The sequence below is a fragment of the Papio anubis genome, chromosome 10 (assembly GCF_008728515.1).
Source record: "Papio anubis isolate 15944 chromosome 10, Panubis1.0, whole genome shotgun sequence".
NCBI lineage: Eukaryota > Metazoa > Chordata > Mammalia > Primates > Cercopithecidae > Papio > Papio anubis.
The window spans coordinates 9,377,263-9,520,263 of NC_044985.1; the positions used below are offsets into that span (position 1 = coordinate 9,377,263).

At 52.4% G+C, this 143,001-nt stretch overlaps 1 protein-coding gene across 1 annotated transcript; it reads right to left on the minus strand.

Annotated features, from left to right (window-relative positions):
• Window positions 1-17,044: 17,044 nt before the first annotated feature.
• GLI2 (GLI family zinc finger 2) lies at window positions 17,045-83,375 on the minus strand. Its single transcript, XM_021923510.2, has 12 exons — window positions 81,985-83,375; window positions 58,327-58,529; window positions 54,354-54,539; window positions 41,696-41,897; window positions 39,699-39,912; window positions 38,286-38,408; window positions 35,011-35,145; window positions 31,490-31,639; window positions 27,124-27,288; window positions 24,885-25,157; window positions 23,050-23,386; window positions 17,045-21,447 (listed from the first exon to the last, which is right to left on the minus strand). Exons 1-12 carry the CDS (start codon window positions 82,041-82,043, stop codon window positions 18,980-18,982), a joined length of 4,515 nt encoding a protein of 1,504 aa, XP_021779202.2. The 5' UTR covers window positions 82,044-83,375; the 3' UTR covers window positions 17,045-18,979.
• Window positions 83,376-143,001: the final 59,626 nt, after the last annotated feature.

Below are 143,001 nucleotides of genomic sequence, written 5' to 3' on the forward strand. Positions count from 1 at the left end.
AAGATCCTGAAAGAACAAAAAGACATAGGAGGAAAACCAGTGAATTCAAATAGGATCTGCAGTTTAGTTAAAAGCATTGTACTGACATTAATTTTTTGGTCTTGATCATTATATTATGGTTATTTGAGTTGTCACAAGTAGAGGTGAAGAGAATAATCTGTGCTATTTTGCAACTTTTCTGTAAGTCTAAAATTGGTTCAGTGGAAAAAGTTAAACACAAAGGTTATTTTAGTTAGCAGGAGTGAAGGGGTTGAGGGGTGCTGGAGAGGAAACCAGCAGTACAGGTGGGGCTGGATCCACAGGCAAGGAGTGTGGGTCTGCTCTGAGGGTGAAGATGCACCACAGGAGGGCACCACATCTGGCAATGATGCCACCTGATCAGTGTCTTAGGAGGTCATTCTGTGGAGAATGGGTTGTAGAGAGGAAAAGAAAAGGCAGGGAGACTAGTGAGAAGGCTGCTGGGGTTGTCTTGACCTAGAGACAAAGAGAGGCAATCAGATTTTGTACATATTTTTGGTATATAGGTGACAGAACTCAGTGGTGGATTGGATGTAGAATGGGACTGAAAGAGAATAGTAAAGGATGGTATATTAATCTGTTTTCTCCAGAAAAACAGGGCAGTAGTGTACAGTAGTCTCCCTTTATCCATGGTTCGCTTTCTGCAGTTTCAGTTATTTATGGTCCATCATGATCTGAATATATTAAATGAAAAATTCCAGAAACAAACAATTTATACATTTTAAATTGCACTTTTCTCTACATAGTATGATGAAATCTTGCACTGTCTGCTCCATCATCCCCAGGACATGAATGATCCCTTTGTCCAGTACCTCCATGCTGTGTGTGCTGCCCTCCCACTTGGTCTCTTAGTAGCCATCTTGCTTCTCCCATCGACTGTTGTGGCATTGCAGTGCTTGTGCTCAGGTCACCCTTATTTTGCTTAGTAATGGCCCCAAAGCACAAGAGTACTGTGCCTAATTTATAAATTGAACTTTATCATTGGTATGTATGTATGGTATGTATGGAAAAAAACATAGCATATGTAGGGTTCGATAGATCTGCAGTTTCAGGCATCCACTGGGGGTCTTGGAATGCATCCTCTGCAAATAAGGGGTGCTACTATGTATGTATGTATATGAGAGAGAGAGAGAGAGAGAGAGAGAGGCTGATTATAAGGAACTGGCTCATGTGATTATGGAGGTGGAGAAGTCCTAAGATCTGCACTTGGCAAGCTGGAGACCTGGTGTCATTCCAATCTGAGTCTGAAGGTCTGAGAACCAGGAGAGCTGATGGTGCAAGTTCCAGTCCAAATCTAAATCCAAAAGCAGGAGAGGACTGATGTCCCAGCTTGCAGACAGTCAGGTAGAGAATGAGAATTCTTTCCTACTCCATCTTTTTGTTCTATTCAGGCCTTCAATGGCTTGGATGACCTCCACCCACATTGGAGAGGGCAATCTGCTTTATTCAGTTAATCAAATGTGTCACCCAGAAACCAACTCTCACAGACACACCCTGAATAATGTTTAACCAACTATATGGACACCTCGTGGACTAGTCAAGTTGACACTTAAGATTATTTGTCCCAACTGGCTCTTGGGTTCTTGCCTTAGTCAAATGCCAAATGGTGGTATCATTTACTAAGATGGAGAAGACTGGAGAAGGTGGTTTGGGGATGAATATTAAATTGGGGGTGCTGATGAGACCTCCAAGGGAGTGTCAAACAGACAGTTGAATATAAGAGCCTAAAGGTCATGGGGAGGTGTGCATTTGGAAGCGATCAGCACATAGGTGGTATTAAAGCCTTGGGATTGCATGGGCACATCCAGGGACAGAATGTGGAGGATCTGCTGAGGACAGAGCCTGGGAGACTCCACCACTCAGAGGGCAGTGGGATGAGGGAGGGCCAGCAACAGGAGCACAAAAGAAATGGCCTTGAGCCAGCCCATTCACCCATTCTCATTCTCAACACTGCCTGAGATGGGGGATCTACTAGCTGGAAATCTACTTACCTCAGCAGTCATTGATATGGTTTAGATCTGTGTCCCTGCCCAAATCTCATGTGGAATTGTAATCCCCAGTGTGGGAGGAGGAGCCTGGTGGGAGGCGATAAAATCATGGGGGCAGATTTCCCCTTTGCTATTCTCCTGATAGTGAGATCTGGTTAAGAGTGTGTAGCACCTCTCCCTTAGCTGTCTTCCTCCTGCTCCAGTCATATAGTACGTGCTTGCCTCTCCTTCTGCCATATTTGTAAGTTTCCTGAGGCTTCCTCAGCCATGCTTTCTGTACAGCCTGCAGAACCATAAGCCGATGAAACCTCTTTTCTTATAAATTACCCAGCCTCAGGTAGTTCTTTGTAGCAATGCAAGAATGGACGAATACAGTCATCTAACCTTAGTTCTCTGCCTTGCTCAGTCCACACCAGTCCAATACACATATCTAAGACCCTCCTATGTATCAGTGCCTGCCTAAAAGAGACAGGGCCTTGCCAGCAAAAGGGTCCCGGTCTAATGGGGAGATGAACTCTTGGCAGAGCCCTTCCATGCCCAGGTAGCTAACTCTCACTTATTTAAGCATTCATTCCACAACCAGAGACTGAGCCTGGCCGTGGTGCAGGCTGAGGTCAGGCAGCCTAGGAATGCAGTCAGATGAAATACGGCCCCCCTCTCCAGAAGCACAGAGTCTACAGTGAAGACAGATTGAAAACGGGCATTTCAGTAAACTGTTGCAAATTCTCTCATGGGAGATGTTACCATTTGTTCTGCTGAGAGCTAGACCTACCCAAGCAGAAAGGAATCCATGTGGATCTGACAGGACTGACCACCCCTGGTCACCTGCCCCTTCCTCCAAAACCTCGTTGTCAGCATGTGTTGCAAAGGCCATATCTAGAAGGAAATGAGTCACTTTATTTCATTTCATTTTGGTAGTCAGCCTATTTAATGGAGCTTTTCTTGTTTTTCGATACTAGTAAGTCAGGCAGACGAAACTGAGCACACACATAGTTACATGTGTGCATGCATGCAACACACACATACACACGTGCACACATGCATGCACACACACGTACACACGTGCATGCACACACACGTACACACGTGCACACATGCATGCAACACACACATACACACGTGCACACATGCATGCACACAAGCACAGGCACACATAGACTCAGGCTGTTTTCTGGCTTCCAAATTTCTTAAGTATGAGGCCATTTTCCTCCCTGGCCAAATGGCTGTCTGCAGAGTGCTGGGGCGGCCCGTGAATTGTCCTGCCCGTGATATAAAACACAGCCCTTATTGACAGCTCGTAAAGCAGGGCCCGGTGTCACTCCTGCCGAGCGGAGGCAATAAAGGGCACGGGGGAATTACCTCTAGCTCCAGCAGCTGGCTGCGCTGCAGGGACACCGGCAGCAGGCCTAATAGGTTCTCCTCTCCCTGCCTTGTAAAGCATTACATTTAGACATAATTTCTCCCCCGCCCAGGAGCAATTTATTTTAGGGAGAGAGGCAGCTCCTTGAAAGAGGCACTGTCTCTGACGCTCAACCTGGCGCTGGAATCACAAATGCCCAAATAAGAGGGCAGTGACGTCCTTGGATCGTCAGCCTCTTCTGTTTCCCTAAGGTTGCTGCGGCTCCCCAATAACAACTGTCCCAAACCTTCTCCAGCATTCTTGGGGCTCTGATTACCCCTCTCCCAGCAGACCACCTTGGTGCCTACATCAAGGGCTAGGATGGAAGCTCTTTTTTCTTCCCAGTCCAAACCTACAAGCAACCTCCGTTCATCCCTCTTCTCTTTCCTTCCCTCCTGTTCCAATAGGGGCATTTTCCATCCTGCTGTCTAAAGCCAACCCTCCCCAACCCCTTCCCATGTTTTGGCTCCCGCCACGCACTGTGGTTATCTCACCCTCCACCTCCTATCTATTTGGCATCTCTCTCTCAGCTGGATCATCTCAGCAACCCTCCACATGCTTAAATCTTTCCTATTAAAAAAAAATCACAAACAAAACGTCTCCTGCTATTGTTCTCTCTTCTCTTTCCCCTTCACTGGGAAACTTCTGGAAGGAGTGGTCGCTACACGATTCCACTTCTGGCTCTCCCTGCCTCTCTCCCACCTGACGCTGCTCCATCACGTGCCAACCCAGCACCTGCTTCTGTCACCAATGAGCTCATTTGGCAAGCGTGAATTACACAGTGATCTTGAAGCTTATTTGTGCTGTGAAAAAAAAAAATACAGCTGGTAAGGAGATGGGGGTGGGGGGTTGGTATTCTAATTTTAAGTAGGGTGGTTAGGATAGCAAAGACCTGAAAGAGATGAAGTGTGAGTCACGTGGATACCTGGGGAACAGCCAGTGCAGTGGCCCTGGGGCAGGGTGTGCCTGGAGTATGCCTGGTGAAGCAAGGAAGCCAAGCGGATGATGTGAAGCATAGCAGTGGTGTAGAGCGCTGGTAAACCAGGAGGTGATGGGGGAGGAGGGAGAATGAGGGCTGAGGGGGCCTGTGTGCTGGGAGGGACAGGAGCACAGCATCAGTGCTAAGCAGAGGAGTGACGTGACTTGGAAGAACTGCTTCGACTGGAGACTGAGCAAAGGCTATAGGAGATCAGGATGGAGGAAGGTGGACCCATAAGGAGGCTTGGTGAAGAGTTTAGAATAAGAGGGGGATACAGCAGGGGAGCAGAGTGCTGCTAAACCACCTATCCCAGAATGGGCAAAGAGAGTCCTGATCTGATCATTTTATGGTTTCGGGCTCCAGCATGCCATGGAGGCCCACAGGGTTGTGGTGAAAAGTGAATAGACTCTGGATATTCTTTGAAGTTAGAGCCAAAAGGATTTCTTGACAGACTGGATGCGGGATATGAGAGAAAGCAATGGGCAAGGCTGACCCAAGGCTGCTCAACTGCATGGCGATGCGGGGTGCCAGCCACTGTTGCCAACCCTCCTGGAAAGGCCCTCTCCGTGGAGCCTGGGGCACGCTCCCCTGGTTCTTCTCCCCTTCTTCTTATGGTTTCCTCTCAAAGTCCCTGGCAGCTGCACTCTTCTGTCCTGGCCCTTGATTGCTAGCATTTCCCAAGGCTCCTGAGCAGGCCCTCTCCTCTCTGGAGCTCCACCTTGCCCCAAGTGAGCTCACCTACCGCTCCCAGCATCTCTTCCATGCTCCAACTCACAGGCAAGTACCATGACCCCAGGCTCTCATCTGAGCTCACTCCAGACCCAGCAAACCAAACCTAATGCCTCTCAGGCCTTTCCTCTTGGGTATCTCAGAGGCACAGCAGACTCAACACGTCCAAATTAGAACTCACTATGTCCCTCCATCCACCCTGCCCCATATCATCCCCATCTAATCTCACTGGCTCTCGTCCAACACTCCTCATCACCAGGTCAGGCAAGTCAGAGACCAACGTGTGCTCCCTACCACCTCCCTCTCTCTTATTCCTCATGCGGAACCCTTGCAGAGTCTTATTCATTGCACGCCTTAAGTAGCTCTTTTTTTAAAAAAAAATATCTATAAAGAAAATGGGTTTAGTTGGCTCACAGTTCTTCAGGCTGTACAAGCAGCATGGTGCCAGCATCTGCTTCTGGTGAGGACTCAGGAAGCTTCCAATCATGGTGTAAGGCAAGGGGGAAGCCCATATCCCATGGCAAGAGCAAGTAAGAAAGACAGAAGGTAAGTGCCAGCCTTCTTTAAACAACCTCTCACGTGAACTAGCAGAGGGAGAACTTGCTCGTCATTATGAGGAAGGCACCAAGCCAGTCACGAGAGATCCGGCCCCATGACCGAAACACCTCCAACCAGGCCCCACCACCAACATTGTGGATCACATTTTGACATGAGATTTGGAGGGGACACATATCCAAACCATATCATCCCACTCCTGGTACCCCAAATCTCATGTTCTTCTCACATTGCAAAATACAATAATCTCTTCCCAATAGCCCCCAGAAGTCTTAACTTGTTCCAGCCTCAACTTAAAAGTTCAAAGTCCCAAGTCCAAAGTCTTATCTGAGACTCAAGGCAAGTTCCTTCCGGCTGAGCCTGTAAAATCAAAAACAAGTTATTTACTTCCAAGATACAATGGTGGTACAGACATTAGGTAAACGTTCTCACTCCAAAAGGGAGAAATCAACCAAAAGAAAGGGTCAACAGGACCCATGCAAGTCTGGAACCCAACAGGGCAGACATTAAACCTTAAAGCTCCAAAACAATCCTTGACTCCATGTCCTGGGCTCCTAAGGCCTTGGGCATTTCCAAATCCGTGGCTTTGCAGGGTGCATCCCCCAAAGCTGCTCTCACAGGTTGAAGTTGAGTGCCTGCAGCTTTTCCAGGCTCAGGGTCCTAACTGCCAGTGGATCTACCATTCTCAGGTCTAAAGGGCAGCAGCCTCCTTCCCACAGCTCCACTACGTAGTACCTTGATGGGGACTCTGTGTGGGGGCTTCAACCCCACATTTCCCCTCTACATTGCCCTAGTAGAAGTTCTCTATGAGAGTTCTGTCCCACAGCAGACTTCTGCCTGGGCATCCAAGCTTTCTCATATATCCTCTGAAATCTAGGTGGAAGCTGCCAAGTCTCCTTTATATTTGCATTTTGTGTACCTGTAGGCCTAACACTACGTAGAAGCCAGCATGTAGTGGCCTGAGCTGCACATGGAGCTCTTTGGGGCTGGAATCAGAGCTTCCAGGATCCTGAGAGCAGTGTCCCAAGGCTGTGCAAGGCAGCAAGGCCTTGGGCCTGACACTCTCCCCCTCCCCCACAAATTATTCCTTCCTTCTAGACCTCTGGGCCTGTGATGGGAGGGACTGCCCTAAGACTTCTGAAATGCCTTCAAGGCCTTTCCCCTTGTTGTCTTGGCTACTAGCACTTGTCGCTCTTTCAGTCATGTGAATCTCTCTAGCAAGTGGTTGCTCTGCAGCTCCCTTATATTCCTCTCCTGAGAATGATTTTTCCTTCTCTACATGGCCAGGCTTCAAACTTTCCAAACTTTATGCTCTGCTTCCGTTTTAAAGATAAATTCCAACTTTAAGTCATTTCTCTGCTCCTGTGTCTGATCATTAGAAGTAGCCAGTTCACTTCTTGAACACTTCTGCTTAGAAGTTTCTTCCATCATATACCCTAAGTCATTGCTTTTAAGTTCAAACTTTCACAAATTCCTAGAGCATGGACACAATGCAGCCAAGTTCTTTGCTAGGCCATAACATGGGTAACCTCCAGCTTCCAATAAATTCCGCATTTCCATCTGAGATCTCATCAAACTGGACTTCACTGTCCATATTTCTATCAGCATTATGGTCACAACAATTTGACTAGTCTCTAGGAAGTTCCAAACTTTCCTTCATCTTCCTTTCTTCTAAGCCTCCCAAATTCTTCCACACTCTGCCTGTACCCAGTCCCAAAGCCACTTGAACATCTGCAGGTCTTTATAGCAATGCCCCAATCCTTGGTACCATTTTTCTGTTAGTCCATTTTGCCTTGCTATAATATAAGGGGATGCCTTCCAAATTCTTCCAAACTCTGCCTGTACCCAGTCCCAAAACCACTTGTATATCTTCAGGTCTTTATAGCAATGCCCCAATCCTTGGTACCGTTTTTCTGTGTTAGTCCATTTCCCTTGCTATAATATAAGGGAATACCTGAGACTGGGCAATTCATATAGAAAGGAGGCCTATTTGGTTCACAGTTCCGCAGGCTGTATAAGCAGCATGATGCCAACATTTGCTTCTGGTGAGGCCTCAGGAAGCTTACAATCATTGAGGAAAGCAAAGAGGAAGCCTGTATCACATGGTAAGAGGGAGCAAAGGAGCCCTAAGTAGCTCTTGAATCCACCATGACTCCATTTCCCCACCATCCCTCCCTGGATGCCACATGCCAGGTGGTGTTCCCTTGTACATCCTGCCAAGTCCTTCTCCGCCTTGCAGTTAGACAGAGCTTTTCAACATGCAAGTCTTATCATTTCCTTCCCATGCAAAACTGCTCTAATGCTTTCTGATGCTCTTAGGAGAAAGCTTAAGCTTATCCCAGCCTACAAGACTTTGCACTACTGGCCTTCGTCCCCACTCCTTCAACCCCTTACCCTCTGCCAGCCATGCCTGCTTTCTTTACTTACTCACTGGTACCATGGTCCCCACTCCTCCCTCAGGGCCGTTACACATGCTCTTCCCTTTTCCTGGAATACCCCTCCCTGTCGTTTTTGTATGGCCATCTCTCAGACCGAGGCTCGGACACCATTTTCTCAGGTGTCTTCTCCAAACTTCCTGACTCGACCAAATCTGCCTATTATGTTGTCTTATAGTACCACGAGCCTTCATGGCGCTGAGAGCTGCAGTTCTCCTGTATTTGCTTAATGCCACTGTTCCCCACTGTCAACAAGCCTCGTTTTGCTCACCAATCTCCCATAACACTGAGGCGAGGGCATGGGGGTTAGACTGCCTGAGTCTAAATCCCCATCAGCCACTCAGTGGCAAAGTAATATTGGACAAGTTAACCTAATTAGAGGTAATATAGTTCCTACCTATCGTGTAGGGTTGTTGTGAGGATTACAGAACTCCATTAATGTAAACTGTCTATCACAGTGCCTGCCACAGAGTAAACACTGTGAGTGGTAGACACAATCACTGGTCCCAGTTCATCACCTTGCCTGGAGTCCATGCCCTGGCCTTGCCTCCTTAAGGGTGGGATGAGATTCCTTGCCTCTGTGACTTTGGGTCTGGCCATGTCACTTGCTTTGGCCAAGAGAAAGGGATGGAAGTGGCAGTGGACCAGTTCTGAACCTAGGCCTTAGGGAGCCTGGAAAATTCTTGTGTCCTCTTAAACTTCTGCCATCCCCACGAGGAGACTCTCCCTGGGGTCACTGCTGACCCTTCAGTCTGGACTCTAAAATGTGGAGCTGGGCCCCTGAGCCCAGCCTGGCATAGGCCAGCCCATTCTTGGGAAACCTGTGGAGCAGTGAGAACAAATGATCATTGCTTTAAGCCTGTGAGTTTTGGGATGGTTTGGCTCCAACATTATTGCAGCAATATAACCTGCCCAAGAGAAGTAATGTGTACGGCATAGTGCTTGGGACAGAGCAAACACTTAGGGTAGCTCCCTGTCCACAGTAGCTGCGGCAGGTCACCAGGCTGGCCCTTGACAGCCTTGCCATACCTTCAGAGCTGCCTTCCTTCCCTGGTCATGTTATCAGCCACAGCTTAAGCAGGGGCACAGGACCACGGCGATGAATGGGTGGGTGGATGGATGGATGGATGGATGGATGGATAGATGACAGACAGAGAAATCATGCTAGATGGATGGATGGATAGATAGATAGATAGATAGAGATCATACTAGCTAGCTAGGTCATAGGTAGATAGATAGGTGAGTGGATAGATGATAGATGATAGAGAGATCATACTAGCTAGCTAGATAATAGGTAGATAGATAGGTGGATAGATAGATAGATAGATAGATAGATAGATAGATAGATAGATATAGAAACCGATCTGCTACAAGGACCTCGCCTTTCACAATCATGTGGGCTGGTCAAGCATTCTCTGTAAGGCCTTTTGCTGTGTCTGATGCTGGAACTCGAAGCCCACAGGCAGATGGTTGGAAAGGGAAGATACCTGTAGACTGGAGGAGCAAGGACAAGCTGGAGCCCACAAGGACAGACTGAGAGCTGTCAGTGCTTGTTGCTTCTGGCCTTGGTGGTATGAATGTTTTTCTGAAGCCAGGGCCCCCACCATGGCACTAAACATACACACCTGGCCTGGAGGTGGGGCAGCTGAAGGAGGAGCCAGGGGTGGAGGCCCAGATGGCTTCCCCACAAAGATGGGCAGAGCCCGCAGGTAATCGACTACACAAATGGGCTGTGAAATGCCTGCTGCATCCCTCTGCCCCCACCCCCCAAGTCTCCCACAAGAATCTCTCTTGTAACCCAACCTAACAGAAATACCCAGGAGCAGGAATTCTGAGAAGCATGGTTCAGCCCAGCCAAGTTGACATGTTGCAAAGTTACTAGGCCTCAAAAATACCTTCAGACCAATTTTTAGGAATGAAGTTACTGAGGAAATGAGTTCTTACAATGGTGGGACTGAGGGTAATCTTTTCCAGGAGTATTTCTGTTCCAAATCTATTAGCCAAAGGAGTATTTCTGTGATGATGATGTCTCTTGGCACAGGAAAGAGGGGAAGCTTGTTGAATACCCACTAAGGCTGAGGAATATTGCATATTTGATCTCATTTCACCCTTGAAAGGGTTTTTGGGATGGGCAATTTATCAAACCTATCTCACAGATGAGCACAGCGGGGTTCAAGGTCCCTTGTCACTTCCCGTATCCCAGGCCTGGAGTTCTGTAAGGAAGTGAAGATTCATCTTCCCAGTGTAGGGAAGAGTTGCTGCCACGCAGATGCCTGGTGGCTGGATCTAATTGTGCTTAAATTCGTATTGCCCTAGTGGCTATTGATGGTGAGCAGCCTTTCCTGTGCTCATGTGCCTCCATATATCCTCTTTATGAAGCATCTGTTCACGTCTTTTGCCCATTTTTAAGCTGGTTTATTTGTGTTCTTACTGTTGATTGTGAGAGTTCTTTATATAGTCTGGATACAAGTCCTTCACTGGATATGTGATGAAACATTTTCTCCCAGGCTGTAGCTTGTGTTTTCATTCTCTTGTCTCATTCAGAGAGCATTTTTAAATGTTATGAAATCCAATTTCCCAAATTTTTCTTTTATGGATCATGTTTTTTGGTGTCATGTATAAGAACTTTTTTTCTAACCTCAGGGCATAAAGATTTTTTCTGCTATGGTTGCTTCTAAAAAATGTTATGGTTTTATATTTTATATTAGCTGTATGGTTTATTTTGAGGCAATTTTTGTGAGGTATGAGGTTTCGGTCAAGGTTCATTTTTTTTCTGCCTATGCCTATGGATATCCAGTTGTTTCAACATCATATGTTTTAAAGACTATGCTTTTCCTATTGAATTGCCTTGGCACCTTTGTTCAAAATCCATTGTCATATTTTTGTGGGTCTATTTCTGGATTCTCTATTCCAGGGATTGGCAAATGTTTTCTGTGAAGGGTAAAATAGTAAATGTTTCAGGCTTTGTGGGCTATATGATCTCTGCTTCATATGCTTTTATTATTTTTAAAAAACCCTTTAAAAATGTAAAAACCATTCTTAGCTCATTGGTCATACAAAAAGAGACCATGGCCAGTGCGTATTAGTCTATTCCTATGCCACTGTGAAGAGATACCCTAGACTGGGTAATTTATACAGGAAAGAGGTTTAATTGACACACAGTTCTGCATGGCTGGGGATGCCTCAGGAAACTTACACTCATGGTGGAAGGGGAAGCGGGCACTTCCTTCTTCACAAGGTGGCAGGAGAGAGAAGTGCCGAGCAAAGGGGGAAAAGTCCCTTACAAAACCATCAGATCTTGTGAGAACTCACTCACTATCATGGGAACAGCATGGGGATAACCATTCCTAGGATTCAATTACCATAAAATGTTTCGGTTTTATATTTTATATTAGCTCTGTGGGAACCACTGGGTCCCTAGCACAACATGTGGGGATTATGGGAACTGCAGTTCAAGATGAGATTTGGGTGGGGACACAGACAAACCGTATCAGCCGGATTTTGCCTTTGGGCTACAGTGCATGACCCTGCTCTGCTCTGTACCATTGAGCTGCGTCTTCCCATCATCAATACCACCCTGTCTTGATGATGGCAGCTTTATAGTACATCTTAAAAGCAGGTTGTGTGAGTGCTTTATTGTGTCTTTTAATTGAGGCTTTTAGGCCGTTTTCATCTTATGTAATTATTGATATGTTTGGATTTAGGTCAACAATTTCATTCTTTGTTTTCTCTGTTGCTTCTTTTTGTTGTTATTATTCCTGTTACCCTTTTTTGCCCTCTTTTGGGTTATTTGAACATGTTTTTAGTATCTCATTTCAATGTCTCTATTGTGGTTTTGCCTACATCCTTTTGTATAGTTTGTTTGGTTTTTTTCTGATTGCACTAGGGATTAGAATGTATATAACTTTGCACAGTCTGCAGATGAATACTTTCCCACTTCAAGTGGAATGTAGTTCTAGAACCCCATACAGGTCTTTAACCCTCTCCACTTATGTAATACTTGTCTTTATGACACCTACATGCATGGAAAACTCCATCAAACAATGTTGTACTTTTTTCCTCTTAACTGTTGAACATATTTTAAAGAACCCAAGAGGTAGGAGTAGTCTACTGTATTCATGCAAACACCTACTACTTCTGCTGCTCTTCCTCCGGTCCTGATGCTCCACGTTTCCTTCTGGGATCACTTCCCTCTGCCTTTTAGGGCAGGTCTATGGGCAATGAACCCTCATAGTTTTCCTTTATCAGAGAATGTCCATTTATCTCACAGTGTCTATTTTACCAAGGATATTTTCATGAATAACAAGTTCTGGGTTGACAGTTCTTTTCTTTCAACACTTTAAAAATATTTCACTTACTCGTGGCTTTCATGGTTTCTGATGAGAAATCTCTAGTTCCCTCAGATGAACTCCTATTAATCTTTCAAAACCTAAATCAGATCCTTTTTCTTTTTTTGACTTTTATTTTAAGTTCAAGGGTACAAGTGCAGGTTTGTTATATAGGTAAACGTGTGTCATGGGGGGTTGTTGTACAGATTATTTCATCACCCAATTAAGCCTAGTACCCTTCAGTTATTTTTCCTGATCCCCTCCCTCCTCCCAACCAGATATTTTTTCTTATTCAAATCATTCTGATCTTTCATCCCTTCTTTGTTAGTTGATCACTCCCTCCTATGAGAAAGAGAGAGAGAGAGAAATAAGAACAACAACAAGAAGAGAATAAGAAGAAGCAGAAGAAGGAGAAGGAGGAGGAGAAGGAGAAGAAGGAAGAGGGGAAGGAGGAGGAGGGGAAGGAGAAGGAGGATAAGAGGAAGGGGAGGAAGAGGACGAAAAAGAAAAAAGAAGAAGGAGAAGGAGAAAGAAGAAGAAAAAAGAACCGCCCTACTGTTATCCTATTTTAATTTTATAAAAAAAATTTTTATAGAACTGGGGTCTTACTCTGCTGCCCAGGCTGGAGGACAGTGGCCCAATCACTGCAGCCGTGAACTCCTGGGCTCAAGCAATCCTCCCGCCTCAGCCTCCCCAGTAGCTGGGACTACAGGCACATACCACTACACCTGGCTAACTTCTTCTGGCTTTAGAACCATCTAAAATACAGACTCAGCAGACAGATGGAGGGAGCAATGTTGGTCTTACTGTTATAAAAGCTGGATTGAGGATGTGGTAGGTTGGATTTTGTTTGTTTGTTCTGAGACAGGTTCTCACCCTGTTGCCCAGGTTAGAGTGCAGTCGTGCCATCACAGCTCACTGTAGCCTCCACCTCCTTGGGCTCAGGTGATGCTCCTACCTCAGCCTCCTGAGTAGCTGGGACTGCAGGTGCATGCCACCATGCCCAGCTGTTTTCTTTTTGTAAAGACAGGGTTTCACCATTTTGCCCAGGCTGGTCTTGAACTCTTGAGCTCAAGCAATCCTTTGGCCTCCCAAAGTGCTGGGATTACAGGCCTGGGCCACTATGCCTGGTCTGGATTGTTGCTCAGATACCTGTCTCCCCTCATTGTATAGAAGTGAGCTGCTTAGCTCCACCGACCTGGGACTTAGCCATATGCCTTGCTTCCTGTTCCTAGCCTAGGCCCAAAGAGGCCTCCTGTGTTATCTCTTGCCTGTTTGTCCTTCTGCTGTCACTGATGGATGTCCGAGCAATCCTCTGGTCCCGGGGGAGGAGTAGCACAGCAGCACAGCTGAACTGCTCCAGCAAGCCCAGCCTTGCTAAGTCCACCTCAGCTGACGCCCAGACTTAGGAACTAAACAGATGTCTCCTGTTGTAAGCATTTTTTTATTTTGTTTTGTTTTTGAAGTCTTGCTTTGTCGCCCAGGCTGCAGTGCACTGGCACGCTCTTGGCTCACTGCATCCTTCACCTCCCGAGTTCAAGCGATTCTTCTGCCTCAGCCTCCTGAGTACCTGGGACTACAGGCGCATGCCACCACGCCCAGCTAATTTTTGTATTTTTAGTAAAGACGGGGTTTCACCATATTTGCCAGGCTGCTCTCGAACTCTTTACCTTCTGGTTCGCCTGCCTCAGCCTCCCAAAGTGGTGGGATTACAGACATGAACCACTGCAGCCGGCCTGTAAGCATTTTTATTAGACAGCACTACTGGACTGTAGTTAACTTATTCTGAAATCGGTACCTAGAATCGGAGGCTGCTGCTCCTAAAATACGTAGCAGAGGTTTGGAACTGGGCAGTGAGGAAATACAGAGGCGGTTGGGAAAAATGGCAAGAAAAATGGTGACCTCTTATGTGGTGGAGAAACATCTGGTAAAATTATTGCCTATGATACTTTGGGAGGGAGAAAATGTACTTATGAGTTAGTGGAGTTGGGCAGGATGGCTTCCAGGGAGAATATTGTAAACCTGGGCTTCTTTGAGCTGCAAATGATAAGGTTCTACAAGTAAAAGACGAGTTCAGAAAGGAACTGGCCAGTGTACAAGCAGAATTTAGAAAACAAAATCACTTTCCATCTCCAGGCTCTCCAGCCAGTAAAAGGTCCTCAAATTAATATTAGTTTGGTGCATAATAATTGCCGCATAAAAGTAATTATTTTTGCACCAACCTCATATCTGGCCTGGGAGGCAAAGACCAGATCTAGGGCTATGTTGGTGAAGCATGTCTCAGATTTGAGATGACATCAGGGATGGCCCTTAATGGTAATGCCCTTTGTCATCAGGTCCTTGCAAGGAATAAGGTGGCACCAAGCATATCCTTTCAACAACAACAGGGTGTCTGCAGACTATCAGGGTGTGGCCCACAACAGCCTGATGTGGGGGTACACGTTGTCAAATGTAGGGAGGCATATTGCTAAAGGAATTTGGGTGTGGCTTCTGACACACAGTGGGCTGGAGTCAAATACATAGAAAACTCGTGAGATGCCTGAGAGATCGCCCTGGGCAAAGGCAATGCCCAGGACTCAAAGAAAACTGAGACGGTTTGAACCTAAAGAACCTTAGGCTCCCAACTTCCTACAGGCAGGAAGACGCTGAAAGTTACTCCACTGCCAAAGGGACTATTTTCCAACATCCTCGTCAGAAGTTGAAAGGATGATGGAAAAGGAAGAAGGCCCCAGCGGGGGAAGGTAGAACTATGGATCACGATGGCCTGGGAGCCACTCAGGGAGCATCCCACCCCCAGAGCAGGGGCGTTGCAGCATTCGTCCAGCAGGATTTCAGATGCCTGAACCAGGGACTGCTGTGTGCCTCAATCTCCCTTTCTAGATGGGAGTGTTCATTGGTGTTATTCTAGCCCTGGTCCACCACTGTATGTTGGGTGTATGTGCAGGATGTGAGGGGCAGAAAACTTGTCTTTTTAGCTGGTAAGAAGAACCACACCCAGACATAGACCACAAGATCCTGGGCTTTAAGCCTGAAGTCTAAGTCTGACCGGAGAGTTTTTTTTTTTCCTGGGGGTGTTGATTGGGTATTTTCTGCATGTGGAACATGAATCACTGTCTCTAGGAAGGCAGGCTGTGGTAGACTGGATTCCTGTTGGGAACTATTTGCTCTCTTCCGCTCACTTCCACAGGAGGACCCTTCCCCACTGCACAGGTGATGGCTCTGGCCACGTGACTTGCTTAGGGGACCTACGGCTGCTGGCTTGCCCTCCTGTGCTTCTGTCATTGCTAGTGTCTTGGTCCTGGGAGGAAGATGCAAGTCACATTGGGCAAGGCCAAGCCACCTAGACTAGCTGACCCCAGCTGAGTCACAGATGGAGACAGCCCAGCCAAGCCCGGCCCGGGGCAGCCAACCTTCAGACCTTCGGGTTCATGAGCTAACTACATGCTTATTGTTATACGGTGCTGAGGTTTCACGGATGTTGTTACACAGCGCGACTGTGGACGTCGTTACCTGACCCAGAGGAGATGGCTCGTCTGAATGACCACAGTGGGCTGTTAATACTATGGCTCATCCAACCTCAGGTGGCACTGAACAACATGAGGTCTCACCCTCGCCACAAAGTAGGGCAGAGCTGTTTCCAGAGGCTCAACAAGTGGTGAAGCAGAGAAAGTGTGAGCCCCGAAAGTGGGCTTTGGAAAGAAGAGGAGGGAAGGGCAGAGCTGTGCACGCTCACTTCCTCCCTGGGAGCTCGCTGAGCAACACTGCTCCTTGGGGAGGAGCGGGGCCTTTCCTCTAGGAAATGTTGGCCAGAGAAGTGGCGGCTCCCTGATGCACAGTGGAGGCTGTGGGATGCTTGTGGAAAGGAAACCTGCTCAATTCTATTCTCCTTGGGGGTTTCCTGCAAGTGTCTGACCACAAAACCCTTCCCCAGTCCATGTGTCTCATGCCTTCCAGGCAAAGATGATGTCCCATGTGGCTTTGGTGTCCACACTGCTCAACCTGCGTGCTAAGCCTTCTCTCCTGGAGAGGAGAGGATAAAGGGGTCTGGGCTGGGCGTTCAGAGGCCCGGCATGCCTGGTCCTTAGAAGGTGCCCTCTTACCCCTCTAATTCAGTCCTGGGGCTCTGCTCCCTGCTCCCTGTCTCTGGCCCTACCCCTAGATGGGGCCTCATGACTCATTCAAGGGCTCCCTGAGGTTTACTGCAGGGGCCACCAGCTGACTAGCCTGCCCGCTGGACCCAGGCTCTCCCTGTCCACCTGCTGGGCAGCCCCCTAGAGCTCAGAGCCCCTGCTCATGGTTGCTCCCCATGGGCCCCTTTGCCAAGGCCAACTGATGGGCATCCTGGAGGTGCCACCTGCCTGCCCTGACTCATTCTACCTGCACCAGAGCCTTGGGGGTTTGCCCATCTCACCCCACCCCACCCTGATGAAATGTGCTCCATCCGAGTGCCCACCAAAGGGAGGGGTCTGACCCCAGGAGTGTTTGGGTCTATACCCTGGTCTGCAATGCATATAGATGTTCAGAGCAGTTCACCAGGGGAGCAGTCAGATATTCACTGTGAAATGTCAGACCCTGCCCAGTCCCAAGGAGACAACAAACAAACAGCCAGTAAATGCCTCAGCATTAAACATTTCTTGGCAAAGGCGGGATAGTCAATTTTGACACTGTTAAGAAAAAATACAGCCTAATTTCTGCTCGAATGCACCAAATTTACTGCCCAGGTTCTCATTAACTACTGTCAAGGGAAAAGCAGATAGACAAGATAGATTATGAAAAAATTACTTTTTTAATGTACAAAAAGACTTATTTACAAGTTGAACATGTCATCTCAATTCATAGCATGTAGAAAAAGCTAAAAATGTTTTGGAGATATAAATTTGGCTGGACGACTCACCTGCAGTATATCCAGGGATGTCTTCTGTACAGAATAGATACAGGTTGGGACTGGCAAGGGAAATCCTGTCTCAGGAAGGTAATGGCCACACCACAGAGCCACAGACCCTTAGCAATGTTCCCTGGCTTTCATTTGCACTTGGCCTTGTCTCCCGACAGAGTTTGATGTGCTGAGACGCAGGGGGCCCAGATAATGATGTTGGCCTTGTCCTCAAACTGTCCTAAGAGGTTCCTCATTGAAGCCAAGGTCACAGTCAGAGTCACACTCTGAGTGGTGCTGTTTGGCAAGGTTGCCACACATTCCCCATGAAAAGGTTTGGGGTGTGTGTGTATGTGTGTGTGTGTGTGTGTGTGTGTGTGTGTGTGGTGGGGAAGATGCACCAATTCACCCTACAGTGTGTTCAGGAATGATGTCTCCTGAAGCCATTTCCAGGTGGGTCTTGGTCACACTGAACAGGAAAATTCAATGACGCTCCCTCAGAGTCCTGAGGATCAACCCCTTCCCCTTTCTACCCCCAACCACACTACCACACACGTCATCATTCTCTGCCCAGTGACTTGGTGGGCAGAAGGAAGGGAATCCGGAGGATACCAGGCATGCACACTGGGGCTTGGCGGAGAACAGTGGGCTGCTGGTGAGTGCTGGGGGAGCCTGCGCTGCCGTCAGGCCCTGGAGTTTTTCGTGGCAAAGTGGGTGGACACTGCATTGGAGAAACAGGACTGGGTAAACATGCAACTTCCTCTTCCTACTGGGAGATCCCCAGGGTGGCCTGAGGCTGGGTCCCCGGTGCACCCTCACTTCTCGAGGCCTCAGTCTATCCCTAACCCACAGTGGCTCCAGCAGCCCCGAGGTATTTAGAAACAAGTCTTCTTTTCAGGAAGGGCTACATTCTACATGCAAACACTGTAAACACGGTCTGAAGAGGCCAGGGCAGCTTCTGGGCTTGTCCCGAGGAGTACATTTTTTTCTTTCCTTTTTCTGGTGATACTTACATACTTTATTCATTCATATACACTTGGATGGGCTGCCAGTCCCAGACTCGGCTTTATGGGGTAGAAGAGCCAGCTCTACCAAACCTGGAATCAGAATGTGTTTCTGAATCCTCCAGGTATAATCTGTGTTTTTCCTCTATGACAAGGGACGTTAGAGACCCCAAGAGTTAGGATCATAGAGGAATTCAGGTGGATCAGGAATTCCTTTTCCTTCCAAGTAGCAGAAGCAGCAGCTCATCTTTCCGGAGCAGAGTACCCAGTATGGCGTTCAGATTCAAAGCCAAATGCTCCCTACCATCTTTCTGCATATCCTCGGAAAGGCTTTGGCCAAAGTAATCCCGCGTTAGCCGAATCTCAGCCCTGAAGAAGCCAGAACAGACTGGTCCTGTAAGCACCAAAGGCTGGAAAGCACTGTGTGAATGAGTTTTGCATTCCTTCCTGTCCTATGGAGACTTTTTTCATTGTTCTGAGGAATAATCCAAAAGACCAGAGAGGATGCCCATAAACCTTCTCTTACAACATCTGTCATCTGAAGCGGCCATTGTGCAACAACCCCTCAAGCCTATTTAATACTTTTTTGGAAAAAGACAAAACAGCTGGAACCCCTGGCTCTGGGCAGCGATGACCCCTCTGGGTGCACTCAGCGCCAGGCGCTTGGGGCTCTAGGTCATCATGTTCAGGAACTTGCTCTCCTCGGCAAGGCTGGTGAGCATGGAGCTCATGTCTCCAACAGCCATGTTGCTGATGCCTGTGGGGATGGAGGGCAGGGTTAGGGAGTTTCGGGGGGTGGTGAGGCGTGAGGAGTTCTGGGAGAGGCTGTGAAGGAGGCTGGGGCTCAGAGCACCCGAGAACAAACTTGAGTGATCGCCATCATCCATGATGGCATCAAAGTCAATCTGGGGGGCCTCCAGGAGCTGGGAGTCTACAGTGCTGGACACCTGGTTGACCCCTGGTGAGGGCAAGGGCTGGGGCTGGATGCTGTCTGGACAGGCCTGTGGCTGTGGTGGCTGGGACCGCATGACCTGGCAGCCCCCGAGGTTCTCCAGGCCTCCATCCTGTTCGTACATGTGGATCTGGCCGTAGTAGTAGAGCATGTTGTGGGCAGGGGCCCCACCTGTGTCCTGCGGAGGTGGCTGGGGAGGCATCGACCCCATGGTGCCCATCGCTCCCTTGGGCACAACTTCTGCTGTCTCCTGACTGGATGGCATGGCAGCCATGGCATGGCCTGTGGCCCTGGCATAGGCCAGCTGCTGCTGCACAGCACGTACCCCACGGTGGCGGCCAGCAGGGCTGGGCTCGAGGGGAGGCCGGGGCTGCACTAGACCAAAGCCTGCTGTAGCCACCCCCATCGGGCCTGGTTGGGGTTCCATGAAGCCAGGCTGGCGGGCAGGCAGAAGGCTGGGGACCTGGTGGTAGCTCTCCTGGCTCATGGGGGCTGCCAGGTGATGGCTCTGCTGTGGGTAGCTCTGGACTGGGTGAGGTGGTGGCACTCCAGCCAGGGCTGAATTGGGGACCCCAAGTTCCCTGTGGCGATTGCCCATCATGGTAGGGTCAGGTGCAACTTCTGTCTGCTGAGGGTGCCCCAGATGCCCTGGCTTGGCTGGCATGTTGCTGCAGGATTGGGGGAACTGGCTGAAGGCCCCACTGACGGTGCTGGGGCTCAGCTGGGGGTGGGCTTGGCCATAGCAGGCATGGGGGCTCATAGCGGTGGTCATGCCAGGACACTGGCTGCCAGCCACTGGCTGCCGCGGCTGCTGCATGTAGTTTACCCTGGGGATGCCCTGGGAGGGGGCTCCGCTGCGCGGCTGAAGGTGTGGCTGTGTGCTGTCCAGACCCCCGGGGCTCGCCTGTAGGCCTTGTGGACTGTAGCCTGGGTACTGGCCAAAGGCAGGCTTCTGCTGCACCAGCGCCAGGTTGCCCTGAGGAAACGGTGGAGGCTTCACCTGGCTGGCCAGGGCATCCACGGTGCCAGAGCTCACCTCGTTCCACTGCACAGGCATGTTATTTTTGTTCAGGCTGGAGGGCGCCCCAAAGCCTAACTGGCATTCTGCCAACACAGGCGCGGAGGGGCCCACATTGGAGTCTGCAGCCACCAACCTGCGCTGGCCGTGCAGCCCCGGGCTGGGCAGTTTGGGGTTGTCAGAGAAGCCAGTGCTTTCCATGGGATACACCTGCCCGGCGCCCTCGTCCAGAGTGCCACTGGCGTGCGCCTTGATGTACTGCACCACGTCGTCGGGCAGCACCAGGTCGTCCTCTGGCAGCCCCAGGTCGCCCTCGGGCCCCGCGCCGTCGGCCCCTGCCGCCACGGCCTCCATCGCCACGTTCTCGCTGATGCTAGGCGGCCGGGGCGAGTAGGCGCCGCGGGCCAGGCCGCCGTCGGTGCTCGGGTGGCTCTGCAGGCGGAGGCCTCGTCTGTCGGCACACGGCGGCAGTGGGCCGGGGTTCACGTTGTGGGTGCTGTGGAAGCGCTGCACCCGCGGTAGGGCCAGGGCATCGGGCCGCCGCACAGGGTCACTGGCCCGTCTGGCTCCGCCGCCTGGAGCCTCGTGGGGGAAGGCGGGCGCAGCCCCCACGTGGCCGTGGCCATAGGTCGGCCCGTCGCTGCCACGCCGCGGCACCAGCGGGCGTGGGCAGCCGGCGGGCAGCGCGCGCTCGGGCGCGTCCAGCAGTGCTAGCCTGGTCCGCAGGCTCATGCGCTCCAGGCCTGGTAGCGGGGTGGGCGGGGGGCCGCCGGTGGCCGCAGCGTACTTGGCCCGCAGGCTGTACTGCTGCGCGGGCGTGAGGTTGAGCAGCCCAGAGCCGCCGCTGCACTGGCTGGCCTCGCTCGAGCGCCGCGACGCGTCCGTGGAGATGGGGTCGTAGGAGTCCGCGGAGCTGGCGTTGTGCGGGCGGCCAGCGCCCAGGGGCGAGGCCTCGCTGGAGCGGCGGCTGGAAAAGTAGGGGGAGATGCCGGAGGAGCGGCGGCTCACGGTGTAGGCGGAGCTGACGGTGCTGGTGGAGCTGTCGCGGCGCTCCTGCAGCTGGCTCAGCATGGTCACCTCGCCGGAGGACAGCTCCGACAGCCGAGGGTTGGGCAGCAGCCCCGCGGGCCCACCGCCCCCACTGCCGCTGAAGTTTTCCAGGATGGAGCCTGCGGGAAAGCAGAGGAGTCAGCACCGGGACAAGGGTGGGTAGCTGCCTGCTTTGACCATGCTCAGTCATAGCACTGGGCCTGGAGCCCGAGAAGAGGGCCTGGAACACAGTACACTCAGGAGATGCATGCTTTCTCTCTTTCTCTTTTTAGAGACAGGGTTTCCCAGGCTGGCCTTGAACTCCTGGGCTCAAGGGATCCTCCCTCCTCAGACTCTGGAGTAGCTAGGGCACACGTGTGCCACCATGCCCAGTGAGCAGATGGTTTTTCAATTAAGCAGGAGAAGGAAAAAGCAATATGTAAACAAATGGTGGCACTTATTGAAAGGGTAGGCAAGGGGAAGCCAGGAGGCCTAAGTCCCTATCTTAACTTTACCATTATCTGTCTGGCCTTGAATTCTTTCTCTGGCCCTCAGTTTCTCCAGCTGTAGATAAATCTGTCTCTCCATAGGACTGAGTTATGCAGAGGAGGGGATGAGCAGCTCAGGAAGGCGCAGGTTGGTCTCCTGGCACTGTACCCTCACAGTCCGTGGAGGTGTTGCCACCTGGGCTCTCCTGAGATGGACTTTAAGGAGCAGACTATTACAGGGAGTACCCTGAGGTCCATACCCATGGAAGGAAAGACAGGCTGCAAGAGTGGACAGAGGAGAAGTGAGCCCGGGAGGATCTCACAGGGAGCCCAGGACCTCCAATGGCTCTTCAGTGCTGCCCTGAGTTGGGCACCTCTCTGAGCCTCATCTTGATGGCTGGGCCTGTACACTTCTGTAGGGACCAGTCACTGCATGTGGGCCTGATGGGAAGGGGTGACCTTGGGTGGGGCATCTGTCTGCAACCCAGGAGATCCCTGCAGGGGGCTGAGAGTTCAAGGCCATTTACCGATAGTCCCCACAAGTTGGAACGACAAATCCTCCCTTCAAGTGAGAGCAGGTGGTACATCAGTGTCGACCACAGTGGGCAGCCCGGCACAATCCTGGCACAGAGGCAGTACCTAAGACATGCTCGCTAAAGACGCCTTCCATCTCAGAGCCTGGCCAACACCTCTTGAGGCCGAGCACAGCGCCACCTCCTCCGTGAAGTCCTCCCGGCTCATCACCAGCTCAATGTGCTTTCTCCTTCCTCTGCACAGCTCTACCTTAAGCTCTGGCTTTGGTGGGACCTGGCTCGTTCTGCAGTAGAGTGTGAGTCTGGTGGCACAGCCTTCTAACCATACACTTATTTGGGACTGGAATTAAATGGCTCTCCTGCCTAGGGCCTTTGCTATGGTGCCCACAGCAAGTGCCCAGTCAGTGAATGAATGACTGGGTGAGGACGAGGATGATGTGCGCAGGGTCTGCTTGTTTTGGGGGATTACAGGGACTCAGCATGGTGCAGCTGAAAGAGCGTGAGCTTTGGAGCCACACAGACCTAGGCTAAATCTCACCCCTGCCATTGATTTGGGTAAGGCATTTCACCTCTCTGAGCCTCAGCTTCCTTTACTGTACTGGGCTGGTAAGATCCTGTAGGCAGCCAGTGAGATAGCACTGGTGCTTGGTGGGTGCCAGCCTAGTTGGTGCTGCCCCAGATTCGCTCTTGCCCCATCTGCAAACCCCGGGCCTTCACTCACCACTTCCCGGGAGGGGAGGCAGCTTGGTGTTCCGTGTGTGTGGAGTCGGCCCGGCCCATGAGCAGGAATCCTTGAGTGACCTGAGCTTCTCCTTCTTGAGCTGCTCGAACCGGTGCATGGTGGTCATGTGTTTGCGCAGCTGGAGGCCACCAGCGGAGGGGGCAGCCAGGGCTGAGGTGTCAGCCCCTGGGGGTGTGTCATCCAGCGCCGTCAGGTCTCCCAGGCTCCCGGGCCCCGTCCCTGGCATCTCCACGCCACTGTCATTGTTGGGGGCACTGCCCAGCGGGGAGGGCTCGCTGCTGCAGGAGGACTGGGCCCCGGGGCTGGACTGACACAGCTGCAGGGACGAGGCGAGAAGGCACAGACTCAGAGGGTCTGCACGGGCACCACACCCTTGCGCACCCTGCGGGGCTGGGGGTGAGGAGAGGAAGCTGCCTTGCGGAGGAGCACGTAAAGCATCATGAGTCTGTTTGCTTAAAATGGTCAAGTCACTTCACTTCTCTTAACCTTGGCTTCCCCAACTAAGAGATGGACCTGAACTGATTCCAGTGCAGTTAGTGGTTGGATGGACAGTACGCAGCATGCAGAAGGCACCCAGTATGGCACAAAAGAAGGCACTTAAACACTGCCACCAACAGCCATGTGCCCTGATGAGGTGAGGAACGAAAGCCTGCTGACGTGGTGGCTTCAACCAGACAGGATGACCTCAAAAGGCCAGGGGCAGGTTGTTGGAAAGGGAAAGGATGACCAGGGAGGGGGACCTGTGGGATGCAGCCCTTGTGCAAAGGGCCACCCCAAAGCAGCCTTCCCTCTGGGTTAGGTAGAGTGGGGTAGGGAGCTCACGGCACATGTACAGTGCAGAATACCACAGAACTCGGACGACATCCACTCGGACGACATCCACAGAACTCGGATCTGGGCCCAGATGAGGCTTGCACCAGATGCACCACCTCTGGGCTCATTGTTAGGCCAAATGGCCCAAATTCAGCTTCCTTGGGAAGCTGCGATCTTCCTTCCCGTGAGGATACAGGCTTCATGGGAGCAGGGACCTTCTAGGTGTTGTCCATGGCGCCATCCACATTCCTCTGCTTGGCCCTCAGGACCTTCTGCAGCCTGGACGCATGCCTCCCTGTCACTCTGTCCCTGATACAGCCTGGCGCCCCTGCTCCCCACACCTGCCAGCTCCACTCCGGCTGCCAAGGCCAATGGCCCCACCTGCAGTGCCCTGCCGTGTGTGCCTGTCCAGGCCCACCTGCCTGGGCCTAGGAGGCCTGGACTGATAGGTGAGTCTCTGCCAGGCAGCAGCATGGACCGGCTCCCCAGCCACCCTCACTCCCTCATCCCACCCACACACGCCCAGCTCCTTAGCTCACCTCAGTACCGTCTATCCTTAGGGGAGGTACAGTCAGGAAAAAGAGATGGAGACAAAGAACAGGTGGTTAGAACAAAAGGAGTGGACACCAGAAGGGTGGGGATGCAGAGACAGGACAGAGGGGTGGGGGTTGGCAGCGGCACTTGAGTGCTGGCTGGAAAGGCAGACATGCAGGGGCCGCCCCCGCCCTGTGCAGGGCCACCGTACATGGCAGCATCTCTGTCACTGAGGGTGCTGGCATACACCCAGCAAGAGCCTGGTCAGAGCAGAATGGGACCTGGACAAGATAGGTTTCACGTGAGGCCCAAGCTGGTGAAGGGCGAAAGGCAAGTTGGAGAGAGGAGGGACATCGCTGTGCCCTTAGAGGGGGGCCTTAGGACAGAGCCCACAACTGTGGTCAGGGGTGGCCCTGGGCACGGCTACGGAGTCGCCTTGCGTGGCTGGGCTGCCTAGCTCTGCTTACCCCGGAGCTCTCGGTCTTGATGGCTCTGACGTGCAGGCAGTCCTCCACGGCCTGGCTGGTGCTGCTGGCCTCGGTGCTCTCTGGGCCGCCAGGCTCGGTGCCGGCCTCACTGTCCCCATTCTCTTTGAGCAGCGGTGTGCGGAGGTGCACGTCGTTGCGCTGCTTCTTGGTGACGTGGGCATCTGGGCCGTGGACCGTTTTCACGTGCTTCCGGAGAGAGCTGGGGTCTGTGTATCTCTTGGTGCAGCCTGGGATCTTGCAGATGTAGGGTTTCTGGGGAGAGAAGCAGGCCTGTGTCATGGATGGGGGTACAAGGATCAATTCTGAAAGGGCGCTCTCCCTGTTCTCCTGAAGCTACCCACGTCCCTCAGCAGAGCCCAGCTGGCAACGTCAGTAGGTGTTCTGTCGAACTGGCAGCCAGCGCTCTGTGGATGGTGCCATGCAGGAGCCTGGCCTTAGCCTGGCTTGTCTGGCACTTGTTCGTGCAGTTAAGCACATGGCCAAGGGGGTTCCTGCCACAAGAAGCTGGGGACACACATGCTTCGTGTAATCACGGTGCTGCCTCTCAGTGAACAGGGCAGTGGGGTTTTCAGTACTAGTAGCAAGTGTACGAGCTCAGTGTACCCTGTGACAGCACTAGCACCCCTGATTTCTCTGACGAAGAAAGGCAGGATCAGGGAGGCAAAGGAATGGGTTCCAAGTCATCCAGTAATGGGGTGAAAAAACCCAGGATTTCCAAACCTCAGTCCTGGACTCATAAACACACACACACACCCCCCACACCACGTCTACACAAAAACACACACTTACAAACGTGCACACTCATATCCACATACAGATACCCACACCCCTGCTCCCCCATATCTATACACACATACATAATACACTTACAAACACACATACACACATGTGCACACACACTCCCCTCTAAGGCCGGCTCTTGCCATAGAGACTCTGAGGGGTTCAGATGCCTTTGAAAATTCCTCTCACTTAGGCCGGGTGCAGTGGCTCACGCCTGTAATCCCAGCACTCTGGGAGGCCGAGGCGGGCGGATCACGAGGTCAGGAGTTCGAGACCATCCCGGCTAACATGGTGAAACCCCGTCTATACTAAAAAAAACACAAAAAATTAGCTGGGCGTGGTGGCGGACGCCTCTAGTCCCAGCTACTCTGGAGGCTGAGCCAGGAGAATGGCGTGAACCCGGGAGGCGGAGCTCGCAGTGAGCCGAGATTGCGCCACTGCACTCCAGCCTGGGCGACAGAGAGAGACTCCGTCTCAAAAAAAAAGGAAAAAAAAAGAAAATTCCTCTGACTTCTTATAAGCATTGGAGCAAATTCCCTTTGGGGTCCAGGATGTGTCTAAGCTTTTAAAAACATACATTTCTGAGTAAGCCTGAGCGACAGTAATTGTGTGGCTGGGCCAGGACACCACCGGCTCTTGCCCCGCTTTCTCCCTGGTTCTCTCAGCCCAGATAGGGGCTCTGCCTACCCAGGGTGGCAGAGGCTACTCTATGCCCCATCTGCTGGGGTTGACTGCCACGGCAGGCCCAGGCAGCGCTAACAGCTGGAGCGTGTCACTGCTGGCTGCCCAAGCCAACAGGCCAGGGGGCTGCCAACAAATGCCACACTCAGACAGCACTGCTCTGCTTCCCCCAGGCAGCGGGGCAGCTGCTCCCCAGTGGGACACCTGCTTGTGGTGGAAAGGGAATTTGGGGGTATGAAACAGTGATCCAGGGTGTTTTCACAGCTGCAGAGGATTCATCACTCATCTGGCACTGGGGTAAGTCACTTCATCTCTGAGTCTTCGTTTCCTCATCTAGGGGATGGGGAGGCAGAACCCACCCAGCAGCCCCAAGTAATAGGGACAGATGCATGTGAAACACTCTGAGATCAGAGGGGCCACTTCCCTGCCTCAGCTTCGGCTCCTGAGGACCTCATGACAGCCTTTGGGGAGGGCACCATTATATTCATCACAGAGATAAGGAAATTGAGGCACACAGAGGGTCAGTATTCCATGGGACCTCATGGGGCATCTTTTAGAGGAAAGGATGTGGCACAGAGAAAGAGACCGGTCTGTCCAGGTCTCAGAGTCCTGGTCTGTGTCCGAGGATGTACAGCTGGTCAGTGGTGGGGGCGAGACCCCAGGCACCTGGCTCTCTACTGGCCTACAGACGCCTGGAAGCCATGGGATGTCAGTGGGGCTCCCGTGTGCATGCCCAGCGCATGCCCTGCGGGGGTACCTCATTGGAGTGGGTGCGATTCTGGTGCTTGGCGCGGTCCGAGGCGTTGGAGAAGGCTTTGTTGCAGCCCTCGTGCTCGCACACGTATGGCTTCTCCCCGGTGTGGGACCGCAGGTGTGTCTTCAGGTTCTCCAGGCGGGAGTAGGCCTTCGAGCAGCCCTCGAACTAGAAGGAGGTGGTTCAGTCAGTCAAGGCACCCCAGGGGGCCCAACCTAGAGGCGGGCTGCTGCTTCCTCCCCACCCCCTCCTCTGCTCTGCTCCACCCCATCAGCGCACTCAGAAGCAGGCATTTTAAGGATATTACTTTCCTTTCCTGAAAACATGGAAAGGGCTGAAAAGTACAAAGAGAAAAACGAAAACCACCGGTTGCCCAGGGGCTGCCACTGCTGACATGTGGTAAGTTTCATGTCTGGTGACTCTGCAATTCATCTCCCCATGTCTTTAAAACCAAAATTGGGAACATATCAAGTATGCAGTCACCAGTTTTTAAATCAGCAGCATATTCCCGTATCATTAAACTCTAAACTATTACTTTGAACTGTTTCCCAGTACCACTCTCGATTAGAATTTTTCTGTGCGCTAAAATGTGCTGAGAATAAAATTCAGTCTTCCAAGTCCTTAAGTGAGTTGGCCACCCTCAACTTCACTCTGGACACGCTGGTCTCCTTTCAGTTCTTTGACTCCACTAAGTTCTTCCTGGCTTGGGGCCTCTGCATACTACTGACTCCTCTGGCTGGAAACTTCTGCAACCTCCTCCCAATCCGGTTCCTGGCCCAGGTCCCTCCCTCTCAATCTTTTAGGTCATCTCCTCTGAGAGCACTTTTCTGATATTCTCAATCACAACACTCTATCCTCTCTTCTTTATACCCCTTGGCTCGATTTATAATGATCTGAATCATTTTGTTACCCAGCTTTCATAGTAGAATACTAGCTCCACAGAGCAGGAATCTTCTGGCTCTTGTTCATTGCTGTCTTCCTAATATTTAGCACCTAAGCACTCAAGAAACAATTCTGGAAAGGAAGGAAGGAGGAAAGGAGGGAGCAAGGGAGAGAGGAAGGAAGGAAAGGAGGTGGGGAGAGAGGGAAGGAGGGAGGAAGGGGAGAAGGAAGAAGAGATCATTGCAGGAAACTCTGCAGCTATTCCAAAGATACTGCGGTTGCATTGAATGGATGTATGCAAACCACCCTCAGGAGGACACGTACACCCCGGCAGGAGCTGTCTCATTCCTCCCATCCTCTCCTTTATTCCTGACCAGTCTGATTGAGCACGCTTGGCTCCAAATGCCTTTTATCTGTTTCCGCAACTCACAGCTCATATCATCAAAGGGCTATGGTTTGCCACTACTGAGGATGTTAAGAAAATAACTTGTTGCAATGAACCCCGAAGAGCCAGAACAATCTTGCAAAAGGAGGACAAATTTGGAGAACTCATATGTCCCAATTTACTTCCTACAAATTGACAGTAATAAAGACTGAATGTGGTACTGGCATAAAGAGAGACATAGAGATCCAGGCAATACAACTGGCAGTTCAGAAAGAAACCCAGACACTTAAGGTCAATTGATTTTTGACAAGGGTGCCAAGACCATTCAAATGGAAAGAACAGGTTTTCAACAAATGGACTTGGACAACTGCATAATCACATGCAAAAGAGTAAGTTTGGATCCCTACCTCATACCATGTACAAAAATTAACTCCAGGCTGGGCGTAGCGGCTCACACCTGTAATCCTAGCACTTTGGGAGGCTGAGGCAGGCGGATCACCTGAGGTCAGGAGTTCAAGACCAGCCTGGCCATCATGGTGAAACCCTGTCTCTACTAAAAATACAAAAAATTAGCCAGGCGTGGTGGTGCACGCCTGTAATCCTAGCTACTTGGGAGGCTGAGGCAGGAGAATCGCTTGAACCTGGGATGCAGATGTTGCAGTGAGCCAAGATGGCACCACTGCACCCCAGCCTGGGTGACAATGGAAGAGCTATATTATAAAGCTCTCTATACACACATATATTTCTTTCTTTTTTTACTTTTTACATTTTTCAGAGTGCCGGTATTCAATATTTTTATAAATAAAAGTTTAAAACTATAAAACTCTTAGAAGAAAACATAAGGGTAAAGTTTTGTGACCTTGGATTAGGCAATGGTTCCTTAGCTATGATGCTGAAAGCACAAGCAATTAAAAAATTGTACAGCCTCAAAATTAAAAACTTTTGTGCTTTAAAGTATCAAGGAAATGAAAAGAAAACCCAGAGAATGGGAGAATTATTTGCAAATCATATATCTCATAAGGGTCTAGTAACCAGATACATAAAAAATTCTTACAATTTAACAACAAAAAGACAACCAGATTTCAAAATGGGCAATATTTGAGTAGACAGTTCTCCAAAGAAGATACACAAATGGCCAATAAGCACCTGAAAAGGTGTTTAACATTATTAATCACTAATTAGGGAAGTGCTAATCAAAAACACAATAAAATACTACTTTACACCCACTAGGATATGGCTAGAATAAAAAAGGTAACAACCAGTGTTGGTGAGGATTTGCAGAAATCAGAACCCTCATTCATTGTGGGTGGAAAGGTAAAATGGAGCATTGATTCTGGAAAACAAACCAGCAGTTCCTCAACTGCCATATGACTCAGCAATTCTACTCGTAGTTACACATACCCAACAGAAGTGAAAACGTTCTGTCCATATAAAAACATGAACGCACATGTTCATAGCAGCATTATTCATAATAGCCTCAAAGAGAAGTGAAAATGTTCTGTCCATATAAAAACATGAACGCACATGTTCATAGCAGTATTATTCATAATAGCCTCAAAGAGAAGTGAAAACGTTCTGGCCATATAAAAACATGAACACACATGTTCATAGCGGCATTATTCATAATAGCCTCAAAGTAAATACAATGCAAATATCCATCAACTGATGAATGCATAAACAAAACATAGTCTATCCATACAATGGAATATTAGGTAGCCACAAAAAGAAAGAAAGTACGTGTGCATGCTACAACACAGATGAACCTTGAAGATGTGTTAACTGAAAGCAGCAAGACACAAAGGCACATATTGTATGATTTCAGTTTTTATGAAATTTCCAGAATAGGCAAATCCATACAGACAGAAAGCAGATTAGTAACTGTCCAGGGCTGTGGGAAGGAGAGAATTAGGAGTGGCTGCTAATGAGTACAGGGTATCTTTCTGGGGTGATGAAAATGTTCTGAAATTAACTAGTAGCGATGGTTGCACAAATCTGTGAATGTACTAAAAACAATTAAATTGTACATTTTCTTAAAAGGGTGAACTTTATGGTATGTCAGCTATTTCTCAATAAAAAAAACTGACTTGCCAACGAAGGTAGCATATTTCATTGGATCCCGGACACCACTGATTTTAAGACAGTCTGACTTCAGAGACGTTAAGGTGAAAATAGAATGTATGTCTTAGAATCTATGAAACAAGAATTCACAAAGAGGAGTTCCCAGATGTTTCAGCTGCAGCTAAAACCACGTCTGCTTTTGTGGGGCAGCAGTTGCTGTGTTTTTAAAAAATAGTCTCTCCAACTAATAGTCATAAATCCTGTTGACCTCTAAAGGAGACCGTAGAAAAGGTCTTATCTTTGAGCTCATTAAAAAAACAAAACAAAACAAAACAAAAGAAACACTCAGCCAGGATCTGTGGCTCAAGCCTGTAATCCCAGCACTTTGGGAGGCCGAGGCAGGCGGACTGCTTGAGCCCAGGAGTTCAAGAGCAGCCTGGGCAACATGGCGAAACCCCGTTTCTACAAAAAGATACAAAAATTATCCCGGTGTGGTGGCATGTGCCTGTAGTCCCAGCTGCTCAGGAGGCTGAGGTGGGAGGATCGCCTGAGCCCAGAAGGTAGAGGCTACAATGAGCTGCCTGGGTGGCAAAGTGCGACTGTCTCAAAAAACAAACAAAAAAACCCCTCAACCCAAATGAGTTTTAACCCATCATTGCTCAAGCTCTGAATTACCAATGATGTTTTTTTCTCTGCAGAGTGCTATGGCGCGGTCCCTCCGCCCAGTGTCACCCAGCCAAGCAAACTTCAGGATGCAGATATGCCTTTGGACTCACAATCACAGACACATCCACACACCTCTGCCGTGCTTACCGAGATGCTCCCACCCACAGAGCAAGTCCATCAAGGTCTGGGATGCCACGAGGCGAGGGGCCTCTAGGACCCACACAGGCAGGGTGGGAACAGGCTCCGGTCCCAGAGCCCCTGCTGTGGCCTGCTCCACCCCGGTGTGCCTGTGGCCAGCCACCTCCAAACACGATCCCCCTGGCCTGGCTGAAGGGCCGGTCCTGACGACGCGACGGGGGTGGGGAGAAGGCCACTCACCGTGCACTTGTGAGGCTTCTCGCCCGTGTGCCGCCGCATGTGCACCACCAGCATGTACTGCGCCTTGAAGGGCTTCTGCTCCCGTGTGCAGGCCTGCCAGCGGCACACGAACTCCTTCTTCTCCCCGTGGATGTGCTCGTTGTTGATGTGCTGCGGAGGGACATGCCCAGGAGAGGGTAAGCAGGCCCAGGAGGCCCACAGACCTCCGCCTGCTGTCAGTTGACCACCCGCCCCAGCATCCCCCCAGCCCTCCCCCACCTGTGTGCAGACCTCCCACCCTGCTGACCACGCCTATTATGTTCAGACCATGCTTCTCATTGCCCATCCCACCTACTATATGTAGACCACTGACCCAACAAGCTCACCCCTCCAAGCCAGGCCACGCCTCCTCATGAAGCATCCTAGCTGCCCTTAAATGATGGCCTGCTGCGTGCCGCTTATCTTCCCTGCATTTTCCAATCCATCATCAAAGTTACCATCTATACTGGGCAAAGCCATCCCGTGCACCCCAGCCTGGGCTCTGGGTTCTGGTGTGATGATGCTCCCAGGCTGCAAACAGTAGGCACTAATTAACTGCAGCGAGGCAAACGTACCCATAGTGGGTGCATGAGAAGCTTCTCCTCAGCTTGCTCCTGCTGTTTCAGAGATTTGCAAATAACGTCTTTTGTTATAATAGAAAAATAACACATGCTTATCTCTATTTCTGGCATTGACCCATGAGATAACGGCTTTGTCCCCTTTCCACAAAGGCACAGAGAGTTCAGTGGCCTGCACAGGGCCCTGGCAGTCGGCGTGGTGGAGCCAGATCCTCTAGGACCCACACTGTCCAATGCAGTGACCACTTGTCCCATATGGGGCTCTTGCACACTTGAAATGTGGCTGGCCTGAGCTGAGATGGGCTAGAAGTACAAACTACATACCAGTTTCAAAGACTTAGAATGGAAAAAAAAAGATTATACAATATTTAGATAATTTTGTTTTCTACTGACTACCTGCTAAATGATAATATTTCAGACATATCGGGCTAAATAAAAATATTAAAATTAACTTCACCTATTTCTTTTTACTCTTTTTTTTTTTTTTTTTGAGACAGCGTCTCGCTCTCTTGCCCAGGCTGGAGTGCTGGCGCGATCTCTGTGCACTGCAAGCTCCGCCTCCCGGGTTTACGCCATTCTCCCGCCTCAGCCTCCCGAGTAGCTGGGACTACAGGCGCCCACCACCTTGCCCAGCTAGTTTTTTGTATTTTTTTTTAGTAGAGACGGGGTTTCACCGTGTTAGCCAGGATGGTCTTGATCTCCTGACCTCGTGATCCGCCCGTCTCGGCCTCCCAAAGTGCTGGGATTATGCACTCCTAGGAAATGTAAATTACATGGGTGGCTGGCATTTGTGGCCTGCTATATTGTTTTGCTGGACATTCTCCTGTGGACCTTTGCCATCAAAAGAGGCTGTCCCGAGAGCTGGGCATCAGACACTGGCAGCACCTTGCCCCAGAAGACAGAAAACTGCCAGGCCCTCATGCCCTGTGCGACTGGCCCAAGTGTCAGGCATACAGATGCCCCTGCTGGAGCATGTGAAATCTTCAGCACTTTGAACTTCCAGGGAAATCTTATCATATTAGCCTCACTTTCCATTTGTAAAGCCTTTCAAATGATAAAAATGCTTCCTGACAATGCCTTTCAGTTTTTTCTTATTGGTTTACTTAGCAACAAATTGTTAATAATCGACCAGGGGCTCCAGCTCGCCTGTGCGCCTGCTCCATCCATCTTTCCAGAGAGCAGAGAGAGAGAGACAGAGAGAGAGAGAGAGAGAGAGAGAGAGACAGAGCTAGGTGAAGGGGTCTGTTTTTTCCAGGGCCTGGTGGAGGTGGCCACCTATAGCTGCAGGACAGTCCAGGGCACAGACGGAAGCCCCTGGCTAAAGCCCTCCTTCCAGGTTGGGGACCCTCGGCATTCATTTGAGGAATTCTGTGCCTGCTCTTCGGGGCTGACCCACTTATCACAGAGCACGTCTTTGACATCCTCATCTGCATGCTCTGGCTTTGGCCTTCCCCTGGCCTGAGAGGCTGTCCCTCTCTCCTCCTTTCATATAACTGATTTGTTCTGCAACTCACAGCTCCACGGTCCCTGCTCCATCCAGGGCTTGTGTACCCCAAAGAGGTGGTACAAGTTGAAAAATTAAGTTTGAGATCCAGAAGGGGTTAGATAAGACCCTGCTTCACCAGTTCTATGTCAGCTGCATTCATTTGCTGGGAAGTTCTGGTCTTCTGGGTGAGAACTGCATTTGGGAGGAAAAACTCCAACACAAAAGAAAGCTACAGTATTTGGGAGGAAGTTGCATAAGTGGAAGAAGAAGAGGGAGTCGGCGTGTCCTAAATGCTAAGTTCACAGAGCTGGGGAGAAGCAAGCGCCTTTGGGACAGCTTCTGAATATGAATAAGAGACGTGTGCATGTGTGTGCACATGCGTGTGTGTCTGCTCTTCCCAGCAATCGAGCTACTAATTTAGTGGGTTCATCTTTACAGACACTCACTCACCAAGGAGTGTGTGCTGGGGAGTTGGGAGGGGGCTTTCTTGAATTTAAGTTCTTCTCTGGATGGAGAAGAGAGAACCACTCAGGGCTGGTGTGGGGAACAGGCAGGAGGAGGAAGGAGGGAGCTGCTAGGTGTGGAATGCCTGTGAGCCACTAGGTGCTGATGAATATGACTGACCCTCCTGTGGGGCAGCATCAATCCCCTTGATAGGAAAAAAAATGAGGCTCGCAGAGGTGGAGTCACTTGGCTCAGAACCACTCAGCTGGTTGTGGTGGGGACAGGTTTGGAGCCAGGTGTTTCCCGTGCCACGCCTCTGCTCTGCACACTGCACACATCAACCCTGTCTGCCACATAAGGGATGCTGTGGTATGAGAGTATGGAGTGAGGACCAAGAGGCATACCCTGAAGGGCTCACCGGGTCCCATGGTCCTCTCTAATCACCTGAGCTGTCACTACTCAGGCACTGTTAAGCAGCCTCCTCTCTGATCTGGGTAGACGCCCACCTGCGCCCATATCCACTGGGTATCTGTGAATAGTCCCCAAAGGAAAGGATCAACTCCTTCCTTCATGGGAGAAGCTTCTTTCACTTATTATCGTGTAGGTACTGGCTGGTTTAATCGTATTTCCCTCTTTGCACTGGCTACTAGGAATCTCAGGAAAAAAAAGTGTATGTAGAATATAGCTCAAAGCACTTGGTTTTTAATACTAACTCTATTCCTTGTTTCACTTTATTGTTCTCTTTTCCCTGACAGTCTCATTTACTTATTTTTTCTTTTAATCTCTCGTATTACATAGGCATTGGAAGCCATCTTGAAAACAGGCAGGGCACACGTAAGTAATCACGCCTCCCACTTGCAGGGGATGTGGCCCAGGCATCTCTGGGGGTCTCTTCCTCTAGCCCCTTCTGTCTAGTAGAGGCCCTGGAAGGCTCAGCATCCTGCATGGCCTGGGCCGTGCCCTGGCTGGCCGGCTGCTGGGGTTCAAAGGCTTACGTGCACCAGCTGCTCCTGGGTGTCGTACTCCTTGGTGCAGTCTTCCCAGTGGCAGTTGGTCTCATAGATGACTACCTCAGCCTCCTGCTTACAGTCATCTCTGTCCAGATCTTCCTTGAGGTCAGCGAGCTGCTCCTGGGAGAGAGGAAGGGCATACCCACATGAGCCGTGTCCAGACACCTGGCCCTGAAAGAGGTCGCTGTTAGTCCCATGCAAGGACCCTGGGCTGTTACAGGTGTGGATGCAAGTATGTGTGCACACACACAACACATGCACACACACACACACACACTCATCAGCCTTTTTAGCTCCTTTCCTCAACTCAGCCCCGTCCACAGCTCTCCTTGTCAGATGGCCTGTCCTGGGGCCCCTCCTCCTTTCTCTCCAGTGCCCAGTTGTCATCATCAAGGTGTTCTGTCACACCCTGGGTCTCCTCCAAGCCAAGAGAACCGGAGACCGGCGGGGCAGGGACTTTTGTCTATTTGGTTTGATTTCCGCTGTGGGGAACCAGCTTTCCCTGTCACAGCCCTAACGCGTGGGCATCTGCATTCTTGTACGATAGGGAGGATCTGAGGCCCTCCTCATGAATACACAGTGAGCTCGAGGCAGCCTAGGTCTGGACTTGAGTTTCCTGACCACATTAGGGCCCATGTGGCCATTTTAATGAGGTGAAGGAAAGCCCCCCGAGACATTCTTTCACCTGATCATAATGCCTGAAATTCCCTCACCTGATCACAGGTACGTGAAATTCCCGTCAAAAAGGATAAAGTCTTTTTCTCTCAAACTGGCAACAGACTGAGAATTAACCCACAAGACCATCCCTACCCTCACTGATGCTAACCAGGGGCACCCTCTGAGCAGAGGACATGAGGACAGGCAGGAGGTACCTGCCTGGGATCGGGGCACAGGGAGAGGCTCAGATACCCCAAGTAGTGACGGAAAGTCCGCAGAGGGCCTACAAGGGCTGTCAAGGACTCCCCAGTATTCCACTGTTCTGCAGGCGGGGAGCAAAGCCAAGCAAAGAGGCAGATGCTACCAAGACTGGCTTCACATTTCAAACTCTCTCCAAAAACAGCAGGAAAATGTCTTTCAAAATAGCCTCTGGGGAAAACATGTATAGTCAGGCTCAGGGGGATGAAGGATCTCGCCCCATAGTCAAAAGGCCTAATGCCCACTGGCTCCAGGGACTCCGTGAGTGGTGCCACAGCTGCCCAGGTCACGATCTCAGTCCTAGTGCTGAGTTCCTTTCTGGGAGTGGCAGAAATTAGCCTCAGGACGCCCTGCTGTCAGTGGAGACTCAAACCCCACCTGACTTTCCATAAGAGCCGCAAAGACCTCTTCCAAGAAGGGCTCCTGGTTGCTCCTCAGAGGATCTTTCAATGAATCCACTTGTTCCGAACAGGAAAAGCAACAACATGTCGTACAATAGCTCCAGGGGCTATACTGGGACCAAATCAAAGGAAGGTGTGGGAGCATTTACTTTCCAGATCTTTGGCAACGGGATCGTCTGGGGGCTGTCGGGGTGAGACCATGGGGAGAGTGGACCGGAAAGCCTCCTATCACCCTCTCCACTCTTTGAGAAAACCTGGAAGTCAATTTATTATTTCTATTGGCTGCGTGCCCTGGTCATTCCAGAGAAGATTTGGAAAGCTGACGGATCACACTCCAATCAGAGGGTAGCACAGAGGCAGGTGGGGCCTCAGGGTTGCACTGGGCATCACTCTAGCCTGCAGTTTTGAGGGCTTCAGTAGAGAGGGTTCATTATGCTGCATTTTCTGCCAATGGAGAGAAAGCCCAGCCATCCACCTTACAAATGAGTCAGGGAGTCCTTGGTCAGTGAATCAGGACACTGAGTGACAGGGGACAACCTCCTCATGATAAACAGCCTTCCTTGCACTGACACGTGTGCAGAGCCAGGCTGGACAGGCAGGAGGCCCTGTGTGGCCCACCTGGGTTGGAGGGTGGGCATAGGGCCCTACCGGCATGTGGCCATGGGGCTCCCAGGTGCTCAGTGCCTGCCTGCCGGCCCTGTCCTCACCATTCTGGCGTGTTTGTCTTCCCTGGATATGTGCCGTCCTCATCAATTTCATCGGCCCCCAGTGATGCTCGGCCTCGTGCAAACCATGCATCATGCTGCGACCAGCTTTGGTGTCAGCAAGGGGAAAAGAATTTGTCACCAACCCCTCTGTTTGCCTGACAATAACAGGATCCAATATTTCATGAAAATTAAGTGCCCAGAGCATGCCTGATGGTTCACAGTTTTGATAAAGGATGGTCGGCAGATGCAGGAGAGACGGGGATAGGAGGCCCCGAGCATCCTTGGTGTCCAAGCTGCGGCTTCTGTAGTAATGGATGAAGACTGGGCCACCGTGAGAGGACTTGGGGGACCAGGCGCTTACTTACCAGGTCAACAGGCACGGCATGCCCTTTACAAGACAGGCCCCTGTCTGGGAGTGGGGGTTGCCTGCACGCTGTCTTGGAGCAGAAGAATAAATGGCAAGGTTTCCAAAAGGATCACCGCAGGGTCGGGGCCACACGACAGGCCTGCACTGGACTGTGGGCTGCCCCGCTCTTCTCTCCCCGCTTGAACTCGTCCTGTCTTCCCCACTCACCACGCCACTCACCGACTCAAATGTGCATTGAATCACTGGAAAATACTATGTCAGTGACTGCACACTTGCACAAACCCTGGTGGCACGGAACCCAGTCAGGCCCTTCTCCCACAGTGCCACCTCTCCAAAGCTTAGAGTGCAGACGGGGAGACAGGTGTGCACACAGCACATGCCCTGAAGTGACCTCTGAGCTAGGCTGGGTGTGGGGGCCTGGAGCTAAGTCCTCTTACCCAGGAGAATCAGGGAGGGCTGAAGTGGCAGCGAAGGAGCCAGGGTGGGGTAGAGTTCCAAGAGTGAGAGTAGCCTAGAGGGGCCTGAGCCATTCCGGGCACGTGAGCAACTCAGCCAGGCTGTGGCTGGTGCTGTGCACAGGTCAGGTGCGGGGAGAGAGACAGATGCAGCCTGAGACAAGAGAGATGGCTAGGCAGAAGTCCATTCATTCGCTCATGCATTCATTCACCATGTGTGATGGGAATGTATGTCCAGGGTGCTGGGAACACAGTGGTGAGAGAGTCACAGCTCAGCATTCCCACCCAGTCCTCCCTGGGTCACTCATTCATCCATGTAGGCAGCCAGCCATCCGTTCACCAAGGGTATAGCCCCAAGGCAGCCCACAGGCCTGGTCCTAGCTGGAGGAAGGTGGTGCGGCTGGCAGCAGGTTACCTGCGTCAGCGCCAGAGGGGAGGCCGGCCGCAGGCCCTCAGGCTCGGTCTTGACCTTGCTGCGCTTGTGAATGGCAACAGGGTTGACGGTGCTGCTGACGGCCGACTCACTGCTCTGCTTGTTCTGAGGAAGGGTGCAGAGGACAGACTGTTACTCAGGGGCAGGGCAGGGATATCCCAAATTCCTTTGGACTTTACCTCTAGGATCTCTCCGCACAGACCATCTGGGCTAACCCTGTGTTTAAGTATCAGAAAGAGAGTCCCCAGCTCAGTCCTCCTGTCAGGGGCACATGTCCTGCTACAGGAGGGCACCCAGACCTGAGCATGCCAACCCCCATCTCTCTATCTCCGCCTCCCCAAGACTTCTGGGAAATGAGAAAGAGACTTTCTTTTTGGAAAATGCGGGGTGTCCTTGCCCCTGTTCTGACCAGGCTCAACTTCTCACTGTGGGTCTGAGAACAGGGCCTGGCCAGCCCAGGACACAGCGGGCCAGAGCCTGGTTCCTCAGGAGAAGGGGCTAGAGCTGAAGCATCAGGCGATGTTTCCAGAGCTGACAGCCACTGTTGTGGGGAGGCTCTGGGGAGCCACTAGGAGCCCTGGGGTGGAGAGGGAGGACATTCTGGAACAGAGGACGCTTCTAGAGGACATGGTGTCCTGCCTTCCTTCCAAGGGTGCAGCCACATCCAGGCTCTGCCATTTGCCGGTGGGTGGCCTGGAGTGGTCCCTTCACCTCTGGCATCATCGTTGTCCGTGCTCCCAGGATCAGAGCCTACGCGGGCTCTGCACCCACGAGCTCGTTTACATACACAGTGACCCCTAGGCGTCCGGAACCCCACTTAGCAGATAAGTTAGCTCAGGCTGTGAGAGGGAAAGAGATTTGCTGCTTTTAGGCGAGTTAGGATCCCAAAGATGGTCTGACTGATGCTAAGGCCTGTGCCTTTCCTTGTCCTTATCTGTGAAAGAACACTTCATTTGCCAAATAATAATGGCACCTAGGATGTCCAGGCACACTCAAGGCCCATTGGAAGGGTCGAATGAGGCAGTGTGTGAAAGCCTGCTGTAAATGCACGCTCTACAGTGAAACTGCAGTGTTACAATGATTCACTCACCCACCCATGCCATGTGCTGGGCACGGAGGACCCCCACGGTGCCAGGCCCTGGGAACTCGAGGCTTTCCCCATCTACTCATTGTGCTTCTTGGACGGGAGACAGCAGAATCAAGAAGCTGGGAGCTTCCCATGGACTGAGCCCAGGTCTCGCCCTTTCCGTAATGTGGCCTCTGCTCAGAAGGCACCCCAGAGGCCAGACGTGAGCCCAGAGGCCCTCCACAAGTTCTTAGCACGAGCTGGCAGTGAACAGCCCTCATGCATCCAGATGAGTACCCGTGGCCATCCTGGCCCCTGCACCCACTTACCTGGTTGGTGTCACTCAGACAGTTGCTGCTGCTGCTGAGCTGGGTGGGCGTGGCATTGACGGAGGTGAGGGCCATGGGCTGCTGGGCCAGGAAGGTGGGTGAGGGCTGGATCAGGGGTGGTGTGTGTCCAAAGGCTGAGCCCAGACCCCTCTGCTGGCTCAGAATCTGCTGGTAGGCCACGGGGTTGATGGGGTGCGGGAAGGTGAAGGCTGGGCTGCAACAGAGAGCAGACAAGGAGGTGGGGGTGGGGGGTTGGGGGCTCTGTTAGGCTGACACTTCCTGGACAGAGAGAACCTTGCGCAGGGGATAGGGATGAGCACATTGCTAGCCCCACCATCACTGTGGCCTCTTCGCTCAAGAACCAGCTGTGGCTTCCTACTGTCTGCCACTCACCTTTTGTGATCAGCTCCCGGGTTCTGCCCCAGGATGTAGCCTTCACCCTTGGCAGGCTGGTCCCAGCAGAGACCAGGCTCTGTCTCATCCCCACACCCCGGCCCCTCCACTGCTGTAATGATACCTAAATGCATGCCGGCATCACTGCTCCCTGACCACGTGAAACCCAGGAGGCCTCTGAATCCTGTTCTAATGGCCCCTCATCGGGGAATCATGCCCTGAGCCCTCCAGCTTCATTATTCTCCTCTTCTTACTGCACTTCTAGGCTCTGTCACACCACGTGCATAAGAGCCACCCTTCACACTGCAGGATACCGAGGAGAGACTGGCGACCCCTGTGGTTGAGCCATAAAAAACACTGTGGCTTCCTCCAGCTTCCTCCCACATCACATGCTGCAAGGTGGGCTGGGACCCATCTGCCATGTTGTGAGGACACTCAAGCAGCCCTAAGCAGAGGCTCACAGATGAGGAACAAAGGGTACTGCTGAGAGCCCTGTGCGGGGGCCATTCTGGCCCAGCCAAGCCTTCAGCGGGATGAAGCACTGGCTGACAGCTTGACTGTGGCCACCTGAGAGAGCCGGAGCTCAGCCTGTCTCAAATTTCTGACCCTCAGAAATGGGGTGAGGTAACAATTGTTTGTAGTTTTAAACTGCTACGTGTTGGAGCAATTCGTTAGGCAGCAAAAGATAACAGGCTGGGCGCGGTGGCTCAAGCCTGTAATCCCAGCACTTTGGGAGGCCGAGACGGGCGGATCATGAGGTCAGAAGATCGAGACCATCCTGGCGAACACGGTGAAACCCGTCTCTACTAAAAAATACAAAAAACTAGCCGGGCAAGGTGGCGGGCGCCTGTAGTCCCAGCTACTCGGGAGGCTGAGGCAGGAGAATGGCGTAAACCCGGGAGGCGGAGCTTGCAGTGAGCTGAGATCCGGCCACTGCACTCCAGCCTGGGTGACAGAGCGAGACTCCGTCTCAAAAAAAAGAAAAGATAACAAATACACTTGTTATTCCTTCCGTCTCCAGGTCGCTGGGACAAACCCTCCTGACATTCCTCACACCTCCTGGCCTCTCCTGGAGGCTTTGGGGAGGCATGTGAGTTTCAGTCAAGCCGGCTGGGGTCTCAGTCCTCAGACAGTCTAGAGTCACACAGAGGGGAGAAGGGTGGCTGGTGTCAGTGAGGTGTGGGTGTGCCACGATGCGGCTACAGAGGGAGGAGACCTGCAGGCAGCTGAGAGGCTTGCTGAGAGCCCGGGCCATGCCAACATCACATTTTGTGTGGTCTCCAAGGTTGGCCAATACTTGGCTGCTCCACCAAATTCAGTGAAATACTAGGAAAATCATCTTCGACCTCAAACACCTTTGATTTCACATTTGAGTCATTCATGACAGGCCTGGTCCATGAAGATGTACTCAGATATGGGCTCATTTCAATTTGATCACTATTGGTTTTGAATTCATAAAAAAGGTGCGAGTATGTGGATTCACAAATGCCACTGGTCCTGTCTTTCTCCTAGGGTCAAAAGCACCCACCGAAAAGCCAGCGCCTCCCCACTGGGCCCTCAGCCCAGCTCTGGTTCTCAGCCCTCTGCTTGCAGGCGGGACTCACCTGAGGGCGCCTGCCGACAGGTGCCCGTAGGAGCCGCTGGCCGCTGAGCTGCTTCGGGAGTTGTTGATGTAGGCCACCAGCGAATTGGGTGAGGTGCGGATCATCCGCTGCAGGTCCAGGCTGGCGTCTGAGAGTGGGGAGATGGACAGCGCCCGCTTGCGGCTCAGGCGGGGCGTCACCCGCGGGCTGGAGAAACGGGACACTGTGGGACAGTCAACACAAGACACGTCAGCATCACTGGGGATGGGGGGCGGGGTGACAGGTAGGTGGGGGACAGGAAGAGCCTGCGAGGATGGTCGAATGGGTATCCCAGCTAAGCCGACTTTCCAGTTGTGGGCTCTTGGGCAAAGGATGCCACCTCTTGGCCTCAGTTTGTTGATCTGTAAAATGGACTGAGCAGCGCAGGGTGTGCTGATAACTGGAGAAGTGCATGCAAGGTGTCTGGGCGAGTGAATATGAGCAATGAGCATAGGTGCAGAGACCACGGCTGGAATCCAGCAATGCTTACCTCATGACAGGAGTGTGCACGAATCGTAAGTGAGCAGTTCGGTGGCCTCTCACCAAGTGAGTCCACCTGGGAAGCCAGCCCCAGGTCAAGAAACAGGGCTTGGCCAGTGCCCACAGGCCCCCTGCACCTTCCAGCCCAAGGGCAGCTGCTATCCTGGCTTCTAACACACAGCTTAGTGTTACCTACTTTTGAGCTTTGTGTAAATGGAATTTTAAATACTCTTTTATGTCTGGCCTCCTTCATCCACTTGGTCAGTTTGTAACATTTCTCCATGCTACTGTGTGTGGCAGAAGCTTGCCTGTTCTCACTGCTGTGGAGAATTCCTTGGGGAAGAGAGTGAATGGAAGTAAGTGCTCCAAGGTCATAGGTCATGTTGTACCTGAAATCACCACGAAAATGCCCCCTGATAGGTCTCTGCCCTGCACAAACGGTGGCCTAGAAATGGTCTGACAACACTGCCCAAAGGCTGACTCCAGACCCCTCTGCTGGCTCAGAATCTGCTGGCAGGCCACGGGGTGGATGGGGTGGGGGAAGGTGAAGGCTGGGCTGCAACAGAGAGCAGACAAGGAGGTGGGGGTGGGGGGTTGGGGGCTCTGTTAGGCTGACACTGAGAACCTTGCCCAGGGGATAGGGATGAGCATGTCGCTAGCCCCACCATCACTGTGGCCTCCTCACTCAAGAACCAGCTTGAGGATGACTCTCCATAAGCCAAGCTTCCCGCCCTGTCCAGACCCTCCCAGAGCCAGTCTCCTCTCTTTAAAGGGCTGTAATAGTGTTGACCACCAGGGTTGGTGTGAGCTGTAAATTAGGTGAGGAGCACCTGGTCCACGACAGGGCACAGTAAATGCTTGGGCCTGTCCTTGACTTTCTGGACACCTGCATGGAGCAGCCTCTTCTCATGTCCCACTGGCCACTGCCCACCCATCCTTTCCAGGCCTCCGGGTTCCCCGTGGGCTGGTAGTGTTGCCCGTAAACAATGCTGGGGGTTGCTCAAGCACACCCATGTCAGTGCTTGGCTGTTCCTGGGCTTCTGATAATTGCTTTCCTCCCTTCTGCCTGCCCAGACCTGCAGAGACCCCGCCTGGCTGCCCGCTCCTCCAGACAGGCAGCCCTGACTGCAGGGTCTGGCTCCGTGGACCTCCTGCTCACAGTCCACACAGCCTCTTGGTACTCCCGAAGCTTTCCTGACGGCTTTGACCACTGACCTTAGGGCCACTCTGAAACATGCACGTGGCAGTTCCTTGTCTCCACAGCTACAGGAGCACCAAGGGCAGGGGGTGAGGGCCTATGAGCCTCTGAGCAACCCCACTCCATACTCGCCAGTCCCCAAGAAGGCTGCGTGAAGGCAGAGCCCACACCCACCTACAGAACAAGCCGAACGCCCTGGGATCCACGCTGGGCCCCGGGGGCAACCATGCCCGGCCCAGCCCCACGCTTGGCCACAACCCTGAGGAGACCTAGGGATCCCTGGGGAGGCTCTTTCCGGCCAGGCCACCAGGAGAAGCACCTCTCCAAGGCATGGAGGGGACAGAGGACATCCAGGACCGTTGGGCTGAAAGGGGTTTCCAGGGTTTTCTCTCCTCACCGCCTCTTCCATGGGATGAGGGGAGTCTTAGGCCACAGAGGGGAGTAGACAGCCAGCAGCCTGGGATGAAGGGACTCTGGGTAGAGGGACGGAGACCTGGACTGGAACAGTGACCTGCAGTGGGGTGAAGTGGGGGCTGAACACTGGCTACCCTGCGCTGGGGCCATAAGTCAGCTGCATGACTTGGGGCAAACTGTTTTACCTGTCACAGACTCGGGGTCTTTATCAATGACATCAGCATAAAACAAGCCCCCTGCCAGCTCTGGGGCTGCTGTGACCCAGTGGGATGATGGATGGGGAGGTGGCCTGGCCACTCCAGAGTGGCCGCAGTTGAGATGCTCATGCGGCCCAACACTTGGCATACTTTATTTTCAACAAGAAGAGTTAAGTGATGTTAAGAAAGCTCCCAGTTGAAAAAGAAGTTGAGTTAATCAGAACATTCTTTTCTTTTGACATCCTTGCAGCTAAACTTTCTGCTTTCGCCGTTGATTCTATCGGGCTATGAAGACTGGGGCTTACAGATATTTTAGGAGGCAGAGCTGCAGTGAGTACACAGAAGACGCTCCATAGATGCTTCTGGGGATGCCCATTTGCTCTGACCCCACAGAGGGGCCAGGGCAGAGCAGGTAACGCACTCAGACAACTCCTCCTTTCTCTTACACCAGGAAGGATCCTAGGCCACCTGCCTGAGGACAGAAAGAGGCAGGGAGGCCCATGAAGCAGGCCAGTGACCACCCACTCTAAACAGGGATCCTGGAGGGCAAACAGGGGCATCCTGGCTGGAGTGTGCCCCTCTAGTGCAGTATCTGGATAAATGTCTGCTTCTGAATTCTTATGCAATTAATGACCCAGTGACAGCCACCGTTTAGTGACGCTTAGACCCACTGACTCATTTAACAGCTATCACCATCCTCCAGGCAAACCAGATAAGCAGCAGATAAGCAGCAAGGCAGTTACGCTTGGAGGTTGGTGACTTGCTCAAGGTCACAGAGCTATAGAGGCAGGATTTGAACCCAGGTCCAAAGAAGCCCTAGTGTCTGGACTTTTCTGAGGACTCTGTGTCCTCTCTGTCCATCTTCAGAGAGGTCAGCAGAGGCCCAGGGCCAGGAGGACATCCCCTCCCACAAACAGTTTTCGACTTCCCACTTTCAGTGGCTCTGAAGAGTGAACCTTCTCAGAGCCAGCTGCCTCCTCGTCCTCTCCTCCTGTCCACAAGGCAGCCCCAATTCAGCACAGCCAGCCCCACACTACTGTCCTGTGCCTGGACCAGCTCTTCGACGGCACGTGCCTGCCACCTGCGCAGTGGCACAGCGGGAGACCCGGGAGCCGGCCTTCCCTCCTCCCCTCCACCACAATGGAGCCCACTTACGTGTGGGCTCATGAACACCTCTCAAAATCTCTCCTTTCAAACTCCACCCCCAGCACAGCCCACCACTCACTTGGATCATTCTGGGGCCCTCACCTAACAGCTATCCAATCCACAGTGCTCACTGCAAAGACAGAGATTTTTAACTTGGAAATAGGATTATGTCCCTGCCCTCTCCCCAAAACTTTCCAAACATCCCCACTGCTATTACAAACAAGGCCTAGGCGGTGGCCCTGTGGAATGCCCTCACTCCAGCCACCGGGGCTCCTTCCAGCCCTTCCTCCGTATCACCTGCACAGGGACTTGCACGTGCAGCTTCCTTTGACTGCGGCGCTCTCTCTGTTCAGACCTCAGCCAAGTCATCACCTCATTTGGGATGCCTTCCCTGACCTCCTGGAGTTAGATCTTCCCTATGCTCAGGTCTCCCTCTCCAAACAAGGGTGGGGATGAGCTTTCATCCACTGTGCGGTTATCTGCTTGCTCCTGTCTTTCTCACTATGCATTAGGGACCTAAATCCTTTTTCCCACCTGACCATCCCCAACACTCGAATACAGATGGCACAGCCATGAGCCCAGTGGGAGATGCCAAGGGCTGAGCCACGGCACGGACAGAACGTGTTGAGGAAGAACAGATTCACAGTCACCTAAAGACAGCCCGTGCTCAATGTTATCATCACACGTGCTAGGACTCCTCCAAACTTTAAAGTGTTAGGTAATTTAATCTTCACGACTGTCCTATGAAGAAGGGGCTGTTATGCTCATTTTACAGAAGACGAAACAAAGGACACTAAATAACTTGCCCAAGGTACAGGGACACCAAAACCACCTGCCACAGGGCCTATGTCCAGGGTGCAGAGGAGGAGTGGTGTCTCGGGGGCAGGGAGTATGACCGCAGGAAGGGACAGGGAGGGCCCCCTGCATGGGAGGAGGCCCCAGGTGGACACACACACACACCCCTCAGGTGGAGACACACACCCCACGTGGACACACAACCCCCAGGTGGAGACACACGCACACTCCAGGTGGACATACACACACTCCAGGTGGACACACACACACCCCAGGTGGACACACACACACTCCAGGTGGACACACACACACTCCAAGTGGACACACACACACACCCCAGGTGGAGACACACACCCCACGTGGACACACACCCCCCACACACACACACACCCCAGGTGGACACACACACACACCCCAGGTGGACACACACACCCAGGTGGATGCACACACAAACACACACACGATGCAGAGGCACACAGACAGCCTCTGCCACCGTCCCTGTCAAGCCTGTCACTTCGTGGCCTCCTTGGAGCACATTTACTTAGCTTTCCTGAGCCTCTCTTTCCCCATCTGATTTTCCTGATTTTCCCCATGCCACAATCAGGGCAGTGTGGCTTGCTTTGCAGGGCTGTCGTGAAGACACACATAGAACGCCAAGAATAGTGCCTAAAACCCAGCAGGCATTCCAACATGAAATTGCTAATGAACGTGGCTTCTTCAAGGGCTAGGAGGACTGTTCCAAGGGGCAGGGCAAGCCTCCAGTCAATAATAGAGTGAAGGGCAGCAAGTCTAGGAAAGATGATTGGGCCACGCAGCAACACAGCTGTCACTAGACATTCACTCATCGGCTTGCGTTCGGCATCCTCTCAGCTTCTGGGTTATTTACTGAGTCCACTCCTTGTCAATCCTCACTTCAAAGGAAATTCAAAGAAAGATGCCAAAGTGAATTCTCTGAAAGGCTCCTATTACTTACAAACTGAGTGGCAAATGCGGTAATGTGAGGGGAAAAACCATCTAACATGATATAAAGTAAGAAACACACACATCTTTGTAACACATTTTTAAAAAAAGAGATTCTGCTGCTAATATTTGGATTCCCACCCTCTTGTGTGCCCCTAACAAGAGGAAACAGGCCAAATCTGACAGTGATATTCATCTCTGTTATCCCCGCCTCTCATGGGAAATATGTTTATTAATGCGCCTCTTCCCTTGATAAATTACTAAATAGAAAGAAAAGCCTGGCACTCATTTCCCGTGGTTTCTCCTGTGATTTATGACCGGGAACATGGAGTATTCATCTGTGGATGAGCCCGTTTTAATGCCGGTCAGCCACGGGTGACTGGCCACCTGCCCACCCTCACCTGGGCGGACGCCGACACCACCTGCCTCTGGACCTTGCTTCACCCACTAGCGCTTTCTGTTGCTCATTCCTGTGTTGATTCATTGATCCATCTGCCCCTCATGCAGTGCTGAGAGTAGGCCAGGCATTGATTGGACATCATGGGGACTCCAGGCAGGGAAGCTTCTGACCCTGCCCTCATGGAGCTCACCAGGTAGGAGAGAGATGAAGATGGTACTCTGAGGCACCAGTCAGGATTTGCAAAGTGCCATCTAAGCAGGATTATTCTAGAGAATCCCAAGGTGCTCAGGAGGGAGATCAGTGCTTTTCCTGAGGCAGTGGGAAGGGCAGGAGATGCAAGAACAGGCCCTGGACTCAGGCAGACCCAGGTTGCAACGCTGCCTGCACACTCTGAACTGGGTAGCTTTGGGCCAATCACTGGCTGCCTCATGCAGAAGATGGGCTACCAGCACCCACCCCAGGAGTGCTATGGGCTGATAGCCAGCATATCATCTATACCTGTGGGTGGACTTCCATGGAGGAGGGGCTGGGAATCCCCCCAAGGCCCGCGTGCCCAGGAGCCTGGACTGAGGGGCAGGAAGAAAGAGCATCATCCTGGCACCGGCTCCCAGGAGCCTTCTCTGTGCCAGATGCCATCCTCAGCCTGGGGCTGGGATGTGCTGTCATCAAGGCCAGCAGGACACAGCCTGGTGGTGGGGCTCGGGTACCCTGAATCCTCACTGGCTAAGATGTGTTCCCTGCATAGCCCAGCTCCCTCACCCAGATATTTTCTAGCTCGCCGAGGAGATGCTCTAAGGAAATCTTGCCTGAGGACCTTAATGCCCCCACACCTAGCCATCCACAGTCCTCTCACCCCCTCTGATGGGGGAGTAGCAAGAGTCTGGGCCATGGAGCAGAGAGGCTCAGAGTTGCCAGGACCACGGCCTAGCTAAGTGATGAACACAGAGAAACAGGCTGTGCTGCAGGCTCCTCACCATAAAGCAGCTTCATTAAGCTGATGTGGCAGGACAGTCTGTGTGGGTTTACCAGATGACCCACAGACACTGCTTAGCCCATGCTTGTATATAACAGCTCCACCACCTCACGCAGGGACCTGCAGTCTGGCTTCCTTTGCCTCGGTTCCCCTTCCTGTCTCGGGCTAGGCAAGGGATCCCTGCCTGACTTGGGCCTCTGGCAGCCCCTCCACCAGCATTCCTGCCTCTCTGGGTTTGATCAATGTAATTGGTTTCTGAAAACCCCCCGGATCCACAGGCAGCATAAAGAACGGGCGTCAGAATGGAGGTGACATCCGAGCCAAATTAGTGTCAATATGACAATAAAATGCACGGCTTGGAGGAAGTATGAGCTGTAAACAGACAACATTTCAATCGGAAACATCTCAATCTTCTCAATGTGGTGGAGGCGGGAGGGGGTGGCTGTTCTGTTGTTAAATCACCAATATTCAACAGCATAACATGAGAAAATTCCATTTTAGGGCCCGGGTGACAACCGGTGAATTCCCCGCTCTCCAGGGAGCCGCTCAGCAGAATGATGACCTCGGTTCCCCGACTGGTTCTCTATCACCTTCCCATGCAGCCGCGCTCCTGTCTTCCTGCTGTAAATCAGGACCCCGTTAAGAACAAGAGGAAATGGGCCTTCACCCACCACTGGAAGACCAGGGAGGGTGGGTTTTCATCAGAGCCTGGGAAGTCCCTCTGTCCTGCCAGCACCCTGGCCTCAGTGCCCCAGGAGGAACGTAGGGTTTGGCTTTTCAATCCCACAAGAGTCTCATCGAGTCCTCTCTAGCTTCTGGCCTTTCTTCCAGCACTGCAGTGTGTTCCCAAATGCAGGGCCACACACGGCCCAGATGAGGCTATGTTAGGTTTGATGGAGACAGAGACAGGAACATCCTCCTCAGACAGGCATTAGATTTTTCATTTCAGGAAAACATACATTGTTCCATTTCAAGAACCATTTATTTAACCCCAAAAGGTGAGTCTGGTAAAAACTATTATTAAATACACAATTGTGCAGGTGGCACTCAGCTAAGGTAAAAATTGGGCTGGTGGTTTGCAAACGGGTGTACTGGGGACAAGGCCCTGCAGGATGCGGACCCACATGGAGTTCCCACCCACCTCTCCCTGCTCGCCCTGCTGCCTGGCAGAGCCCTCTCCATGCCTTGGCTGGACATTCAAAGCCTCTGGAAAGTTCTCTCCCGTACAGTGCTCCCTCCTCTGGGACCATGAATGAAGGTGCTGAGAAAGGAGGCTGGGGTAGGAGGGGGATCAGGTCAGGACAGGTATTCCTGGTCCCGCCCGGGAGCGCACACAGGGCTGCACTGGAGCTCAGGCACCAGGCAGGCAGGGCTTGTGCGCTGCTCATGATGCGCTGCGTCCCTAGACCTAGAACCCGCCTGCTACATAGAAGGTGCCCAATAAACACCTGCCGAATCACCCACTGTGTGTGCATGAGACACAGAGACAGAGGAAGGCAGAGAGAGAAGGCCTGTTCTCCTTGCCTGTCCATGAGCTCTCCAGGCCCCCTGCGCCTGCACAGAGCTCACGTGCTCAAGACGATGTGTATGGGGGCTTCCTGGTGTGAGCACATATTCCTCAGAGAGAGCCAGGCCCCTTCCGCAGGTCTCCTGAGCTGCACTGCTGGTGCCAGGGATGGTCTACACAATTTTCTCAGTGAGAATTTGGGCAAAAAGAAACCTGGTGGCAACACTCAATCACATTCTCTGCTGGGTGGTCTGGAGCTTTCCGGGAGGGACCGGCACAGACCCGTGGAGCAGGCACCCACCAAAAACACCTCCCTGGCTCCCACGGTTCACGGGAGGGGAGGGGCCGGGGGACACCCCAGCGACAGGTCCGGCCTCAGACGCCTGGCCGAGAGCGCTGGTGTTGTGTTCCGCGTCTCCTAGAGACATACGTGAGAAACCATCCACGCAGGCGTCGGAGCTGAGTGGAAGTGCGGAAAGCATTTTTAAAAGTTGAAGTGAAGGTTCTGGTTCTAGTTAAAACTGGTTTTGGAAAAAATGTATTAAGTAGCAATAAAAACAGGGATAATCCTGGACTACTCTGATTTTCTTGGATTGTAACTGACTGGGAACAAAGGGAAAGAAGTCATCTGCTCCTGAAATCCATGGATGGGAAAAATGTCCCCACGCCCAGCCCATGCTGGAGCCAGAGAAACCCATATCCCTGCTCAGGCCGGCTCTGGAATCTGGTGATGCTTCCCCGCTACCCCCGCGTCCTGAAGCCAGATGTGTTCCCAAGGCGGAGGCGGAGAAGGCACGGCGGGTGGGGTGTGATGAGTTACCCAGCAGCCGCTGGAGGGCTGGGAGCTCTCGCGCCCACTGCTGAGCTCACCTCTGCGCTCCTCTGCTGCTTCCCAGAGATGCTCAGCCCCAGGGGCTGTAAAAATGCTGAGTGCCTGGAAGGCAACACCACTCCCCAGCCCCTTCCAGCCCCCTGTGAGCCAACAGCGACGTTCCTCGAGTGCTTCCTTCCTTAGCTGGAGCGTATCTTTCCATTCCAGGGTCTTTTCTAAGGGCCATTCACTCATTCACTTACTCACCCAACAACACAGAGGACCCGCTCCTTGCCAGATGTGCTCCCAGACCTGGCGCGGCCGGCCATCTGGCCATATGTAAGGAGATGTCCCAGCCAGTTCCAGTTGGGGGCACCTTGAGTCCCACTAGCACAGTGGAGCTAGTTGGTGGCTTGAGAGGCCTGGAGCTGGATTCTTGTGGGGTCTCAGGAGAAGGCCTAGGGCCCCATGCATAGGACACTGTGCAGGGACGAGCTCAGGGAGGTATCTGGGGACCTGCAGGTGGCGCAGTGCATGGCAAGACCACAGTGCAGGGTGGGAGAGAGGAGCTGGAGAGGAAGGCCTCTAGATGGGGGTTCTAAAGTCTGAATTTTATCCTGAGGGGGCTAGAAGTGGCACGGACCGATCACAGGATGGCAGAGAGGATAAAGATGGGAATGTTGGATGAGCACCAGCCATGGAGCAGTGCTATGAGGGTGACATGTCACTGGCTGGCCCGGGAAGGGTGACACAACACACTTGGAGGCCTGGGGGACAGGATGGGAGATGGCAAGGAAAAGGTCTGGGAGGACCTGGACCTGGGTTTAGGCAGCAGATGGACAGAGCTGCCTACCATGAAGACACAGAACCCTGCAAGAGGGAGTGAATTTAAAGAGGGAAAGATATACTGGTGGAAACAGACCTGCACCAGCATTATTCCAGCACCTGCTGTATGCCAGGCACTGGGCCAGGCTCACACGTGCCATCTCAGTCAATGTGTTTAATTCACACAGCTCGCAGGGCTTGGGATCACCACTCCACAGCCCTTCAGTCCTGTCAGCGCCTCTGAGCCCAGCTACCACAGGGAGGACACCGTGCAGCCAGGCCTGACCCAGGCCTGCCCTGGCGCTCACTGTACTACTTCTCCCCTCTGGCTCTGGCCCAGCTGCTCTGGGCTGAGCCCAAGTTCACCTGGCCTGGCTGGCCCTCCCTGGGGCCAGGGCTCACCGTTGGTCAGGTGCATGTGCTGCTGGAAACTGCAGCCCAGGGAAGGGCAGACAGTGCTGGTAACAAACAGAGCGAGGCTTGGCGCAAGCCTAGATGTTGGGGAGCCCATTTGCTCATCTTAGAGTAAGGAGCGTATTTCTAGCCTCAGAAGGTGGCTAAGGGAGTTACATGGAAGAATGTGTGTAAATGCACAGAACAGAGGCAGTTTGCATTCCAATTCACTGTCTCTCATGCGTGCACATACACACACACACACACACAGCAGACGCTCATGCTGCAAATCACTGGATGACTCCTGGCTGCCTGGCTTAGTCTTTCCTGCCCTGTGGGGACACCTGCCTCATCTTACCTCTCTCGGCCATGGTTTCTCTGCCTCGTCCACTTTCCTATTGGCCTGATGCCACCCTCAGGCCCTTGGAAGAAGGGTCCTGCTTGGAAGAAGCTGACATTTGGGTGTGACAATTTGCACATGATCCTTCATGCACTCGGTTGCTGCTATTTGGTTTCTAATATTGGCAAGGAGCGTGTCTAGCACACAACTTACTCTCAGCACCTCTGACACCTCACTGTGGCTCGTGGGAGCACCATGTAGGGCTGCTGAGAGGAGAGGGGAACAGAGCACACGGACGTGTGTGTACTCAGAGGGACGCTGATGTCCTGCAGAGCCGAGAGGTGTTATTGAACATCTGGATGGTGTGCTTAATCCTGGACTAAACACCATGCTGGGAAAGGCAAAGAAGAACGGGACAGACACAGGGACCAAATTCTGGTGGCATCACTGAGGCATATTATGGCCTCCCATCAGGGCCTGGCGAGGACCACATCCAGGGGGCCAGCGTCAGAGGTCAGCCACCCTCTTCTCAGCAAAACTCTTCCTGGGAAGCAGGAGATGCTCAAGATAGCTGAGGAGCCATATGAGGTGGCTGCTGTAAGTATGAGGTGGGCCAGGCAAAGAATGAAGTAGGAGCCAGAGGAGAGAGCTGTCCCAGTGACTGAAGGGGGCAAGGGAAAGCGAAGGAGGAGGCTTCCAGAGAGACTTCCTGGAGGAGGCGAGATTTCAGCCAGGCCTTAGGGAAGTGAAGGGTTCTCCTGGAACAGAGCCCTGGGGGAGGGTCAGGGTGAGCAAAGGTGGTAGCCCACCCTGAATCTCAAGGCCCTGTCTGGTCCCACGTGACTTCCCACCAGCCAATCCCCAACCTGCTACAGGCTGAACGGCCCTGCAGACACCAGGGCTGCCCCTGCAGGACAGTCTCCCTGCCGTGGGCTGTCAGGGAGTGAAACCACCACCCCAGGCAGGGCTCGAGGAGGCTGGCTCTTCGGGAGGCGCCTGCCTGTCCCCGGCGGTGGCTTCCGGCTCTACTGGCTGCCCTGTGTCCCTGTGTGCCGCCGGCCAGGGCTCCAGGGCCTGCAGGTGGAGTGGCACTGACTAGGGGATGAGAGGGGGTGCTGAGCCTTCCACCCCCTCCACTATTCCTTGAGACAGGCTCCATGCTGATCCCAGGGCTCATGGTCAGAGGGTCACGGGTGTCCCTGTGAAAGCAGCTGTGAGGATGGCATTTGGTGGGTGGGAAGGACTTCGTGTCTAACAGACACCAAAAGCATCATCTACTCAGGATATCTGACTTCCCTCCCTTCTATGAGGGCCCCACCTATAGCCTCCCAGCTCAGTACTACTCCATCCTTCAAATGCTCAGGCCCGAGACCCTGTGGTCAACTTCAACTCCCTTCTTTCTCTCAACTCTATATTCTAGCTGGGGGCACATCCTGTGGTTCTACCTTCACTGTCTTCCCGAGATCTGGCCCCTTCTCCCCACCTCTACTAACTGGACCTCCTGCCTCCATCTTGCCCCCAAATCAATTCTCACATGAGCACGGAAGGAGATTCCTTGTGTGAGTCACTCAGCTCTCTTTTCTCCTCTGCCCAGCCTCATCTCCAGTGAAAGCCAGTCTTTTCTGAGGTGCACTGGTTGGCAAGACCCCACCTGGAAACTCTGGCCTCACCCCCACTCCCACTCCTCACGGCTGGCACTGGCCTCCTGGCTGTTTCTTGAGCTCGGCAGGCCCACTGCTGCCTCAGGCCCTTTGCACTGCAGTTTCCTCTGCCTGGAGCACTCGCCCCCAGATGTCAACTTCCCAGTGAGGCTTCCTCTGACTTCCCCATTCCAAACTGCACCCCACTCACCCAGTGCTCACTCCCCTGCCCCTGCTTTGTTTCCCCGGTCCATTTGTAATTGGCTACTTTCATATGTAATTCCTAGAGCTGCTTAGCATCTGTTTCTCCCCATCACACTGTAAGTTCCAGCTTCGTTTGCTGTGGTGTCTGCGATGCTTACGATGTTTCCTGGCCCGTGGTGACTCAGTAAGTGTTGTCCAAAGATTCAGTGTCTGTGGACAGCCATTCTGCAAGGCATCAGGGTACAGCCCGACCTCTCCTTAAGGGCCCTTGTCCCCAAAAGAAACAGCAAGTGACCTTCTCAGCCTCAAGAGGGGACCCGCTAGCCCCATCCTCAGCCCCTCGGGGCCGTCACTCACCGTCCACTGGGTTGAGGTAGTCGTGGAGATGGGGTGCGCTGGCAGCACCCCCGCTCTGCATCAGCAGGTCCCCGTAGGGCGCGGGGTGGCCTGCCACGAGGGTCATCTGGTGGTAATAGTCTGAGGGGGTGGTGCCTGGAGCAGGAAGGCCGAACAGTCCCCTCTCCTTAAGGTGCTCCTGGGCCACTGTGGGCAGAGGGGAGAGAAATAAGCCGTCAGAACCTGGCACTGGCTGCGCTTTTCCTGCCAAAAAAAAAAAAGCAAAGAGAAACGCACACCTGGTGTGGGGGGTTCTCTCCTCGGCACTTTAACCCCATTGCCCCACTGTCTGCGCCGTGCTGGGCCTGGGCCTGGCTGGCATGAGCTGCAGTGTTGCTGCTGAAGGAGGCCCAACTCTGACCTCTGTACTCCCCCATTTCATCAGATTCATAAACAATCTTCCCCTACTCTGCTTCCATGCCCCTCAGAATCCCAGAGCCCCAGGTCAACAGGATCCATAGTCCAGCAGAGTCTTCAAAGTTAAAAGAAGGTGCAAACAGAGGCACCTCGGCGGCACGCGGCTGGGCCAGGGTCAGTCTGTGCCTGAACATTCAGGGTGAGATCACTGCCAGGGCACCAGGCCTGGCCAGATAAAGCTCCTGGCCTGCACACATCCTTATCCCTGCAGCACAGAGCCTCGGGGCTGTCTGCTTCAACCCCGAGGTCAGCCCTGCCTAGGGCTTAGGAAGGAGGCAGCGAGGATGAAATTCAGAGCATCCGAGGGAGGCTGGCCCTCAGCAGGATGGTGTCAGGAAACGAATGGGAGCTTGGAAACCTAGCACCGCCATCGAGAGTCCACAGGTGTGCAAAGAGGGCAGTCTGAATCCAGGAAGCAAGCTCCTAACCACTGTGCAGTGCAGCCTTTCTGTTAGCAGTCTCGACAAATTCCAAAAGAGCTCTCTTATGTGCTTTGCAGAGAGAGGAGACCAGGCCATGGAAGCCGCCATCCTCCTCTGCCTCCTTCTCGCCATCTCCTGTTGCATCTCCCAAGAGTTCAGGCCTCCTGCCAGGCTGATCGCCCACAGGCTCTGCCTCCATTGTCCATGCCCAAAGTTCCCTCCCCTACTCCTTGCTGCCTACCCGACTTCCCTCAAAACCTTCCCTGGAGATCCCATTTGACCCCAGTCACACATAGTCTGGCCAACACTGCCTCGGATCGCCGATGACCTTCCAAACCTCACGCGGCAGGCTCTGGGGCTGGTACCGAGCAGGGCACACAGGACTCGAATTCAGACCTCCTGCCAGCTGCTCTTAAGCCTAATCTGCCATCTTTGGTCACTTAGTAGCCCAAGGGCTGATGAGGCCTCGGAGTATCTGGTCTACTTCCTGTGGGAGCCAGGGCCATGCAAATTAGCCAGGTCCCATCCATGTCGCGGGGCTGTGGGTGGGTACGTGGGTGTTCCAGGAGCTACCTCGGTGTCTATCTTAAACTCATGCATAGATAGCATGGTGCTCCATCGGTCAAAGGCCTCTCGTCCAGGGGCAGCTCTGTCTCACCACCCCCAGCTCCTTTTAAAATTTTTTTTTAGAGACAGGATCTCACTCTGTTGCCCAAGCTGAAGTGCAGTGGTGCACTCTTAGCTCACTGCAGCCTTGAACTCCTGGGCTCAAGTGATCCTCCCACCTGGCCTCCCAAAATCCGGAGATTACAGGCATGAGCCACTGTGCCCAGCCCACCCAGCTCTTCATGGGCGACACTGCAGTCAGTGGAATACAGTGTCCCTGGTTCCTGAGCATCTCCAGGAGGGTGCTTTGTTCCTTTCTCCCACAGACATGTCTCATGGCTCTGGCCCTGGGAGAGCAGCCAGGTTCCATCTGCCTCTTCCCTGGAAGCCCTGTTACCATGTGTATTAGTTTCCCGGGGTAAATGCTGTAATAGATCAGCATAAACTTAGTGTTAACTGTTGTTAAAACAGCAGAACTTTATTCTCTCACAGTTCTGGAGGCCAGAAATCTGAAATTGAGGTGCTGGCCGGGTCGCGCTCCCTCCAGAGGCTTAAGGGGAAGATGGTTGCTGGCCTCTTCCAGTTTCTGTTGGTTGCCAGCTTCCTGCTTGTGGCCATATTACTCCCATCTGTGCCTCTGCCTTCATATCGCCTTCTCCTCTGGGACTGTGTGTGTGTCCCTGGATGGGCGTGAATGTGTCTGCCTTCTCTGTCTGTCTCTTGTAAGGACACCAGTTAGTGGATTTAGGGCCTGTGTGGATCATCTGGGACGGTCTCTTCAGCTTAAGAGACCTGACTTAATGACATGTGCAAAGACCGCTTTTCCAAATGAGGGAATACCCACAGGTTTGGGGGTCAGGCTGTGGACCTGTGTTTTGGGTGGTACCCCTCAGCTGCCATACTAGGTGTGAGCATCAACCTGTTGTTCAGGAGTAGTATGAAGGGACGCCAGCCTGGTCATTGTCTGAGGGAACCAAGGCTGGGGAGTTGACAGTGTTAGTGTGAGCCAGGCAGAATTTGGAACCTGAGCTGTGTCCTCTGACTCTTGGTCAGCCCGTCATGGACGGGGCACGGTGGCTCACGCCTGTAATCCCAGCACTGGGACCTCAGGAGTGATGTGGACAGGGCTGGGCCCACTGTCCACAAGACAGCAGCCAGGCGTAGAGGCAGCACAGGCCTCAGGGCACCCCAGCTTGGTCACGGCCAGACAGGGGTCACACGCAGAGTTCAGGGCTGACTTCTGACTTTGAGGGGCCATTTCAGAATGGTGCCACATTCCGGCTAGCCATTTTCAAGCCCCCTGGCTACAACCATTTGCCTTGTTTGGTTTCTCTTCGGTGAGGACCAGGCAAAGGGGAAACCTCCATGCCAGGAAGATGAGTCAACGCTTCACGGAGGCTTTCTGCACATTTGAAAACTGGAAGCCGCCTTTTCATCGCGAGATTCCAGCCTGCACATTCTCAGAGCCAGGCCTCTGCTTCAACTCATAGTCACACCCACCAGTTGGAAGAGGATGCATTCCTCTGGGGGAGAATGCTGGTAGTGATAAGAGACTCACTGGGACCACACTTCCCAGAGCCTCTGCCCATGGGGCTCTCAAGTTCAAGTTGCACATGTCCTCTAGCCTGAGAGGTCAAGTCTCAGCTTCGTGTATTCTGAGAAGACGCACTGGGTTGCTTTCAAGGATGGGGACAATGAGTGGCGAGCAGCACTGTGAGGGGTGGCACAGGGCCATGCCACACTATGGGTGGGGTTGCACTTCCCAGGGAGACGGCATGGGTGGGACTGGCCCCCAAATGTCTGGGTTACTAATACGTGTCTGCATGTGTCTGTCGGTGGGGTGGGTGGGGACTAGAAGTATAAAATTTTAGATCTGCTTTATACATATAAAGACATATTTGTACCATGTGACCCTGCCCTTTTCTGGCTGAAATTAGTCACACCAGGGGTGGCCATCTGATCTCTGAGCCAGGCCAATCAATTTTCTCTGTCAAGCATCTGAACTGAGAGACACAATGCCACAACTTCATCCCCGGAGCCCCAGGGCCTGGGCTGCCACTTGGAGGCCTCCTGTGTTAACCTGCAAGGGGTAGATCTAACAGAGACGCAGGCAGCAGCCAGCCCACTCCGCCTTCCTTCTGCATGAGACACCCCAACACAACATCCCCTTTCCTAACACCAGCTCCTGCAGACTTTGGTTGGTTACAACCAGTGGTTCTCAGCTACACAGGACCTACCTGGATAGACCCTTACTGTTATTATTACGGTAAATCATATATGGTTTGCATGCAAAAGAGTGCTTACCAAGTGCTCTTTAATGAGCATAAAAACCAAAAACCTGTTGTTTGGAAGTAGTGTGAAGGAACACCAGCCTGGTCACTGTTCAAGGAGACCAGGGCTGGGGAGTTGACAGTGTTAGTGTGAGAGAAGCTGGCTGTGCCCTGCCCCAATGCCCTAGCTGCCCCTCCCCATCTCCAGACCCTACTCACCGTCAGCGGGGCTGAGGCCCCTGGCCGCAGAGATCATGGAAAGCGTAGGGCTGCTGTGCACAGAACGGAGGTAGTGCTCCATGTGGGGGTTCACGTACGGGTGGGGGGCGTTGAAGGGGGACTCCCCAGGGCCAGCCGGGTGCGGGGAAAGCCGGATCAAGGAGATGTCAGAGATGACAGGGCTGCCGCTTAGGGCGGGGGGCCTGCAGAGACAATGGACAGCCATCTAAGAAGGAGGACACAGAGGGAACCCCACCAAGACCCCAAAACCGACATGGACAGTCCTTGTCTCTCCTGGAAAGACTTTCCAGAACAACCTGCACTTATTATTTGCTACACCGATATCCCCTGGTCATCTGTGAATTAGAGTCCGAACTCTCGAGCATCAGCCAGCAAATGCAGACTGAAAGCTCCATGCTGGTGCGTGCGCCCACCCGCCAGTCCCACGCTGGAGAATGGACCTCGCACCCGCGACTGGACTTGCTGGAGCACGGGCACACCTGGCCGCCCACACGTCACAGTTGCACTGTGGCTTCCCCAGTGCCTCCTCGAGGCCGGGCACAGGCCTGTGTGCTAGAAACATGTATGAAAAAATATGAAAATACGAAGACCACAGGTAAAACGCAAAGAGTTCATAATGCTAACAGGATATGTGAAAAAGACAGGGGGATCAGGAGATGCCCTGCAAGTGGAGAATCTCTGGCTTCAGTGCTTCAGTTGGATAGTTGGTTGCTGGTGTGACCAGCTCGGCTGCAGGGTGAGGATTCAAGGCGAGTTTTGAAATTGGTGAGCCCCAACTAAAATCTTGGAATATCTCCTCGCCATGGAATTCCTCCTAGCGCTAACAAAGCCACCCTTCTCAGATGCCCCAACAGTCAGGTGTGCATTTGGCTTGGTGCTCCTGGCTTGGGCTGGCATGGCCAGGGTCCACCCCCATGTCCCCCAATCTGCCCACCAAGAGTCATGGAATCCACTCAATGTGACCTCGGGCCCTTATGTCAGGTCTTCTGACCTGGGGCCTCTACGCAGCTGTAGGTGTATTTTGAGGTCATCTACTCCAAAACTCACTCATTAACGATGAATCAGACTTTACGGTGAAACAGCTGCGAAACCACAGCTAAGTCACCAGCAACCACATTTACCAAGATTTCATTTTGATTTCTTCAGTCCATAATTTGACATTGTGCAAAGAAAAGAGAGTGTGTTAGAGTCAGACAAGCCTGGGTTAGAATCCCAGCCGAATCACACCGTAACCTCTCCGAGCCTCAGTTTCCTCATCTGCGGAACTCGGATCACAGTAGTGTCTTTCTCATAGGGTTGTCGTGAGGATGAAAGTCCCCAGAACTGTGCCAGAGACACGGCAGGCAGTCATGAAAGGAGAACTGCTGTTACAGGGTTAGAACCACACTTTGAGGGCTAACCCAGCAGTGCCCGGGAGGCCCTCACAGTTTTCACACTGGATTGTCGCTGGACGTGTGAAAGGGCACTGCTGGGATCGGTTATTTCAGGGAGGAAATGATTTGTCTGTTGGCTGAGCAGACCAGAGATAATTACTGATCATGCTCAATAGTGCATGAAAACTAGGCTTATAGTACAGTACAAACCAGGACCCAAACAGGTGACATCCAGATGTCCTCACATCTGGGTTTCACAAACTTCCCCCTGGGAGGCCGCTGCGCCGGGCCTGGAGGGAGTCTTCCACGGCCTGGTTGTCTAGCTTCAGCAGACGTGACTGCTCTGCTCATGTAGATCCCATGAACCTGCTTCTGTCTTTTTGCCTACGCCAATCCTTGGCCTCCAATGCCTTCCTGCACCCTATACTGTGGCGGCAAACTCCTCATCCCTGTCAGCCCAGCAGGTGGCACCCTCCCTGAAGCCCCTTTTCTTGCCTCAAGATCCCTTCTCTCTGCTCCCCTAGGGAGCACTGTTCCAGGCTCAGGCTGACAGGTGCATCTCCCAGGTTCCCGGGCTCTGCCTGGGAGCAGGGCATGTCTGAGGCACTTCTGCATGCTCAGCACGGGCAAGGAACTGGCGCCATGCAGGTGCTCAGAGGTACCTTCAGAATCAGTGACAGCCACATGTCTGTGTGCCAGCCACTGAGCACCATGGGAGGGAGACTGTGGAATAAGTCACAAGTCACAACCTCAAGGTGTTCTCACTCACAGCCTGCCTGTAGAGGCGGGTGCCTGTGCATGGGAACGGCATGAAATGTGGGGGGCTTAACAGATAGCTTTAGCCTAGGAAGGGGCTGCTATGTGTGCCCGGGAGAGGAGAAGTAGGGCCAGGCTGACGCATCCCTGGTTCAGGACAGGTCCTGTGGGCTCCGGCCTGTGACTGCAGCAGGATGACACTCACATCCTGCCACGGGATGTGCGCGTTGTGAAGAGAAGGCTCTGGGACAACATCACCTCTGTGTGGCTCCTGGGGGCGGACCTGGGCTGAAGGATACAAGTTCTGGAAGGCTGAGTGCGGCTCAGCAGAACGTAGGGTGTCTACAGGCTGGGAGAATAGCTGAGGTGCCTCCTGTCCTGACTCCTCGGTCCTCCCCAGACACTCCAGGCAGAGCAGGTTCCCAGAGCCTGCAGGATGCCAGCCAGGGTTTGCGGTCACAGTAGCCTGTGATCAGATGCCGGTGGCCCTAGGTGGCTTTCTTAGGTCCCAGGAATGCCAGCCTCCCTGGCACCAGGGTTGCCCTGTGGGGTGTGCCAACCACAGCTGAGTCCCCCTGCGAAAGCCAGTGATCACGTGGGGACTTCAAGCTACATGGTGAGGCCACACTGCAGGCCCAGTCTGGCCAAGGTGACCCAGATCCCACTGGCCAGGTGAGCCTCCCCTGAGAGGCCTGGAGTGAGGTGCTGTCACGGCCACATGCACACCACTGTCTGGGGCTGCCATGGAGGCAGCTGGGCCTGAAGGTGGCAGGTGGGGCCTGGGTCACACATGGAGGAAGTGGGACTTGCGTCTCCACAGTGCAGCTGCCACGGTTCGGGGAAGGTAGACTCCACCTCCCCCTTCCCACCGCGTGCATCACCAAGGGAATCAGGAGCCCAGGTGTAGCCCAGGGCGCCCTCTTCCTCTCTCAGGCCCTGGGCTCTGTAGGGATGTCCAGGGGTCTCTGCAGGGGCGCCTGGACTATATCCTCATGGCAGCCCCCATGAAGTAAGCACCGGCTGTGTGCCCCACAGGTGGGTATGGAAAAATGGCACCAACCACTGCACTTGATCACGAGTACACTGCGTCCAGACAGGGGAGTCACTCTCCATGCTGTGCGGCCAGTGAGAGGCAAGCAGGAGGCCCCTCCAGCGGGCCTCACTCCTGGGCTGGGACTCCCTCATCCAGGCGCTACCCACCCCATCACAGCTCCGCTGTCCAGGACTGCCTGTTCCCTTGGTGTGACCAGACAGGAAACTGGGAGAGGCCACTGTCCTACCCCAGAACAGGTTCTATCAGGGGCAGCGGAGACATAGGCCAGCCCCCACAACAGGTCCAACTCAAGGGTACAGAGCAACCCTTGCTCTTCCCCTGTGCCAGGGAAGGCTGCAGTGCCAGGCCTGGAAGAGGGGGATCTGAGCCACAGAGCCATCCCCCGGAGACAGATACAAATGCTACTGAGATGCAGCGGGGTGGGGCAGGACACTGCACCTGGCACTGCCTGTCCCCTCGAGGGCGCTGGCTCGCTAATCCTTCCTGCTTAGCTGTGTGGCCTCAGCCAGAATGCTGCTCCTCTCTGGCGCCTCACCAGGGTAGTGTGAAAAGACCAGGGCCGGGCACCTGGTAGGGGCTTTATATACATTAACTCCCTTTCCTTCCCTCCTCAGCAACAAGCCAACTTGGAATACAGAGTGTCTGCTGGCTGGGGAACCCAGGGCACACAATACCTGAGACAACAGGCCCATTGGCCAATGTAGCCATCAATGACTGTCTCGACAGTTCCTCCAGGAAGCCTCCCGTGATGTCTCTTTTGTATAGGGCCAGTAAGATCACAGCCATGCTCTTATGTGGCATCTCCCCAGGGTAGGGCTGACTGTGTGCCAGCCATCGGCAGGGCACATGCACATATTTCCTTTATGAATTCAAATAAAACATTCACAACGCAGGCACTTCATGCCCATCTTGCAGATGGGAACACCCCCAGATAGGCCAGGTCCCTTGGCCAAGGGTGCTCAGATAGCAGGTGGTAGAACCATCACCAACCCAGAGGGGGCTGGGCTGGAGCCCCTGCCTGTGCCCTGGCAGGGAAGTGGGTGTTCTTGATGACGCTGGTTGGTGGTGAGCAGGGCTCAGGGTGTGGGCAGGATCAGGGAGGCCAGGAGAGCTTTCTCCCCATTGTTTCAGCTCCTTCTCTGTCTCCGGTCCCCACCCCACCCCTAGCTGGTCATCACACACAATCCCACCCTGCTCTGGTTGGGAGCTGGAACCCCCCACCCCACTGTGCTGTGATGACCGCTAAGGATCCAGGGGCACACATGTTCCCAGAGGTGGTCATTTTGACAGACCAAACACAGCCAGAGGAACGGGCCAGAACAGGCAGAACTGCCAGCATCACACAACATGTGGGGTCTGAGGGCGCTTCCCAGCAGCCCTGAAACACGCCAGCATTGCCAAACCACACAGCAGGTCCTTCAGGGTCCAGCGCCCCTCTTTCTTGGACAATTGCCCCCATCCCAGGCCGCAGCTGAGGGTCTCATCGTGCTGGGTGTTGCCAGCGCTGGTGAACAGACGACCGAGCCGTGGAGACTGCAGCAGGAAAGGCGACTACTGGTGAAGTCCGAGCCACCGCTTCAGGCCGACCCCAGCAGCAACCTCCCTTTCTTCTTCCATTTCCACACTGCTGTACTGTAGGCACTCAGCCTTGGTGTGAGCCGTGGCCAACCAGGCCTTGAATTCTGACAGCTGGGCAGCAACTCAAAGAGACAACCTTTAGGATGGGAGGAGGAGCCAACTGCATGAGCTCAATTTAAAAGATGGCCACAGTCTCCTACATCACAGATACACATGGGCACACCCTCACACACTCCCATGGCACAATCAGCCAGCGGCACAGCCAGCCCTTCTGCAGGACTCTCAGCTCAGGACACTGCTCCTATGCATTGCCTTCTCCCCTCAGTCCAGCTCTGAGCTCATCTGAGCCACCAGTTGTTCCTTCTTATATGTGTTCACACTCCCAACAGGGCTGTGCCTAATGACCTGCAGGGAGCTCAGAGCCCAGGGAGGGGAAGAGGCAGACCCATGAAATCAGGCACTTACCGGGCAGTATGATAAGGGCTCCGGCAGAGGAGTGATTCTCTAACTCTGCCTGGAAGTGTGCAGGAAGGCTTCTCAGAGAAGATGAGATTAGGGCTGGGTCTTGAGGGATGAATAGGAGTTCACGAGATAGTGCATTACCAACAAAGGAAGCAGCATGTGCAAAGAAAGGCTGGAGCACAAAGCTGTGGGGGGTGTGTGTGTGTGTGTGTGTGTGTATGAAAGTTATGCCTGAGGGGCAGGGCACAGCCCACAGAGTGCTTTGGGCTGGGTCTATATTGAACCCACTTCCTTTCTGCTGCTCTGGGCAGGGGACACGTGACCTGAGCCCAGCTGATTAACGTATCCCATACCGCTAGTACTGTGATGAGTTCAGAGATGGGCATGTGCCCAAGACAGCAGCTTTGGCTAGAGTCTTTGGTTCTCTCTGTCTGCAAGGGTTGCTGAGCTGGTAGGGTGCAAGCCTGGGGCTGCTGGAGGCCATCAGGGGAGAGCCCAAGAAGGAAGATGACACATAGAACAACAGAGCTGAGAGATGAAGAGCCAGTGTCTTGATTTGAGCCCCTCTGCCTAAAGCTAGCATCCTTGGCCTTCTCAGTTATGTAAGCTAAGACATTTGTTTGTTTGTTTGAATCACTTGGAGTTAAGTTTTTATGTCTCAGGGAACTGCCAAGGCCTGTCAAGGCAGGCTTTGACCCACACAGCCTCCCACTGCCCAGAATGATCCTGGGCCTGGCACCCTGCAAGGCAGACTCCAGCCATAGCTGCTCGGACCTGTCCATCCACCCACCCGCAGAACAGGAAAGGGTCCCTGGACATCCTGCCCACAGTGGCTGAGGCTGGAGGGTGCAGCTGGGCATGTCCTTCTGTGTCTGGGCATGAGGCACAGCAGCGGACTCTGGGTAAGTAGGACAACCAATCAAAGCCCCTCCTCCTCGTGTGTGTGCGTGTGTGTGTGTGTGTGCTGTGCACGTGTTAGTGACCAGCGGCAGCAGCAACAAAGAGCAGGAGCCCGGCCTCGCGGCTGACTCTGCCGCAGTGGAGGACGCCTGTGCTTCTTCCCGATGCTGGTTCTAGCCTGCTGGCCATGATTGGGTCCTTGCCCCAGGAGGCTGCGGGCAGAGCCAGGAAAGGCCTCTCCTTAGCAGGATCCTTCCTCTTCCCTCTCTCCTTCCCTCCCTAGTGGGAGATCCCTGGCAAAGCCCTTGGATGGGACTTCAGGACCAGGTCCAAGGGTCAGCATGGTGGCGAGGGGAAGTAAGGAAGAATGGAAGTAAGGAAGAGGAGAAAAGGGAGAACGGATAAAGTAGACTGAGGTGTCACTGGACGGCTGCTGTGTTAACCCTGTGGATGCTGCCACAGGGACGCTGCTGCTGCTGACAAAGTCGTCAGCATTTGCAAAACACCTACTATGTGCAATACATCCAGCAAGCCTGCAAGGCAGATTTCATTATCTCCATTTTACAGACCAGGAAACTGAGACTCAAGGAAGTCATGTGACTTGCCCACGGCTGCAGAGCTAGAGGTGGCAGAGCCGGAGTAGAGGCCAGCCTCTCTGCCTCTGTGAAGTCGGATCAGGCACGCTGACATCTCTAATGGTCCACCCAGATGCAGGCTGGTGCTGGCTCCGCCCTTGCTGTCTCAGTTTTCGAGAAGGTTGGCTTGGTGGTCCCCTGGCAGGCATAACTTCAGCTGGTCCCCAAGGTGACTCTGGGGCAGTGCAGGCTGAGGGGGCCACCCCCACTGGTAAGCAGAACCTGGACCCTGAAGTCACAGATCTGGGTCTGAATCATGGCTTTGGTGCGGTTGCAGCCTCAGTGCTATGTGCCCTGAGCCTCAGGATCCCTTGCCTGCAGGTGGGGCAGCTCTGAGGTAGGATGAGCCAAGCATGGAAAGCATGCAGTGTAGCACCAGGCACTTAGTAGGTGCTCAATTAGTGCTCACCTCTGTCATCTAGCAGATGAGCAAATGGAAGCAGCTCAGAGAGTGGGGTAGACCCAGCCCACACCTTTTAGCATCAAATCCTAGGACCCTTCCCCATCTGCTGCCATGAGATTTTTGGTGGGAGAGAAAAGAAGAGGTCAAGGTAATGAGCACCCTGCATAGCCATGTGTCACTCAGCATGCAGCTGGCTGGGCCTAAGCGAGCATGCCAGACCCTCAGAGTGGGTGCTCCTCTGGGAGCGAGAATGATGGGGGATGTGTAGCTTCTGCCTGAGAAACGAGTAAGACTTTGAGGGCTGGGGAGAAGGGAGGGCATCTGGCCTGAGCACCGCCTAAGCCAAGGTGCGGGGGCAAGAACCGGCGTGTTCCTCAAGGTGTGAGAGAAAGGGAAGGAAGTGCAGGGATTGGGGCCCCCACGCCCCAGCCTTGGTGCCTGCTTAGAGAAGCTGAACAATGTGGAGCTGAGGGCTGCTGACTCACCCAGACTCAGCACCAGCCATCAGGGCGGGCTGTCCCACTAGGGGGTCGGAGCCAGAGGAGGAGCCCACCCTTGGCATGCCAGAGATTGCTTTGCTCTGAGATCTGTGCTGGTCAGCGGGGCCAGACACAGGCAGGAACAGGTCCTTCGTGTCCCATTTAACAGACAGCACTGCTGAGTCCCAAAGCACCAGTGGCATGGCCATGGTGAGGCCAGCGGCAGCAGCAGGTGGGAACACAGGAACCTAGGTGCCCCCAGACTGGTCCAAGGGCTGTTGCTGATGAAGAGAAAAGGAGGTCCAGTCACTTGGGGGTATGAGCCTACAAACCTCACCACGTGCCTGCTTCTCGGGGTGATTTATGACCTCAGTGGCAGCAGGTGAGGGGCCACAATCCCATGTGGCCAGGGCCTGCCTCTTCCTTCTGTGTCCTGTACGCCACTCTCTGGTCCTTGGCACAGGCCATGCTTGCCCCTCACAGTTTTGCCCCTTGATGTCTGCACCTCCAGTCATGCCCTTTCCCTCTTCATTCCTTACGCCAGTTAACCCCTGTTCTCCTCCCAGAGGTGCCAGCTCAGGGACCTCTCACCCAAGGCGCTCCCTAGCCCCAGGTCAAGGTCAGGATCCTCCTACGGTGCTCCTACCAGATGTCCTCAGCTGCGAGCTCACGTGCGCCCTGTCTCCTGTATCCGTTTCTGTTCACTCGCTGGCCCTGTACCTGGCCCTGCACATGCCAGGGACATAGAGCATGCTCAAATACATGTCTGTTGAATGAAGGAAGGAAGGAAGGAAGGAAGGAAGGAAGGAAGGAAGGAAGGAAGGAAGGAAGGAACAAAGCAGGGAGTGTGTCCAGGGAAGAGCACAGACACTACTGCGGAAGACGTGAGTCCCAGCTCAGCTCAGCTCACTGCTGCCTGGGAGCATGCATGTGCCCTCACTGAACGGTTATAATAGTGATCTTACAAATCTGTCTGAGGAGCAGAGGAAGGCATGTGGGGGGCTCATGATATCTCCCAGAGATATGTCCATGTTGTGCCCCCGGAACCTGTGAACGAGAACTTACGGGGGAAAGGGACTGGGCAGATGCGGTTAAGGCAAGGATTTGGAGATGAGGAGATTATGGGCCACCTGGGTGGGTCCTACATACCATCATGGGGTCTTTTTAAGACAGCAGAGTAAGATTGGAGACACAGACGATGAGATGACCATGCGACAGGGAGACAGAGACTACAGGGACATGGCCAGGAGCCGAGGAATGCTGGCAGCACCAGAAGCTAGGAGAGGCAAGGGCGGAGTCTCCACTGGGGGCCTCTGAGGGTGCACAGCCCGGTGACAACTCGATCTTGGTCCAGTGATACTGATTTTGGACTTCTGACCTCCAAAACTGAGAGAACACCTTCTATCGCTTGAAGCCACTGAGTTTGTGGGACTGTGTTTACAGCAGCCCCGGGAAATGAACTCGTCATGGAAAACGTGTTGCATTGGCCTAGAGGGAGGTGGCAGACATCACTGTCATTGTTGCCATCGTTCTTCTGAGACTAAACTCTTAGCAGGGCTCCTGTGTTATTTGCCAGGAATAACCCAAGTTCCAGGAGATGCTCCCGTTGAGGCAGGCTGGCAGGGAAGGGGAACTCCCATGTTGGGGTGGAGGAAGGTGTCTGAGCCCTGCGTTCCTACACCCATGTGCACAGGGCTCTGGAGCAGGCTTTCCCACCCACTGCCTGGATTTCATGGTCACTGACTCCCCATAGCCAGAATCCACCCAGCACACAGCCCCAGCACGCCATTTCCTCCTGCCTCGGAATGGCTGGCTTGCGTATGCCAGCCCTGCCTTTGGACCAAGATGCCTACCACCCACCAGGATCACAGGGCCATGGGTGGGGTCCACGGAGCTCCAGAGTGGAGAAGCTGGGACCTTTTTGCTGTTGCTGAGCTGCTCAGGACCAGGTGCCCACTTTCTCAGAAATGCTGGGCAGGTGTCCTCAGGGCCCACTGACCTGCTGGAAAGGAAGCTGGAGTCCCCAAAGCTCGCCTTGCCTCTCTTCCTCCCCAAACTGGACCTTCTTACTGCCAGGACAGGGCGTGCATGTGTCTGCTCTCCCAGGGCCTCCCTGTAGAGCAAGGCCAGCTCCTGCCACCCTCGGCTCTACCGAAAAATAGAAACAGAGCTCCAGAATGCTCCTCTGGATGGAATTCAATCTCCTCCCCAGGGTTTTCGTTTGTTGGTTTGGGTTTTTTTGTTTTGTTTCGTAGGTGAAACTGTACATTGGCAAGCTTGCTTACCGTTTCCCATACATTTGTTTAAAAAGTTCTAGAAATCAAGTGCTTTCCAAAAAGTACTAAGGGGATTTGCATTTTTTAAGAGCCGTGCAGCAAATTCTTTTGGAAAACAATGGAAAACTGTCCCTTCCTCAAACTGAAGCGCAGCCTATGTCTTTTGTCAATCTGCACTCTCCTGCGTGTCTGGTGGCAGTCTGTCCTCATGGGGACGCTCTGCGCACGGGAGCTGAGGCCACAGTGATCAGACGTTCATTGCTGATATGTGTCTGGGTCCACACATCACTCTCCCTGATCAGCCGATGCTTACTGAGCATGGGCCTCTGATGGCACTGATGGTGGGGAGCTGGGGGTCTGAGGCAGACTTGGCCAGGGCCCCGCATGCACCCAGGTAGTGAGGGAGCAGGTGGTTGCAAACCTGACTGACAAGTGTTGTGCCCCACATTCCCAAGGTCTACTCTGAATCCACAAGTGCAGAGATCTCAGCAGACCACGTGAGTGCCCATGAAGCCATGGTGATGGTAAGACAGGCTGCTTCTGCTTGGCAGGCACTCCCAAGACCAGCCACGAGCTCTGGAAATCACGGGCCCTCAATCCCATAGTTCACATTGGTGCTTTGGCCAAATCACCATGCCAGGACCTCTGGGGTCACAGAGAGAGAATGGACACTGACTGCAGGCTTCTAACAGTACACAGGGTGCTGAGGCAGGGAGAGCGGTGGGAGGAGAAGAATTCACCCACTCTGCTGGTGCAATCTGAGAGGGCTTCCTGCAGGAGGTGGCATCTGAACAATGCCCAGACTCTTACAAGACAATGGAATGGAGGTGGTGAGTAGTATAGGCCTGGTGTTCTGAGACGGGAGAAGAGCTGAACAAGGGCATGTTGTACAGGGGAACAGCCACCATAGTCCAGAGGCTGAAGGCCTGACCAGACATTTGGGTGTGAGGAGAACATGCAGGGAAAACCGTAGTAGAAATGTCGGTAACCTACCTGAGCTACTTTACAATGGGAACTTCTCTTCACCCAAACCTGCCATCAAGGGAGTGAAGAGACCAGGCACAAACTGGGAGAGGATATTCACAGCACATATTGCTAACCACAGAAGGAGTAACCTTAGTGTGCAAAATACTTATTCAAATATGGGAAAAAGACGACCTCATAGAATAATGGGCAAAATAGCCAAACAGGCATTTCCCAGGAAGGAAACATTAGTGGCCAATAAGCATGTGAACGAACACTCAAGGTTCACTAGTAATAAGGGAAACAGAAAATTAGAATCACAGAAAAAACTCATCTTGGCAAAAATTAAAAGGTAGAGGCTATCACCTCCAAAGTGATGGGACAAGGATATCACAAGGATACGGGGCGAGGCCAGCTCTCAAACTCTGCTGGTGGGAGTGAGTGTTGGCAAAACCAGCGGGCGAAGTCTGGCAATGTCTAGGAGGGTGAGAACATGAATTCCCTGTGACTCAGCATTTCCGTTCCCAGACATGCATTTACTTTAAATAACCCCACACTTGGGGCCCAGAGGATGGCATAAAAGTGTTTCTGCAGTCATGTTCAAATGAGCAAAAACAGACATATCCCAAATGCCAGTCAACACAGACTGCTTCAGAGCAGCCCAAACAAATGAATGAAGAGCTCCACACATTAGCGGGAGAATCTTCAGAACAACGCGGAGTGTGAAAGCAAGTTCCCGAAGAATACCTCCGCAATGATTCCATGTATATAAAGCACGACAAGGCAAAACGAATTAATATATTGTTAGGGGAGTCAGACACAAGGTCAAACTGTCATAGATGTGAGGGGTGATAAACTCCGAATCCCAAAGAATGGTGGGGTGGGGAGGACCTGAGGCAGGAGAATGGGGAGCACATGGGACCTCAAATGTGCTGGCATGTCCCCAGTACTTAGAGTGAGCAGGGGATACAGTAAGGGTGTATATGTCATAATTACTCAGATATCTTAAACATGCTTTTGTTGTTCTTTTTCTTTTCTTTTCTGAGACGGAGCTTGGCTCTTGTTGTCCAGGCTGCAGTGCAATGGCATCATCTCAGCTCACTGCAACTTCCGCCTCCTGGGTTTAAGTGGTTCTTCTGCCTCAGCCTCCCCAGTAGCTGGGATTACAGGTGCCCACCACCACGCCCGGCTAATTTTTGTATTTTTAGTAGAGACGGGGTTTTGCCATGTTGGCCAGGCTGGTCTCGAACTCCCGATCTCAGGTGATCCCCCTACCTCAGCCTCCCAAAGTGCTGGGATTATAGGTGTGAGCCACCACACCCAGCCACTTTTGTTGTTCTTTTGCGTGTTTTCAATAATTAATAAGACCAATTTGTTTTTTTAAAAGGATGGCTGGGTAGAAGTAGGCTCTGATTTAAGTTGGCTGAGTGGATAGGGATTCTGGGAGCAGGACGGCTGCAGGGCTGGTGCTGGTGGGGAACTCAGGGCTGGTGGTGGTGGGGAACTCAGGGCTGGTGGTGGTGGTGAACGTGTGTGACTGCTGGAAAGCATCTGGGACTCAGTCGTCTACATGATCACTCCATGGGTCCTCTTGGCCACAACATCTATCTGTTGTCCAGGCTCCTCCAGGCCATCTGCAACAGACACCATCCCATACATTCGACCTGCACTCACCCCATTCCCATTACAGACCCGGACACCACACCAGACCTGGCCAGCTTTCAGCTGTCACTCCCTATGCAGAGCCGTAATAAAGAAATCACTGTTTTCAGTTGACAAAGAGCAGATTTCTTACTAAGTAAACACTGACGTTTTGGTAGGGAAATTAAGTTATAAAATTGGGCCTACAAAGGAGGTAATACAGATGGACTTGGTTACAATCTAGCCACATGGTCCACAACAGTTGATTCATTCACTCACCCTTTATCAGCTTTCCCCGGGGAGCAGAATAAGAAGGTTATCAGCTTTTGCAAACAGAAAACTCAAAAAGCATAAAAGATAAGAGGGGATTATCAGGGAGACGTTTTTTCCTAGCAAAGTGAAGACTTTGGAGCAGGGTGGGGAGGGGAGGAGTGAGGTGCGGGGCCTGGAGGAAGCCTTGGGTTTGCTCCTTCTGTCCAGTGGAACCAGGAATGTGTCTGGGTCCGGGGAGGAGGCCCTGGGGGAGTCGGTCCTGCTTAGGCCCTCTCCAGGTGAACTGTGCCACTGACCTCCAAGTACACGGGGCCTTTGTCTGTAACAGAAGCCGCCCTTGGCTGAGCACTGCTGAACCGAATCTTCCAGAAAGTCAAGGGTTTAAAGCCATGGGTGGGAAGAAGGAAATAGGAGTAAGATGTGCAGTCTTGGGAGTGGGGGTTGGGGGGGAGGCCTTCGTTAGTGGGAGAGATTTCATTATATTTTGCTAGAGGCCTGGGTTTTAGCGATGAGAAAGGGCCTGGGTGGCCGGCGGGCTGGATAGAAACTCCTCCACAGTGAGATTCTTAAACTCTGGCCCAGCCTGCCAAAGTGGTGTGTGGAATTTCCTTTCCTGGATGCCTGTCAAAACTAGCTGGTGAATCCTGAGCAGCTCATATGTATCTCTTCTTAGAGGCGGGTATGCTGCTGATTTGTACCAAGCCTTGATGAGAATGTGGTTTGAGAAGATTCCCCTCTTTTGCGGCACTGGTGTCTGCCTGGAAGTGGAGGCCCCTCACTGGAACAGGGCAACCCTAAGAAGGTGGTGGGGCCCTTGGTGAGTGGGGCTGGGGAAAGGCTGGGAGGTAGGGGGAGCTTTCATGCCTCCCTGCTGATAAATGCTTTCTGTTCCTGTATTCCTGGTGCTCTGGGCTCCCCATACCCCACTTCCAGCACACCACCCTGTCATTTTGCCCAATTTCTGCCCTCTCCCCAACCAGATCATGGGGTCTATGTGGGCAGCAAGACTGTGCCTCCTGGAGGTAGAAGAGGCATGAAGTTTGAGAAATTAGTGGGTGCAATGCACACTATTCAGGTGATGGATACTCTAAAAGTCTTGACTTCACTACAAAACTTATGCATGTCACAAAATTGGACTTGCATCCCATACATTTATACAAATAAAAATTCTATTGAAAAAGACTGTGCCTCCTTGGGTCCACATTCCCAGTGCCTGGCATGAGGCTGGCACACATGGTCCCTGGGTGAGTGTCCTCAGAGGAACGAGTACTAAGAACGTACCCCACTGAGTTAAGCAACTCTGAACTCTTGCTCTTTTGTTTGGGCAGCACAGGCCAAGTGTACATTTCAGAGGTGCAGCCCTGGAAGGAGAGGATTGAGGGATGGGGTTCCCGACATGTCCAGCACACTTCTTGATGGGCACCAGACATGCCATCAATGCTGCAGTGCTGGCTGCAGTGAGAGAGGCTTGAGGGCAGCAGCAATTTCTAACCTTTTCAAGCAGTGCCCCAGGGGCAGGGCACTGCTCACATTTTCCCTCAACACATCTTGACTCGGGCTGGCAGGAGTGGCCTCAAGTGACAGCACTTGGAATACAATAAATCCAGCAACAATGAGTTACACCAGGTAAATGAATGCATCTGGCAGTGGCATCAGCTTCCACTGAGCGGATGATCTGAACATGCACAGTCTAAGAGGACTCCCTGCCTCAAAGGCCAATCCACCCCACCAACGCCTAAAACTTTACTGTTAGTGAGTAACTCCTTTGGGTTGATTACTGTTCTGTTTCCATGTCTGCAGACAGAAGCAACACACTGCAGCCCCGAGAAGCATGGCGAGACTCTCTTTCCTCTCTGAGGACAATCACGGCACAGGGAAGAGCTCTGGCTTGGTGGGATCTCACAAGCTGAGCAGTCTTGGGGAGTTCTTAAATTCTGAGAACGCCCAGTTCTCTCCTCTATGAATCGAGGAGAAAATCCCCCACCTTACAGGGTGTTGGGAGGACTGAATAGGACACCACTGGCCCAGCACCCTGCAGGGTGTCTGCAGTGAAACGTGGCTTTCCTTCTAAAGTCAGCAGGGCAGTGATGAGAGCAGGGGACTGTCCGCCACTTGGTATGTCCCAGGTGTGGTTCTACATGCTTTATAGACACCCATCACCACCATTTCACACAGGGAGCCACTGTGTCCCCATTTTAGAGATGGGGCCACTGAGGCTTGTGGGGCTAAGCAAGCCCAAGGATGTAAAGAGTATAAGCAGCTTAGGCAAGTTGTGAGCCCAGGCCTCGACCCTGTTCTGTCTACATCCTGGGGGTATGGAGGGGAAATGTCCGACAGTGGGGGCCCTGAGGGACAGGAGAGGAACCGAAAAGGTCATCCCGATCTGCCGCAGCCCCTCCCCGACTGCACGCCCGTCTCGGCCAGCACATTAAGATTTGCTCCACTCCCCGGCCCCTCCTGCTCTTGGCTGACCACCACGGCTCTCTCCAAAGCCCAGAACCAGGCAGCTCCTCTTCTGTGAGGGATTGGCGTTCAGCAAAGATCACAGACCAGGCCATCTTATCAGACACGCTCCTCGTTAAACTTTTACAGGCCAGATTCCATTATAAATGAGCGTCTGTCCCACGCAGCCCAGCGAGTGCATTCTTGGCTTTGGGAATCTGAAGCTCTCAGAGCTGGGGAAGATTTTAGCAAGGGGTGGGGGACCAAAATGCCCAGTAAGTAATCTATGCTACTTACCAGGAGTGTATCACTGGAAAGGCGGTCAGCCTTCCCAAGCCTCAGTTTCCCCAATTATGAAGTGGGAGTGAGAGCACTGCCTTCCTTGCAGGGAGGGTGACATGACATGAGCCGGGGGCTGGGCACAGACTCCTGCTACTGCTTCTCTGCTGGTCTGACCCGAGCATCCCACAGCCCAGAGAGGGGAAGGGGCCTGCCTGATGGGGTCTCAGGGCCCTTGACATCACAGTGAGCCAAGGCTCCACATCTAGTCAGTCTACCCTCAGACAGCTGTGGAAGGAGGGTTTGCTGCCCGACACATCGCCTGGACCCAGGGTTTCTGGGCTCCCTGTCTACCTGCTGTCCAGTTGCTCTGAAGAAGCGGTCAGCAACAGCTGGTTTTAAGGAAGAGCTCCCTGGAGATGGAGAGGCAGTGTGGACCCATGTGGAAAGGAGGGACAAGTTGCCTGGTGAGTGACGCTGGGCCCACCCAGCATCTCATCCCAGGGGGCAGGTGGACATGCCCTTCGGAAGTCTCCTCCTTCCTCTAGGCTCTGAAAAGAAAGAAGCATGTTTGCAGAGGGAGGAGAAGGTTCTTCCCAAAAAACAAACAAAGCCAATCCTCTATGAATCCTGAACCTCGGGTGCTGTGCCAAGAATCAAGAAGAAAATATCTTTCTGCTCAACCCACCCGCCTCAGTGAATGACTGAGGACAGAGTCATAAGGGCCCAGGATGACACTGGTGAGTCACAGGCTGAGCAGGCTGCTGTGTTCATTAATCTCATGGCGAATGGTGCAGTCTTTATGGGACACTGACCTTGGAAAAAGCAATCTTCAAATCCCCCCAGACTGGAAAGTTCATGAGTTCAGCCCTGTAGCAGCAAAGAAACTACTCTCTTAACTGAAGCACACCGACACCGGGCTAAACATCCCCATTAACAAGCAGTCTGGGGGACCAAGTAGGGCTGCAGACACTCTTAATGCTGTCTCTGGAGGCCCTGGGTAATGCGCATTGTGCGTGACCAAGCGTGTGGATGAAAGGGAGGTGAGGCCCCCATGCCCACCAGCTGGCATTCGCTCTCTTGCCCTAACATACCTGGGCCTGGGTTCATAGCTACAACCCTGAGCCATCTGTGCCAGCAAGAGCCCTCTCGTCTCTCCTCTGGGAAGGGTGGCCTTGGGCCGTGACTGCCAATGCAATGCAAACCAACTACAGCTCAGGATCAAGAGATCTGCAGGAAGCCATCAGCAGTGGTCAGGTTGGGGGTGGAGTCACGGATGTCAGAGGTCAGAGGGTGCCACGCAGGAGGAGAAAGGAAGGCTGAGATGCTGCAGCTGTTCCCACCTCATACACTCACTGCCTTTTGCAAGCTGAGAATATGAAGAAGTTTAGGTCAACATGGAGGGACTTGTCTGTGAACGGGTTATCATGAGGAACCAGGGAATTTTTAACAATCCGTGTTTTGGCGGTGAGGCGCTGTCAGTGATGAGTCCAGAAAGCCAACAAGCAGCTCTGGGCCTGCTTTCCCGAAGGTCAAGCAAGCAGGGGGGCCTGCAGCGGTCCCCAAACGCTGGCCTGTGGGTGCCTGTAAATAAGCAGATTTCCGGGTTTCACCCTAGTCTGAAAGTTAACAAGAACTCCTGGGGCCAGGGCCTGAGAATGGGCATCTTTAAGACGCACCCTGTTTGTTCAGATCTGCAGCCAGGTTTGGGAACCGCTGCATGGGGCAGTTTCTATACGCCCTTCTGGGCGGAAAGCAGCTGAAATTGGTCCTTTGAAGCCCCAGGGAAGGGCAGGGCAGGGCAGGGTAGGGTTGGAAAGGTCCTCAAAAGCAACATAGGGAGCTGAAGGTCCACCCCAGCCTCCTGAACTGGGAGCATGGACTTCTACATTCCCTTCCAGGACACAAGTTAATGTTGGCCCAGGGCAGGCCAGACTCATGTTTGTGTGACCACACACACCGAGGAAATGGGGAGCACCAGCTGGGGGACTCTTCCTCGTCACACCTCAGCCTTGCCCCCCATGACACCCTGGCAAGCCTATTTCTGGGAGGCAGGGGGCCCAGAGGGCGTCTGAAGAGTTTCTCTTTCCTGTTAGCATCACAAGATTGGAGAGCCTGCTGGGGGTGCCTGTCTCTATTCACAGCCGGCCTTCTCTTCTCGCCCTTGTGTGGACTCTTGGAGACTAAGGGATGTCCCCATGGAGTCTCAAGAGAACCTTGCTTGACCAGCAATCACACCCCTGCCCCATTTGTCTCCCCATCCCTCGTGGTTTGCGCAGCCCAAAGACACTGCAGCAGGAGTCCACGGGCGGTGACTTTCCTCCCTCGGAACCACGCGAGCATCAGTAAGCCATGCAAGTCTGCTGTGAGTTTGAACCTTAAGTGACCAGGAAGGGCGCTCTGCAGAGGAGTGGGCTTGGGTGTCTATGAGGAGACCACCGAGCCGGGCTGGGCTGCGTGGCTATCTTCACGCCAACCTCCATGCCCTGCCTTCCCCACGTGCAGCTGCCTGTTTACAGCCAGGTGGTCAGCCCTGGTCCTGCTCCCCTCTCCCCAGGGCCACTGTAGCAGCTCTGGCAGGTCCTCTCACCACAGCTCCCGCCCTTCTCCTGTCCATTCCCTAACTGCTCCTGTAGTTGCCTGAAAATAAATCTGACCACTCCCTGCTGCTCCTGGTTGCCAAAAGGAGGAAGTCCAAATTCCTCAATGGGGGGAAAGAAGGATCCCCTCCCCACGCCGCACCACAGCACTCCTTCAGCCCATCGCCCACCTTCCACGCTGCAGCCCCTGGACAGTCCACTCTCCCAAGGACATGCTGTGGCCGGCCTCTGCCACCCAGTCTCCCAGCAGGCCACGGCCCCCTTCTCAAATCAGCAAGTGAGGATAACAACAATGATCATGACTGTTGCTCATATCCATTGCATGTTTCCAAAGTGTTCTAGATGCTTTACTCGCATTACCCCGTTTCCTTCTCAGAATAACTCAGTTGGCTGGTTTCTGTGGGTTGTCTCAGCGGATCTGGCCCTTCTACACACGAGAGAGCTGAGGTTAGGTAATTCATGTTAACCAAACTAGGGGGTTCAGCAATGGGTCCCAGGGCGCGTAGCCTGGCAGGCTGAGAACTGATGATGGCAGGCTCTTGGGTGATAACCAAGGTACTCCCGAGGGGCAGAAGTCAGGGCAGAATGAGAGAGTGCAGGGAACACCTCTCTGGAGCCTGCACACACCGGGTGCACCCTCCTGTAGCTATCAGGATCCTGAGAGGGAACGGGGAGGGGGTCTGCGTGCTTGAACAGTGGAAAGCAGGAGGTGCAGGGCTGAGTGGTGGGCACACCCACGAAATGGTCACCAGTTCAGGGCAGCAGGCAGAGGTTCAGGCTCAGCCGACACAGAAATGAGATGACACCGCACCTCATTTGCTGTGCAAACATCTGTGTAATTAGACACATTTGGTGCTGACAGGGAGAAGCGGGCTACAACACGGGCTTGATGGATCGGGATGCTCCACCAGGCTCCAGCCACATTCATCACGGAAGCCAGAGCCACGGGGCCATTTTCCTCACAGGCTTTGTCCTGGTTCCCACCCGGGGCACTGGGGGCGGAGGAGGTGAGGGCTTGGGCTTGCCGGAGCCCAGGGCCAGCCCTGAGGGTCTTGCTGTGTCCCCCACCCGGCCTGGCCAGAATCAACTGTCCTGAGGATAGTGTGGAGCTGCTGGAAGCCCACCCCAGCAGGACCGGGTAGGGATGGAGGGCTCTGGGAACACCATGCTGCTGCCCATCACTGGGGCTTAACCAGACTAGCCCCTCCTTGGCTGGGGAGGAGATCTGCACTCCAGAGCCTCATCTCCTTGCCCTCACAGAAGTAACTACCTTGCAGGGATGTCACATAGAAGTCACTGTGCCTCTCTGAGCCTCAATGTCTGCATCTGCAAGATGAAGCTTAATCCCCATCTCATAGAGCAATCAGGAAGATTCACCAGTACAATACACCAGGGCCCAGGGCCATGCCTGGCCTGCTGCAGACCCATGCAAATTATAAATATGCTTTACTGTATTCTACTGGTTGATGCCAGACTCCACACTGGGGCTCAGTGATCCCAAATAACCTGAATAACGCCCCCCAAGAACTTCCACACCCTAATCCCTGGCATTTGTAAGTGTTTCCTTCTACGGCAAATGGGACTTTGGAGACAAGACTACTTTAAAGATCTTGAAATGGGAGCCACAAGTGGATTATCCCAATAGGCCCGAAAGGCAATGGCAGGTGTCCTTAGAAGAGAGAAGCAGGGGAGGAAACTCCCACAGACCAGGAAGAAGGCGAGGTGAGGACAGAGCAAGGGGGAAAAGGTGATGTGTGTGAGGATGGGGCTGTAAGCCAAGGAATGCAGGCAACCTCCAGAACCTAGAAATGCCAGAGTCTCTCCTGGAGCCTCCAGAAGGAACCAGTCCTGCCAACTCCTTGATTTTAAGCACCATTAGACTTATTTCAGACTTGCGACTTCCAGAACGATATGAGGATAAGTTTACATTGTTTTAAGCCATGAAATTTGTGGTAATTAGTTACAGCAGCCTTAGGAATCTCTTCAGGAATCCAACCAGTGAAAGAGCTGAGTAGGCCAGGAGGGACAAGGCTGTCCCTGCAGGCCTCTGGCTGGGCCACCCCTCCCTGCTGCATGCCAGCATCCACGGCCCCCTTTTCCAGGTGCTCTGCTCACACCCAACCCTCACTGCCCAGGGAAGGAAGCAGGCCCTACCCAGAGCTGGAGCATGGCAAAGCCTGGTGAAGACCCAGGCCCCTTCCCGGCTGAGGGCTCCCACCTGCACAGGGAAGGACAGCGCTGAGGGTCCCCCTTCTCAGCGGGGGCTCTGCCTGCAGCCAGGGCTCTCAAGCCGGAGCCTGAAGCTGCATTACCTGCAAAGCATGGCATACATAGACACAGGCCCCTTCCCCCGAGTCTCTGACTCAGTGGGACTGGGCTATGGCTTGAGGATCTGCATTACCCACAACAGACTCGCAGGGGACACTGCTGCTGCTTGGCTAGGGGTTCTAGGAGCGACTGGACTCGGGGCAGTGCCCTAACGAAGAGCTGAGGTGCTGTCAAGAAGGGCTCAGCTGGACTCGCCTGAGGGACCCGTGGTCCATACTTATGCTCCCACAAGAAAGGCCAGCATGCAGTGGAGGGCCTGAGCTCAGGGGGCTGGAACTTGATTTCTAACTTCCAAAGTGGGTGAGCCATAGGGTTAGTCATCTACCCACTCTGTGCTGCTTTGGCTCCTTCATTTGTAAAATGGAAAAACACAAAATGACTCTCTTTTGGGTTGTTGAGAAGATTAAATGGCATGAACACATAAAAGCGTTTATAGCAGGGCTTGTTCACAAAGTCAGTTATGATGAGGAATGGTGGTCATCACTGTTGGGGTCTTCCTACACTTCGGGTGGTGCCTCTACACACTTCAGGTGTGTAGGGAGAGGTGAGTCAGGACATTCACCTGCAGGGGGAAGCAGTCCAGCATGGGCTCTCTTTGCACGAAGCTCTCAGCATTGCCCGGGTCTCCTGACCAACATCCTGCGCAGGAAGCACTTTGAGGCAGGCCTGCTCTGCCCGGGATCCGTGTCACCGAACCAGCCAAACATGACTCGTGAGCAAGAATCAGCAACAGCAACCCCCTCCCAAATAGGGACCGAGCTCCCTGGGTGCTCCTAGAAGTCTCAGACGCCACCGACTGAGCAATTTTTGGGTGGCCCAACTAGTTCCAAACACAGGCACCTTCCAGAGGCTTCTCTGGCTGTGGTCTCAGCCACCTGCAGGTGGAGGTGCCCTGGAGGTGAGCAGAGGGTGGAAATCACCCCAACACCCACCAGACAGACACAAGGCTGCTGTGGTGGATCCTAGTCAAGTGAGAACCAGGTATGCGCACTGAAACAAAACAAAAAGCTCCCAACATGTCAACAGGACACAGAGGACAACTGGAAAGGACGCCCAATGGCCAAATCTGGGACAACTAGAACAACACAATAAATAGTGATAATCATAGAGTATAAATAACCATGCATCCATGTGCATAACAATAGACAATCAAATATATAAAGATATGTGGGAGGCGGGACAGCTTTTCCTTACAGGAGAATTCCAACCACTAAATGTGGACAAAATGATAGAAACAGAAAATTGACATTTGGCAAACACTAGTAATGACTGTTTCTGGCAAGAAGCATCGATGGATGTGTAAGTGAGCGGGTGGAAATATGATAAGAAACAGGATATTTCCATATCCTCTAAGGATTACCCCACAAGATACTTCTTGATTACGAATGGGACAACTTTAAAGCGGAGAAGCCAGCAGACAGCCTCATAACCAAGTGATCAACATTTCCAGCAATGAGAAGCCTGAAGATCACAGTCCTCCTGACAGGACGCCTGCAAAGGAGACATATCACTTTTACAGTATTATTCCCAAAATGCATGATCCGAATGTCATCATGAAACAGCATCGATCAGGCAAACCCAAACCCTGAGACATCTTATATAGTAACTGGCCTGTACTCTTTAAAACTGCCAAGGTCATAAAAGACAAAAGAGACCAAGGAACCGTCCCAGACAGGAGATAACGAAGGAGTCTCGACAACCAAGTACCACGTGGGGTCCAGGACTGGGTCTTGAACTGGGTAAAAAGACACTAGCGGGCAACTGAGCAAAGGTGGATAAGCTCTGCCGGTGAGTTAACCGCATTCTGTCAGTCTTGGGTTACGTAAGATGCCAACATTTGAGGAGCTGCATGAAGTGTATACAAGAAAGCCTTTATGGTTTTTGGAACTGTTTTTGTACGACCTTCATTATTTCAAAGTAAAACAATTTTTAAAAAGAAAGGAAAAGTCCCAGGTTTGCTCCGTCTTGGGGAGGCAGTGGGTGTCCTGAAACAGGACTCTGCTCAGGCACAATGCTGTGAGCACAGTGAGGGCCCAGCGAGTGTTGACTGACTTCACTGGGATGGGAGATGGTAGAGGCAGGAGGATGTGCCTTCACAGGTGGCGGGCGGGGAGAGGCTCTCTCTCCACTCAGCGAGTACTGGTTGTACACCTATTCATGTCAGCTGTTGAGACACAGAGGTGGGAGGAGAGTTCAGAGCCGGCTGGGAGGCAGGTGCAAAAATGGATGGTGATCCTGTGGATCCAGGGCAGCAGCCCCCACTCAGTGTGAAGGATCACAGTGCCCCTGAGGAGGTGACTCCTTAGTTGAGGCTTGGAGGTGGCCTGACAGGGGGAGGTTCCAGGCACATTGGGCAGGCAACCAGCCCCAGGCACAGAGACACGGGACAGAACCACAGAAGCAGCTTGGCATGAACAGGTGAGGGGGCCGGAGGGTGTGGGCATGAAGATGCTGGGTTGAGAGGGGTCTTAGGGCTGGCTGACCTTTGCAAGAGCTATCCTGGAGGCAGGTATGGGGAGCAGCGGAGAGTTCGGGGGTAGGGAGAAGAAGGGGCCTTATTTCCTGGAAGGATAGCCAGGGACCAAGATTTTGAGTGCTAAAGGCCAAGAAAATGATACCAGCCAATGAGCTTAGAGGCCCCAGGTGGGTATGACGGGGACAGGGCTAGGCAGGTGGAGACCACACGGAGACCCCACCCCTTCTACCTGGGGACCTCAAAGCTAGGAATAGGAAGGGCCCCAAAGCATCACTTGGAGCTTGTCCTTTTAAGTACGGTGACTATACAATTTACTAGTCAAAGGGGGAGACTTGACGAAGTGAAAAAGGGTGCTCTGAATTATTATGCTGGAACAACATACACCTAAGATCACTTTACTTATACAGGATCTTAGACCTAGAGAGGATTCCCACTTCGTGGATGAAGAAAGAGCTCCAAACCATGTATAGATACACCAAGGAAGCCCAGAGCCTTAGAAATGGTGATGTGGGCTGGGGGTGGTTGGTGTTTATATGCTGCCCACCCACACGCTCACACAGGGTCCCAGGCCATGATGGCAAAGGTGATCGCCCGCTCAGGACAACGTAGATCAGGAACCCCCAAAAGAAAGACAGAGGCAAGAGATGTGGCTGAGGCTGTGGCCTCAGCCATGGCAGGTGACTGCACGCCAGGAGCAGCAGGCAGAGGGCAGGACTTACCCATGCACACCGTGGACAGAATGAGGCTCGTAATGGTACCTTCCTTCCTGGTGTCGCATGTCAATCGGTAGGGGCGCATGGAAGGGTGGCAAGAGATGCTGCGGCACTGCAGAGGGGGAGAAAGAAACAAGACTTCAAAAACTTTTCCCCTCCCTCAAAAAGCTACTTTCAAAGGGCTTTAAAGCTCAATGAATTTCATAGCAAGAGCAGCCAGGACAAGGGGCTCCGTGGTGCCTGCGCGATCACACACCCACGAAGGGGGATGAATAAATAATCAAAGTCCGCCCGAGAATCCTACATCTTCCACATAAAAGATCCCCAACTGCGCTCTTGACAAAGACAAGCAGCTAAGCACTCTTTGAACTCGGGGAGATTACAGGCAGGGCCACGAAACTGGGCTCAGCCCGCAAATCAGGGCTGACAGAGCGACAGGCTCCAACTCCGCCGGCTTCTGCCCGTGCCGGCCCCGGCTGCGTGTGGCTCCAGCAGCACCAGGTTACGGCATCCGGATGTTGCAGTGCACACAGGCTGGAGGTATTTACCTAGAGTCATTTGTGAAGGCAGGGCCCACAGATGGTGCCGCCAGCCTCACGAAGGCCAAATCCCACCCAGCTGCTGTCCCGTTTTGCTGGCAGTATAAAGCGGACATCTATGTGGATCTGTTAGTTCTCCAGCTCTTAATATTAATTCTTGACCCCTAAACGCTGTCGGGTGCCCCCAGGATCGAAAACACCAGCACGTGTGTGTCAGTTTCCAGAGCTGAGTCAGCCTCCTGTCTGAACTTGGCCTGCCCTCAACAAATCATCACGGTAATTGTAGGATGCTCTTTGTTTATTAAAAAAAAATTCCTGGGTACCCTGGAGGCAAACATAATTATAGGCTTTAGGAAAATACAGATTTTAACAAAGTAGTTATACTGGGAAAAGGTGGGGATTTCTTAGCCGATTCTCCTTCAATCTGAAGGCCACAGGCCAGTGGGAAGCAGGGTTAAGTTTGGATTTCTAATATTTTAAAGAAATGTGGATGGGTTTGTGATAGGTATGTACAGGTCAGCTGACTGCTAGGCTAAGAAATGCAGACAAAGTTTTAGGAGAGACGGGGTTTCATCATGTTGGCCAGGTTGGTCTCGAACTCCTGACCTCAGGTGATCCATATACCTTGGCCTGCCAAAGTGCTGGGATTACAGGCAAAGAGCGAAACTTCATCTCAAAAAAACAAAAAAGAAATAAACAAACAAAAAACGCAGAAAAATAATGCTACTAACCGTTTCTGTGCAAACAGATTCTGGTACAATACCATAAATACTATGAATTCCATTTTTTTTTTTCTTGTAGTAAAGACACCTAAAATTTACCATTTAAACCTTTTCTTTTCTTTTTTTTGAGACGGAGTTTTGCTGTCTCCCAGGCGGAGTGCGGTGGCGTGATCTCGGCTCACTGCCAGCTCCGCCTCCCGGGTTCACACCATTCTCCTGCCTCAGCCTCCCGAGTAGATGGGACTACAGGCGCCCGCCACCGTGCCCAGCTAACTTTCTTGTGTGTATTTTTTTTAGTAGAGACGGGGTTTCACCGTGTTAGCCAGGATGGTCTTGATCTCCTGAGCTCGTGATCTGCCCACCTTGGCCTCCCAAAGTGCTGGGATTACAAGGCATAAGCCACCACTCCCGGCCCATTTAAACCATTTTTTTACACGCACTGTTGAGTGGTATTAAGCACCTTCACATTGTTGTGCAATAATCACCACCATCCATCTCCACAACTGAAACTCTGCACCCACGAAACACTAACTCCCATTCCTCTCTCGCAGCCCCTGTGCATCCACCATTCTTCCTCCTGCCTCTGAATTTCCCATGCGAGCTATGTCATGCAAGAAGGATCATACAGTATTTGTCCTTTTGAGACTGGCTTATTTCACTTCACATAATGTCCTCAAGGTTCATCCATGTTACAGCCTGTGCCAGAATCTCCTTCCTTTTTAAGGCTGAATAATAATCTATTGTACTGGATAGACCACATTTTTTTGTCCACCCATCTGTCAATGGATGCTTGGGTTGAACACAATGGATTCTTAATGGGAAGACATTTTTCTCCTGAAATTTTAACTTTAATTTTTACATGTTCAACTCCATCTTCATAATTTCACAATACTGGCACTTTCCATGGGGACCAGGAAAAACAAAAGCAAATCTTCTCACCCTGATTCAATCAGTTTGCCCAACTCAGACTCAAAGAGGAGTTGGTCGCAGGCATGTGGTCCCAGCCTCTGGCCCAGCTATCACTTCCAGAGCCCCCGAGTGCTGGGAGGACCACGTTTTCTCTGAGGCCCTGGCCGCACACAGGTGAGCTGGGCATGTGGCTGTGACTAAGGCCGCTGTGGCAGGACCACTAGGTGCTCTGGAGGCTGGGGACCCCGAGGGTCAGAGCTCGCTCACCTGCTGCATGACTTTTGCAAGTTTCTTTGCCTCTCTGAGTCTCCATTTGTTCATCTGAAAATGGATAACAGTAACTACCTACATGGCTGCTGTGAAGATGTAAAAAACCCACACAGAGGAGGTGCTTCGCCCAGAGCCTGTGCAGATAGGACGCACTCAACCAGTGTCACTGCTGAGGAGGACAAGTGGCACTCATGTTTGGAGCCTCCAAAGTCCATCATCAAACTATGAATTTACTTATGTGAGGCACAGGACAAGTGGCTTATACTGGGTGCAAACCCTAGGGAGGGTGGGGGGCCAAGCACTGCTTACTCACAGACAAAGAGACCACTGGATCCCCAGGGAGCCAGCAGGGAAACAGTGACCGCTTTCCCAAATGTATAGAAAAGGGCCTTAAAAACATGGCAGGGCAGACCAGATTCCAGTATTTTGCTAACAAAATAAAAATATGTGTGTGTGTGTGTGGTGTGTATTTCTAAATGTTTCCTTGCACATCCAGAAGCCCCCTGATGCAACTAGTGTCACTACGCCCATTAAAGCGATGAGGACACGGAAGCCAAGAATGATTCATGGCCCTGCCCAAAGTCGCAGGACTGAAAAACGACAGTGCCAGGGGGAGAATCCAAGGCTCTGAATGGCTTTTCCCTCCACCCAGCCTAAATGACACTCACAGGCAGCTCCCAAGCACCAGGGTGATCCCAGGCCCCCATCGCCCCACCACGTCCCTACCTTGCTATGTACTTTAGTTAACAAATGCACACACAGTCCACAGCTCTGTTCTCAGCACTTGGCAAATGCCAGCTCCTGGGTTTTCCCAGTGACCCCAGGAAGCTGCATTCAGCCCAGGATTCCTTGGTCTTCACACAGGCCATCCCCCAGCATCCTGGTGTGCCTACCATTTACGGTCTTGCTCGTACAGAGGCTGAGCAGAGGTGTCTCCTAATGCCATCAGAGAACAGACCACCCCACCCTACTGCCAGCTATGAGCTGACATGCTCTGCTCCGGATTCAGGATTCAGGCAATTTCACCCAGGTCTATAAAGTCTATGGAACATTGTGAGCTCCAGGGGTTTATCAGGCAAACATGAAGTAGAGGTACCACTGAGGCTGCCCCTCTGCCCCACAAGACCAAGCCGTGGGGTGTGTGTGTGTGTGTGTGTGTGTAAGTACGTGTGTGGGGTGTGTTTGCATATGTGTGTGGTATGTGTCTAAGTGTAGCGTGTGTGGTGTATGTATATGTGTGTGCTGTGCATGCATGTGTGAGTACATGCAGTTGTGTGTATGTATGTAGTGTGTGGTGTGTCTCTGTTGTATGTGTCTTTGTGTCTTTGTGTGTATGTGTATTGCTGTGTGTATGTGTATGTGTGTTGCTGTGTATGTGCATGTGATGTGTGTGTTGTTGTATGTGGATGTTATGTGTAGTATGTGTATGTATGCGTTGCTGTGTATGTGTGCATATGTGTGCTGTGTGTGTTGCTGTGTGCATGTGCATGGATGTTATATGTGTATGTGTGTTGCTGTGTCTATATGCATGTGTATGCTGTATGTGTGTATGTTGTATGTGTTGCTGTGCGTACGTGCATGTTGCTGTGTATATTTACATGCGTGTTGCTGTATGTGCATATGCTATGTGTGGTATGTGTGTGCTGCTGTGTGTATGTTGCATGCGTACATATGTGTTGCTGATTATGTGTGCTGTATGTGTATGTTGCTGTGTGAATGTGTGTGCTGTTGTATGTGTGCTGTTGTATGTGCATGTTGCTGTGTGTGTGTGTGTGCTGTATGTGTATGTGTGTGTTGCTGTATGTGCATGTGGTGTGTGTGTGTATGTTGCTGTGTATATGTGTGCATATGTGTGTGTGCTCTATGTGTATGTGTGTTGCTGTGTGTGTATGTGCATGTGGTGTGTGTGTATGTTGCTGTGTATATGTGTGTATGTGTGTGTGTGTGTGCTGTATGTGTATGTGTGTTGCTGTGTGTATGTGCATGTGGTGTGTGTGTGTATGTTGCTGTGTATATGTGTGTGTGTGTGTGTGTTTGCTGTATGTGTATGTGTGTATTGTTGTGTGTATGTGCATGTGGTGTGTGTATGTTGCTGTGTATATGTGTGTGTGTGTGTGCTGTATGTGTATGTGTGTTGCTGTGTGTATGTGTGCATGTGTGGTGTGTGTGTGTATGTTGCTGTGTATATGTGTGTATGTGTGTGTGTGGGCTGTATGTGCATGTGTGTATTGCTGTGTGTATGTGCATGTGGTGTGTGTGTGTATGTTTGCTGTGTATATGTGTGTGTGTGTGTGTGCTGTATGTGTAGTGCTGTGTGTATGTGCATGTGGTGTGTGTATGTTGCTGTATATATGTGTGTGCATGTGTGTGTGTGTTGTATGTGTATGTGTGTTGCTGTGTGTATGTGCATGTGGTGTGTGTGTGTATGTTGCTGTGTATGTGTGTGTGTGTGTGTGTGCTGTATGTGTAGTGCTGTGTGTATGTATGTGCATGTGGTGTGTGTATGTTGCTGTATATATGTGTGTATGTGTGTGTGTGTGCTGTATGTGTATGTGTTGCTGTGTGTATGTGCATGGTGTGTGTGTGTATGTTGCTGTATGTGTGTGTATTACTATATGTATGTGTGTGTTGCTGTGTGTATGCATGTGGTGTGTGTGTGTGTATGTTGTGTGTGTGTGTGTGTGTGTGTGGCTGCTGAATGTGTATGTGTGTATTGCTGTGTGTATGTCCATGTTGTGTGTGTTGGAGGAGGGGCCTAAGGCTTCCAGAAAGAGGCCTGGAGAGGGGTCCCACAGAGTCCTGTTACAGTGGGGGCTGCCCTGTTTTCTGGCAGCTCCCGGTGTGGAGGTTACAGGGGAAGCGTTTTCTCTTTCTCCAGGCAGGCAGGGCTGCAGGCGGCACTTCCTACCAGCTCTGCTGCTCTCCAGGAGCTGGGTCACCTGTGGAATGTGCAGGCTGCACCGTGCACCCCTCTCTCACCCCTGGAATCCCCAGGAGGGGCCTGGGGACACGTGTTAGTGGGTCCTCCTGTCCTGGTGGTGATGTGTGAGGTTGGCCAGGGCAGAGTGGCAATGTGCCCACCAGGGTTGATGTTGTGGGGCCTCGTCCCCAGCAACGTCTACTGCCTCATGGGGCTTTGCTGACAGCACCTTTAGTTTTACCATTAACCTTGCTCTTATTCCCATTTTTCAGGAAAGAACATCAAGGCTCAGGGTGGTGTGACTCTACTTCCATATGAGCAATGATCCATCGGGCGGTAAGTGACTGGTGGTCTCATAGTCTTTTCCCCACACAGCCCAGCCCAGCACCCAGCATGCAGCAGGCCTTCAGTGAGTAGGGCCTCCGGCACTGCTATCCCAATACAGTAGCGCGGCGTTTGCCCCAGGATGGATAGGGATGCATAAGGTCAGCTAGTCGGGGAAGGTGCAAGGAGTAAGATCAGGGACCTGCCCAGATCCCTCTGCTCACCCTCAGAGAGAAAACCCCATCTATTCACATCAGCAGTTGTGAAGTATGAATAGCTGTCATCTATATTCATTCTCTCATTTATGCATGCATGCGTCCACCTTGTATCAAGTACTTGCTATGCAGCAGGCACTGTTCTAGGCCCTGGGAACAGTGTTGTGACAAGGCAGCGCACACCATGGCCCAGTGGGAGGAGACAGGTGGTGGACAGGTCAGCAAATATATTTATAACATAGTGTCACAGGGGGATGAAGCTAAGGAGGAAATCCACCAGGTAGAGGGAACAGAGGAAACATGGATGAGGCGCGGAGGTAAGTCAGCCTCTTTGGAGAAGGAGCTTGGGGCAGAGGGAATAGCAAATTCAAAGGCCAGGTGGCCGGAGAACTCAGTGATTTCAGCAAGAAGGCTAATCTGCACTCACAGAAGGACGGATGGAAGTGGAAAGGCAGGAGAGAAGGTCCTATCGTACTGGCCAGGCTGTGGGAAGAACCTTGGGATTTTTTTTTTCTGAGCAATCTGGGAAGCTCCTGGGAGGTCCTGAGCAGGCAGTCACCTGCTCTGATAAAACTTTTCAAAATGTCGTACAAGGAGGGTTCAGTGCTGTGGGAGAGCGGTGTCCATCTGCCAGGAATCCCAGACTGGCCCTGCCACTAGGTGGCCATGGGACTTTGGGGAAATTATGTCCCTTCTCTGGGTCTCACACTCCCTGTACAACAGGGATTAGAGGAGTTCTGAGGTCCCTTCCTACGGGCAGATTCCCGCTATCTGTAAACGGTTACCCACTTCCCAGGCAAAGGGCCTCGCTTATTCCAGCCAGTGACACTCCAAGGCTTCAGGAGGGACCCCCTGAGCGGGCCCAGACCGGGGCTCTGGGTGCAGGTGTTGGCTCATCTTTGTGGCTCTGTATGTATAATGAATGACCCAGCGGCCCTTCTAACCCACTTGACACACCAAGCCCCAGCCCTAGTCCTCTGAGCCCAGTTGTAGTAGGACAGCACCCCAACACCTCCCTGCACACCCAGGCACACACGTGCACACACAGTCTCTACAGACCAACTTTTCATCCCAAGTAACCTGAGGGATAAAGGTTGATCCTGACTCATTAGTGGTCTCTTTCGGACCAGCACGGATTATCCCACAGGCCCCGATGGAAACATTCAGAAGTGAATGCTCTGCTCAGAGCCCCCTGGCCAGGCTGAGGAGAGAAAAATTCTGCTTTCCAACTCTGGCAAGAAACCACTGCATCTAGAGGCTGCAGAAGCCCACGAGGAGCATGAAGATGCGTGGGAAGAACAGGCGCTGCCTTGAGTGACATCCTGAGCCAGGCCCTTGCACACACGGCTTTCATTGTTGGCTTTTATGTTTTTTTTTTTTTTTTTTCAAGTAAAAGAAGAAATCCAAAATTAATCATGTCCTTCCGGCAGAGGGACAGACACACCATCCCCCCTGAAACATACACATCCCATATGCCATTTCAAAGAAATGACTCTCTTTTTAAGTTTCTGAGGAAGAAACTCTAAGATGGGAATTTTCAATGGATCACCACTCCACTCTGGGAAAAAAAAAATGGACATTTGTTTTTGATCCTACACAGAAAGCCCAACAGCCTGCGAAGCTGAGGGTGGCGGAGTGACGGCTTTTTCTTTAAAATCCTGGAATTTTTCTATGCTGCAGTTTCAACACCAAATGCTTCCTGCTGGCGGTCCCAGGGTGAGGGGACATTGGTGTGGGCAGTGTCCTGTGTCAGTGAGGAGGGCAGTGATGGGGCAAGGACAGCCCTTCCCCGGAAAGCCTGGCTCAAGTTAATGCCCCATTATAAATGATCCTGTGGATTCTTGGGGGAGAGAAGGAGGTAGGGGTCTGCAGAGTTCAGACAAAGAATCGGGAAAACTGGGTCATGGAAACATGACCGTGCGGCCTCCGTCAGCAGCCGGAGGAATTCTCCTCGGATGAAGTCATGTGTTGCCACAGCGCAGAGGCACTGCCCCGTGGCTGGGCTCCCGGAGAGGCCCGAGGGGCTGTTCCATGGCAGAGAGGCCAGGGAGGTGAAAGCAGCCACCTCCCAGGAGACACTGGCTGTGCTGGGGATGCCCCGGCCCTCTGGGCTGTCCGGTGATAGAGATTAGCACTGTCTCCAGTTACCACGGTCTCTTCCATCAAGACTGCGGGAGGGAATTAGCTTGGAAGCATGTGGCCGCTGTGCACCAGGCCGGCCTGGACTAGAGATGAAACGAGTTTCAGAGAGAAACCGAGTTGCCCTGGCACTGATGGAGGGAAGGTGAGGCCCAACCTTGCACAATACAGGTCTGCATTACGACGAGGTAGCACAAACACATCTCAGTGTAGCCTGTAGGCCTGGGAAGGAAGGCAATGCACGGCTGGGGCCTGGATCCCCATCCTTCTTGGGCAGTTGGCCCACACTCCAGGGTCACCATGTAGAAGGCCAGTGCGGTAGCTGCATCCGTGACCAGAAATCAAGGAAGGGCGCATGAGGCCTTTGGCTCCGAATGCCAGGGCCCTCAGCCCCTTGACTGTGGCCAGGATGGGGAAGTCCGTGATGCTGAGTGTTGCTGTGGAGGGTTCCAGGGATTGGCTCCCACGCTGTGGGTGTGAATCCCAGGGGACAGTGCTGGAGCCACGTGGAGAGAGACTCCTTTGGAGCAGCCATGCTGCACCCACTGGGTGGGCCCCATGTCAGGGCCATAGGTCCCCATGCCCTGTCCACCTGCCACACTCAGGTAGCCTCCGGGATGCCCACACACACCTTCACAGCCTTCAGTCCAGGAGGCCTTTGATCTGTGTGGGACCCTGGCCAGCACTCGCACACAAAGCACTCTTGGGGTGCCTGCTCTGCATCAGGCACTCTTACGTGAGGACTCCAATCAGCTGAAGGGGAGGCATTCTTACCTCGCGTGGCTCTGGGATGACTGCGGAAGGACTTTTTGACATCCAGTTCTGTTCTCACTATGGGGGACTTTGGGATTCTCCAGTTAATGACTAATTTATCATGTTCCTTTAACTTAGAATTCCTTGCATATTAAGTAATATCCAGCACAGTGTTATTTTCTTAGAAGCAAACAGAACCCGGGAGCCATGGGAATGAATTCACACTGAAGTGTAGATGGCTTACTGGTTGCTTTTCTCCTAATGGAAGGACGTTGGCACAAAATACACCAATATCTTTGGCAAAAGAAGGCGCTAGTGTAGAGGAAAGAAAAAAGCAGTAGAGGGGCAGGCTGGAAGTCAAGGTAACCTTTACAGTCAGAGTGAAGTCCAGCTTGCTCCAGCATCACACATCAGCCAAAGGACAGTCCTACAGGACATCACCTATCCCTCTTGTCTAAGGAGCTTGGGATAGCAGCAGAACGCACCTGACCCATGAATCCAGACAGACCTGAGTGTGAACCACGGCTCTGTCATTCGCTAGCAAGTAACAAGCGTTCCAAGTTTCAGTTTCATCATCTGTAAAACAGGAATGACATCAACCCAACTGACACGAAGAATATTCATGGTGGGCCGGGCGCAGTGGCTCACGAATGTAATCCCAACACTTTGGGACGCCGGGGTGGGTGGATCACCTGAGGTCAGGAGTTTGAGACCATCCTGGCCAACATGGCGAAATCCCATCTCTACTAAAAACACAAAAATTAGCCAGGTGTGGCGGTGCACTGCTGTAATCCCAGCTACTGGAGAGGCTGAGGCAGGAGACTAACTTGAACCTGGGAGGTGGAGGTTTCAGTGAGTTAAGATTGCACCAATGCACTCCAGCCTGGGAGACAGAGGTTCCGTATCAAAAAAAAAAAAAAAAAAAAGAAAAGAAAATTTATGGTGTCCATAGAGTAGAAACCTAATAAGTGATAATGCCCTTCCCCATCTCTGAGCAGATGTGACAAGGGTCCCAGTGCTATGGTAATGAAGGGAACTTTTCCTCCATTCCCAGGATAAGGGACACTGAGATGTATCAGACAGAAACTCATATATGGCATCCACCGATGCTCCCTCCTTCAGCCATCCAGGTCTGATCTAGGGATACGATGTAGTTCAGACACATCGCCCCACTAATATGGCCTTGACATACACAGGCTTTGGGCTCCACCCAGCCCGGCTCTGCAGCTGTCTCTGGAATCCACGGTGGAGCTGCTCACCACCCAGGGCAGAGTTCTCTATGCACAGATGTGCACTCTGCAAACTCACTGCTTGAGAGAGTGAGGATGCAGGAACTGATGGAAGCCATGGCTTTGCAGGAAAGCTCTTCTACAAATTAATCCCTGCTGGCTGCCCATCCCTATTCCCAGATGACCAGTCCCCGGGAGGCTTAGGCTACTCCAAGATTCCGTGTTTCCCACCATTCTTTCCCTACTGTCTGTGTCCATGCTGCCCAGAGAAAATAAGCAGGGCAGGGGAACTTGCAAAGTGGTCGGGGAGTTCAGGTGAACACTGTTGTGAATTCTGTTTAAAAGGAGGGTTCCCACTCTTCTTGTCCGCATTCAGCCACATATCCCATGGCTGTAGCAATAACTCCCCTCTTGGGAAATTCAGCAGCAGAAGCCCAAGGCAGAAGGGATGTAACCAGGTCCCAGGCTGTGACATCTCATGAAGGCTCCTCCTGTGTGCCGCCAGGCAGCAGTGCAGAGGATGGGATCCCCTCTACAATTCAATTATTTTACACCAAACCCAGTACTACTCCCCTCCAGGAAAAAGGGCGCATGGATGGCCTGGACAAAACTGCAAGAAGGGCAAAGCTGGGCAGGGCACTGCATCTTCAGGCTGCTTCTGGGCTGTGCCATGAAGCGTCTGCACAGGCTCAGGAGAACAGAGTGGGGGCTGAATGCACACAGGTGCCATCTCGGAGCCCTGGGTCAGGTCTGAGTTGTCAAACAAGAACAGATGCACCACTGGCTACATTGTCGTCAATGACTCTCCATTCTCAACAGACAGAAAGAAAGTGAGAGTGATCGCTACTTTCCATTCCACACATAATGTACAATTTGGTCAATTAAACCATTTAATCCTATATGAAACAGGAATGTGAAGACACCTTATGAAATGAAAAACGTTAATCTCATGGGTAAGGATGGCGATCAGCACCATCATTCTGGTGATGAACCCCAGAAGGCCAGCGCCCCACCCCACCCGATGATGCTGGATGTCAGCTTGCTGTTTGCATGGCGAAGGTCTCTTCTGGCCATGTATTCTGGGCTTGTCACAAATCCCATGCAGCAAGACTGCTCTCGCCTATTCCTGCGGAGATCCCAGGCCCAAACCCCAGGGAAGTCGAACCTAAAGGCTTCCCAGAAGATACCAGAAATAACGATACCAGCTTCAAAGAAAAGGCTGGATGCTCCCTCCTTTAGTCATCCAGTTCTGATCTAGGGATACGATGTAGTTCAGACACATCACCCCACTAATATGGCCTTGACATACACAGGCTTTGGGCCCCACCAAGCCCGGCTCCGCAGCTGTCTCTGGAATCCACGGCGGAGCTGCTCACCACCCACAGCAGAGTTCTCCATCCACAGCTGGAAGTCACAACCACACACCCTGCTGCAGGTCAAGGCTTCCCCTACTCGCTCAATGTAAGAGGACGCTGCTCATGTGCTCTGCAGGCCACAGAGAACAAGAGGCACAATTCCCGCCCACAGGGAGTGCCCTGGGGCGCTGCTGTGTAAGCCACTGCCACAGCTGGAGAGCCTGACCCTGTGGGATTCAGCGAGGCCCACGCAGCACAAACTGCCCAAGTGGCCTCGAAGTCAAGAAAATATTTCCATGAGGTCTGAAGCAGCCAGAAAGGCTCCCTAGAAGAGGCCAGATCTGGCAGAGCCAGAAGGAAGCGGGAGGATGGCAGGCTCTTCAGGCTCAGGGCAGTGCGGACAGTGAGCCCAGGATGCCCAGCTGTGCCCTGACACTGAACCCAGTGAAGAGTAAGCCCCGGTGCAAAGCATGTGGTCTCTCCTATACATACAGGATTAGGAACACCTCTTGCTGGTGTCCTCGAGAGGAACACATGATATAATACACGTAATAAGGGGAACATGATGAAGCGCCCACTAAGCCCTGATATCGGGGCTTCTCAGGCTGTTGCTGGGCCCTGTCCCCGGAGTTCCTGCCTCAGGGAGCCTGGGCATGTCTAACAGGTTCCCAGTGATGCGGATGCTGCTGCTCCAGGGACCACCCCGGGAGACTCACAGGCCCTTTGGCATTTCCACACTTGCTGTGGCTCTGTAGTTCCCAGGTGCTCAGTAAGGAAGGGGAAATCATTTCTCATGTCCGTGCTCCTACGAGGCATTGTACTAGCTGGAGAAACTCGACACAGAAGATCAGAGAGGCAGGAGTGGGGGTGACATGTGAATCCTGGGGACCATTTACCAGGGCTTCTGAGCAGCAGGTGCAAGGGATCTGGGTGTCTCTGGGAATGCACGTTTGGAAGGCATCCAGGGGTCTGTGCTTTTCGATGGTACATGAATGAAAGTGCACACCAGGGCTGGGAGAGGCTGCCAGGAACCTTCTCCCCTTGCTAGGGAGCCGTGGTCTGTTCTGAGATCCTGACACTTTCAAAGACCCGCTCTTCAGCCACGTGAGCCCAGATGACCAGGTGTTCGCAAATGAGGACAAAGTCACTCGCCGAAGCATCAGAGGCAGAAAGCGCCAAAAGAGCACGAATCATGGAAAGCCTCCTTCCGCAGGGCCTTATGCAAATGGCACCATGATTTTCAATAATAAGCCACAGGACAGGAGACTTCCAGAGGCCCTCCTGATGCCCAGCCACCACCCCACAGGAAGCATTCAATAAGAATAATCTCCTGAATGGCCACTCCACAGCGTGCAACTAAAAAGTGCTTCTGTCTTACTTGGGGGAAAACAGTTGGAGTAGGAATTAAAATCAGACAGGAAATTCCAACACCACGAGCTGGCTGGTGTCCGGCTGGCTGAGGCCCAGGCCACTCACGCAATCAGGTCTGCCCTGCAGGCACAGCCTAGCAGGACCCGTGGCCTCTGCTGGGTCCGCCCACGCACACTGCCCACCCCAGGCCGAGGTGTTACTTGACAAATTAGCTGCTGAAAGAGAGAGTGCGCTGGGCTGGGGCCCGCACAGCCACTCCATGCCAGGCACAGAGTCCTGAGACTGATCTCCTGGTGAGGGCAGGCAGGGACACATTCCAGGGTGAGGAGTGTGCTCCAGCCAATGCCACAGGAGAGGCTGGCCCCGTGCCATGTGGGTCTCACTGCTTGGGAGCCAGGCAGTCATGGGATCTGTTCCCCGTAACAGTGGCCCTGAGGTGGCCAGGAGACAGGCCATAAGAGGCGGCACAGTATCCTAGGGGACAGAGCTGAGACTGCCGCCAGTGCCACAGCCAAGTCTGGCTCGACTGCTGACTCACTGAACCTACCTGTGCCTCGGTGTCCTCATCTGTAAAATGAGGATAGGGTAGGGACAGGACCCATGTCAATGGGAGAATGAAGTGGAGAAGAGCTTGTGCAGGGCCAGGCACGCAGTAGGGCCCCGAAGGGTGCCGGTGTGGCCATCCCTACAGACCCCTCTGCTGGGCTCCTAGCCCTTTAGCAAGGGGTGAGAGACTGGGGTGAGCTCCAGAAGGACACTTGGGAGATCCCCACCATCACAGGGAATGGGATGGACTGCCCGCCTGTCTAGGTAGACACGTGGAGTCCCAGATTAGAGAATTTTAGGGCTGGAGGAAACAATAGGGTTGGTCAAGCTTGATTAAGGTTGAAAACTCTGTCTTGGACACAGAATGTTTCTTTAAAAAAGTAGTGTGCAGCCTCCCCACTGCAAAATGCAATAGATTTGAAGCCCAGAGGACCGTGGCTCCCAGGGACCTGGTACCTTGCAGAATCCAATGCAGAAAGCAGGAATCCAGCCCAGGAGCCTGGAGGAGACAGTGCCCAGGCCTTAGTGCTCCTTCCACCTGTCACAGGCCAGGGCTGGACCAGGTGGCCTGGGATGGATTCAGGCTTTCCCCTAAAATCTTGCTGTCCCTTGACAGACTCACTTGTCCACACACACTGGTGACCAAGTCAGCTGGCAGGGACCTTCTTGGCTGGCAGTGACAATACTGACTGGTCCCCATCTAAGAAGCCCACTTGTCATAGGGCATTTAGCCCTTTCAGGAGGATGACCATGCCACTCCTCTGTCTGGTCCCCACGGATCCTGAAGGGGTCACCTGCCATTCTGTGTACTTAATTAGCGTCCAGCCCCTTCCCTGCAGAGCCCAACAAGAGGCTTCCTGATCTGGCTTACAGGCCCTGCCTTGCGTCCTGCCGAGACCACCAAGCCCCCGCTTTGCACTCTGCCGTAGCTCTCAAGATGACAGTGAGGCCACCAAATTTGGTCTCCACCAGACCCTGGTGATGGTTTCCCAGGCTTAGCCAAGGCACCTCTTTATTCCAGGCTGCATTCTGAGGCAGGGCCTGCCACAGACAAACAATGACCTTTAAAACCGGGCAGCAGAGTCAGCCACCTGGACAAGCAAATGAGCACTGGGGCTGGACTTACTGTCTTCCTGCAATCAACAGGCAAATGACAAAATGCTCTCCATTCCTTCATCCAAGCAGGTCCCGTAAGCGCCACTTCCTGGGAGCCTCTTATCAGTCCCAATAATTGTTACTCAAAGGGATCCTTTAAAACTCTCTCTGCCTTGGACCAGAATCTTCCCTAGGTATCCACTCATCCAATGCAGCCCTGGCCAATGGAAATACAATGTGGGCCACATATGTTATTGTAAATTTTCTAGGAGCCACATTTTTAAAAACCTAAAAAGAAACGGGTGATTATTTTAATAATACAATTTAATTGAACCAGTACATCAAAAATACTATCCCTTCAACATGGAACCAGTATAAAATTATTAATGAGATGTGTTATATGATTGCATTCCTACTACGTCTTCAAAACCTGGTGCCCATCTTGCACCCACAGCACATCTCAGCTAGGATAGTCACATTGCGAGCACTCAGCCACACGCAGCTCGCGGCTACCCTACTGAACAGCTCAGGCCTAACTCGTTATCATTATTGACTTTCTACTGCTTCGGAATTCTAGTCTAGCTTAGTAAAGTTCCATCGATACACAAAATACGGGGATGAGAATTCTCCCCAAACTTCAGTCCTTCCTCACTTCTGAATCTTAACTTCCTACAAACTTCTATTTGGTCGCTTACATTTACTGATGAAAAAACAGTTATTTTTCTTCCCTCCTTTCCTCCCTCCCTTCCATTCATTTAACTTGCAAGCGTTCCCAGGATCGTAGGAGGGTTACTTGCAATTCTGTGGGTGAGGCCGGTGCCCCGCCCAGGGAAGTAAGTCAGCCTGTGCCTCTGTCCCCACCCTTCCACACCCTTGACCTCTCCGCACAGAGCTGGTCGACAGCACCTCCCTTGTTCTGCCCTGGATTGCTGCCTGCTGCGTTCTTGATAAGCTTGGAGTGTTCCCAAACACGGGAGTCTCGGGTGTGTGGACTCCCAAGACCTTCCGACAAATAAGAGGGTCCCCAGAAAGCAAAGCCCATGTTGGGGTCATGAGAAGCAGTGCGGCAGGGCCGTGGAGAAACACCGGGTAAGCCATGTTACACTTTTGGATGCCTGGCTCCCTGCCCATGTGATTCTGGACCCAGTTAACTGAATGATGGTTGGAGCACATGCCATTCCCACCACCCTCCCCACACTCCCCACCAACAACCACTGAGGCGCATGGAAACAGTATTTCTCTCTACTGGGATGCGGTGTCCACCAGCAGGACTGGAGGCCAGTCCACAAATCCGTGGGAAGAGCCTGCTCCCCTATTTTGTTGGTTCAGAAACCGAGACACAGAATATGTGGTCTCATGACCCAACCCTCCAGCCCTGAGCGGTGCCCAGAATCTCGTTTCCTAGAATAAGACTGTAGAAGAAAGGGAGGAGGAAAACATGCCAAAGCCTTCCTGACATCAAAAAAAACCTCTTGCAAAACAATATTTTGATGAGCTAAGCATGTGAATTAAAAGCAGACGGAGTCTACTTCCTTCTAAATAAACAGGGTTTAAAATCTAGGGGAAAACTCCCAAATATAATGTGTTTCGGGGCCGGAGAAACCAGAGCTGCCCCTTCCACAAACCCAACAGCAGCCTGGCCTGTGCACTCTCGCCCGAGGTGTTTGTGGGCAAAGGCCCTGCTTCATGGGTCCAGTCACAGCCCAGTAGGGGGACCGGAAGGAGGGTCCGAGTGACTGACAGGTGGTCCCCAGGTCCTGCCATTGCCAGCAGAATGGAGTCAAAAGCCCCAGCCTGGCACTCAGGACCCTCCTGATCCTGCCCCACAGACTCTCCCAGCGCCAGGGTCAAATGACGGCCTTGCAGACCCCACGCCTCCTAGGCTGCAACCTGCCTCCACCCTGCCTAGGAAGCCCCTCCCCACCACACCCCCTCATCCTCATCATGCCAACTCAGCCTGCCCTCAGCAACCCCAGTCCACACTAGCCTGCCCCTAGGAAGCTTCCTGGACCTTTCTTCTGCTACACCCCTCCACTGCAGGCAGACCATACTCCCTCCACAGCATTTCCTCTGAGTCAACGACCAGCCCAGTGCATGGCATGGAGGAGGTGAGGAGTATGTGCACAGTGAATGAATGAATGAATACATGAATGAGTGAATCCTCCCACTACTGGAAAACAGAACCTGAGGATAACAAGAGTGGCCAGTAGCTACCAATGGTCAGTCTAAATTAATTTAGGACTGAGGAGAGAAAGCCATGCTGCTCAGGGCCACAGCAGGAGACAGACTGCTGTTCCCAGGAGTCAGCCACACACTGGCCCTTCCTTGGAGACTGGAAACCGAAGTGGTTGTGACAGCCAATGCACAGGGCTTCCTTCACACTGGAGCCTTCCTGAGCATGTCGCATTTGGTAACTCATTTCATCCTCATAGCCATTGAAAGGTATTGTTACTATTATCTCCACTTTAGAGATGAGGAAACTGAGGCACAGCAGACTTCAGTAACTTGCCCTGGGTCAGTCAAATGGCTAATCCATGTCACAGCCAGACCTCACACCCATTTCTCCAAAATTCCAGACATGGGTGGGGTGGGGTAGGCCAGTGTGAACTCTTCTTGGACCAGGAAGAAGAAATGAGGCCACGGGGAGGACCAGGTCCCAGTCTTTGCCCAACTCATTCCCCGTTCTCCTGGGTGCCCACTACCCCTCAGGGCAGCCTGGGCCAGGCGATGGTGTAATAAGGGTCACAGGTGTGTGATGGAGGAGGGAGCAGCACTCTGTGACCCAGGCCCTGGTAAGGAGGTGGAGCGCCAACAAACTCCAGGAAACACAAGGCCAGCCTTGGTATTTCCACTTCATTCGTGGTCTTTCCAAAAGGAAATGTAACCACTTAAAACAGAATGGGTCTGCCATGCAGCGGCATCTCAGTGCTGCCCAGGTACCCAGCGAAGTCAGAGGCAAGTCCAGGAGGGACCCAGGGGAGGGGAGTTATCTGTTTCCCCAGCTGTGTTCCTGGTGGCTGCTAATAACCCCCATGGATCATTCTGCCTGGCTCCGAAAACATTCTGACTGGCGTTAAAAATGGGCCCCTCTCCTGCCCGTGGCTTGGCGCCCCTGCAGCACGTGTGGGATGCTGGTTGTTAGCATGCTGCTTGTGTAATTAGCGCAGTGAGGATGGCAAAGGGCCCACCCCGGGTCCCCAAGAGTGATTGCAGTTCAGAAAAAGCACCCACTTGGTTTTGCGCTGATTAATGATGGACCCCGCTAATAGCCCTGCTTAACACAGGAGTTTGTCAAGATTAAGTAATTGCCTGAAACAAAAAGTGTATTATCTTTAAGGCCCCACTGATGAATGACTGGTGCTAGGAAATGGGGTGATGGATGTCTGTGACTCTCTGCCACCATCCCTCCCCCATTTGCATAAATTAAAACCCATCCCTTGATTAGACAAGAAGCCCTGACAGACCGTGCCAAGGGACCAGGTGGCTGAGGGCCCTGCTGTCACTCCTGCCTCAGGCCTGCTGACCAGTAGGAGGCCCCAAACTGCTTGTTAGCATTATAAATTGTGGGATGGACATAAGCCTCACGGGCAGGGGTGGACCAGATGCCCCAGGGGGATCAAGACTGGGACATGACAGCTAAAAGGAGGAAACCACAGCACAGGGAAAGGGAGGGGACCCAGAGGGAAATGGGACCCATAGCCCCAACTATGGCTGGACAGAGGCTCACTCCACCCTCAGCTGGCCCTACACGGGGAAGTTGTAGCTATGGCTTCAGTCACGGGTCCCTGATGGAATAAATCTATAGGAAGGCCTAGAAAAGGTCTGCTGTTCCCAGGGCTGTGGGGTCCCCACCTGTAAAGTGGGTTTATAAATGAGGGGGTGTGCACGATCTAACCACAGTTGCACAGGCATATTTTTATACCTCAGTGCATCAGGTTTCCAGGTCTGGGGCCATGAAATCAATGTCCTTTGAGCATTTCTTTCCTTCTGGATGGCACTTTGCAAAAGACAGTTCACAGCAAGGGACAGAACCAGGTGCAGTGGGAGGAAGCTGATATGGGGTAGAGCTGACCAGAGATAGCGGCTGAGGGAAGGGCAGCAGGGGAGGGGAGCTGAACTTGGTGGGGAGGGAGACAGTAGGATCACATTTGAGAAGAGGCTGCAGGGCCCAGGCAGGCAGGGAACACCGGGTAGGAGGCACCTCCAGGTGAACTCTCTGTAGGACCCAACCAGGAAGAGCACCCTGGGCAGGAGCAAGCCCTCCCCGTGCCAGCCAAAAGGCGGAGGGTGCATTTATTCCCAATGAATGACAACAATCATGCCACTATCCTACGGCTTCTGGTGGCTCAGGGGACCGGGGAACTGGGGGAGCCTCACAGCCTCTCTGCTGGAGGTCAACTCCTCAGCACAAGCCATGGACAACACTGCACCCCAATTCTCCACCCTGGGTCAGGGATACACTTTCCAGGCACAGGCAGAGATGGGGGTGATCTGGGCATTAACTTGAAGCCTTCTCAGCCTGCATCTGACTCCTGCAGACCGTCTGTCCTCCAGCCATCAGCCATTCAGCACTCTCCTTAGTGGTTGGCTCCCCTCTTCCTTTCTGGGCAAAATAAGATTCCCAAACCAAACCACCCACCCCGAATCTGCCTCCAGGCTGGAGTGACACCAGCCAGAGCTGGGAGCTGTTCCCATAACATTGGTTTTCCCCTAAACCACAGCTTCAGCTTCAGAGCACATGCCCTGTGTGGCCCATCGGTGGGAGCGGCTGCAGCCAGGGGGCCCAAGCAGTGGCCAGGTCTGTTGGGGGGCAGGCAGTGTCGTCCCTCCTAGGAAGGGGAAACTGCCTTCTCCCACATCACAGATGGCTGCAGGGCCCCACCTCACAGTTCTTAGGCCAGGTCCCTTTTCAGGTGCTGAGAGGGATCCACAGTGGATGACTCTAGAGCATGAGTCTGCAGGGGGAGCAGATCCAATGCTCGGAAGATGGGGCCTCCAGACACAAGGGGTTCGGGAAATGGGTCCCCACACAGCTGCCCACCAGAGGGGAGGTGGGGATGCCACTTCTCTTGTTCTACCCAAGTGTGCACAAATGAGTCACCCTGAAACCCATGTCCATGCCATGCTCTGGACAATCTTGGGCACCTTCCCCAATGGCCAACCCCACTCAGGTCAAAGCCAAGCATGGCAGAGTGCACAGATCACCAAACCAGGGCATGAAGGGTCACCCCTGGGTGGCAGGCCCCCCAGGCCACGGCTCCTCTGCTGTAAGAGTCCTCACTCTCAACCGGTCCTGCTGACCCCACAGTGCCAAAGGCAGGTTTAGTGACCTATAATAGTGCCCCATGTGGGCATGAGGCCATCCTGTGCTGTCCACACCAGGGCTCCTGAGGACAGTCTAGCCCCCCGCCCCAGGCGGTGAAAGAGGGTCAATAAGTGCCCCATGAGGGCAGCACCCGCCACAGCTGCATCGTTCCTGATAGTAAGATTGCTTTTCCACGCCCAGCAGTCCGGTGGGAAGCACTCAGTGAGTATCTACTGAGTGACACACAATGACAAAAACTGCTGCGAGTGCGGGCACGGTTGTAGGCACTTCATATTCATGTGTTGATTTGCCCTTCATCTCAACCCCGTGTGTGTGTGTGTGTGTGCGCGTGCACGTGTGTGTGTTGCGGGGGTTATAATCACCACCCCCATTTACACTGAGGAAACGGAGGCTTGAGGAATACATGACCCATCCGAGACCACACAGTGAGGAACTGTCAAGGAAGATCTGAACCCTCGTCGGTGATTCTCCAGCCTGCAGGCTTAAGCAGCCACCCGCCCTGCCCACTGGCTGGTGAGGAAGATGCCATGCAGATGGTGACTGTTCTTTCCCATTACATAGCCTGGCTGAACAAGGGGAGAAGCAAAATCCTCTGACCACAGAAAACACACTCTCCATGGTAATGGATAAATCAGCCCTGTGAGATCTTCCCACGAGAGGCCACGGCCACCCAGAGCCCCAGAGTCTCCAGGCTCCCAGTCCAGTCTCCTCCACCATGCAGCCCACGTCTTCAGGTCAGGGAAGTTTCTCTGGTTTACAGACCTCCTGCAGGATCTCAGGCCCAGTCTCTGCCCTGAAGATGCACAGAGGAAAAAGTGCTGTGCCAGGTCTCAAGGACCACCCAGGGCAGTAGGGAGACACCCGTCAACAGGTGAAGCCAAGCCGAGGAAAGGGCCAAGAAGGCACACACAAAGGCACAGGGATGAGGACTCCGAGAGCCCCGTGTGGTCACAGCATCAGCGGCAAGGCAGCAGGTGAGGGCTGGGTTGTGACTAGGCTTGTTTGATGTAAGGACGCTGGGCATGAGTCTGCTGGTGATGGAGAGACATTAGGAAGGTTTATGCAGGGGGGTGACAGGGCCAGGTTGGTGTGGAGGGTGGGGTGTGTGCGTGATGCTGCAGACAAGGAGATGAATTAAGATGCTGGTCTTACCTTGTGACCACTGGGTGACAGATGGAGGGCCTCTACCAGAGCGGGAAGGGCAGAAGTGGTGAGGAGGGAGGGGTGCACTCACACTCAATGCAGGATGCAAGGCCAGCAGGACTCTGCCGAGCTGGGATGCAGGGAGGGCAAGTCAAGCATTCTGGAGGAAGGATGCTAACTACTTTAGGTGGGTGGTGGTGGTCTCAGCTACGAGAGGGGACACAGGGGAGAAGGCCTGTTTTGAGGGCGAGAAAGTGCTGAGTTTGAGATGCTGTGGAACACAGAGTGGCTGTGTCCAGAGGCTAGTTACAGAAAGGAGGCCAGAGCTGGGGGCACAGCTCTTGGTGGGACGCTGTCCTCTGGGAGACATTGGGTGGTGGCTGCGACCTTGAATGAGGATGAGATTGTACACGGCCAGTGTGTAAAGAGAGGGAGTGAGCTGGAGCCAGAGCCTGGGGACAGGACTCTTGCCTGAGCTGCCTGGTGCTCACCTGGCCCCTTGGTTTCTGACCCTGAGGCATAGTCCTGAGCTGCCAGCCTTGCCAGCTGAATCTGGATCCTGGGTGCTCCACTCCCTTCAAGGCTGCCTGGAGTCCAGGGCAGGTGAGGGCGAACTCCATGGTCTGCACCCAGCACCCCTGGGCTCCGGGCCTGATGTGTGGAGTGGGCCTCATTACCCACCTGCTGGTACAGGCAGGGAGAGGGGAAACCATTCCGGGGATGTGGCCCCCCAGTCCTACTCCCACCGCCCCCTCAAGTCAGAGTCAAGGAGTCCTGGTCACCCCAGGGGCCCTGACTTCCTATTGAACACCTTGCCTGCCCCCAACCATGCTGCTGTCTGAGACCAGGTCTCTGGCCCAGCTCCCTAAGTAGGTGCGGCTGCTGGCAGGAGGCCGGGCTCAGGTGGCTGTGCCCATGGCAAGCGGGGCATGCCATCTTGGCAGGAAGCGCTGGCCCTCGTTGGGACTGCACAGTCCCATCCGGGCGAAGAGTGGCCTACGCAGGTAACCGGAGCCCCATGATGGGCTGAGTGCACTGACCATCTGGGTGGACACTGGGACCCATGTGGGGACAGTGGGCAGTGTGGCCCTCCCCCAGTCAGCCCCTGGTAACCTCAGGGCAACAGCCAACACCTGCTTCACATCAGCTACGGTGTGTTGGGCACTATGTTGGGTCCTGATGGAATAAAAAGAACAAGAGAAGCCCAGGCCTTCCTGGAGAACATTTGTTCTTGCTGAAGGGCCCTCCAGATGCGGGCCTGAGCTGTGCCCCAAGCCCAAGCCCTGAGGAGCCACTGAGCAGTGGGCAGAGGCCTGCTCAGGTCAGCCTGGCCTTTGGCAACGCCCTGCTCCCAGACACAGAGAACTCATCCCAGGCTCTGAGTGTCTGGAAAGGAGGAGGGCTTTGGCTTCCTAATCCTGACACTGCCCCTTAACAGCTGGGTGACCTTGGGCAGATCACCCAACCTCTCTGAGTCTCCATTTCCTCCTCGCAGGTCAGCAGAAACAGGATCACACACCCATAACCTGGTGCCCTAGCTGGCTGGACATTGACACGCTGGCCCCTCTGGTAGGCTGTTTTCCCACCCTCCAAGTCAGCAGCTGGAGTATGCACATGGACAGGCACCCAGTGACGCTGTTGCGCGCCCCATTGAGGATCCAGCACTTTCCCCACAGCAGTAGGCTGAGTTTGGGCTTCCCCTCCCCTCCTCCTTCTCTCCCTCCCTCCCTCCTTCTTTGCAGGAACTGAGAGCCCCCTTTTACAGCCCCTCACTGCAGGCCCCAAGGGAGCCTGAGGCTGCCAGAAATGACTGCTAATACTTCCAGCCACATTTACTGAAACCTTTTGACACGGAGGATATTTTTATGAGATAAGTGCCCTGTGTCGGTATCAACTGGCAAGTTTCATTGCTCACATTTCAGTCCTGCAAAAAGCCTTTTTCAATCACTGTCCGTGGCAACGATAAACTTTAATGGCTGAGGGAAAGCCTGCAGCTCAGGCGCTCTGTCCTTCCCGCCTCCCTGCCCCATGCGGCCCAAACTCCCTCCACTCTCTCTGCTGGGCCAGAGGCCAAAGCACAGGGGCCAATAGAGTTGGGGGAGACATCGTCTACCCGTCACCTTACCTCCTTTATTTCCCAACTTTGATGGATCGCAGGCCCTGGAGGCACAGGAGAAACACCAGGGAATCAAGAGAGGCCAAACCCCAGCCCAGTACAGAAGCAGACTCTGGGGTGGCTCCAGGGCACCAGCGTTTTAAAAAGCTCCCCAGCGGATTCCATCGGGCAGGGGGCATTGAGAACAGCTGTGCCTCCTCCGGGAAGGTGGGTTCTTCCTCAGTCACTGTGCCACTTCCCTTGGCAGCCCACTCCATGGCTCACACATGTTCAAATGGAACCTGTCCTGCACCCAGGAGGTGCCAGGCAGACATTCTCCACTTGATGGTAGAAAACCAAAACCCAGAGCTCGCGAGGTCACAGAGAGCCAGGGACCAACAGGCTCTCAGAGCCCAGGGCCCTGACTTCCCACTGGAGCAGGCAGGATTTAGAACGAGCATCTGGGTGAAGAGTGGTCCCAGGCTGCCCCACAGCAGGCACAGGTTCATGCTCAAGGAATGAAGAATGAGTGAATGAATAAATCCATGAAGGATTTTACCTACAGGAACTGATTCAGCCATCTCAGTGTCCTACAGGTAAGGATACTGTTTGGTGTTCCAAATGCTCTTTCCAGAAGGGCCTAGAATGTTCCAGAACTCAAGGGTCTCCATCCTCCCAGTCACTCTTGGCACCATTTTCAGAGCCGTGCCCACTGCCCATGGCTGTCCTCATGGGATAAACACATGCCTGGGGATGAGGTGAGCTGGAGAGGGCAGCTTCTTCCCCACCCCTAGATCACACTTCATGCTTGCCATATTCCCCCAAAGCTCTGCACCGCCCACCTGCCCCTCCCCAACCTCCCCTTCCTGAAAGCCCACCTGCAGCAATGAACCCCTGACTTTCTTGGTCCATGTGAAGTCACCCCAGTCAGGCTCTGTCTGCCCGGGCACATCTCCTACCGACCCTCTTCATAGGTTCTTGGTCTTCATCCCTCTGGATCCTTGGGGAGGAGCACATCTGGGCTCAGCAGGAAAGAGGGGCAGAACAGCAGTAGCCAAAGGCAGGAAGCACAAAGGGGTTTGGGAAGGCTGTCACTTGGCTGTCACCGCCCAGCCTGCAGCTCAGGCGCTCTGTCCTTCCCGCCTCCCTGCCCCATGCGGCCCAAACTCCCTCCACTCTCTCTGCTGGGCCAGAGGCCAAAGCACAGGGGCCAATAGAGTCGGGGGAGACATCGTCTACCCGTCACCTTACCTCCTTTATTTCCCAACTTTGATGGATCGCAGGCCCTGGAGGCACAGGAGAAACACCAGGGAATCAAGAGAGGCCAAACCCCAGCCCAGTACAGAAGCAGACTCTGGGGTGTGTGCTGTGTAGGTCTCCCTGCATCTCAAGTGGACAGAGACTCACCCACCTCGCATAGTACCCGCTCTGGAAATGAAGGCGGGATGTGGAATAAAGGACCAGCAAGCCAACTCTGACTCTGAGAGCCTGGCTAATTTTTCTCAGGCATCCTTAGCCAACCTGCCTGTGGTTATGCCAAAGTCCGAGGATCTAAGGCTGAGGGTCCTGGGGACAGTCAGTCAGAACTGACAGCGGGACTCTGTCTCTCTCAGTGAGGCCCAGGCCTGCCTGAGGGCTCTCAGGGGCAGGGTCACCAGCAACCAGAACCCACAATCAAGAGGCTGGTGGACTGTTTAAATAAACTGTCTGAATTGCATTTTTTTTTTTTTTTTTTTTTTTGAGATGGAGTCTCGCTCTGCCGCCCAAGCTGGAGTGCGGTGGTGTGATCTCGGCTCACTGCAACCTCCGCCTCCTGGGTTCAAGCAATTTTCCTGCCTCAGCCTCCCAAATAGCTGGGATTACAAGTGCCTGCCACTGTGCCCGGCTAATTTTTATATTTTTACTAGAGATGGTTATTCACCATGTTGTCCAGGCTGGTCTCAAACTCCTGACCTCAAGTAATCCACCTGTCTCAGCCTCCCAAAGTGTTGGGATTACAAGCATGACCCACTGCGACCGACGCTGAATTGCATTAAAAAAATTTATTCCCCCATGTTGTCTGGCCCCAAATCCTGCCATGGAGAACTGGCTTCAATAAATGCCCCTCTGCCCATTCATCACTTGAGTCTCACTTCCCTCTCCTGCCTCAGCTCATACCATTTATTACACACATAGTCTCCAAATGAACAACTTCTGCAACTTACAAATATACTTGAGAGCTCCACCTGTCCTCCCCGATCCAACAAGCAACAAAATTCATTTCTCCTTGGGAGCCTAAAGAAGCCCAGGCTTGGGGACTAATTAAGCATTTCCTTTGAAATGCATGCATGCTGTAGATTGCTGAGGGTGAACTCCAACCTCTAATAAAATAGGAACCAGATGCCAGGAACTGGAGGTGCATAGCATCCTGCCATCGTGGCCATCGCCCAGGAGGGACCCGGCGAGGGGCAGCACAGCCTCTGGAGGGCTCTGGCTAATGTCAAAGCTCAGGTTCACAGCACCAGCTGGAATTTTTATTTTAGCCATCATCTACAACGAGGAATGAGTGCCTCCTGATACTCCCATGAGCACACCATGCCTCCAGCCTTCACTCCTCCTTCCCTCCTATTTTGCACACTCTGGGGAATGTGGCTTGAGCTCTAATTCTCCTGCAAAGCCTTCCTGAAATACTCAAACCTTGAAGGGACTGCTTCCCCTCCTACTACACCCAATGAGTGCTGCAAAGATACAGCCCTTGGCCACAGAGTGTCAAGTATTATAATATTAACCACCATTGCTTCTTCTCTCACTGGACCCTAGGCTTTTCTTATTGTTGTGTGTTCTCCCAGCAAGTCCTCTAGAGCCAGTTGTTAAATGGCTGCAGTGGTGTGCTGACAAATGTTAACACCCAGCTTTTGGGGGAAGCAGTGGGGCAAGGGGTTGGGGTGGGGGTGGCAATGCTTGTAGCATGTGCCAGTTTCCATGGTGTAAATGCTCTCACTGTGGCTGATTTCAAGGTACCAAGGAGAAGATACTGAGCATACAGTCGGGAGAGATGCATAGAACCAGCTCTCACAAGCTGGTGCTGGCTGGTGTGAGCCGGCTCCAGTACGCTACTGCCAAATTGAGTCTCCACAACCATCTTTTCTTTACTAAAAAAAAAGGCAAAAAAAATCTGAATTTCCTGCAAATTAAATAATATGATTTTCTACCTAAAAAATTACAAGTACATTTTTAAAAATGAGACTATCCAATGCTGAAAAGAGTATTGTGAAGAACCTTGCTGGAAACAGTTATTCTTTGTCGGTAATCTCACCTCCTTAATCTACTCCAACTTACAAATATACCTGAGAGCTCCACCTGATCTCCCCGATCCATCAAGGCAACAGAATTCATTTCTCCTTGGGAGCCTAAAGCAGCCCAGGCTGGGGGACTCATTTTCCCTCCTAAGTGGTAAACAGCGCTGGAACAGAGATTGTAATCACAGTAGAACTTCTAATACCAAACAACTGTAGGTAATCTAATCTAAAAGCTCAACAAGGGGGACGTGGTTAGATTCAGTCCAGAATCAGTCTTTAAGATGATATTGCAAGGATTCTATCACAAATAATAAGAAACCCAGGACGTGCCGTCCCTGGATGTTGCGTTTCATTGGTATCTTTCTCCTAGTGGTCTATGAAGACCCCGGGACCTGTTCATGCTCCCCAGTGGCCTCGCTGGCGTCTGGGGCCAGGACGACCTGCAGAGGCCACGGAGCAGCACCGGCCCAGCGGAAGCCGCCTCTCCACCAGAGGCCTCAAGTCATACAGGCCGGCCAAACAGATGGGATAAATCAATGCCAAGGACGCTGTCACCCCAGGCAATCCGGCTCCACTCAATTTTCATGTGAATTTAGCAGCTCTGCATGGTTTTTAAGAAGCCAATTGTATCCTGACACTTTTTAAATGATGCCTCTTTAGATCCCGCCATAATTTATCTTTTACTTAGGACCAGCTCTGCTTCCATAACCATCTGGAAGGGAAAAACACACACACAGTGACCTCCCCTAATTTACAAGAGTCCGCACTCAGTAAAACACGGATGGCAGGGGTTTGCCAAATGTGAATTCCATGTCAGTGGTGCATCTTGGTAAAGCTTCAGTGGCTTTATTTTGAAAGGAAATACACATTTAAAAGCTGCTTACCTATGCAAGTGGGGGCGAGCGTAAGTATGTGGGTGTGTGAGAAAGAACGTACCCTGGTAAAAACAAACCCCAAAGCAAAGATTTACACCCGCACCCGCCAGCCAAGAGGGCTCTGTTCTCCCTCTTGACTGAAAAAGAAAAAGGATCAAATTCTTGAAAAGTGCAAAGGAAAGTGAGTGACCAGACAGATTCTCTGACGGATCGGCACTCTGAAATCTGAACCCACAACTCTGAACCTGAACATGGAAGTCAGCAGACGTGGGGCCACCTCCAGAGCCGCCGCTACCATCCTAAGCAAATCGCTCAACATCACTTGACCTGGGGTTTTCGGATACAATGTCTGTCTCCACGCACATCCCTTGGCTATTTTTACCCAAGAGCTGTGAAAGTAAAAGACAGAGCAAATAATGTTTATCTAGAGCCTACAAGGAACTGGGTGTTGTCCCCTCATCTTGTTTCTTCCACACAACCCTCACGGGGCCAAGGGTTAACATCGCTAGGGTGCAGAGGGGAAACGGAGGCGGCGAGTTCTCGGATCCTATGCACAAGGTCACCAAGCTAGGTAATGAGAGCTTCATGGAGAAAATGTCATTTGAGTTTGCAAAACGGAAGTGACTTTACTATTTGGAAGCTGCCTGTTTTGGTCCTTGCTCCTCAGCAGCTGCAGCAGTGGCCATCCCCTGGTGTGTGTTTAAAATGAAGACTCCCAGGCCCCACCCTGGACCTGTGGATTCCGAAGCTGGCATTTTAGCAGGATCCTGGGCTGATTCTTTCGCACACTGACGTTTGGGATGCACTGGTTTAAGGGAATATATTCCATTAAAAAAGGAACAAGAAAGAGTCGGAAGGGAAAAGAGCAAGGCAGCCAGGATATCCATCACTCGAGAGGCGATGGGGGCTGCAGACAAGCTGGGGCCTCATTTTGTAACTACTCCCCACCCCCAGGAGATTCTGCCTCTTCCGCCTCGCCTGCCTCAGAGCTCAAAGTAAAGCAAATTTTCCCCAGCAGTTCCTAGTGTGGCCCCCGGCCGGGCAGCCTCTGCATGTCCTGGGAGCCTGCTAGAGACATAAATCCTCCGCACCCTCCCAGGCCCTTAGAATCAGAAGCTGGAGTTGGGGCTCAGCAGTGACAGGCTTCTGGGTGATGCAGCAATCCTAACAAAGCTCACTGCCACAATGGCCCCTGTCCACATGCAGGGTCATTTGCATTTTACTGCAGGTCCACACCTGGCTTGGACACCAGTAAGCAAAACAGCCTGCGTTTGTACTCGCTGTGCAAACCTCATTTCTAAAGCATATTGATATCAGCGATGACCTCACTTAACCCTCAGAGCAGCCACAAGAAAGAGGAAGATGGGCACTGCCATTCCTACTCTGCAGAGGTGAGACGGAGCCCCGTCACATACAGGTCCCAGGCAGGGCTGAACAGGGCCTTCTGAGATGCTGCTGTGACTCCCACAATCACCCTCAGTTCACTGCAAGTTGCAGCACACAGCCAATGAGACCTTTTCGACCCAGACAAGATTGGCTGACGGCCTTCCGCAGGCTCAGCTAGGAGCAGGCTCTGGGCACTCACCTTCCTTGGGGAAGCTGCAGCCTGAGGAACAGGCTGCGAGATGGAATGTATGTGCGCGCGTGCGTGTGTGTGTGTACACACAAATGTGTATGAGAGAGAAAGAATATACTTCCAAAAAAGGAAGCCCTGGAAGCAAATCCCTAAAGTGAGAAACGTGCTCTCCCGCCCATCCTCAAGTGTTTGCTTCTATATTACAGGGATCTGCAAAACCCATCTCCCACCAAGACGCCTGCTTGTAAAACACAAATGCACAGATGAGGCCCAGCTGCAGCCTGGCTCACAATGAGCCTGCTCTCTGCAGACTGATCTCCAGGAAAGAGCTGTCCTGGCGGGGTGCAGGAGGCTTGCTGTCCTTCAGAGGAGTTTCCAGTGAAGGCCCCAGTGTTTGGAGAGAGGCGTACATGCATGAGCAGCCAGGCCCTCCCGGCGGAAGCAGAGGAAAAAGGACTCTCTTCACCGTAGACCCTTTCATTTCTCTCTGTATCTGGAGGTGCCATGTGCTGACAATCGCCACAGCTCTTGGCTTTTCTCACCCTGGTCCTGGGTTTAGAAAAATGTTAGCACCAGCAGCCATGTAGAGATTTGTTCCATAACTTGTTCTTTCATTCTGGGTGAGAACAACAGCCAACTACCCCAACTGGTAACTGTGTCATTTCGGACAAGTCACTTTACCTCTCTGAGCTGCGGTTTCCTCATCTATTTTCCCTGTCTAAGAAAATAACATAACAAAGTGTCCTTTGTTATGACACAAGTAAGGGATTTCAGGTTGGTGATGTCATCCAGAGGAGACTAGAAACCAACAGAATCCCCTGGCCTCCGAAAACCCTGTGCCCACAATCTTTGCCCTCCTTACAAAGTAACACAGATACGCCTTGCCACCCAGGGCCGGGTGGTGATAACATGAAGCTCTCTATGTAAAGCGACGAGCCCACAGTGGATGCTCCATAAATGTTCATTTTCCCTCCCTGAAGCACGGTTCTGCACTCCGAGCAGGAGAGACAGACAAACGCATCCCAGTTCAGTGCGAATCCAGGCATGCACGCCCCAAGTGAGGCAGCCCTCCCTTACATCCATTTGCATTTCCTTCTGTGAGTGCTCCAATTTTAGAAGCTTAATATTTGTTTAGATATTTATTTTCACTGTAAATACAACACATGTTTACAGAGATATTTATTTTTCTCTGTAAACACGGCAAATGTCTGGGGAAAATGTAATCCCAAACTCACAGGACTGCGATGATTTTCTTTCTGACAATCGTGTATGTGTGTGTGTGTGCGTGCGTGTGTGCGTGCGTGTGTGCATGTGTGTGCGTCCATGTGCTCTGTGTATGTGCGTGTGTGTGCATGTGCGTGTGTGTGTCCGTGGGTGTGCACGTGTGTGTGCATGTGTGTGCTCTGTGTGTGTGTGCGTGTGCGTACATGTGCTCTGTGTGTGTGTGCGTGTGTGTGCACGTGTGTGTGTGTGTGAATCTATATCAGTGCCTTATGCCCTTGTATTTTTACCCTAATTTGGAGGGAGTCGGGGGTGGATGGGAACCGCTCCACACAACAGCAACAAGAAAAGAGGACAGGTGAAGCGGTCCTCATTAGGAAAATCACAGTGCATCAACTCCTCTGAATGGTGGAGAGCAGAAAGGCAGAGCTCCCAAGGGTCAGCACCAAGACGAGTCTTGCTGAATATGACTCTGATGTCTAACGAGAAATAAAATCTCCCTTCATGGGGTAGAGTTATTGGATGACATGAGACTAGGTGAGAAAAGCCTCATAAAATGTTAGCACCTTAAAGAGGTGACCATGTTATATAAATACAGGATAAAAGATATCAGCTCAACGTGAGTATCAGTCAAACCCACTCATTGTACGGAAAGGGAAACTGAGTCTCTAAGAGATCTTCAGGCCTTTTCTGAGATCACACATGTTAATGGCAAGGCCTAAATGGGTATTTTTTTCCAGAATAGAGTGGTGAAGATGTGAGTATCTGAGAAAATAACATAAAGTGTCCTTTGTTATGACACAGGAAAGGGATTTCAGATTGGTGATGTCATCCAGAGGAGACTAGAAACCCAACAGAATCAATCCCCTGGCCTCCAAAAAACCTGTGCCCACCATCTTTGCCCTCCTTACAAAGTAACACAGATACTCCTCAACTTGCCATGCCCCAGTAAACACACAGCAAAGTCGGGCCACTGTAAGTGGAGAACTGTCTCTACTGTGATCACCTTTATTGCTTCAAAATTTCTTTTTAGCCTTTAGTAGGAAAGTGGTAGTGTTCAGGCTCTTAAGCAAAACTGAGAGATGATTCTCTGAATCTCTAACAACTCTGGGCAGAGCAAAGGAGCAGGGGCCCATGCTGTTTCCGAGATGTAGGACCCAAAGGATGGAACTCTCGTTCCCCTAACAGGAAGTCAACACAGGGAGTTTGCTACTTCCGAGGCTGACCCACACAAGATCAGGAGCCCTGGCCACATTTGTGACGGAGACGGCGCGGTGGCTGGAGCGTGTCAGTGGGGGCGGTGCTGGGGAGAAGTATGTGTGTGCAGTCAGCCCCATGGGGAGCACTGCAGGAGTCTCTTCCCCCAGCCCCGCTCCCGCACACAGGCCACCTGGGACAGAGGTGGACACGTTCCTCCCCGCCCCCAGGCAAGCGCTGGCCTCAACTTCAACTTGTTAATTTCTATTTCACGATCCCCATTTTTTTCTTTCCCCTGATCTCCTCCACTTTTTGTTCAGCCCTATTACACACAATGCATTTTTGGAGGCTGCCTCTAGAACTACACAGGGTGAAAATGAATAAACGAGCTTCTCAAGAGTTAACTGTTGGTGACTCTTGAGGGATTAATGCCCAAGCTGGGGATTCCTTGAGAAAAAGGGCCAGGCCTCAGAAGAAGGCTGTGTGTATGTGTGTGTGTAGGGGCATGGGTGTGTATGGGGACGTGTGTGTTTATGTGTATGTGTGTAAGTGTGGGGGTGGGTGTGTGTGTGGGTGTGTGTATGTGAGTGTGTGTGTGTATTTCAAAGCAAGCCATGGTAGAGACCTGTTGACACTATCACCTTCAAAACAAAACGCCAGTTGGTGGTGGTGCTAAAACTTTTACTGCTGTTACCATGACACCAGCACTAGGGCCTTCAGAGTTTCACCCTTCAGAACAGAAACCACCTCCTTATTACTGTCAATACCCCTCCACCCCAACTTGGTGGGCCTGGCTAATACTCATATCTCTGAGACATGCTGGATCCCACCCCGCCTCAGGCAGGGAAGACAGGGCCCCCTGGGCTCCCTCTGGACCCCAAACAGCCTTCTGGGGTCATGACCCTCGCCTACCCACACCCCTGATGTGTCTGAGTCTCCCACTAGGCCTGGGGTGGGGCTAGGGGGCTGCCTTCAGGCTGACCTCGGTGTGGGGCGGAGAGAGGGTGGGGGAAAGAAGGGAGGGAGAAATCTGAGCCACACCTAGTGCTATGAGATCCACAGACCAACAAGGCGGGTGAGAACCAATCTGCCCAAGATCACTCAGGGACAGAGAGGGACAAGAAAACTATGACAGTTCTAACTCTTGGCTTGATGAACCACAACCCTAGAACCTTCACACAGCTCCAGGGCACCCTGGCCCTTGTTTGCCTTCTCCAATCTCAGTTTCCTCACCCATAAAATGGGAGGGGAGAGTTGCATCTGTCTCACCAGGAGGTGATGAGCAAGAAACAGCTCTAATGACTTCAGAGCCCTTTGCAAATATCAAGGTGTTGGTTGGAAAACCATAGCAACCACAGTGGGCTCAAATCCTGCCTTTTAAGAAGAGGCAAGGAAGGGATTACAAGACGAAGGGAGACCAGTGACCAGAAGCAGTGTCTCTGGGTTCCCAGGCCCACTAGCTTCCCTGAGGTCCGCCCTCCCAGGGAAACTTACTGAGAAGTATGTTTTTGTTTTTGTTGTTGTTTTGTTTTTTGAGACGGAGTCTCGCTCTGTCACCCAGGCTGGAGTGCAGTGTCGCAATCTCAGTTCACTGTAGCCTTCACCTCCCAGGTTCAAGCGATTCTCCTGCCTCAGCCTCCCGAGCAGCTGGGATTACAGGCACCCGCCACCACGCCTGGCTACTTTTTGTATTTTTAGTAGAGACGGGGTTTCACCATGTTGGCCAGGTTGGTCTCGAACTCCTGACCTCAGGTGATTTGCCTGCCTTGGCGTCCCAAAGTGCTGGGATTACAGGTGTGAGGCACTGTGTCCAGCTCTGAGAAGTATGTATTTCTTATTCATAACAATTCACCCCAATTCTAAGGAGAGACTACTTCACTTCCCCTTCCACCCCTTCTGACAAAGGACTGTTCCTTCCATCAGTTCCTCAGTGCCACCTCCAAGCAAAACTTTTCTCCTCAGCCAAGTTCACACGTTTAGTTCTGTTGTTGTTTCTTCCTTGTTGTTGTCTTTTCCCTCCCAGTTTCCAAGGAGAGAACTGCTGGCTGCAGACGCTGGAAAAGTTGAAACAGAGGGAAGCCAGGCCAGCCTGCGGGGGTGGCTGAGGTCCATGCAGTGTCCACAGCCTGGTGGCCCAAGTCCCCGCCAGGGAGCCCCTTCCCTCCCCATCGGCCAGGTCCTCAAGGAGGCACCCATTGAGGCACTAGAAAGAAAACCATACTGGGCCGGGCACAGTGGCTCATGTCTGTAATCCCAGCACTTTGGGAAGCCGAGACAGGCAGACCACAAGGTCAGGAGTTCAAGACCAGCCTGGCCAACATGGTGAAACCCCATCTCTGTTAAAAATACAAAAATTAGCCGGGCGTGGTGGCAGGCGCCTGTAGTCCCAGCTACTCGGGAGGCTGAGGCAGGAGAATCGCTTGCAACTGGAAGGTGGAGGTTGCAGTGAGCCACGATCACGCCACTGCACTCCAGCCTGGGCGACAAGGGCAAAACTCTATCTCAAAAAAAGGAAAAAAGAAAAAAGAAAACCATACTGGAGGAAAGAGGTAAAATGGAAGTGGGGGGATTTATGGGGGGGCAGCTTGAAATCACTGGTACCCCCATCCAGGATTAATGCATGTCCTCATTTATGGTCCTCAAGGACACAAGACACAGACTAACCCCCACCCCTGGTAGTAAGAACTGATCCCACGCTGGCGCTCCAGAAAGAGAGCGGGAAGCGAACAGAATGCTCAGAAGGGAACAGAGTACGCACTCTGAGCACTGGAGACTCCCAGGCTGCGTATACTCAAGGCTAAAGTCCCCCAGAGGCACAGCTGAAACCCAGCCTGAGTCAGCGCAGCCATGCGGGCCCCAGGCAGCTATCCTTTCTAAGGGGTGTCCTTTCTAAGGGACATCTGTCACAAAAACACATTTAAAAAATATACTAATGAGTTTTGCTTTCAAAAAGTGCACAGATCTGAGAGATGGACAATCACTTGGGAAGAACCAGGAAAGCAAGCTGAGCTCCAGGGTGAGACTGAGGCCTTTCCGGCAAGTCAGAGCTAGCAGCGGAGAGAAAGGAACTCAGCTGGAGCTGCCACAAAGCCCCAAGAGGACCCGACTGTCCCCACAATAGGCCTCTCGGGCCTCAGCCTTCGGCAGTGATTAACATGCAGCGGGCTGGGAAGAAAGCGAGTTTATTCTGCAGGGGACATTGGGAGGGGCAGGGGTCAGGTGGCTCCCCCTTAAATCACACTGCTGTCAGCCCCACACAATTCCCTCCCCTCAGGCTGGGTCATTACTCGGGTTTATGCAAAATAAACAGCTTTGCTAAATATTCCCCCAGACCAGGTCCACAAAGGCCTGGACTAAGGAGGCAGAATGCACTCAAAGACCCAGAAAACCATCCGCTTCCTCGCTTCCTCGCCCAACTGCTTTGCCAGGGAGTTCAGAGGCCCCCTGTCCACCTTAGTGTGCTAAAAGTTTCTCTTTTTTATGTCTTGTCGGGGGTTGGGGGGAACTTGATTTTGCTTTTCTTTTTCCCTTTTTTTCTTTCTTCTTTTTTCCTTTCACTTCTTTTTTGGTAATTCCTCCCGAGACACTGCCACCAACCCTGTTCACTCATTCTTGGCCGGCTCCGACTCACTCCCTTCACTTTCTTTCTTGAGCTACGTAAGACTTACAATTCCTGGTTTTCTATAGGGGAACTGAGCCATGAGAAATCTCTTATAAATGCCCCCAGAAAAGGAGCCCGTTCTCAGAAGATCCTTCAAGACAGGCTCAGCAGCGGGGCCAGCGGGGGCTGGGGGCACCCAGCAAGAATCTTAATTGTGCCAGAGCCACACACATACCCCAGGTGGGGGAGGGGATGCCGGGGGAGGGGGGCAGGGGCCACCAGGGTTTGAAAAGAACTCTCCCTTCAGGGGCTGGGTTTGGCTATTCACCTTGAGCCCACCCTTCTCCCCCCACATCATCCCACAACAAGGACAAAAACTAAAATAGGAAACAAGAAATAGAAGCCCCAGCTATTCCTGGCCATTCAGCCTTCCTCCCAAACTACAGAGGACAGGCTGAGCTGCTGAGATATTTCAGACAGCTGTGGCAAGACACCTTAGTCAAATAACTCATAGCTATGCATGCTGGGGGCAGGAGCTCTGCCAGGCAGGGGTCATGGCCCGCATTTCACACTGGCGGTCACTCCTCGGGTTAGCGGTGGTCTATCCTGCCTGACTTCAAATACACAGCATCTATCAGAAAAGTGGCATCAACCCCATCAGGTTTGGGTCCCCTAGGAGCAGAACCTGAGACAAGGATGTGAGTGCAAGTAGTTTATTTTGGAGATGACAGGGCACCTGAGGACATCAGAAGGAGACACTACTCAGGGACAAGTGACCGAAAGTGGCAAATCAGGGACAACGGCACACCCCCTACCACTCTGAGCAAGGGCAGCTGAGCTCCACACGGAACTTCTGAGAACCAGAGTAGACCCAGCTGAGGGGTGAGGGAGCTGGGGTATTTACACACCAGTTCTGCCATAGACATTTGTTAAGTAGGGTTATTGATTATCAGTGTTAATTTCCTGGCACCCTGAACTGCCACCAGGGCAGCAGCAAGAGAAAGCCCCTCAGGCACAAATACGCAGGTGCAGGATCCACTAAAGTGGTCAGGAGGTGGCAGCAGGAGGGCCAGGGCATGATGGCTCCCGCCGCAAACACTAACCATCCAAGCTGGTACCAGACCAGCACCAGAACTCGCCCCTCTGCAGCCCCTTGCTAGCTGGGAGAGGATTTATGCAGAGAGCAGGATTTATGCACCCACTTTCCCAAGGGGCAAACAGAGGCCTGTGCCCTGCCCAAGGTCCCACAAGGCCTTCCAACTCCACATCCACCACCGAATGGACCATGTGGTTCCTCAGCCCAGACCTCAGCCCTCCCAGAGCAGGGGGCTCAGGGCCATAACCTGCAGAAACCTCTCGTGAAACAAACATCTCCCTTGTGACCCAGAAGAACCTTCAACAGGTCAAAAAGAAGGTGGGGACATCTCTGTCACGTGAGCAAAGAGACCAAATCTTCCCTTCCCTGGCTGACTGGGGAGAGAAGTGGATGGGGGCCTGACAATGGGACAATGCTTTTAATGAGCGCCTGGTCAGACGTCAAGCTTTGTCCAAAGTGCTGGGGTTAAGTAGTCCAAGGCAGTGACCACAATCCGCAGAGCCAAGCAGGAGGTCACAAGGTGCAAGGTGGGGTGGGATGGGAAGGGGGCTTCACCCACTGCTCAGTGAAGGCTGGCATTGGTCACACCTGGAGTGCAGTGGAAAGAGCGGTCGCTGGTCTAGGAAGCTGCATCCAGCTTCTCACAATCTCCCAGGTATCTGGACTGAGCAAATGAGGATGGCCTGGTGTGCAAAGCCCCTCTCTGCTGCTTTTTCAGTGGGGTCAGGGTGCATGGAAAGGGCAAGTAAGGAAGAGAAGGGAACAGCGCCTTCCCCTATAAAGAAAGCACGTGTGGTGCCCTCCACTCCACCGGAGCCAGGAGCACAGCCGGCTCCCCAGAGGAGAGGCGCCCACGAGCGTCCAGGGGAAAGCCAGGCCCTGCCCTTTGCTGCTCCTCATTCCCTTCGCAGCCTGTGCTCCGGCTCTGATTTCTCCCAGCATAGCCCAGGCTTCAATCACATTCTGTACGCCCCTTCATCTATTTGTGTTATTTAATTTATCAAACACTTACCCAGCACTCACCATGGGCCAGGTCCTGAAAAATGTGAACTGGTTTGATCCACATTACGATCCCTATAACGTAGGTCCCTTCTTGCCCTCATTTCACAGAAAAGGAAACTGAAGGAGACAAGTTAAACAGAGACCAAATTCAAACCCAGGCAGCCAACTCTTAACCACTAGGCGACACTGCCTCTCAAGAAATTCCTTCTCTGCCTACGCCCACTTGTTCAACAGGCAACACAAGCATCACCACCTCCAGCAAGGCTCCCTGATTTCCTCTTTCTCCACCGGACCCCCCACCCGGTGCACCCACTCCTGGGTGAGGGGTACCTGCTACTCTCCCATAGCACCTTCCTGTGTGGCATTCAAGCCACTGCCTGCTCCCTGCCAGCCATCAGCTCCCTGATGCCGAGGGCCCATCTTTTCATTTCTGTGGGCTCCATGTCTGATGCCTAGTGGGTCCTTGAGAAATTCCTGCTGACAAATGGACTGATGAATGAATGAATGAACAAATGAACAGGATCCTGGGAAGGCATCAGGAGAAGCCATCCCCAAGACGCATTAACTCCAAGAGGTGAAAATGACTACAGGAGAAGTGGAGGACACACATCCTCTCTCCTCCCCACTACCTGGGTACCAGCTTCACGAAGCCAAGCTTTGGCGGGGACCCATGCCCCCACCTCTCTATAGCCCACCAGCCTCCAGGTAAGCACAGATGTCCCGAAGGAGGCCCAGCCCCTTGGGACACAGCACGCTTGCTTACTTGAGGACAAGCTAGTGGAGACACATGACTTAATTCACACTGCATATATTAATTACCTAGTTTATTTTGAGTTAATTTGAGATTCCAATGCAGCTGTAAGAAGTAACAGCAAGAGATCCTGTGTATGATTTACCTAGATTTCCCCAATCATGTCTTGCAAAACCACAGTGCAATATCAGAATCAAGATACTGACAGGGATACAATCTATCTGCCTTGTTCTAATTTCCTCCGTTTTACTTGCATGCATGTATGTATGTGAATGTGTGTGCATTTAGTTTTATGCAATTTCATTAAAGGTACAGATTCAATATCTACCACCTCAGTCAGGATACTGAACAGTTCTGTCATGATGAGGACCCTTCTGCTGCCCTCCTCTCCCTCACCCCCACTGTCATTAAATCCTGGAAACCACTGATCTGATCTTCGTTTCTAAAATTTCATCACATCAAACATCCTACATAAATGGAACCATATAGTTTGTAACCTTTTGGGACTGGCTTTTGCACTCAGCATAATTCCCTGAAGATTCAGCCAAATTGGCACCTGCATCAGCAAATTGGTACACAGATGTGGTTTGTGCCTTTTCACTACTGAGTAGTATTCCATGGTATGAATGTGCCACAGTTTGTCTAACCATTCGACCACAGAAGGACATTTGGGCTATTTCCAGTTTGGGGATATCACAAATAAAGCTGTTATAAATATTTGTGTACAGGCTTTTGTGTGAATATAAATTTTCACTTCTCTGGCATAAATGCCCGAGGATGTAACTGTTGGGTCTTTTGCAGTATGTTTACCTTTATAAGAAGCTTCCAGACTGCTTTCTAGAGAGGCTGTACCATCTTACGTTCCCACCGGCAATGTGTGAGTGCTCCTGTTTCTCTGCATTCTTGCTACCATTATGTTTTCTTTTAACCATTCTGATGTGTGTATAATACCTCGCTCAGTTGTAATTAGCATTTCCCTAATGGCTAGTGAAGTTGAACACCTTTTCCTGCGCTTATTGGCCATTTATATAATCTTTTGTGAAAGGTCTCTTCCTGTTTTTTGCCCATTTTCTAATTGCATTGTTTCTTTTTAACTGTTGAGTTTTGAGTACATATTCTATGTACTAGTCCCTTGTTAGGTATGAGGTTTGCAAATATTTTCCCCCATTCTGCAGCCTGACTCTTCACCCTCTCAACAGTGTCTTTTGAAGAGCAAATTTTTTATTTTGGTGAGGTCCAATGCGTCAATCATTCCTTTTATGGTGTCAAGTCTAAGAGTCCCGTGCCTGGCCCGGGATCCTGAAGGCTGTGATTTCTCATCTTCCTCGGTGGAGGAGCTCACTGTCTGGGCTGGCAAGCATTCTTTCTCCACCTTTACCGCCCAAGGTGTGTCTCTTGCAACCATCTTCGGAGGACTGGTTCAAGGTGGGGTATGAGTTGACAGGAAAGACGTGATACAAAGAAAGAGCCACTTGAGTTTCCTCGAGCATCTCAGCAGGCTAACATCACCCGCAGAACTTCCAGCCCTTTCAAGCCTTTTCTGAGACACGGGCAGAAAAGGGCTAAAAGATGAGACTATGGCCACTGCACTTCCTTCTTTCGGAGGACCAGATAAAAGATGCATTCTGTTTCTCCAGTGTCCTGCAGCGCCGGACCCATCACCCTCGCCGGAGGGGCCCTTTCTGGACAGAGTCCTCATGGCCGTCTAGCCTGGGACCCCTTCACTCTACCCTCCCCATCCCCAGGGAAATGGAAAGACTTGGTCCCATCCTGGGGACAACTCAACTGTCTCAATTTTAGCCATCAACATGGAGAACTAGAAACACTAAGCCACCACTAACTGACAAGCCTTTGCAGTGTTGGGGTCTCCAGGAAAAAAGACTTGCTATTGAGATGTCCACCAATGCTAGCCGTGCGTCCTAACCCAGAACTGGAACCTGCAAGCAGCAACCCTGAATAGGTGGCCCATTAGAGAAAACCCGGCATCGTCGATGCTAGTCAGCCTTCCTCACGTTTCTGACCGAAGAAAGAAAAGAAAATCCCTGATTGCTCTGAATACTGGTAGCAATAAAAAAAACTCAACAGTCTCCCCACCCACCACACCCAAACCATATATACAACCTAGCAGGCCCTGTCGACACCAGACCCTGGGCTTGTCAGGGAACACGGCCCTCATGGCCTCTGTGTCTCTCACTGGTGCCCACCCTCCCCTGAACTACAACTGCCCAGGGTCTCTCCTGTCTGAAAAGAAAAAAAAAAAAAAAAACACCATGAAAATTAAGAAGATAAAAGTGATGGCAGTGCTGTTCAAAAGGAGAGCATTTGGAACCCTCGGGCTTCGCTCCTAATGCTCAGCCACCATGTCCCGTTGAGGGAACTCATGGAGTCAACAGGTGTCACGGCTGTCCCAGGAAAATACCAAAACTAAAACAGAAACACCTCTCGCCTTGCCAAACGAGAAAGCAACACCACTAAACTGCAGGGCATTTTGGCAACTAAGAGTGTTTACCCCGAGAGAAACAGCTGCCCTTGCCCCGGTGGGCAAAACAGGCCTCCCTTCCACCCCTCTCCGACTCCCTTCTGCCTCTGGAGGTTTCTTTTCAGCATCCAGCCAGACAGAAAGAAGGCAGGTGACGGAGCAGGGGCTTAAGAGGGCCCACGCAAGCCTCGGCTGGGGAAGGCCACTCCAAATCACTTTGGCAAACTTGAACTGAACTGCAGGCCACCCCAGCCAGCAAAACAAACAAGAGCCTGCCGACCAGGTCCTGCTAGCTGCGCCCAAGCCGCGGCTCCCCTCTCCCTGGCTTGGAGTGGAGCAATAAAAGGGGTTTGTGAATGCATGTCCCAAGCTTCTTAGCGCCTGTCATATTGATCTAGCACTGCGTCAGGATCCCCGGGCCCTCTCAAGGACCTGGGCAAACGCTGGTATTAGCGCTCCCCTTCCTCTCAAGAGTGTGCTGAGCAGCCACTCCACTGTTTCCCAAGGAGGAGACCCCCGACCCTGACAATCCATCAAGTGAATGCAAATTGTGGCCCGGACAAAACCAGGCAAACAGCACCCCGCTCCGGGATAATGGCCTCTGTGGGAGAAGGGCGCTTCCAACAATGATTGCTGTGTACATATCCCACTAAATACCCAAACTTCTGATTAGCCCCATCATGATTTGTGTGTGCACCGCCTCTTTTGAATGGCTCCCAAGTACATGGTACAAGTTGACTCAAGCCTAACCTCAAACAGTGGCCTTCCCCGGCTTCGCCAGCACGGGGAGCGGACTATACATAGCTCTCTCTGGTGTTGATTACAAGCCTTTTGGAAATCTAACACGCAGCCCAGCAAGGAAAAGAGCACAGTGAGAGGGTGATAATCACAGGCTCCGGCTGGAATTGATCTAATTTGGTGAGCATCAATTCAGGTTCACTGTGGGGGAATATTCCCAGGTCGCCTGAGCTGCGTATTTGCAGGAAGAGATCAAAAGCACCAGAATGGGATGTTCCCTCCCACAGGCGGGCTGGGGGATCTTGTGGGCGGGGGATGCTCTGTGGCTTATGACATCTACCACTTGCCATGTGGGAGATTTCAGGCAGGGCATCTGGCCATCTGCTTTCAAGGACCACAGGCATTGATCGGGGGCCAGCTTCTGAGGTGTGCTTGGGAAGCCAGACATCTTCCCACAGTGTCGCTGGCACCTACGGAGGCAAAACGTGGGTGTGTTGGATGCGTATTTTCACCATGTGTTTCTGCATCTGCGTCCTGGGCCCAGATCTCTCTTCTGAACCCTGGATCTCTCCGTCCAGCCCTTGTGTGAGCCCCAGGCATCTTGGATGTGCCTCGCCTGACATAGAGCGTGGCATCTTCTCCCAGCACCTTGTGCTTGCTCCTGGGCAGGGCCTCCTGCCTCAGCAAGGGCACAGCCATCCACCCAGGCAGCAACGTCCGGGATTCCCTGGGGCCCTGGGTCTACCCACCAGGTGCGGCTTGGGACCAGCAGGCAGGTTACCGCGGTCCCACTGCAGGCCCCTTTATTTCCTGTCTGTCTCAGCAGCTACCGAAGCAGGCTCCTGGCCTTTCCACCTCTGCCTCACCCTCGCACGCCCCTCAGGAAGCTAGTATGAGGTCTCTGGAGCACAGGTCTGACCTGTCACTCCCCTTCACAAACACTCTGGGGCTGTGCCCAGTGGTTCATGCCTGTAATCCCAGGACTTAGGGAGGCCGAGGTGGGAGTATCACTTGAGTCCAGGAATTTGAGACCAGCCTGGGCAAAATAAGGAGACCTCATCTCTAAAATTTCAAAACTTAGCTAAGTGTGGTGGTGCATGCCTGTGGTCCCAACTACTCCAGTGGTTGAGGTGGGAGGAGGATCGCTTAAGCCCAGCAGGACAAGGCTGCACTGAGCCATGATCAATGACACTGCACTCCAGCCTGGGCAAAGAGCAAGACCCTGTCTCAAAAAAAGCCCCCCAAAACCAAAACACACAACACACACACTTTGGAAGAATGAGAATAGGGGCTCCCACCTCTGAAGCCGGTAGGAGGATGGCATGCTAATGCGTGTAAAATGATCTGGCATATAACAGGTACTCAGTAAATGGAGTTACTCCCCTTTTTCATTTTCTTAGAGTCAAAGAGTGACAGAAGTACGGCTTTAGCCGGCCCTGTGTGATAACAATGGTCACTTGAATGTGAATGATAAGGTCCCACACGTGAGGACCCGCTCCCACACATGACCAGGTAGAGTGGAGTTTGGTGCTAGCGATTCTCCCGCCTCCCGTGTCTGTCATCCTCCAACTCCAAGTACAGAGGCCTCGGCTTCCAGAGAGCAGAGGCGATTTCATTTTCAATCCTCTCCGTGGCCTCCAGCCTGAGTCACTCTGCCCACCTGCTAGACACCTCCTGCTGCCAGCAGCTGCCTCAAGGGCCCTGTGTGCCCGAGTGAGCACTGGGCACTGCCCGTTGCTATGGCTGCCCCGCCCCCAGCCCCAGCCCTCTGAGGCAGTCGGTGAGATGAACACGGGATCAGTCAGGGAAGGGCCATGAAACCACACGCTGCCCCAGAAGGGACAGGTGGAAAGGCCTCGTTGGCGTTTCCGAGGCTGGGGTGGCTGGGCTCAGGGGAGCCACCCTTGGAGGGTGTGAGACTACGGCTGCTGCTTTTGAGGTTGAGGCGCCATTTACAAAGCCCAGTGAGCTTGGCAATGTAGCTGCAGCTTCACTCTCTGGAGCATGGCCCTGCGACAATGACAGTGTCTACTTACTGGGTGTCTTCCATGGGCCAGGCCCGGCAACAACCGGAATACAGAGAAAGGCTCACCCTCTAGGACCCGGTCTGCACGAGGCGCAGAAGGGAGATCTTTTCCCTGGGGGTGATGAGATCGGGGAAAGCCTCCGGGAGGTTGTGACATTTGAGCTGGATTTGAAAGGCAATAAGCTCTGGAGGGGCAGTGAGGTTGGGGTGGGAGCATTCAGCAAAGACTCTGAACACTGCCAAGACGGAAGGCCAGAAATGAATGGAGAGGGAGCCGGGAGCAGCCCAGCTGTTAGGACAGTGGGGAAAGCAGGAGTGAGGCCGGGTGATGATGCTCCCGCCATGGCAGCAATGGTGGGAGGTGGGGGCTGTGGGAGAAGATGACACGAAGACCCCCACCTTCCAGCCCAGGGGGTGAGCAGATGTTAGGCCCCCACCTGCCACTCTCCCAGCAGGGAGGCGAGGCAAGGTTGGGCACAGGCCTGTGGCTGGCAGGACAAACACTTGCTGGCTCCGTGCTGCCCACTCTAGCTGGACTCCAACGGCTACCCTAATGTCACTCAGCTTAGGGGCGGGTGAACTGCAGGGACCCAGCCTGATTAAATCCACCATCTCAACCCGGGCCCAAGCTGTATATCTCCAACGTGGGGGAAGTGACACCTCACAGCCTGCACACAGCTTCATTTCCGAAAAGAATGTGTGAGGGGGAAGGTCAGGAGACAGGCACAGCCGTAAATTTGATGGAAGGTTTAGCTGGAAACCCCATTAAATCCACACACGGCTCAATGCTGGGCAATGTCCTTCCTCCGAGTCTGCTGAATGGGGCCAGGGAGGTGAGGGACTCACTAAGTAATGTCCTCATTTTTTGGTGTCTCCTATTACCCAGGGGATGAAAAACCCATTACCCATAAGGTTTAGTGGCACTTGGTCCCGAGACTGCAATACTGTCCTTTACCTACGCTCTCCCCTTGGCCCGCACGTGGGCGTGCAGCCTCTGCTGGCCTCTCCGTCCACTCCACCATCTGTGCGGACGACCTCACTCTCCCTGCAGCCCATGCCTGGGCCTCACAGACCCTGGCTCCTGCTCCCCAAGGGTGGGCGCTCTCTCCCCTTCATGGTGTGGCCTGGCAAAGTGTGACTTAGGTCAGGAAAGCTGGTGCTCTGTGGTTGTGAGCCCAGCACTGAGCTGTCCCTGGCCCCGGAAGTCTCCCCCAGGACTGCGGCTGTCCTAACTTCAAGTGGTGGCTATGCAAAAGTACGAGCAGGAACACAGGGGTGGCCTGCAGAAAGGTGCAAATCCCCACTCCCCAAAATCAGGCCTCGACACACTCCTCTGCCGGGGGGGTCTGGAGCACAGACAATTTTCCGTGGAAGGGAGTCCCCGGTAGAGATAGGGGCTAGAGGCCTGGATCTAGGGGCTTCCTTCTACCTCCCCAACTCTCCCACTCCCTACCCCCACCACCAGGGGCCAGAGGCTACCTGGTAAGTATCCCTCATCCAAGACTCAGCGGAAGAACCACACAGAATGGTGAGGATGACAGAAGTGGGCTCAGATCTGAGCTGTGTGACCACAGTGAATGACTACACTTCTCTGAGCCTCGGTTTCCTCATCTGTTAAACAGGATTACAATAATAACTCCCTGCATGAGACTGCCGTAGGGACTTACGGGGTCAATGCAGCAAATGCTCTACAAATACCTGCACACACACCAGAGCTTCCTTTACAGTGAGGCTGTCTTCCTCAAGGTTATTGTGGTTTTTTTGTTTGTTTGTTTTATTCTTTTGAGACAAGGTTTCGCTCTGTCACTTGGGCTGGAGTGCAGTGGTGTGATCTTAGTTAACTGCAGCCTCGACCTCCTGGCCTCAACTGATCCTCCCACTTCAGCCTTCCAAGTGGCTGGGACTACAGGCACATGACACCATGCTCGACCAATTTTTTTTAATAGAGATGGGGTTTTGCCATGTTGCCCAGGCTGGTCTCAAACTCCTGGGCTCAAGGGATCTGCCCACCTTCACCTCCCAATGTGCTGGGATTACAGGTGTGAGCCACCAGCCCGGCCAAGGTTATCTTCTAGGCTTGATAAAAGCACAGACCTTTTCATGAGAGCAGGTGCAAACAAAAGGCTAAACCCCTTGTTGAGACTGAAGGAACCTGTTACTTCTCTCTCAAAAGCCCCAGCTAAACATAGTTTATGATGCCATTTACATGATATTCAGGAAAAGGCAAAATTATAGGGACGGAAAACATAATAGAGTGTGCCAGGGGCTGTGGGGGGTAGGAGGGTGGGAGAGCGGCTACGAAGGGACAGGATGACCACTCTGGGGAGAGGGAACTGTTCTGTATCTTGGTTGTGATGGTTACACAACTGTACACATTTGTTAAAATTAACAGAACTGTATGCCTCAAAAGGGTGCATTTTACTATATGTAATTTATACCTTCATAAACCTGATTTTAAGATAGAAAAAAGGAGAAGAAAAAAAAGATGCACTTAAGACCAGATGTGAGACCAAACCAGCTATCGCAGCCCTGGAGGGCAAGGAAGACGAAGTGGTTCTGGAGTAATGCCAGCAGGACACAGAGGGGACGTACCGGATGGCAGTCAGATTCCCACGTCCAATGAGGGACAGAAGACCAATGGAGCCAAGCCGACAGAGGAGGGTGGGCCCAGACACCCGCGCTCAAAGACAGCCCAGCCAGGCCTGCCACCAGTGCTCGTCGGTTCTGCATTGCAGATGACGCCACCACCCCCTCCCAAGCTTAACCTTCCCTCCATCTGTGTTCCACAAATTCACAGAGCTTCAGAGGGACTCCAGCGACACACACCTACATTTCACAGGTGGGCGAACTGAGGCCACGAAGTGAGGAGCACTGATCACATCCTGCGCCGGGTGCCCTCCAGCCCGAGCAGCATCTCCCAGCTGATCCTTCGCCACCTTCGCTCCTTCCCTGTGGCGAGCTGCCCTGGAGACCCAGCCCAAGGCCTCACCCCCTGGCTGCCTTCCCTCACGTTGTCCATGTGACCTGGCCTCCCGGAAGGAGGATGTGGCTCCTGGAACTCCCTCCTTGAAGAAGCCAGAGCCCCAAAAGGTCAAGTTCACTGTAGGCAGCTGCATGGGTCCAGAGACCAGATGCAAACTCACAGCCAAGTTCAACTCCTGAAGTGGGGCGAATTGTTTGATCTGCAAGTTACAGCCCCTGCACCCTGGACCTGGATAGTGTATTCTGGAATGAACCTACAGGGTCTTAGTGTTCCCCTGTGACATTCCATCCCAAAGGACCCAGACCATTAGTTGCCAGCCATCTTTGGTTGCTGGGCTGACATTCAGAACCCCAACTCCCTTTGCTATTCCATAAGTTCATGATGCCACCGGCTCCACCTGCCCTGTTTCCCACGTGCCCTCTCTCCCACCTGTCCTTGCCCTCTCTGTCCCCACCACTGTCCTCCCACACTGTCCTCTCTCCACTTTCCTTCCCCCACCTACCTTCTCCCACTTTTCCCACCTCCCCTCCCTCCATTCCATGATCCATCCATTTGTCCACCTGCCCTTCCTGTCCTCCACTGTCCATTCCTTCCACCTCCCTGTCCATTCCTGCCATTCCGTCCCCTCCCCACTGATCATCATTCACTCGTTTCATCCCCGTTCTTTCGTTAATATCCCCACTGATCCATCCACTGCCATTCTGATATAGCCTTCAGGTCATCCTGATCATCACCTGTGACTCGGCCGCGCCAGTCATCACCGCAGTCATCCCCTGCCCCATGTTCTGCCATAATCCCTGCTGTCATCACCACTGCATCATTCTGTCCTGATCCACCCTCTTCCATCCATGTCCACTGTCCTCTTCCATTTGTCTTCCTCCACCCTTCCATCCCTGTCCATCGTCCACTATCCATGTCCACGGCCCCTCCTGTCCATTCCCCTGTCCTCCATCCACCCTGTCCATTCCATCCCTTCCTCCCTCCGGCCACCCTCAGGTGTCCTCCCCACTGTCCATCCATTCATGTTCATCCACTTTCAGTCCAGCCCCCCACTTGTCCCCATTCCATCCCGTTCAATCCACCTTCCACCATGTCCATTCCATTCCATGTCCATCCATTCCTCCACCCTCTTGGTCCACCTGCCCATTCCACCACCCTCCATTCCATCCCACTAATCCATCCTGCCCATCCATCCATCCACCTTCGCCATCCATTCCATCCACCCTCTTAATATTCCCTGTCCACCGGCTGGTGTCCTGTTCAATCATCCACGGTCAGCCCCATCCCCGCTGGCCATCTGCCAGCCCATCCCCACTGTCCTCCCCCTACTGCCCTCCCTCACACCCTCTCCTGCCACTGTCCTCCCCTACCTGCCCTCCCCCCACCCACCCTCTCCTGCTGTCCTCCCTGCCACTGTCCTCCTCCACCTATCCTCTTCCCCGCCTGTCCTGTGACATTCAAGCGGGACCCTGGGGAAGGGGGCCAGGCCTTTCACAAGCACATACTGCCAGCCTCAGTGCTTCCAGGCATGGTGTAGGAGCTGGCTGTATTTGCCCTACTTGGGCAGGCATGGGAGTAGGATTCCAGGAAGGCCCTGAACTGGAGCTGCCTTTCTTGAAAGCATCACATTGAAGATCTTGGAACCTCTGTGTGCCTGAAAGTGTGTCAGGTGCTTTAGATAAATTTGCTTAGTTAATTCCACTGACCATCTTATAAGGTTAGTGATTTGCCCCCATTTTACGATTCGGAAATGGAGGTGCACAAGGTTATGTTATCATGGTAACAGGGGGTGCTGCCTTCGAAGGATGGCTGAGAAGAAAGACAAATTTCACATTTTGCTCCCTGGCGGGGGCGGGGAAAATCATTTGCATTTCCATCCATGTAACTAGGTAGATGCTATGCTGGGACTTGTGTTCAATGGCTGAAAACAATTATTCAACACCCCAGATTAAGCTCAATTTCACCTCACATACCAACATTTTAATTTTCAAAAGCAGTTCAAATCACAATTCTGCTTGAGAAAGACATAATTTAGCCAGAAGGTACACATTTATCATCTCTCTCATACGCAGATACCTCAATTGTCCTAACCTAGCCCATAGCTGCTTTTTTCTGGCTTTCCTGCTGTCTGGGGTGTTTCAGGACCTGGACAGAAAAACCACAGGCTCAGCCTCTTGGTGGGGCAAAGCAGAGCTGTGTTTGTTTGTGAATGACCACAGATGTGACCTGGTTTCCCCTCCTGCGGGCAGAGCCGGGGGCCGGAACAGGTGGTGGAGTTGGAGAGAGAGACGTTGTTTGCCAGCCCAGGAAGGAGGAAGGGGGATGGCGGGCGATGGAGACTTCAGGCAACAGGATTAAACCTCAGAGGCTGGACTTCGGTTGGGCAAGATGGATGAATTTAATCAGCCCCCTTGCTTTAAACCTGAATGAAAAGTAATGAAGTTTGCCCAATTCTCTAATTAAAATTCCCAACTAGCAAAACCCCAATGGCTGTGCCGTGGAAATTCATGTAAAACAGAAAGAAAACGAGGTGTCTGGATGACGAACTCTAAGCTGGCGACCGCTCAGCACTGCCTGTTTGCGGAGGGAAACCTTTCGCTTTTCCATCCCTCACACTCCAGGGTCCTTTAAGACAACTTTCTTTCCCCCATAAGGGCCCCCCACAGGATGAAGGTAGGGAAGTCAGACACAGCCCAGTTTAATACTGTGCACAGAGAGGGAATAAAGGAGCTTGAAGTGGCATCTCTGGCCACACCAATTTTTTCCTACCCTCGTCTCTAGCACGATGTGCAGAAATATGACAATATCCACACTTCCCTATATGAGCATTTTAACCAGCACTTAAAATCCTAGATGCTGAAATATGGCTGGCCGTGGAGGCTCAGCTAGAGGCTGGAGAAAATGACTGGCTGGCTTCTCTGACTCAAGAGCCCGCCTCCCGCGTAGACAGGCTCTCATAGGTTACAAGCTCCTCATTAGAACAGGCGCATGCAGAGTTTAACACACTCAATTGGAATCTACTGCTTTTCGTCCACAAACTCCTAAGTAGTAATTATGGGTTACTGCAGGGTGACAGCCCAGCCGTTAAGTGACTCCAGCCTGAGATTCATCCAGGCATCCAGCCCGTGGCAGGGCCGCAGCCAGAGGCAGGCAGGTGGCCACGTGTCACCTGAGAGTGCTGTCCAGCCCGCCGTGGCCTGGCTGGGGTGCCATCCGACCACTGTGGACACCGTCCCCCTCCTAACTGCTCATACTGTCTCCCCATGCACGGGTGAGGAGCTACTGCCCTGATTGCAGGTTATCTCCTGCCTGGCTAGGAGGTCTCTCCATGTTCACTCTGGGGCTCCCTCCAATCCACCAGAGTGAGGATTCTAACACAAAAACCTGATCAAAACCCAAGCTCTGAAGCTGGGCAAACAGCCCCTCCAGGCCTGGCTGTAGCTGACTCTCCCGCCCTTCCCAACACTCAGCTGCAGTCACTAATTGCCTCCACTAGTACCAAGCCCTTTTCTATCTCACCCATTGTCCTGGGAACAAGTCTGGGTTGCACAGTGCCTGGCTAAAGGCCTCATGCTGGGCCCCAAGAAAGCACAGAAGCCACAGAAAGTGAAGTCCCTGCCCCTCCTGGGGAAGGAAACTGATCCGCAACTGAGATCTACGAGCTAACGCCAGGCCCAGGCAGCCAGCGCCATACCAAACCCCACAGGGCAATGCAGGAGGAGACACACACTATCCCCTCCATGCTTGCAGACTGAGCTTCTGAGGATGCTGAGAGAACAGAACTGGGCGAGAAGGGGTGAGCTGGAGGACTTCAGCCAGAATAAAGTTTTTTTTGTTTTGTTTTTGTTTCTTTTCTTTTTTTTTTTTTTTAACACGGAGTCTCGCTCTGTCACCCAGGCTGGAGTGCAGTGGTGTGATCTCGGTTCACTGCAACCTCTGCCTTCCGGGTTCAAGTGATTCTCCTGACTCAGCCTCCCGAGTAGCTGGGATTACAGGCACGCACCACCCACGCTTGGCTAATTTTTTGTATTTATTAGGGACGGGGTTTCACCATGTTGGCCAGGCTGGTCTTGAACTCCTGACCTCAAGTGATTCACTCGCCTCAGTCTCCCAAAGTGCTAAGATTACAGGCATGAGCCACTGTGCCCGGCTGAAAGATTTTTAAAACCAGAAAAATGAGACCAAGCGTGTGTGTGTGTGTGTTTTTTTTTTTTTTCTTTTTGCGACAGGGTAAGAGTTTAAAGAAATAACTTTTATACTGTGTATATAATTCTGTATCCTGTTTTTTTTTCCTTTTAATATTGTACTATGGCATTAAGATTCTTCATAAATATTTTAGTGGATTCATACTGTCTCAGTCCATAGCTAGACACTAATTTATTTAAACTTTCCCCTTTATTCAGCCAAGTCTTTAAACACCATAAAGTGACTTTACTACAACCATGATTCTGCTTAGGCAGCTCTTCCTGGACCTAATTTTTGTATAAAGAGATAGATGGGCTTCCTCAGTTAGAGCCATTATTGGCAACAAGAAATAACTAATACATTTGACTGTGGTATCATAAGGAGGAAAGATTGTCTTGACTTCTTTGCTCTGCCCCTGGGAGGGAGGATACACGTAATGAATATCTGGCTGAAGGAAGAACAAATAGGTAAGTGAGGGAGTCAGCGAGTCACAGAATATTCCCGCAGGTCTATTTTTCTGAAGTTCACAATTCTTCAGCTTCTCATCAGGGACCCAGGCTCAGTCAACACTTTAATGTATCCATCTTGATCTCAACAGTTTTTCCTAGATGTTTATATAAAAGAATTTTTAAGGAAACCTTTTAATAGCAAATTCCAGTATCAAAACTAAGGCAATTGGTACAACCACTTTGGAAAGCTGGCAGTATTTATCAGAGCTGAGCACATGTGCCCCCTACAGCCCAGCAGTTCCATTCCTAGATATATTCCTGGGAAAAATGCACATATACATTCATTAAGACCGTGCAAGGATGTTCATAAGCAGCACAGAATAGCCCCAAACTGGAAACAACCCAAATGCCCATGAACATTAGAAAAGGTTGGTGTATTGTGCTATATCCACAATAACAGGAAGAAATATTATTCAACAATGAGAAGAGCAAACCACAACTACAAGTCATAACACGAATGCATCCCCTAAACATAAGAAAGCAACCAGATAGAAAAGTGCACACACTGCATAATTCCATTTACAAAGAACAAAAGCAAGCGAAACCAAGCTGTGCTCTCAGAAGTCCAAAGTATGGTTGTCACAAAACGGGGGAGCGGTGGCTAGTGACTGGGAGTGGACACAGCGGGGCTTCAGCTCATGGTCATGGTCTGTCTCTTCATCTGGGTGCTAGTTACGTGGATGTGTTCAAACAATAAAAACTCACCACGCCCTACACTTAAGATGCATGCAGTTTTCGGTTATGTACGTTGTATTCACATACGTTTTTGGAAGGATGCCTGGCCATTTTTTAAGCCACATCAAAATAGTTCACTTTAAAACTTTCTCAAATATCTACATGCAAGGCCCTGGGGAAACAAATAAGTAACCCAGGGTCTGTGCATTGGGCCCACGGTCTGATCTCAGGGAGTTCAGACTGATGTGGTGTGATGGGCGAGCTGGGAAGAGCTCCAGGGACAGTGCTCTGGGGCAGGCTCTGGACCTGCTGGAGGAGGAGGGGAGGCCAGGCAAGCCACACCAAGGTCATGCTGAGGAGCTGGGCCAAGCCCCATGCAAATGTATCACCAGCCACCCAAGGCCAAGGCCCCACCCCTCCCAGGCCTTCTCAGGCCTCTTGTCTTCCCACTTACTGCTGCCTGCTGAGTGAGCAGTGGACCAGCCTAGGTTCCATGGGGCCTGAAGCTTACACAGCTGGGGGCATGTCTTAAGTAAAAGAATATTAAACAATGAACCTACAGTTAAGCACAGGGACATGGAAAGGGCCGTGCAAACAGGGCCCAAAGCCTAAACATCATACCCCAAGTGCATCTGTCTTTTCAGAATGAGTCTCCACCTGCCTCAGACCCCATGTGCCTGACCCTGACACAGGCGGCCTCAGCGGGGCCAGCAGAACCTCGCTCCTCCCTGCCGGCCCACTGGGAGCTGGCACGCAAAGCCCCACTGGAGCCAGGCCTTCCTGAGAGGGCCTTCCTGTGACTCACCTGTGTCCCTCCTCCAACCCCACCAGCTGCAAACCCCTGCAAGAAAAGTCCCCCTCCTCCGCCTTCTGCCATCCCCTACTTGTCTGATTTCTCCAGGGACTATTTCAAACTGTATTAAGTGATTTTAAAATCTTCCTCCTGGTGAGATTTGATCTCATTTATCTTTGCTGCTGGGAGAACATCAGTGAACTTCCGGGGGAAGCGTAGCTGCTGGAGCAGCTGGGTGGAAGGACCCACTGCCGTCATTGTGGGTATTTAAGAAATTCAGCTCCTGATTCCATTTGCAAATATTTTTGTAAGGAGCATTTGGCATGGCTTTAACTTTTTCCCTCCATAACCAATTGTCTTAGCACTGCCTACTGAACAGTCCATTCTTTCCCTATGATTTGAACAGCCATCCTTGGTAAAAAAAAAAAAAAAAAAAGAATGAAATCCCCAATTGTACTTGTCTCTATTTCCGGCCTCTCCGTTCTGTTGGAACCCTGTGTGTGTTTTTTTTTTGTTTTTTTTTGTTTTTTTTTGAGACGGAGTCTGGCTCTGTCGCCCAGGCTGGAGTGCAGTGGCCGGATCTCAGCTCACTGCAAGCTCCGCCTCCCAGGCTTGCGTCATTCTCCTGCCTCAGCCTCCCGAGTAGCTGGGACTACAGGCGCCCGCCACCTCGCCCGGCTAGTTTTTTGTATTTTTTTTTAGTAGAGACGGGGTTTCAACGTGTTAGCCAGGATGGTCGCAATCTCCTGACCTCATGATCCGCCTGCCTCGGCCTCCCAAAGTGCTGGGATTACAGGCTTGAGCCACCGCGCCCGGCCGGAACCCTGTGTTTTAATCACTACAGCTTTATAGTATGGTTTAGCGTCTGCTAGGCCAGCCCGCCCACCTCACTCCCTATCACTGTCATCTTTTAGTCCTGGCTCTTTGGCGTTTTGTTGCCTTCCATGTGAATTTTACAGTCAGCTTAGAGAATTCCACTAGAATCCTCCTGGGGTTTAGATCGTGCCTGACCGCCCAGAATTTATAGGTAATAACACACACAAGGGTGTCCTGAGGCGAAGAAGAGGAATACTGTCTGCAGAGGCCTGGCTGCAACTAGTACTCCATAAACAGCGGCAGCTATTAGCACTGCCGTTAGCACTCGGCGCAGGGCAGGGTCTTCAGGACAGGCTGTCTCTACTGTAACTCTCCTTGCAAATCCTTCCAAGCCCATTCTCTTCTCTGCCTGGCCTCATGGGCCATTTCCCCACAGAGAAAGGACTTTGTTCCTTCCCCGTATACCCTCCTCCAAGTGAGCAGCACCGTGGTCCCTCTCGTTCCCAGAGCATGAATCCCTAGGCCAGCCTGAGGTCACTTTGTGGGCCTTCCATCTAGATGTAGTCCACTTCCAGGCTCCTTTGTCCACACGGTGCTTGTTGGCACCCAGAGCCAACAACAGACACTGAGTCAGCCTCGCTCCGCTCAATGAGTACTGACATGCGTGGCACATGCCTGTCCCCGGGTCCCAGCTTAGGAAAAACACCCACACATACAAAGTAGCCCCATGCCAGGCACAGGCACCACCAGCAGGCTCCCTGATGCCATTTACCCAGCACAGAACACAGGCCACCGCCAAGTCTCAGACACCCACAAAGCCAGAGGTCACCTCCCCGTTTTATGGGTTAGGAAACAGGCTCCCAGGAGCCGAGCATGTCAGGCCGAAAGTGTCTGGGAAGCTAGGACTCTAACCTAGTTTGCTTGACACCCCCAAGTCGTATTCCTCCTAGAAATGACGGGCACCAGGGCCAAACATCAAGTGAGCTGCAGGGCAGACACTCAACTGAGCTGAGGTTCCCAGGCACCGAGTATCCTCCACTCCCAGCTGCAGCTTCTCATAGCATTTCCTACTCTTTTTTCTTCTTGGCTGGGACAGCAGCTGCCACAGCGAGTGGCTGTTGACAAACTAGTCAGCATGCTGCCGAGGCGTCTTTCTGAGCCGCCTGCGTCCTCCCGAGCAGAGAGATACCTCATTAGCGTGCTATATTTCAGCCTCGAGAAAACAATGCATGCCAAGAGACCATAAACAACAAGTACAAATGCTACAGGTCACAGATGATAGATGCCACCCGTAGACATTCAACGCCGGCCTGCCTACACAGACTGGAGCACGGCCCGCTTCCGGGCACATCCGTCTTTCCCCAAACGCTGACGCAGGGAGAAGCCAGCATGGCCAGGGCTCTGCACACAGACGGGGGCTTCGGCTGATGGGTGAGCTGCACTGTTTTGTGACAACTTTCAATGTTTCTCCAAACCCTCACCATTCTACTTTGACTGCTGGTGCTTTTGATTATTATTATAACTTTTTTCCCTCTTGCTACAGGCCCAGAAATTTTTCTCTTTGGAAAATAAAGTTTCAAAACACCCAGCCGATTTTTGAAAAGGGCCGGCCAGCCAGTTGAGAAGCCAGGCCAAAGCCAAGGCAAACAGGGGCTCTCACACAGACCCACGGAGCCTGCACAGACCGGGCTCTGTTGGCTGGGAGGGGTGGCTCTGAACAGGAGGCACCAGGCGGTTGAACACCGTCACTCTAGCCAGCTGTGTGCAGCCGGGAGCCTCTGGGGCGAGGACAAGGCAGGAGTTGGGTTGTTCCCCTGTGACCAGAGTCCTGGAAGATGAGCAAAGTCCACAGAACTGGACCCCCAGGCCTTAGGGGCAGCAGATTGCCCCTGGAGCAGGTTCCTGACATGGGGATCTGGCCACAACACGTATGTCCCGGGCAAGGTGGTGCAGTCTCCTGGCTGTCTCCCCCAAAGATGATTGTGAGAAGGTATGGAAATGTTCTCTGTGGTCACAAACTCTGCAAACAAGCGAGATTTTATGTCGGTCCGCTTCGCAGTGATAGAGAGGAGAGCTCAGACGCTCTGTGGACACAGGTTCGGTCAGATGAGGAGGCCCAGGGAGCCTGTGGTTGCTGGAGGGATATTCACAGCCCAGTCTCAGGTGGGAAGGTCAAAAACATTCTGTAGGCATTAAAAAGGGGACCAAAATGTAGCCTGCAGAGCCCTGGGGTTCCCCAAGACTGCCTCAAGGGGTCTGCAAAGTCAAAGCTGTCTCTATACTAAGACATGATTTGTGTTTTTCACTCTTCTTCTCTCTTGAATAGACACTGTGGGTGTCCAGAGGCTGCTATGCAACAGACCCAAGGCGGAAAAGCTAGGAGAATGCATCCTTCTACTAGGCCAGACAGCAAAGAGGTCTGTCAAATTGAAAAATAATGCCGTCTTTCACATTTTTGTTGTTGTTTTGGAAAATATTTTTCATAAAAATTAGTCGTTTTCATTAACATGAAATGGGTCTATTACTATTAGGTTTAAATAAGTTTAAAATATCGTTTAAATTTCTCAGTTTTTATTTCTAGAACGGTAAATACCAAGAAATATACACTACAAAAACAAAAGCTCTTTGAAGCTACCAATAATTTTTGAGGGTATAAAGGGGTCCTGAGACCAAAAAGTTTGAGACTGCAGCTGCAGAACCACCTGAATGGAAAGGCATCAGTAATAACAGGATACATTTTCAGGTGGAAAGGTTACGAGGTAGCAAGCACAATATAATCCCATTTTGTAAAAAGCAGGCAGGTATGTGTGTGTGAATAATTGTGCATACACTATATACAACACAGAAGACTGCAAGCATATACTCCAAAATCTTAACTCTGGCTCTCCCTGGGTGGTACACTGAGGGTAGCCTCTTTCGTGGCTGTCACTCACATATATTACTATTGCCATCAAATGAAGTGACTAATAAATGTTTTGAGTTTAGCCTGTCACGTTCAGAGAAGCCTACTGAATAGTAATTGAACAAGTGACACCTTTGAGCCCTTACCATGGGCTAGTACTATACTGAGTGTTTCAAGGACAAGAGCTCATTCAAAGCCAGTAACACCTATGGATTATCAGCCCCATTTTACAGAAGAGACACTGAGGTTACAGCAAAGTTGAGTATGTTGTCAGCAATCACACAAATCAGCAGATGACACCCGGACTCCAATCTGGGCTGGCCTGTCACCAGAAGCCTGTGCTCCAGATCACTGGGCTAGGTGGCCTTCCCTACGGACTCCTCCAGCCATGGAGCAGGGCTGTATGCCCGGGCCTCAGCCTGCCCACTTCTTCGTATTGACCACACACAGCCAGCATGCCACTTTGCAGTATGACCTTCATCTCTGGTAGGCAGGACCCTAATATTCTATGCATCCTGCAGCCCCTCTGTCCACCCCTAGTCTGGGCAGGTGGCGAAAGGACAGGACTAGGCAACAGCTGTTCTTCACTGGGGAGTGCACCATTTCAGGGGACCCCACTGTAAGCTGGTTAATTCCAGCCACCACTCTCTCTCTCATGGGGCACACCCTAAATCAGAACCCAGGCCCGGCATCTGTGGCTGAAACTGCCAATACCTTGGAAGTGAGTTCAAGGCTTAGGGACCACTCTGGAAACATCAACCACCTCAACTCTGCTCCATGACCACAGCGATGGGCTTGGAGCAAGTGTCACAGCGTGAGGCCACTCCACCTCCTCCAGCTCTCCGACCACAGCTGTCAGCCCACCAGCCACTGACCACCTGGCACAATAAACTTTGTGCTCCCCTTCCAGGACCCCTCATCTGCCTACACAGGTGTCTCCTGTCTCTTTTGCCTCTGGCACAACGTGACGTCGTGGTTGTCATGCCCAGACCCCAGGGGTCCCTCCATGCTCACCCTGGGAAGGGCCACAACTCTCAGCTGATTTCTGAACTGGTGTGCTTGCTGTGGGAGTTGAGAAACATAATAAATGGGCCCGGCTCTGTTTGCAGCACCTAATTTGCAATAATATTGAAGTCTCCAACAATAACTCATTTACTCTTATAATAAATATATAAAAAAAGACAAATTGCTACATTGAACATGCATTTTCTTCACTGCAAGTAGCTGCTACCCCAGGGAGAAAGCCCTATGCTGCTAACTAATAGTAAATCCTTTGGAAAATCATGTGTCATAATGATGGACAACCAGGGAAGGGGTATTAAATAGATTTAGAGGTTAGCTACTCTAACAAGAACAAAAGACGTCCTTTGCAAACCATACCTATCAGAGCACAGATCAGCCCATGATTAGCACCCACGGTCTGACAGCTCCGGTGCACAGGAGGAAAGAAAAGTTCTGTCCAGGCTGGGTGTGGCCAGTCAGGTGTCAGGACAGAGGGGCGAGGGGACGAGAGAGCATGGGTGAGGCTTGGGCGTGGGTTCAGACAGCTGTGTTCTCCAGCCATGAAGTCTCACCTCCATTTCTTAACATCAGCCAGCTCCTGTCATCATTGTGAGTAAACACTCATGGAGCATCCACCATGCACAGCTCAGTGTGGGCACCGGGAAAGCAGGGAAGTACAGCCCTATCTTTGAGAAGGAAGCCATGACTTTGGGATAAAGAGGCTCCTGTGGACATCCATGGCAGGGGCTCTGGGAGCACAGGCCAACCTGGCTGCGGGTGGCTTCTGCAGGGGCTGCTGCCTGAGTCAGTGTTAAAGCCCAGGCTCTGGCCTGGAAAAGAACAGGGCTAAGAAAAGGACTGCCTTATTCTCCTGCTTTTACATAATATTTCATGAACTAGTGCAGCCATGAGTCTTCCCAATCTATTTATTCAAGTCCCAGGATTTGCCTTCCTCAATTTAGGAATAGGAGTGGACAGCTGTGTCCAAAATCCTGAGTGTTCCTTGCCTTCCCACACAGCTCCTGTCTAACTTTGAGTTTCTAGGGTGGCCCAGGACCTGGTCTAGAATTGGTGCCCCATGGCTATTGCTGGACTGAAGGTGGGCATGCAGGTTGCATGTATTACATACCAGGCTCTGCAGAAAGAGTCTCTCGTGTCACAGAAGAGGAAGATGAGCCTCAATAGGGTTATATGACCTGTGGAAAATCACACACCTATGATGACAGCAACCACAGTCCCACCCTAGGCTCTGGGATCGATCTGGGAGCAGGTCTGAAGGTGGCACATGGCACGGCCACTTGAAAGAATCAAGGGCAAGTGGTCAGCTCAGCAGCCTACACTAAGCACCACAGGTGTGAGCCAGAGCTATCCCCGAAGTTCACATTCCGGCAGCTGTCACTGGAAGTCAGATCTCGGCCAAGGCCATACTCCAATCTCTTTCACCAATTCCCTGAGACCTGAACCAAGTCGCTGCCCTCTCTTGGGACTCAGTTTCCTCCCCTGTGAAATGAGGGTGTTGACACTACACAAGATCTCTACAGCTTCTCACCACTCATTCATCCATTCATCCAATGGAGGAGAATGTTTCCTCCTGAACTGCCGATGCAAGTAATCTACAGCCATGAAGTTACTCATCCAGACTAAGGCAGTTCCATGCAAACAGTGCTGCAGACCTTGTTCTGGCCCCTAAAACATGAGTTTCTCCAGCATCAACTATCAGATCAGCCCATGATTAACACTAATGGTCTGACAGCTCAGTATACAGGAGGAAAGAAAAGTTCTGTCCTGGGCTGGGTGTGGCAGGCCAGGTGTCCAGACAGAGGGGCAAGGGGATGAGGGAGCATGGGTGAGGCCTGGGCATGGCCTTGATTGCTTTGCACTTCAATCCTCTTATATTTCTGAAAAACTTTGCTTTAAATGTCATTACTGTTTATTAGCCCAACATATTTATATATGTTAGAAACTGGAAAACTTTCCAAAACTGTCTAGAAAGAGAAACAGAACACTAAACCTACTGGTGAGAGCTCTGTAGCCCCCTGCAGAGCCCTCTGGACGGTCCCCCTGAAGAACCCCCTGGACTGAAGGTCCCTCTGCAGGACCCCTTGCAGCCTGGAGCCTCGGAGGGGGTGTCCTTTGACCTTGGGGAATGGGTTTGCTTGCATTTCCTTCCTTCCTTAGTACCCTGAGTCACTCCACTCCCCTGTCTCCAGAATACAAATACAGAGATTTGATTTCCCTGGTGCTTTATGCCTTTGGGATTGCCAAATTGTTCCCTTTCTGGCTTCCAGCATCTCACTTCTGGAAACCTTTCTGTAGTTTAAGCAACACTGCCCGGTGATTGATGACTATTTTGCAACTGCTATCAGTTTACTATTTTAACCAATATATCATAAATCAGGAAGAGGAATGCTGGTCCAAGTGGAGAGTGTAGCTTTTGCTCATTACCTAGGAGGATTATAGCCATTTCATAAAATCCATTATCTAGGGACAGGATCCTATTGGTGAGGGCCAGCAAAATTCATTTCATGCTTCAAAAGTTTGTGATGGGGCTAGCTAGGGGAAAAAAACTAAATTGTTTGGAAGGTGGGGATCATGATTTGTTTAAAACTCAAGAACAGCCAAGACTGAGCTGTGCCCATTATACCAAGTGGCACTTTGTACTCAAATGCAAAGGCACTGTTGTCCCAGGGCCCAGCCCCCTGACCACAGCCCTCCCGGGTCTCACAAACATGGGACTGGCAAGGGAAGTGTGCCCCAGGGTTGCTTCTCTCCCCTCCCTGCCCCCACTCAGGCCAGGCCACTCTCATGAATTCCAGGCCCAGAAATGGTTTCCTCTGTGGCTTCCCTGCCAAAACAGCATTGGTACAAAACCAGACACACAGACCAGTGGAACAGAATAGAGAACTCTTGGCCCAGTCCTGTCTCAAGACAGCATTTACAGCGATGTCCCCACACGACCACCTGGTCATGTCCTTCCCACTGCACTGAGGATCTGAAATCTCATGACCTCCAACACCACGTGCCCGCCCCCATACCTTGCTTCCTGCAAGGTCCAAGGGCAATGACCTTTCCCGTCTTCCTTGAGCTCCTTCTTCCCTCTCAGAAGATGCCACACGTTCTCCTTGCCTTGGCCTGCAAAGTCTCCCCTCTATAATGCACAGAAGGATCTTTCCAGCACACTTGCTGCATCCCTACCTGTTGCCTGAGGGTTCCAGCCACCCACCCCCTCCTCCCTCTACCATATCTCTTCTAGCAAGTCACACTCTGACTCGATTTGAGGTCACGATCACCATTTCCCCAAAGGCAGCTCCCAGGAAGGTCTCACCTCCTTACCTAACTTTATTTCTGAGTGGCAAAGGGAAAATGCGAGCATACCCAGGAGGGACGGGGCCAGTTATCCCAGCCTGTTCCTTCCCTGCAAGGCCTTAGGGGCAGCATCACCTCCCACTGGAAAAAGTCCTCCCACTTTTAGGACCTCTGGGGCCCAGAAGGCAGGGCTGGGTAAGGCCCTTTAGGAAGTCAAAAGAAGAAAGATTCAATAGACGTTACAAAGAAAAAGGACGATGAAATAAAAGTGTCTTCTAGATTTTGCCAAGCCTCTAGAACATTCCTGTTCAATAGGATTTTGTTTCCTTCTCTCCTATTCTTAACTTTCCCCAAATTCATTCCTCAAGCGAAAACAGCATGGTCCCCCGGGAAGCTGTTTTAACACACACATGTTTTTCTAAGTAACCGTGAGCTAGGACTCGCAGACAATAAAGCTTCTTGTCTGGAGTCCTCCTTGCAGCTCAGACCGCGGGGAATTGAAGTGGCGAAGACTGAGCACTCAGAAACTCGGCTTTGCCGGATCTCAGAAGAAACTCTCAGTTCAAAGTTCTCACTGGTACCCCGAGAGTTCGAGGGGCTCGGAGTACATCTGTTGGGGGTGGGGGGTGGGGGGTGGGCAGGAAAGAACGCCTACGGCTGACGGTGTGAGTCTTCCAGAGCCCCCAATCCCTGGCACGCTCGCCTGAGTCCACGCAGGAGTCGCTTAACTTTCTTGCTCCATTTTCTCAGCAGTGCCTCCATGCCTCCCTGCACATTCCCTCTCTCTCCTCCCCTCCAGCTGTGTCCACCCAGTTCCTTTCTTTCCTCCCCCATCTTCCCTCCCTCCTTCCCTCCAGCTCCCCCCCGCCTGAGGCCCAGTACAGCCTCCCTGCCTTGGCGCCTACTTATGCTTGCTGGCTTCAAACTTGGAGCGCAGCAGACAAGGGGAAGGGACGTGGGAGAAGGGCGCTGCAGGCCAGGCCTGCACACACAAGAGCGGCCTCATCAGCACTGCTTTCCAGGGAGCGTCAGGAAAAGCTGCCGTCCTCCTTCAACTTACC

What these genes read in the sequence shown, in the direction of transcription:
- GLI2 (XM_021923510.2), bottom strand. Translation starts at nt 82,043, where the DNA reads ATGCGACACCAGGAAGGAAGGTACCATTACGAGCCTCATTCTGTCCAC. An exon ending in GGGCCTCAGCCCCGCTGACG is followed by an intron (nt 54,540 to 58,326) that starts GTGAGTAGGGTC and finishes CTCTGCCCACAG; the next exon opens with TGGCCCAGGAGCACCTTAAG. An exon ending in TCAAGACCGAGAGCTCCGGG is followed by an intron (nt 23,387 to 24,884) that starts GTAAGCAGAGCT and finishes TCGTCCCTGCAG; the next exon opens with CTGTGTCAGTCCAGCCCCGG.